Source organism: Blennius ocellaris (genome assembly GCF_963422515.1).
Source record: "Blennius ocellaris genome assembly, chromosome: 13".
Taxonomy (NCBI): Eukaryota; Metazoa; Chordata; class Actinopteri; order Blenniiformes; family Blenniidae; genus Blennius; species Blennius ocellaris.
The window spans coordinates 7244139-7388317 of NC_137662.1; the positions used below are offsets into that span (position 1 = coordinate 7244139).

At 40.0% G+C, this 144179-nt stretch overlaps 2 protein-coding genes across 2 annotated transcripts in view; one reads left to right on the forward strand and one right to left on the reverse strand.

Annotated features, from left to right (window-relative positions):
* Nucleotides 1–18255: 18255 nt before the first annotated feature.
* On the reverse strand, nucleotides 18256–71256 carry LOC308138179 (gamma-aminobutyric acid receptor subunit pi; the record flags this gene model as incomplete). Its single annotated transcript, XM_080507191.1, has 9 exons — nucleotides 18256–19137; nucleotides 19920–20110; nucleotides 21858–22010; nucleotides 22360–22497; nucleotides 28643–28725; nucleotides 33134–33351; nucleotides 34114–34181; nucleotides 37498–37610; nucleotides 71204–71256. The coding sequence occupies 9 exons, from the start codon at nucleotides 71254–71256 to the stop codon at nucleotides 18781–18783; spliced, it is 1374 nt and encodes a 457-aa protein (XP_080363317.1). The 3' UTR covers nucleotides 18256–18780.
* Nucleotides 71257–118816: 47560 nt separating this feature from the next.
* The window catches only part of cfap46 (cilia and flagella associated protein 46), a gene marked incomplete at both ends in the record, with an annotated part of 140649 nt that continues 115286 nt past the window's right edge, over nucleotides 118817–144179 (forward strand). Inside the window, 2 exons of the mRNA XM_080507388.1 lie at nucleotides 118817–118914; nucleotides 139727–140721. Of these exons, the coding sequence (XP_080363514.1) occupies nucleotides 118817–118914; nucleotides 139727–140721 (1093 nt within the window). The remainder of the gene's footprint in view (nucleotides 118915–139726; nucleotides 140722–144179) is intronic.

Here is a 144179-nt window from a genome sequence, read left to right on the forward strand (position 1 = left end):
TGCCAAAATTGATCCAAACCCCAGCCCACCCTGAGCAGCCAGGCCAGACATCACCTCAAACATGCAAAGAAAAAATATTATTTGCCTCAACATATGTCACGTAAACAAAATAATTCCTGTTGCTTGTCATAACCTGTCAGGATTTTTCCTGTTGTGGATTATCAGTGAGTCTTACTTTGGCCATTTTGTTTGTTCTCAAATCATGATCTGTAATTTTTTTCCAATTTTTTTCTTCTTAAAAACCTCAATTAATGCAACGGTAATTTTCATACCTGATTTTTATACCTGATTCAAATGTTAAAATCATCATTATCTTTCGAATATCAGTGAAACCAGTAACGTCCATCCCTCTATCTTATTTCCCACTTCGGCCCTATTTAGACAACAAAGTTTTCAAGTGAAAATGGAAAACTTTCACTGTGTTTCAGGTGTCACGACAACGGTGCTCGGAGCCACTGACAACGCTCCAAGGAACCTTTTTGAAAAATCCTCTGTCTCCGTCTCTGTGGAAATGGGGCAAAAATGTAACTTTTCTGAAACACTGCTATTGATAATGTCCACACTACTTTCTCAAGTTGTAAAGACTGTCAAGCTCGAGGCAAGTCAGTGCCTTTAGTACCGACTTTTGTTATGCAAACAGTGTCAGCTCATGTTAGTGATATTATAATATATGTAGGAATTTTTGGAATTGGCTGGTGGGCTGCAACATATAGGACACTGTTTGCTGATGTCTGATGTAAACATTGCCTCACACTGACACGCAGGGAAATGTGTGGCGCTTTATTGATTCTGTATAATTGTCCTGACAATCATTGCCCAAAAACAAACTCACGCTGTAATGGACCTTATGCCTACTGAAAAATCTCAACTTACACTGTTTAATTCCTTAAAGAGCATATCAGCTGCCACTAAAAATCCACTCACTTGTGTGCAAAAATACAATACTCCCCATAGTTCTGCAGTCACACAGCAAATTTAAAATGCCACTAACAATTACACTTCACAAAGCTCAAACCCAAAATATAAACTTGCGATTCAACACCAACGTACTTGAACACTCGTTCATGCCCTGCTGACGAGCCCCTCTGTTTGTTTTATGCATTTCAATGCGGGACAATTATAGACCTTTTTTCACCGGAGACTTTTTAATTGTCCTCACAGGAAAAGCACCCGGTAATTAATAATGTCAACAATGGCTCAGTTCCATTAAGTGTCACAATAAGGTATGCCAATGCGCTGGCACGCACAATACTAGACCCTCCCTTAAATGGAATGTGGCCGTCGGTAATGCTTGTACAGACACGTGTGCTACTAATGCCATGACATTAAAAACCTCCTTTCTGTTGTCCACTCTCCATGAGAAATGATGTTGCTGTGCTTTGCATTTAATCAGGCTAGTTTACTTATAGCTAAGATTAATCACTGCAGGCACCTTTAACAGCACTGTTAAGCCCTTCCCGATTAACAGAACAGATCAGTTCTCAGGATTTCCTGATCATTTCTGCTAATGTTTTATTACTGCTCACCGTCCTGGTAGAACTTTTGTTATTCAGTGAGTACACACACAATGGCCCACCAGTGTGCTAGCTTGTGATTCCTTCCAATCAGTTATAATGATTTTTTTTTTTCACATCAAACATCAATATCACACCACAGTCTTAACTTTCTAGCTTGTTTGAAGGAAACTTATCTCAGGAAGGAATTTGATCAATTTTTCTTCAGTTTGAGCAGCAGAATTCACAAGAATTTAAGACGTTTAATACAGGCCTTTTTGTGGGTTCAAATACTCACTGTGTGTTTGGTGAAATTGGTGAAAAGGTGTGAAGGTGAGTGTGTGTGGGTGTCTGAGTCTGTGAGGGACAGTCCAGAGTATGCACTGCCTTCCCTCATGGTTAGCTGGAATTGGCTACAGCTTCCTCTGACCCCGAACAGGATGGAACGGTATAGAACCACGTTTTCAAACATATTTTGATTCAGGGGCCACATACAACCCAATTTCATCTTGAGTGGGTCAGAGCAGTAAAATAGTGTCATGATAACCTTAAAATTTTAACTTTGAGGTTTCTCTTGGTTGTGGTGAATTATATGTGATGAAAATGGTGATCTTTTCACAAAAACCAAACATTTCCCATGGAAAATGAGTACAATCTAACGTAAAGTCCATTTTGATAAAAGTTTCTTGGTGCAAAATAAAGTGAAATGTCCCAAAAACTTCTCCTATAGAAGTTGCATTATGCATGTTTTTACAAACTCACCCTGACAGCATGGCTTTGAGGCTAGTTTGATAGCAAGGTTGCACGTTTTCATGGAAGCATCACAGAAATCTCAGCTTGAGTTTCAGTGTTCCGTTGTGTCCGCTAGTCTTCAGAAATTTCTTTTTTTCACTTGGTGGTTGTGGATTGAAGCATCATGCCATCCCAGTTTTGTCCCACCGTCCTTAAGTTTGACATCAGGGTACAGAGGATGGATGGCCGAAATGACCATGATAATCTACGTAATTCACATCATGAAACTTGAATCAAATATCACCCATAACGTAAATTAAATAAAAGGCATATCACAACTTACAGACAACATGGCACCTATAAAGCAGTTTTAGGATTCCTAAACGTAACCAAATGTGATGGGGTAAACCTTGGCGCGAAGAAATGCCAGTCCTGCAGAGAATATCTTAAATGCTCACATGTCGCTGTGAGACTTATCGAGGATCAAGATGTTGCATCACTTCAGTTTGTGGATGTGCTAATCCACCAAAGAAGTTTTTCCTCAGTGAGAAGAAAAACAAGAAGACGACACAGAAAATGTCTTTATGAACAAGTCAATTTGGGACAAGGCAGATTGTAAAGTGAGGGGGAAATATTTTTAAAATCAAGTTAGCTGATTTGAAGTGAAGCTGGATTTCTTTTCTTCTTTTTCCTTGCAGACGTTTTGACAGTCATAATAACTGCATCAGTGGTGCACGCCGGCTGTGTGGCAGGGCTCACTGGAACACCTGAATGCAACAAAGCAATCCTTCATTGAACTAATTACTAACTAGTGTACCCCCCCAATAGCAAGTCTCATGAATTCCAGCCAAGGTCTCGGTGCTGGCTGCAGTCATGATAAGAAATACAAAGATGTCTGACAGGAGTGATGCAGCGGTGCAGCTTCAGGTGGCACGTGTTCCGGGGGAATGAAGGAGCAGCTGTGCTGTCCTTCCACGCATATTTTTAACAATGCAGGGGGAAAAAAATGGATGTGTATAAGTAGATGAATGAAAATTGAGTTATACAGTATGTACCTGCTGCAGGTTTGGGGTCTTTGGGATTTATTGTGACGCCTCGCCATCATACTATCACAGCTTTTCTGGATAGAATCATCATCCTTAATCTGATTGGGAACCCACCTCTTCTGATGACGAGTCACAATGCCTGCCGTAAAAACACACAGTTATAGTGGTGACAACTGATAGATTTTTCAAATATTAACCCATCAAATCAAGTTTATGTGTGTGTATGTACCTTTTAAAAGAGGTTATATGTGTTTGCTCTCTATATTTAACCTTCAAAGGAGTTTCGCGCCGTGTGCGGAGGTCCTCAGATCTCCATTCTCAAACCAGAGACTCAGTCCAAAACCACTGTCAATGTGTTGAACAAAGTGAGCTAAAAGAGCGGTGCTTCAAATTTTGAATAAAAATTCACTTGGTGGGGTGTTGCCCCTCACAGATCTTCAAATTGCATATCAGATTGATGCAACTTTTTTTTTAACTTTACATAGATGGTCCCTTTAACTGTAGGGCAAGGCTAAATTCAAAAACGCACACTTTAGAAGGAGATTTATACTTGGAATGGATACAAAATAAGATAATAAAATCAAATGTATGTACGTAGCTATATATCTTCAAACTGCCCCACATTCATATTTAAACTTTAGATTGCATATATTAACTGTAGTTTTAAACCTATATACATTTATTTTTGATTGCACACATTCAAATTCATCAAAGCAAGAGGCTCTGAAGAGATAATTGATATTTAATACTTAATGTTCTTCCGACTGCTGCACAGGTCTTCTACAGCTATGTACAATTGTGGAGGGATTTACTTGGATATTCTTTTTTATACAATCTGTTGGCGGAAAATCAATACAGCATGGTGTTGTGATATTCTCCTCAAGAAAAATGAATCAATACATGGACACAGTATCAACATTATATCAATAAGTTAATATATTTATATGGGGTCTGCAACACTTACGACTTGTGTTAATCCCCTTGTGTGTTGGGTAATCGCATGCTGCTGTGGTGAAAATGAACTGAACACAGTTTTGTTCTATTAAATATAACAATATATTATTTATTAAGAATTCGGAAAAACTGAATTCTTCACAAACTGCAAACACAAACTGTGTTCCTACATAATGTTAATTTGATGGAATGGTATAGATCTGGAATGTCAAATACATTTAAGTTCAGGGACCTCAAACAGTCCACTTTGATATTGAGTGGGCCGGACCAGAAAATAGTGCCATAAAAACCTTTAAATTTAAACTTCAAAGTTTCTCTTTGATGAAAATATACATGATGAAAATGTTTACGTTTGAACAATTGCTATGGAAAATGAAAATGGAAAAAAAAAAAACAGTGAAATGTCCAACAAAAACTCCTGTAGATGTGGTGTTATGCATGTTCTCCTCCTGACAGCACAGCTTTGAAGTTAATCATTTTAGGCTCATCCGAGTTCCCTTGTTTCATGGCAGCAAAACCGACATCACAGTTCGGGTCTCAGTGTTGCGTTGTGTCCTCTACTCTGAAGAAACATATTTATTTCGTTTGAGATTTTTACAATTTGCTTGGTGGTTTGGCTTTGACCAGATTGGAGCCTCTACCACACCTCGACAGGTCTTAGGCTTGACATCCCTGATGTAGACGTTTGCATTATGATTATATCATATTAAGGGTCAAGTATCATGATATGATGTAGCGATGTTAATATGTATGAAGTTAATACATTATGCATTGAATATCATGAAATATCAACATGATAATATAGTCATATCTATCAATATTTTATGTTACACACTACCCTTACCCATTTACAATCTCATTTGCAAATAGAGAAAACAAATGGCAGCAGAATCATCCAATGAGCATGCAGAACCAGGAGTTTTCAATAGAATAGAATAGAAACTTTATTATGGGTTGTTTGTCCTCAGACATGGATATCTTTTCTTTTTTTTTTAATGACGTGTGAACCCCTCTGAGGGCCGCAGATTATTACCCGAGGTGATCCACACTATGCTAAATCATGCCTCTAGCAAGAAGTTAAGGTTAAAATATTCAACGAGTTTTGACGATACATTGAACATAATGTGGTGATCATATTTATAACGCATGGATGTATTTCATAGAATGGATGAGTCGTTATGACTTGAGTTTGCATGTTCTTCCTATCCTGTGTATCAGCTCAGATGGGCGCCTCATGTAATCTGGTCTCAAACATGTGTGAAGACGATATCATCCAACTCACCAACTACAGATGCAGCTATTAACACATGGTAATTAGGGTGTTAACAGTTGATTACCGTGCAATGTGAAGCGTTGAAAGGTTGAATTGTAATTGTTTGTGAATACAGTGGGCGTGAATGTGCCTTTTTACAGATATTAAGACACAAACAGCTTCGCCGCAGTTGGCCAGTGTTAGAGATGGAAGGTTTTTAATATATGCATGGGGCATAGTGCAGCTCATAAATAAATATGCGGAATAACGATAGGACTGTTTAAAACTTAATCACAAAAAAAAAAAAAAAGCCTAGGCACCTATTATATCTTTTAAATTGTAACATTACCTCCAATTCTACCCACATGAGGATTGATGGAACGGGTGCTAGGAGTCTGTGTAAAGCATACTGGAGTACTCTTATACATTTGTTGCCTTGGAATTCAAAAACTGCACTTATGGGACCAAATATGGTTGCACTTTCTTACATCCATCTTCTCGCCCTGCCTTCACCCACAGTCAGCTGGGATCAGGTTCAATATTCTGCAACCTGAAGTCGGTTGAAGTGGGGACTCCCTGGACTGGTCGTCAGTCCAGACTGGTCGTCAGTCCATCACAGAGAAGACACAGAGAGACGGACACTTACACACTCTCACATTTATAGGTAGTTAAGGATCGAGGACCTTCAAAAAACTGTTGTACTCCTTTTCCAACATCAAAATGTCTGATTGGTTCTATATTTACTCTGCAGTCGAGTACAATAATCCTCTTCGTACAACCAATGTCATTAAATACTACCTGAGGAAATAATAGTCAGGGCAGTAATGGTACACCTCACAAAAAGAGCTTTGATCTAATTGCCATGGAGATTGTTTGGGATTACAACAAGAGACAGAAAACTTGAACCAGCTTACATCCAAAGAAGCTTATTTTTGAAAAGTGTTTTAGACAACCTCCCTGCAGAGTTCCTTCAAAAACAGAGCTGATCCTGTTTTGGCTGCAAAGAGTCATCACACTCCGCAGCGGGATCTCGGTTCTGTTTAGTCACTGCCCATTGCATTGAGGGATTCAAAAATGAATCATAGACACCTTTGTTTTACAAAGTATTCTGACTTTGCACCATTTTTGCACAGGACTGTGTAGATGATCCTGACCACCAATCAACTGAGAAGGAATTTAACTATCCTGAATTCACATTATGCAATTTCAGTAAACTGAATTAAATAAAGTGAAAAATCGGGATCTAATGAAAAAACAATTTCTATTTATTCAGATTCTGTATCAGTTTATCCAAATTGGGGATGCGTGGTGCGTGGCGCTCACTTATCAATGAAGGTCAACACAAAACTGTCAAAAAGTAATTATTTGTGGGGGGGAGGCATTTATCTGCAGGTGAGCATAGAGGAATGAGAGTGACATTTACTGCACACCTATGGAAACGTTCATAGCGTCTCCTCAATGTAATCTTCTGCATCCGTCTATTTAGCATTTCCCCCTGTTGCGCGGAGCAGTCATTTCATTTTTCAGCGCACAATATCCGACGAGCAAAGCCAACAGATCGATAAACCTTATCAATTCATTAAGTTTCTTATTAACACCGCAGTCACATTTTTTCAGCTTTGTAATTTGCTTCAACCCGTTCCATCACCCAAGCTGAACCTGGTTTTAATGAGCATCATGTCTCTTCCTGAGACTGTAACCTGCTGCTCCCCGAGGACAGGGACACTGGAATCAAACAACACGCCGAACAAGAGAGACACACAAGTTCCCCACAATGTAATCGGCTTAAGACGTTAAAAGGTGGCGATGTTGGGTGGGAGGGAGTAAATTCTGATAACAGATGTCTTCTCGGTGCATCAACATGTGAGAGTCTCACTATGCTTTGTTGCACAGAGCTGCTGCTGCTGCTTTTTGCACTGCGGCGGATTTGTTCTGCTGGCTGGTGGAGGGGCGGGTTGGTGGGAAACGTGGTTCCACACTGCCATCTGGTGGCGGCCACAGGGAGGACACACCCTCGTCCTCATGCTCTGACGTGAACACAGGAGCACGCTGTGGCTTCACGAGGTTAAAAAAAGAAAAAGTGTGACTGTGACTGTTTACTTAATTTGTTGTATATGCACCTTTTTATACTCTATTTCTAAAAAGCAACCGTGTGGATCTTTAAAACTGGCTCCGATACGCAGGGATTAAACCGGGGGCCATCTGGGCCAGCCTCAGGGTGAAGCTGGATTGCAACATAGAGAAGAAATTCCCTTTGATGAATCTGCACCAAGCTTTTGCAAAAAGGTCTCATCAATTGTTTATCAGGAATGGTGAAGACTTCAGACATTCATCTGCCTGGCAAGATTGTAATTACGTGCGGCCCGTACCTCCCCCTCGGGTCCATTTTGATTGGACCGCTATTGATATTCTGTGGATCATGAAGAAAAATGATTGTACATGTTATTTCACATTCCCATGCGGTTTTGCTGCTGAGACAAATGGTGCATTTATCTCACTCGTGTTAATACTCCGTTCATATCATACCACCCTGAGTTTCTTTGGTATTGGTGCTGCAATGCCTCCCCCACCAGTCGGGCTGCGCTCTTTCAAACCAGTTTCAAGGCTTTGACGTTCTGTGGAGAGAGGTGACACTCTGCAGTGTGACTCATCTTATCAGTTTGTCGGGTACACAGATGTGACTGATATTTCAGAGACACAACTCGGCCACAGAGCAGACTGGCATAAGGCTGAGGTGTTTGAAGAACACACACACACACACACACACACACACACACACACACACACACACACACACACACCACGGTCAACAGGGTCTTTTTCGAGTGTGTGTGGCCTTTAAAGATGCTGACTTTTACAGTTTGGGAAATTATTTTACACAGAAATAAAACTGAATGATATTAAACTGAAGTGTAAATCACATGTATTATAGGAAACTGTTGAGGTAATGTTCCCCGAACAACAACATCCAGCTTAATCATTAGTATAACTCAAGCTGTGTGGAAGCTTTTTACAGCAATTCCAGAGCAGCTTGGGACATAGTCATTCAATGCCCGGTTTATGCAACAATATTTCAAGTACAACTGCATCGTTTTTTTTTTGTCATTTGAAAACTATGTAGTCAGCATAATGAACCACAAGTAGGTGCTTTTGGCTGTTTTTGGAGAATATGGACTGGGAGTCATAAGACTTTGGAGGCCGCCATTGTTGCTATTGTCCATCGACTCACGCATGTGCAGAGCTATTTGCTGATATCCACAGAAACAGTTTCCTCCGTTTCCATGGAGTGTTTTTTCAAAAGTTTTATCTTGGGAGCCATTTCCAAAAAGCTGAATTTTCAGTGGCTCCAAGCACCACTGTCATGTAAACGATGATCTTTATGGCTTGTGTAACTGCATTTAATATGGCAGCGTATTTAAGAGTCTTGCTTTAATTAAGCCTACATATCGAAGAGGTTTTCGCTTCGGCACATTTAACCATTGTTGTCTTGTGCAATGCTGGGAACACGTTTCGAACTACATATGATTTACAATAAGGATGCTTCAGTGAGTTCTTTTTAATCAAGATACAGAGGCACTAAAAGCTAAACGTGTTCACTGAATGCACATCACGTAGGAGATTAAAAAGTGGAATGTATTTCTAATATACTTTAAAGCAGCTTGCTTTTTTTTGGATTTGCCTTGATTCAGTTCCTCACACTTTTCTTTTTTAACTATCCTGAGGAATTGCTTCACCAAGAGTTCATCTATCTATATTTTATCCCGCTTGCTGTCTCGTGCAGCTTAAGTCCCTCCCAGATGAATATAAGTTGATGCAGAAAACGTTTTTCAGAGACAAAAAATCACACACACCTATAGGCAATTTAAAGTGACAAATTGAGCAAAAACACATGCTTTTGGACTGTGGGAGGGAACTGGAGTATCTGGAGAAAAGCTGCTCACACACACAGGGAGGACTTTACCCAAAGTCTTCAAACAGAACTCAGTTATTCCAACTCTGCATTCCAATGTATCCCAATAGTGTTGTTAGTCTCTGAGGCTAATAATTTAACTGCGTGTCTTGTCTGCAGCAGGGGAGACTCTTGGCTTTCCTTTCTTGAGGTGGCTTTTAAGGGAAACAGATTCATCCCATGGTTTTTCTTATGTTGTGCTCGAGTAAAGACATGAAACAACTTATTGCCTCAACTGCTTTGCAAGGTCGAGGAAATTCTCCCATTGCGTTTTAACAAGGCTGGTGCAGGACACCTCGTAGTGATGGCAGTCAAGTGCGTGTATGTGTGTGTGTGTCTCAGTGGGCGTGGCAGAGCAGATTACGCACACCTGCAGCTTGTTAGTGATTCAATTTAAACCAGTGATTCCCATTGTTTTTCTTGAGGGACTGAGATTTGTAGTGTTGTGGCGACCTCCTAACACTAACCCCATACACCTTTACAATTACAAAAATATGTTGAAGGAACATTATACACATTGTGAAATACAGCTTTTTTAATGTTCTGTTTCAAACTTTCATTCACCAGTTGTTGTTTTTTTTACAGATAAGATGCTTTCAACTTGAATATTCTACTATATTCTGGTATATTCTTTTTTACCCCCCCCAATTCATCATTCTTTTCGGCATAGTGCATCACCATTTTTTGCTTAAATTTGTGTAAATTGGAGAAGGGACATTTACGTTCAACAAACCCATATCCTCACAATACTTTAAATCTTTTTTTTTTTTTTTCTTTTTACAAATAAAATAAATGGTCAACCATTCATGCAAAGGTGTTAATGCAGTAGATTTGTGACTTAGATAAATAAAATCCTGACTCACGTATTTCTAAATCATGAAAGAAATGTTATATACCTTAAAACATATACAGAAACATGACAAGTTACCTGTGTTAAAAAAAAAAAAGCTGGCAACAAAGGAACAGTTAAGACCAATAAAAGTGGAATAAGACAAAAAACGTTCTTTTCTTCTTTTTGGGTAAGTTTTGACGGAATTCTTCGTCAGAAACAAAATGTTGCTGATGCATGACGACTGCAACAAACAGTTAAAACCCAGTTTTCTAAAAGGTCGAGATGTAAATCGTCCAAGAAACAATTTGATGATATGCAATTTTAATTCCTGACGAAGGCTGAGGAACAATGTTAAAACATGTCAAATGTAGTTAAAAACCAAGGAAAGCAAAATACTTGGAAACAAACTGAAGGCATGATGAATGTAATTGAACTGAGACAAAAAAGAAGTTAAAAAAAGAAGTGTAAAAATGAAAAAGCAAAAACTGTGGGAAACCTTCCATGCAATCTTTAAATGTCTTTCTGGTTGAGCACACCCACCTTCATCCTCCTGCCAGTAATGGATTGTTATTGGGTTTCTGCAGCGCTTGTCGTTGACCTCCGGGCCAAGGCTTTCGAACACTAGTGAATTAAAACGGGTAACAAAATCCTTTGTGTGTCTAAACTTAGAACTAGCCCTCGATATATTGGTGCAAACACTGTATTTGTTGGTGTGCTTCCTTTCAGGTAATCAATGCCTCAGCCCAGTAAAGCTGGTTTGGTTCAATGTCCACCTCGTGAGGATCAAACTCGAGTGCTGCGGTACTTTTCAAATGAATGCGTCACGATGCTGTTTAGAGTTACACAGAACCAAATCTATTCAGACTGCTTTTATTTCATCAAGAGTCAAAAGCTTGTGCAGCACAGCAGCTGTGAAATGAAACCAAATGTCAGATATGATTGTCACGGAAGCGCGATATTAATGTATGCTGTGAGGCTGTAATGTGGGAACTCTTAAATAGCACACACTGTGCGTAGGAGGGGACCTTCTTTTGTGGCAGAGGCTGTGAAGGTGGTTGGATTCTGTCACCGTGTGAGTGGTAATCAGCTTCATCATGAGCGAGCGGAGCTATTTTTACACCGTGAATGTTACACGTGGGCGTCTCGGAAAAATTAATACTCAACACGGCGTGGGGACGATCAGGTGTTATGATACTGTTTGTGAAGCACAGCAGGGGTACAGGACTGAATGTCCTGAAATGGGTAGGATCATATTTAAAACAAGTCTTTCTCATCTGTCGACGGCCGACAAATGATCAAGGCAACTGAACGATGAAACGTTTTTACCCGAGCAGATCGAAAACCTGCACCTTTGATACATCCGGCTCGTGATTTCTTTTTGAAGGGATTTTAGGATTCGTGGAGATTGATTGAAGGGAAGATGAGGATTTACAGAGGGGGGATTATGAACACTGCTACTACAGACATTAGAGCATCATTACTTTCAGTCCTGGCGGGAGCACAAAGGTACTTAGCTGAGGTTACACTATCAAACAAGTTTAATCCTCAGCGTCGACTCATGATGGAAAATACAATCATGTATTGATTTTGACATTGTTTTGTATAATTATAATTAGACTAGTGTGTCCAATTCGAGGTGACTAATGCTAAATACATTTCATGCAGAAATGTGTGCTCATACACACTCATACTGATATAAAGTAGTGAATTCATCATGTTATTAGAAGTAGTTATGCCAGAAGATTTAAGGTAACAATATTAAGCAAATTACATGCAAGTAACAGAACTCAACCATGACATTAAGTATCGTATCTCTAAATCTGTAGAGTTCAAATTAAAGGTCCGGCGTGATGTGCAAATGAACAAATCTGGTCTGTTGAATTCCAATTTATGTGAATGCCTGACATTTAGTTTCTGCTGTCCTTTGCTCCAGCACAGTCATCATCATGCAGAACCTTTGAGAAAAAGCTCGTGAATATCTATGAGTGTTAAAAAAAGACATCAAGTGATTCCCAATAACTTGTAGGAAAGTAGGAAAGGAACTGAAGCAACTTTAAAACAACTGGCGGTTTAACTCAGCGAATTCACCCCAAGTGTTGTGTTTGTGAAGTTATGGTCATCTTATCACCTATAACTGCGTTCTACACTTGCATGTGTCCACAAATAAAAACAAAAACTGATTTTTTTTTATTTTTTTTTGGGAAGAAGGAATAATAAGTGGAACTACAATTTCTTGGTGAAAAACCCCTAAATGGACAAAGTGAATCCTGCAGCTCTTGAATTATCTGTAGCTCTTCAGCACCTCTGTAGCCATCTATTTCCATTTAAATTAATATTTTCACCAGACAAATTTTATTTGGTGAAAAATCTCCAAAATGGCTCTTTTGGTCATAAATGTTGCAGGAGCTTGACCAACAGTTTGTCATTGTATTCAGGCTTCAATTGCACTTTGCTGTAAAAGTTTCCACTCTTCTTGGAAGACTTTCCACTGTATTTTGGAGGTTTTTCTGTCTGGATTTATGCTCATCCATTGTTTTGAGTGTTGATGAAGTCAGGCACTTGTATTGTGTGATGAAGGGTCACAATCTCTATTTCATTTCACTGCCAAGTTCCTCGATGGTTGAGATCGGGGCTTTCCGTGTCGGTTGAGTTCCTACACAGCAAACTTACCTGTGTAAAATCCTAACCATTGTGTTTTCAGTGACTCCCAGCACCATTTTCATGTAAATGGACACCCTGAACACAACAAAGGTTTTCCGTTTTCACATGAAATTGTTGTTCTTTGAGCATCAAGCTTTCATCCTCACAGAAATAGACCAACTAATCGCACAAGAAACTGCACAGAGCTGCTTCTTTCAGAGGTGAAAGCAGCTGCAGTTTTTCTTAGTTTACCCCAAATTCTCTACTTGCGGGTAATGAAATCCTTTTTTCAAAAGTGTTATCATTGCTTCCACTTGAAAAGTGGAGGCAAAGATAACACCAGAAAGCAAAGTGCCCCCAAACTGAACGCCTCTTCTTGGGCAGCATCTCGCAGAGTCCACGCTCATTAAAAGTAATTGTTAGTGTGCACAGGCATGTCGAGATGCCCGCCGCCCCCCCCCATCATCTTCTCACTCTGTCGATTCTGCTGACTCGGCTCAAACAGAGCTTCAGGGAATTAACACTCACAACCTCCCGATATACCGCCACTGCCGCGACACTGCCGCCCAAACGTCTGCAGGCTGGATAATCGAACTCGCTGCACCCCTAATTCGACGTTTGGATATTTCTCACATTTTCAGAGCGTTTCTTTTTTTTTTTAATCGATTACCAAATGTATCTCAACACGATAATGCAGAATTCTGCAAAACGTTTAATGAACTCCAGCACACACATTAAACCTCTTTTTATTGCTATCATTCATATTCATACACCGAATAAACATGCATAGTGGTAATATTTACAACAGGTTAAGCATACCTATATTAACATGATACTACAGTATATAAATACATTTCACATGTTGAATTCCCAGGAACTGTGACGTTGTCAGCCAGTGTTGCCTGGAAGCTTTAATAAACACGTCCTGGAAAAGAAAGGGCAGTCCACCTGTAGCCATATCCACCCTTTTTTCCGTTGCTGTTGAGTTGCTCCAAATATGTCCTGGGATATATTGCCAATATCATCTTATTCATGCCTTCTTTGGGTATCTATAACCACCCAAAATGCTGTCTTTTCCATGGGGAGCAAACCTGCACTGGTAATGTCGTTGCAATCGCGGAGCCATAAGTGTAAAATCAATTCCCTTGAAAGAAGCAATCACATTGACAAGAAGCTGTAAGTGGTTTGCTCTTGTGGTTCTTTGGCTCCATATAGGCATTCATATCTTGCACTATTCGCTGAGAAAGTTACTACTGTCGTGATGCAATATCGTAAAAACCTGATGGTCCATGTTTCACCTCTTCATACGGGGTCAGTGCTCTCCAAGCTCCACGGAGATGACCGTCCCCGACTGCTTGTTCCTTCAAAATTCAAGAAACTGAAAAATGAGAACAGAAGTTTGAGCATCATGCACCTCTGGACCCAGATGAAACCCCAAATCAAAGAAGGTAAGACACCTGGAGGCCAATTCATGGTTTCCAAGCTTGTGTGTTCACTGTTGATGAAATGTAGAATAGATAATATCACCCATTCTTAGGTCAGATGTGTTTTTGGGTTGTTTTGGGGGTTTTTTTGACAAAAAGAAAGTTTTAATATTTGGATTTCATTTCCCAAGTTATTGATTTTGTTGATATTAATACTTCAATCCTCTAATTCTGCCCTCATGAACTGTATCTTAAGGCCTAATGTATTAAGATCCTGCTAATTGTCTGCATTTGCATCTGTTTAGTGATTATTTGATACGAATAACATCATGAATGTTATCACAAACAGGACAATTCAACTTGGTTTTAACTGCAGTACAACTGCAATCTGGAAGAGTTGCTCATTATTCCATGTGAGCAAATGTCAATGTGCTAAATCGATAATGTGTTTGATTTTTTTTTGTCTGTCAGACATGATCAGTGCATCAAATCAGGTCAGATCACATTGTTTACAAACTTTTACGAGGTCATTTCATCTCAGCGGTGACCCAAAAAGGAGGAGGGTCATAGGATTTGTTTGTTTAATTGTGCACAACGTTAAACATTTTAACACAACCTGAGCTGATGACCTGTTGAAAAGGCCCAAAAACAAACTTACTTCCCTCACACCTATCATTCACTGCACCTGTACTCGGGCTCATTAATTGTAGTTGTTTATTAATATTTGTATGCCTTTTGATTTCCTCAACTCAAAGATACTTAAATTCGTATAATGCTTCATCAATACTGATCTTGATGACAGTGATTTTCCAGCCTTTGAACGAGACCAACAGCAAAATTCTATTAAATTTTGCGGAGTTGAAAGCCAATTATCCAAAATCGATAAATTATTAGTTTTACAAGTCCTTCCTGGACTTTGACAATTGATTTTTACAACACACGGAAACCATGAATTGGCCTCAATCCTCGCAATAAGTTTAGCATTTTTATACAGCTCTTCCCAATCATGCTAAACCAAAACCGAATAAAGTAAAAGTTACACTTGAGCATCATGCAGGAAGAACATAAATTGAAGAAGAAGAAAAAAAACCCTACTTTTATATAATCAGGCAAAGAGAGCAATTTGACATTTTGTGATTGGTGGCATATTTAAAAAATGGAGTAAACACATGGTTGGTAATAAAACTAAAACAAGTCAGTGGAGCATAAATATATATATAGACATCAGAAACGTGGTTGTTAAAAATAAAACCTCTGAGACTTGCATCGGGGTTAAATGGACTGTTAAGCTTTCACTTAAATGAGTGAGAGTATGTCACAGCAAAATCGAATACAGCAATAAATAAACATGCATCTCTGTTGTTTCAACTGAATCCTGTTGTCTATCTGGAATATGAAGTGTTGTGCTCATCTGCTCACATGCTATTTCCGAATCCCCCACTGAATGAGACAACATGGTATTAACATTTGAAAATGCACTTAAAGTCTCAGCTAAAGGGGGAAACGAGAGGAGCGACTTAATGAAGATGGGAGTCTTTGGTTCTTTGGTTCACAAATAAACCGTTATCGCCTGAACTCAAAACACTGGATGCTATGGGTTAGGTTAACAACAACTTTTTTTTTTTGGGGGGGGGGTATACAAAAGTTACACATCATATCCAGGCATTTCTCCATTTGGATAATGCACAGATGACGACATCCTCTTGAAATATTTTGACCGTTTCATTCATATTCATATCACTCCACAATGTCAAACACAGCAAGGTCCGACTACTGCTTGACAAAAGCACAGTGAGAAATACCAGCAGCAGCCCATAAAAAGAGAATATACTGCATATACAGGATATATGAATAAAATATGATACCTGTCAGTCCAAGCCTCTTTTCTACTGTATATCAAGACATATCATTCACATTATGAAAGAACTCCATATTAAGCCAATACATCAAGAACAAATGAAGAGGTCTGTAAATGCAGAGGACTCATTTAACACATTAGCATTGTTTCCTCTCATTGCAACTCAGGAGTTTGTTCATTAAAACTCATATAATGAAGTCAGTTTTATTTGGCACCTATGTTTCAGGTTGTTATTATATTTCATAACGTAACTTATTGCGAGTTGATATACAAGGCTCTTGGATTTGGAATCCATGCCTGAGGGTTCGACCACAAATGAAAAAATCATGACTTTGGGTTTGCGATCTGTGTACACGCAATTTGAGAATTGTGAGTTGGGTTTTGCTGTGAAAGACTTCATGAATTCATAAATTATAGTTTTGGCTTAGATGTTCACATCTTTCTCAGAGTAATAATGTATTTATTTGTGTATTTTTTTCCAAAACAATTGTCAAATTTGAAGCTAGCTAATCAAAAGGCTACCATGAGCATGCTGCACTTTTTTGTTAGCTAACCTTTTCTTGATAGAGACTTCGGGCCATAGCCATTCCACTCATTGAATCAAAGCATTGCTTTTTAAAGGGCCCATATCACGCAAAATTCACTTTATAATGGTTTTCTAACAGTAAGCTTTGTCCCCATAGCCTTTGTTTGAGGCTGCAGAAGTAAAGACATTCTCATCTCCCTCACTTGCTTGTTCCACCATAAAGTGAACATGTGCTCATACAGACAAATCAGAGAATATCCCTTTAAGATGTCACGCAGTGAAATAACCACTCCCTCTGGTAGTGGGTATTCACGTCGACCCTCCCACACATATATAAGCCCTGTCCTCTAAAATAAAGAGCAGGTGCCATTTTTTTCTCCTCTCAAACACAACTGGAAAACATGGAAGACATGGAGAGGGCATGGACAGACACAGCTCTTTAGCATTTAAAGGTACAGACACAGAAACAGCCTGTTCTCAGTCGAGCTCACGAGAAGGACTTTTAGACTGGCGGGAATACAGGACCAAAGCTGGATTTGGAGAAATACACTTTAAAATACAATGTTGTTAGACCCCTGACACCAATGTGAAATTGTTGAAAAACTGTATAATATGGGACCTTTAAGTGTTGGGGCTATATTTGGGTTTGAAAAACTGTCTCAGTGGATGGAAATTTGTAGCTAATCCTCGCTTATACCCGCTAACCCTTGTCAGTCAAGGAAATAAGATTGTGACCTCTGGGGAGAATGTTAAAATTAACACTACTTTGAGATTTGCAAATCAGCGCATATGAGAAATTCAGCTTTGATTGATAGTAAATAATAATCAAGATTCAAGGGGTTCTTTGGATTTAACATCACCTCAAACCAGTTGAATGGGGACAAGTTTCAGCATCTTGTAGTCTTGTTTATTTACAACAGCACTTTCTTGGTTGAATTTGGGGGGATCTGCAGTGAATGAGTGAATATGAATATGAATATATGAAAAAGAATGATAGCGAGATTATGTGTTTTAAAAATAGTTTTTCCATAACAATGAAATGAGCTTTAGTCATTTATCCGCTTGTCTAAAGGTCTCAGGCAGCTTTTGTGTGTATCCCCTAAAGACAGGGTGCAACGTTTGTGTTATTGTGTCTTTAGAGCATTCTCGTTTTGTTTTTGTTGTGTATCTGGTTGATCCAGGATTTATTTCTTCAGTAACTGGTACACGGGGGAAATAAACCTGAAATGTATCAATATTTCACAGACTATATGGACTGTCATGTCTGAAAATGTTCAACGCTAAACAGCGGGAACAGATCTGTATGGCAGACAAGTAAGTAGTGGCTACATTTTCAATAGTAAACTGAAGGGACCTAAGACCAGTATAATTATAATGCCAATGAAAAAAGACAGCACTGCTCAGTGAATTATAAATAAATTGCAGAAGAAAAAGAGGTTTTAAGAAATACGAGATGAGACGATCATCCTTCAGTGATGTAGTTTAGAGTTTTTTCCTGTTTGGAGATATTTTTCCACCTCTGACGGCTGCCTTTTTTGCCCTTCTTCTGCCATCTACAATTTTTCCTCTTTCGTTCTAAATGTTTTACCTGCAGGCGGAAGTAGAAAATGAAGTAAAGTATCAATGCTCGACTCATCAAGACGGAGAATCAAAGTGGAATGGGAACTAGCTCTCACTCAACAGTGCTGACAAATTCTGTCATGCAGACTTAAATTGCAGCTGTACCTAAAATTGAATATACTAAAAGGGAACACGATGCGCTGGCCATTTTTGTCATCGAAAGCAATTTTCATTTCATGTATGAAATGTTTCCTTTTCAGGGTCAGCATTTATCTTTTTTTTTTCTTTTCTTTTTTCCAAAAACCTGCGCAATGAAATACGAAGCCGCGAGCATCGCCGTTTCCCCCCAAAAAGAAGACTATGTGGGAATGTTACTGCACTCAGGAATCCAAATGTAGAAATTGTACACACTCGCCTCAGAACAGACTAAGCAACACTCACTGTACATACATACAGTAAAATACACTTCTCGTCTCTCTGTGTCAGACTCTCTGAAGCGTCACTCTAGTGAATGCTAAAAGTACAGGTAATATGTCCAGTAGAGTAAGTTGACCATGACGAACGACAGGGGGAAGGTGACTCTGGAGTAGTTGTCTATGTGGTGGGGGTTCTCCACATGACAGCAGTTTATGGAGCGCAGGATTTTGCGGAGGGTGGCCAGAACGGTGAGGCACCAGTGGGTGGGCTCCGGAGGTGCCGCCTCAGGCTTCGGCTCACTGCCTGAGGGGCTGGACGGGTTGACAGTGAGTTCTGTCGAGGTCGGCGGAGGAGCAGCAGCGGGTTCCTTGCGTCTCTTGGCCCTGGAGTGGGTGGAGATGGTGGTGACGATGCCGTTTATCTCGTCGTCAAAGTCGTGCAACTGGTGGCCGTACTGCAAAAGAGTGAGAGTCGGAAGGAGTCAACGAGGGGGACTGACACACAGCCAATCAGAGAGCTTTGCCTTCAACTTACCCCGACGAGCTTGTGATGGCGATATGATGATGAAAATGATCACAGCAACCACCATGATGAACAAAATGAGTCTGACCGCAACAACAGGAATGAACACAACAGATACCAGGAACACATTCACTGTATTTTCTGAACAATAAGTCACACTTAAGTAGAAGTCCAAACTGTCAAAAATGCGTCATGAAGAAGGAAAAAAGAACACAAGTCGCACTTATTTTTTTTTAATGCCGAGATAAATCTGCATTCAGCCAAAAGTTTGCTGTTCCAAGACCATCTGTGCATTTGTTCCTCCATCTCTTACCATTGTGCTTTTAGCCCCCAATTCTTTGTTTTCTTCATCACAGAAACAGTTTCTCCGTTTTTCCTCCAGACCTTCTAAAGTTTCTCACACCCTGCACTCCTTCTGTTGCTCCGTGTCTGTTTTCTGCAGCACATTTTATCATTCAATTTCAAACTCAGCTGTGCAGCCTTTTCTTGTCGGTGACATTTTGCTTGTGCTGTCAGTCAAACATCAGAGAAATGGAGGTTTTCTGTGGTTCTGCAGCAGCATCCTGCAGTGACATCTAATGGTGTCATACAGTATGTGATGGTAACTTTTGATAAATAGATCCCTTCTTAATATAAGTCATAAGACCAGCCAAACAACTAAAAGTCGGTGTGACTTACGGTTCGGAAAATACAGTACATCCAGGAGGGTCTCACCATGAGCACGTGCGTTTCACCGTGAGTCAGGGTGCAAAAGTGGGCCACGGCATATTCGATGAGCGCTCCGAAGATAAAGCTAAAGCAGATTCCCAGGTAGACATCGATGGCCTTGATGAAGCAGTTGGCGTTGGGCAAGGATGTCCGAGCGCCCATCATTAGAGTTGTCATGGTCAATACTGTGGTCACTCCTGGCATGAGACAAAGGCGGATACTGGTCAAGTAAAACATATTGAATCAACTATCTAAACTTTTTATTAACTGTCACTGTTTGTTTATGTCACCATTAAGCTGAGTCTCTAGTGAAGGATATTATTTTGACCATTAAAGTCTTTGTCACGATCAATCTGTCACTTTTTTTTTTTTTATTTCAAAACAGGAACATGAGAAAGAAGCAAGCAATAAGCAATGGCAGCCATAAACATCCACATGAATCTCATCAGGAATTCCTTTTATTGTACATCCCCGTGTCATGAAGTGGAATCTTCCAGTTTGTTTTGAGAAGTTAGTCTTGACCTAAATAGCTCATTAGTTAGTGTTTCTGCTGTTTTTGTGTCAACAGACATAATTGTCAAAACGTTGGTGGGTTCACATGTAAATCCTCTGAAATAAATGGGTTTTCACTTCAAACGTTGTCACGTAAAGGGGCCTTAGCATGCTATCATTTGGTCCTCTTTAGGTGATGTCCATATAATAACTGTTATTTTCTAACAAATGGCACAATACATTATTGTAACATAAGTATATAACCAAAAATAGAACACAATAAAATATCTAAATATTGCATTTTTTGTTCATCCCTCATCTCCATTGTAGACTTCCAGTTCATGCAGCCCAAAAGAGTGGAAATAGGAGGTATTTACTCCAATACTGCGTTGCACCCAAAATAGTTTTTGAAATTAAAATCAGGCTTTGCAAATTTGGTTCAAATGATTAAAAGCCCATATCAGGGTGTGACAGGTGGAGCCTGTTCTAAACCTGACATTTAGACTCTTCTGTTCTCTTTCCTTTTGAAGTGTGTGGTGTCATCATGCCAAGATCTGAAGAGCTCTCAAAGGCCTTCAGACAAAAAAAAAATTAAATAAAATTTTTTTGGAAGGCTTTGAGTCTGGCAAGGGATTTAAGAAGATCTCAAAATTATTTCAAATGAGTTATTCCTCTGCAAGGAACTGTATCTACGAGTGGTGTAGATATCAAACAAGAGCCAATTTGTTCAGGTACAACTGCCACTGCAAATTCAGCCCAGAGCAGAGTGTCTGATGCAAAAAAAAAAAAAAGTCTCAAAAATTCCTCCAACATTGTAGGTAGTGTGAAGCATGGTAGTGGAAATGTTTTGGGGAAAGGTTTGAAAGATTTGTGGGTTGCTTCATCGCTTCAGAGACAGGGCAGCTTGCAGTCATTGATTCAACAATGAATTTTGCAACATATCAAAGAGAGCTTTAAGCCATGACGAAGAGATGTGAGGCCTCTGTCTTGAAACACAAGTTGAAACAGAACCGAATGTTTCCGTGGGACATAAGACAAAAAGAAAAAAAAACACAACTTCACCCACGCACAGCATATCTACCAAGGCTTAAAAAGCAGAGAGAGAGAGAGTGTTATGGAAAGTCCCAGTTAATCCAAATAAAACCATGAGAGGTTATGGTAGGTAGGGCATTAATAAGTCAGCAATGTCAATAGTCTCATTTTAGACAAAGATCTACGTGTCCTCCAGCAAGTTATTCAATTCTTCAAGTCTTCAATATCTTAAATATTTGACATATTTATCTACAGGAAAAATACAGCAGAAGTAAACACAGAAATGTTTTGTGGGTATACTTGTTTTTGTGTTTTTATATTGCGGGTAAGAGTTAGTGCAGGATAAAAGTGAGTGACATGACTTCAGGAAGAACAATTTTTGCACATGAGTAAATAAAGCAATGCTCTTTCAACTCTTACCAATACAGATGCGAGCTGGAACAGAGGACAGAGAGATCCAGAAAGAAACCCAAGACAGAACCACCAACAAGCTCGAAGGGACGTAGGTCTCCAGGATGAAGTACAGAATGCTCCTCTTTAGCTCGAAGTGGAAAACCAGCCTGGGGTAGTGACCTTGTGAAGAAGAAAAATATATATACTGTAAAATCATGCTGTTAATGGGCAATTCAGTAATAGTTTGATTTGCCGTTTAAAGACACAAAATGCGAGATTTATGTCATGCTAATTGCGTGCATTTGGGGGCAGTGTGGAGTCAGTGTGACTGTCAGAGGTTTTGAAACTTGTTCTAACCTGGCAATTCACCAAGCGCTCCAATCACGTGTAAGGCATATTTACTTTTCACATAAGTACGTTTTGGCAAAAAGTGTTATGAAATTACTGGACAGACTCCAATTACAACCTGATTGATATATCTGCAGCAGAGATATAAGCATTGACTTTACTGAACAGATTTTCTCATTACCGGTTTCATAGATGGCCTCTGAGACAGATGTGTAGTAGTCTTCTACTGTGTACTGAGCCAGCTGCAGAGAGTCTAAACCGCTAACGGACTCATTTCCTCTGGTCCAGTAAAACATGACGTCATTGATGTTGTAGCCCCCTGGGAAAAGAAAAAAGAGAAAGAAATGTTAATCAGAGGCATTTCACCTCAGAGTGATATCAATTCAGTCATTCACTCTTCATGATGTTTAAAGTTTTGATGCCTTTATTGTTTAAAGTCCCTCAGACTTTAACCATCTTTGCCCCCAGTTGGGTGAGACTTAAAAACCCAATGTATGTCAACTCTACTTTTTCCTGATAACATTGTCCTTTTGCCTCTGAATACTTAAACAATTTGCCCTCAGGTGTAAAGTAGTTTGGATGCGGATCAGCACCTCCACGTCTGAGTCCATGATTCAACCATGGAAAAGCCTTTCATGCCTCCTCCAGGTAGAAGAAAGAACGAGAAACTTCCCCAGGTGCAGGGTTTCAGGTATCTTGTGGTCTTATAAATGAATGATGGGGGGGAGGAATCGTGAGATCAGACTCGGATCTGGACAGGCGGCCACGGGAATGCCATCACTGTACTGGACTGAAGTAGTGGACAGGGAGCTGAACTATAAAGGAAAGCTTTGTTTACCAGGCTACACATATCCCAGACTGATGGTCAAGAAATTGTCTCCACAGGCCGCACTTTTAATGATGGGCTGAGGAGCTGAACCATCTGGCAGAGACTCAAGGTTGAGCCACTGCTCTTCCAAAATTAGCCAGATGAGATGGTTTGGCCAACAATAAGTATGTTCAGGGACTAATCCTTTCAGTTTGAGATCCAGTGTTGACACATTTGAACCTAACTTCGAACCATACACAATAAGCAAAACTCTCATATCTGTAAAGATCTTCAATCAATGTTTCTTGATTTTTCATATCATGATCATTGTTGTAATTAACTTAGTATTGATAACATTTCTCAAACTCATCAAGAAACACTGTTCTGGAAGTGATCGGTACAAAAAAAACAACTTCAATGTTAAATACGTATTAATTGCAATGGTGTAGCAATGCTGCTGAGTGTAGCTGGAAACTAATATTAGATTATTGGCATCATCAATCATAACAGTGATGATAATATGATTTATTCCAAGTTATTATGTGATGCATATTCTCTCTCATACAATGAGTTTATAACAATGGAATGTTCAGGGAACTATTGTAATGCTAACTTCTGGGCTAACCTTAATAAATATACAATCCCTACACACTACTTAATTGGGATTTTTTTTTGGGAGCATCATCAAGTGACAAGAAAAAAAGTGTGTCTTTTGAATGACACAAAGCATTTGTATGCACCCAAAGTTTACCTCCACCTTCACCATGAAACTTTTTAGGTCATTAATATGTCATCATCCAGCACATTACCTGCAGCCTGTCACATTTTCTTCCTCTTGAGCAGATTGTGTATTAAATATTTGTGCCATAACGACATGAATAGTACTATCACAAACAGAAAACAGTGTACATCACACGTCCAAAACGCAATGTGACAAAATTATCAGAGATAACATGACCCCCACTTTGATATTGACAGTACACTGAACTACAAAGTTGAAATTGTAAGTATAGCCTGGACTGTTAATTTCAAAGCTATGTTATGGTCTGATCCTGTTTCAGCTGACTTGTTTGGGATTGCACTCAGTGGTGGGGGGTAAATTCCCCCTCAAATATTAAATATCAGCAAAAGACAGACACTGGGGCCAGAATCAAAGGGAATGTGAAAACACCTTTGGAAAGCTACTTTAAGAGCCCATATTACCCCGAAGGAGCAAGGTCTGCACTGCGCAACACTTGAAAAGAACGTATGCATTTGTAGAGCATCCGACAACAAAAGCCTGACTTTCAATTACAATGCTAATGTTTCATGTGCGTAGTTTCATATTCTCCCGTTATTCGTTTTAACGTGGCTTGACATAAAGAGCTCCAACAGGAATTGCTAATGGAAATGCATTTCTGGTGTTCATTCAATTCTTCAAAGAGTTTTAAAGACCGGGGAGGGGGAGAGAGGAAAGTCCTGGTGAAGAGCTTAACTCTTGCCTCATACCATAACAGACTAATCATGCATATTGCACTGGGCCCTAGAGAGGTGAGATAACCCAAATAAAACTTGGAATAAGACCGCCTGCAAAATTAATATGATCACTGCATGGTAAAGTGTGGTTGTAGTTTTGATAGAGCTCTGTAACAACGCATAATAAGGGAACCTAATCAGTGTGGGTCTCATGTCTGAAAAGACGGGTGTGATTAACAAGGTGCATTTACCTAATTTATCTGCAGAGGGAGCAAGAGAACAAGGAAAGGGAGAGGATGTGCTGTCGGCTGATGCAGGTGTGCATCTGTGTGTGCTGTGCATCAAATGCACATTAATTTGCTAATGCTCACCCTCTTAAACCTGTGTGATGTCCTGTGTCTGCTGACCAGAGGTGTAACATCAGGGACATAGTTCCCTGACTTGAATCCTGAAAGGTCCTACAAATGCAATCTTTTCTCGCCTCATTATAATTCTCCCAGCACAATAACTCATTATTTTCTTGACCCACAGCCCCAGCATTCCTGTTCAGATTAGACATAGATGTGCAGTGACACTATGTGCAATAGCAAGGAAAGAGTTACATGGGGGTACATTGAACCTTGCGGCACCCTGCGGCCCCCCTCTTGAAAGCAAGCAACCATATCCTCACCGAGGAGTATTTGAAAGGGCCGGCGCCAAAATTTCAAAGAATGCAAAGATCACAAAAGAACGCCGGCTGTCTTCAGAGTCTTTTTTTTTGCTGTTAAGAACGTGCTAAATATTTTACCGCAATCCCAATCGAAACGCCCCGCACCCTCCCACAGCGATCGCTCTCTTTCAAACCTCCTCCTGTGCAGAGGATCCACTTTTTGGCACAGCATTAAAAGAAATAAATCCATGCATATACATTTTCATAAAGAGACGCAGAGACAGAGCAAGAGGGAGACGGGAGATTGAAGTGAGAGAGGGACAGCAGAGGAGAGAGAAAACAGGAGAGATGGAGTGAGAGATTGCAAGCGAGGGTGGGAAAGAGTGAGACGAGAGAGAGAGAAAAAAAGAAAGTAGCAGAAATTTAGCTGAGAATTATCGAGGTGGTGGAGGCTGGATCCATCATCCTCTCAGTTACCTAACTTTAACCTCCAGATGTCTTTTTGTCTGCTAAGTGGCACTGGAGCTCAAGCTAAATGTTTTATTTGGCACCGAGGTCCTGGTGGGCTTCTGGCAGGGATCAGACTTAGCTTAGACTGGCTGGCTGTCATTTAAGAGCACAGAGCACAGAAAAGCAGCACAGGAATGCAAAGATGAGAGAGGAGGCGTCTAAGGGCAGCTTCTACTTCCTAGTATCTCTCACACACCGACAATGAAATGAAAAATATCTGTCATTTGATGTCATTTTAACCCAATGATAGTTTATTCCAATTATACATGCACTGCCACCACATTTTATCTTCAAAGCAATTTCAATGAAATCTCAAGGAACCGTTCTACAAGCAATCAATTTCCAGAGAGTCAACCCAGATCACATCAGATAAAGGACAATAAATGATCACTTGTAGTGAAATGAGCTCTGTAAGAGGACGTCAGGGATGCTGTTTGCCAAAACATCAGACCGAGCAGATGTGGCTCAGTTTGGAAAAGCAAGTTGACTTCTTTTATCCCTGATATCCAGCTGTCTAGGTGTCATAGTGTCCTTGAATGAGATGCTGAATTTCAAGTTGTTGTTTTTTTTCCGATTGGGTGCCGACACCTTACAGCTGTCTTCATGGTGTGTTTCTGTGTGAATGAGTACAAATTATTGAGATCTGAAGCGGTAAACTACATGTGTTCCATTAAAATGTCAGGAGAAAACTACAACAAAACAAATATTCTGGATGCTTCTTTTGACTCCACAGAAAAAAAAGAAAAATGACAGAGATTCAGAAAAGGAATAAAGTCTCTCCCTGTCAGGTTTATTTTTTATGCACGTGTGGCACTAGGTAATTCCTGTTTGCTATCATATTGCTGCTCAAGTTGACTGTCCGCAGTCTAAAAGGCCTGAGGCGGCCGTGAAATCTCCCCGTGCTGCTGTTAGCTGAAGTTCCTCCTCATTGTTTTATATGCCTGGCTTTGGGTCGTTGAACTGAGTGTGTTCACTTTCGATGCAGTTGAAAATGTATTCAACAATAACTTTAAAGTGCTATGGACAAAACAGCAAAAGTTTCGTTTGTTTCCAATTTGGAAATTCATTCTCATAACTAAGCATTGATGAAATATTCCAGTTTATCACGTTTTTATGCCCTTTATCACGTTTGTAAGTGAGGGTCCTACAAATGAATGACAAAGAAAAACCAAGACTTGAAATCCGAGAAACTGTGGGGACACACAACATCAGTACAATAGTAACTATCTAAATGTCTGAAGGACAATGGCCTCAATTCATCTGGTTTAACAGGAGCTTAGAAACATCAGGGCAACAGTTCTGGAGCTGATTGTCTGGTCGAATTGTGCAGCCAAGCAAGAAACGACTTAATCAGGGAGGTGACAATCAAGCAACAACTCTAACAAAGCTCCAAGAGTCTCATGAAAAGAAAGCACAACACTCTGAAACAGCCATCTGAGGAGCGCTCTATTAATCAGGCTATGCTGGCACCACAATTAGATTGAAGACCCTCTTGACTGAAAGAAAGATGGTTGAACTGGTTGAACTTTTCAAATCTGCATCTACATGAAAATGAAAGTACGTAGAGAAAAGTAGAGATGCATCAATGCCACTTTTTTAAAGGACGAGTATAAGCACTAACCTTTAGCTACTTGCCAACATCAAGTAGCAATAGGAGTACTTAATAAATGCCATTAAGTCTAATTTACACTCCATAAGCAAACGATATGCGAAGGCTAAGCGTTGCCACGTCGGCCTCCTGGAACCACTGAGGAGTTAAAAACTAATGAGCGACATCGAACTCACTCTGTACAACACCAGCAAGTTAATTACAGTGATATTTGAATGAGCAAAGTAGTTGCCACTTCCAGATATTTTGGGAGAACATCATTTACAGTGTGTTTACTATTTCTTTGCAAAGCACTGTGAATTTCCCTGTTTGAATGTTGCTCGATAACTACATTTGCCTTGCCTTGACTTTTTTTCTTCCCATTAATATTAAAGAATCTCCAAACAGCTCAGCTCTCCCATACTGTCTTGTCGACCTGCTGCTGATGGATGACGTCATGTAGTACTTGCCACACTATATCAGGAATCTTTTACAAGTCGTATTGAACCCAATACCCGATAGAGGTATCACTGCATTCCTAGAGAAAAAAATCTGATCTGATTAAACAAATACAAGAGCTTGGGCAGAACCTCAGTTCTCCAATAACATGGAAACTGAGCCTGCAGGGAGTCGAGAGGATACAGACGGGAGAATTGAAAAAAGCCTACTTTAGAAACTAGAGTGATGTAACCTTAGGTTGGATCTATGGTTCTCCTTCAAATGTAACAATAGCCTGAAGCGTAACACTTGGACAATAGTGGAGAGGTTTCAGAAGAAATGTCGGACGAGCCATCCGAAACAAAGATTTAAACCTCAAAGAAAATCTGTAGAAGCCATTTTCCAAACAATCTGAGTGGATCTGTGAGGAAGAATGGAATAAACTGTCCAGATCCAGGTCATCAAAGCATGGAAAGACAAAATAAAACTGCCAGAAAGGCCTCTACAAAATACTCAATTTAGAGAATGAAAACTTTTGTAAAGGGAGATTTGAGATATTGATCTTTCATAACAGTTTTAACGCAAATGTCTGGGTCTGAATACTTCAATATATTGCCTCTCTTTCTGGCCTCAGTTGACCCAGCAAAGGTGTGCATAGTGGCTTCAGGGTTGTACTCACAGACACATGAGCAGTGTGGGAGATATGAGAAAGTGATTCATTTGATCGGGTTCATTCGAATCGCTGCCTCCCACTGCTTCAAGCAGCATGGTTTAGATCAGGGGTGGGCAATCCTGGTCCTCTCGGGCCACAGCCCTGCATGTTTTAGATGTCTCTTCACATCAATACAGCTGACAGCAATTAGTGGCTCCTTGTCAAGCTTTCTGCAGAGCCTCATCATGATAACAGGGGTGTTTGAGCAGGGAAACATCTAAAACGTGCAGGACTGCAGCCCTCCAGGACCAGGATGGCCCACCCCTGGTTTAGATCCACTTTAATAAGAAGAAAGTGTCCTTACAGCTCTCCAGTTGTAGTGTGCAGGTCTGCTTGTCCATGGGATACTTGGTCAGATCCATGTTACAAGCCACAGTGGTAGTAATCCTAAAACACAAAAATGTAATGATTATGAAACAGAAGATACAGCACTTTATTAAAATATTCATAGCATGAACTGAGTCAGTTATGTCACACGACTAGAAGTTGTAACTGAACAATAAAGTTTGGGCAGTTCTGTCATACTGTAAATCTGGGGCAGCATGTGTAAAGACTCACAGTAACTGTTGGTCTTCTGTGCAAAAATCTACGGATGATGCAACTCTGCTCTTTTTCTTAGAAATGATTCTCAAAAGTAGCTTGAAACAAGCTACTTTCTCAACGATCAGTTGGTGTCGGCAGTGAACCTGATTTTATCTTTTTCAGAGGATTGTTGCGGGTCTTCGTGTGCCCAAACAGTAAATGTTTTAAATGCACTTTATGGTGCACGCTATCTATACATAAGGAAAAAGCTTAGAATGATTTAAAGATTAAGAGAACCACTTGAAATTGTGAGCTGCTTGGATCCACTGAGTTCCCTTAGATCGAAATCCAACCGTGTTCCAACGACCAATTAAGGAAGAAGCGAGAAGTAATGGTCTCAGGTTGACCTCATGGAGTTTCAAGGATTGTTCTTTTTTTAATGAGGATGATCATGAAATAATCTGGCAATTAAGTCCCCCTGATCCCAACTCAACTCAACACCCAGAAGATTTTGGACCACAATCATACAGTAATCCAGAGGTGGTCTCGTAGAGTTCAAGAGTCTTGTAGAATCAATCATAAGGAGCACTGATACTGCTCACGGTCCACAAACTTACTAATAGTCTCTATAAGGGTTTTCCTCATTAAGCTGTCACCCATCTGTGAGTCAATAAATTAGCACCCCCACCCATTTGCGTCACTATGAAGAAGCTGGGATAGCAGATGGAAGAAACCCACATTTCATGTTTTCTGGTGGCACCAGTTTATCAAGGGATGCTGGTCCACTTCTCACAGGCAACGTACAGGCATCAATATATTGAATCGCAGTCATTCGCATACAGGTAATAACCTGCTGATGAAAAAATGTGCAGATAATTGTCTCCTTTTTTCTGCACCAGAGATGTCACGTTTTGGCTATGATTGTAGTTCCTCTCCACTCAGGGAATCTATAGCACACTTGTCTGTTCAGATTACACCAACTATGCTAACGGATTATGATGAGCTCCTTCATGACAAAACTGAAAGGACAGGGTCATTTCCTCCCACAGCAAAAGAGATGCTAATTTTGAGTATGAATTACATCCTGCTGAAGTTGCCAGACACTAATGAGCTGTTGCACGTTAACGTCCAAGACTGAAAATGAAAGCAAACCAACAGAAAATCTATGGAGGCAGTGTACCGAGCCATTTGACCTTGACAACAGTTTACCACAAACCTTTGCCTAATTGGCATCTGTAGTCTTTATTGTATGGAAACTTTAAGCTCTGATCTTTGGCTTTTTGATATTTTTACGCAACAAATGAAATATTGACATGCCAAAACTGTTTAAGCGGCATTGGCTATCTTTTTCCCCCATTACATCATCTTCCCTATTTAATTGCTTAACCTTCAGCAATAGTAACCTCAGTGCTTTCTCTTGTACTCCCCTTTGGGAGGGCACTAAAATATTTACCACAGCTGTCCTTTCCCTCTAACACTTGCATATCGTACTTCACTCTGTCCTTTTTTCCACAGCTCACAATTCCCTGAGGTGGGCATTCCTCTCCTGACAGTCTGTTTTGGCTTGTTTTACTCACATTTGCCCGGGTTCCCTAAATGCGACTACCTTCCGCCACATATCCTCCGTCACAGTAAAGAGGGAAAGAGTCCGCAAAGACAAGCCTGCATATCCATTCCAATTCAACCTCACAATGTCATGAAAAGACTGGAAATAAAAACTGAATTAAATCCGAATTAGAAATTGATTACATTTCAAGGTAAGATATCAGGTGTTAGATGTGGTAAACTCATTGTGAATTGTGTCTCACTATACAGTCTGTTACACAATCAAAGTTTTGAGAGAAAAAAACATGTAAATGCTTTTTGATGCTAAAAAAAAACCAACTGACAAGAACAAAAAGAAGTGTTCCCAAGTAAGAGCCAAGTAACCCTAACCCTAGAGTAATATGTAAACAACCTAAGGATTTCATCATATGTAACGACTTATATATCATTATAACTGTATCAAGTTTGGGTATGAAGAACAGGTCTATAAATGGTCTTAACTGGTTTTGATCAGCAGGATGTCAACCTGTTCTGCAATGAAGACATACATCATTAAATAGTTGAAACCACTGCACTGGTTTGGGAACAGGTTCATAAACACTGATACAGTTTATCACAGCCTCCACAGATGAAAGGACCGAGGCCCCGTTCACACAACGGCGTACAGAAAATGCGTTGTTTTTACAATTTCTTCTCAGAAAGGTTCGGCTTTTACAGGGCAACGTTTTGGAAACAATGGCTGTTGATATGGCAATGGTAAAAACACTAAAAATTATGTATTTAGCATGCCGGGCCACGAGCTGGCACAGTTGGTTGTTTTGTAATGAAACCACACATGTGCAAACAGACAAAAATATGTTATAAACGTCAACAGGACAAACAATGAAGTTAGAATGCTATGACAGTGACTCTGAACAATAAAACTATCAAGTCCCAGGAGAATATGAACTGGGCGTCATGTCACTCTGGAGGATGTCATGTTTGTCACTGTCCATCTACTCACTGATGTACAGAAAAAGTATTTCCCATGGCAATGGTGCACATGTGCAGTACCAGTATCTGGCTGTCAACAAGAAGACAGCCAGAACATTTTCAAAAAGTTCCACTTTGGGAGCCATTTCTGAGAAGTTGCATTTTCTGAGCACTGTTGCTGTGTAAACAGACATCTACAAACTGACGCAACAAAAGTTTTCCATTTTCACTTGAAATCATTGCTGTATAATTGGGCCCTGAGGATGTAGGAATTCAGGACTTCAACTGATGCTCTTGCTCCGAAATGGTGTGGGCATCCTCCTCACATTAGATTGACAAAACATATGCCACCATATTTCTTATGTCTATTTTAATAATTCAATGGCAAATCACATTCTGACACTCAAGTAGTCCTTGTTCTAAACCAGGGTCTCGAGAGCCACATGCAGCTCAAATTAAACTTGAGTGTGCTGAATTAGTAAAATAGTGCCATAACCTTTTAATTTAAACTTTAAAGTTTGTCCTTGTTGTGATGCAGAGTATATGTGATGGTAATATCTATATTTTCACAAGAACCAAACAACTTCCACTGAAAATTCTTACAATCTCATAATAAAGACAATTTTAATGAAACCTTCTGTAGCAAAATACAGTGAAATGTTCAAAAAACTGTTGCATTATGCATGTATTACCAAACTCGCCCTCAGAGCAAGGTTTGGGGTGAATGCTAAATTAGGGTCTCAGTGTTGTATTGTGTCTGCTACTCTTAAAGTTTGTCAAAAAAAACTATTTGTTTGGTGGTTTGGCAGGCCGAACTGGAGTCACTTGCAGGCCAGCTCTGGCCTGAGGGCCTCATGTTCGACACCGCTGTTCTAAACTGTCATCTATTGTCACTGAACTATTCACATTCAAATATTGGATTTGCACAGCGTTGCAATCTGTTTTCATTCACATTTTGTACTAGATTACAAATTGTGCGGAGTTGGAATTATCGAGTATCCATCAAAGCAATGCAGTGCACTTTTCTGATGCTTGTATTGTACACAAGCACAACTGAACTGAGCCTGAACACTCAGCCCAATTTACGATTGCATCCCACCTACATATGCAGTACCTCTCCCGTGTGACATTCTTCTCCTTTTATTGTGCAACTGCCACCTTTGTAAACACCACTACACTATGTTATAAAGAGGTCAATACACTGGAAGCAATGAATGGGAGCAAGGGTAGCTCTTACACAACCTTTAAATCAGCTGATGTCAAACCATGTGACATAAAAAGAGTAGGATGTTTAAATCCCATCATTGGAGGCTTAAAAGAGCTGAACACAAGCAATAGTACATCTATAGGCTTTCTGTCTATAACCTGTCTGCCTGGCCCAAACATCTAATCAAAATGCCATGGTAGCCCACGTTTCAAAGGATTGCCAAGAGCCTGTCAGTTGTTAAGCCGTGCGAGCAGTGCAATATGTGTTTCACAGGTCCTAACAGGACTTAGACACTTTTATAGCCCACAGCTCTCTGTATCGACACATCACATGCTCCTGTACTCATGCAATCCAATACCCAAGTATTAGAATTGACACAACTCCCAGCCTCGCAATCACATTATCTCAAATTCAACCCACGCGTCCTCCCTCAGCCAATTTCTTCTCCAATCCCTGGCCTACTTTTCATTGTCTGTCGGAGCCCAAGAAAAAACAAAACAAGAAACAACCAACGCAACAAAGCAATCAACCAATAATCTGTTTACCCACCTCAGTGCGTAAAGGACAGTTCCATTGGGGAAGATGCGGATCAGCCTGTTCTCCACTGTGATGTCGTGCAGAAATGACTTCTTGGAGTCGACGATGAAGGTGTCAGGGACCCAAAGGAGCTCCACTAACCGCCCGTCGAGGCTCAGGCTCTTGTTGCCCTCGAACACCAAGCGCTCATCCGTCCAACGTTGGCGGAGGAATATGGTGGCTGTGTAGTCCTGTAGTGTTCGGTGATAGAAGTCAAGTTCAGCAAAACAGCGAATAAACACTTTAAATGACCGTGTTAATAATATGCTGACAGATGAGTCAATTTAGTGCAAACCAAGCTTTGTACACTTGGAGATCATTAATCAGCTTGGGATATTGTTCCCCCTTTCTCTTTCTGTATTGTTGGGTATTGATGATATTTGTTCTCAAAGCTTTTCTACGTGCCTGAAGCAACAACAATTCACAGCATTGCTTCGAGTCGGTTTGTCATTTCTGGTTTTTGGGACACGGCGTATCATTTTCTTGCAGGACAGTCAAACTGAAAGTCCTGCTCTTACATCATGTGTGACTGTGTAATCAATTTAAATTGCGGTGCCAGGCTGTAGGTATTACATGTTTTGAAGCAAAGGAATTAACCTGCCGTTTCCAGAAGAAACCCACTAATCCAAAGCTGTATTTTAAGACTGTTCTATATTTCACTGTCCATAAACACACTCCTATCACTTGTGAGAAAAGAACATGGTGCATCATGCTAAAGAGGAAATTGGGATTTTATGTATTTCTTTTATTACATAAGTCATATTTTGATGCGAGCATCCCAAGCTCCTGCCGTTGTCAACCCATTGTTCCCTGGAGAAGACCCAGATTGCCTCCAGGCATGTTGGATGAGAGGAAATTCATCATGTGAGATTAAAAAAAAAATCCAGCATGAACTGCCACACTAAACTCCCCATGCGGTTCACTGAAGTGACCAGGATGATGTGATGTCTTACCATGTTGATCTCTGATATGGTGTCGATACTGGCAATGTCCAGGCTCATGCCCACCGTCACAGGGCCATCTAGACGCAAAGAAGAAAGCACTGATCAGCTTGTCCATTCACATGCAGCATAATTCCAGCAGCTTAATGTGTGCTTTGTTTATGTCTGATGAGTGTCAATGCATGCATGACATAAGAGTATCAGGATGAAACTGTATAAAGAATTCTATAGTGTTGTATAATATTCATTGTATGATGGAGGGGGTTATTAAGGGACAGCATATTTCAAAATGCTAAAGACCTCACATCTCTGCAACAGCTGCAGTCTGTCGAGTGTGAACCTCCTTGAGGGATTTAGTTCTCCCTGATTCACCATCAAAGAGAGGGTAACTTTGCTGCTTCCCTATGTCTCATCTTCTCATTCTGCTTTCCCTCTTGCTTATCAGTCTTTATTTATGGAGGAGAGATTAATGAGCGTGTTGTCATATTGCAGATACACACCAATGTGCGTGCCTGCGAAACAAAAGTGTGTATTTCCTGCACTCATGAGCAACCACACCTCACAAGTGTTTGTGTTTTTCCTTCAACTTGTTTTTAAAGGAGAAAATAGAACACAGTGTCTTCCCATCTAACCCCTGGCAATAAAGTGAATAAGTGTATAACCTAATAATTGCAGTTTTTCTTTAAGTTTCCTTGTGCTTCTGATTCAAGTATTTGTGAGGGATTTCAAGGACTGAGGCCAACTAATGTTGAGCAAACCTGTTAGCTGTGCCCGAGGCTGTCTGGCTTTGGGATAACAAGAGCAAGCAGAGGATGAAAAAAAAAAAAGTTATATTAGAAATGTAGAGCAAATCTTAATGCATTGGTGTTTTTTGACTTTTTGATAAAGTTAGAGGGCGGAAGTTCACTTAGTAATGACGCATTGAAAAAAATAATTAATTTCAGCTGAATTTCAAACAAAGTACAGAAAGTATATGACCGGTGATTCTTGCTGGGATTAATTGGATTGCAATAACCAATTGTGTTGAGCGCTTATATATTTAGCAAATCCCAAAAAGAATACAAAAAGGTCCAACCGCCCTCAACTGTACCTTTCTTTCTTTCCCATCTGCTTTCTGCCGGAAAGCAAATTGCCACAGCTCGCTTTGGTTATCATGTCATGAACAAAAACCAAAAAAAAGCCAAAAGAAGAAACCCCTGAGAGCTGGTCTATTTCATATTATAAGAGATTTAAAATTTTACAGGGCTAATGACAGATGCTGAATTATGCTGGATTTAGCCTGTGTGATTACATTGCAGCAAGAAAATTATGTATTCAACCACCCAATTTAATGATAAGCAAGAGTACTTGAAGCAAACAGAACCAGATAAACTTTGGCATGTGACAATGGCAGCTACTGTACTACCACTTGTGTTGTGCCTCTTTTAGGTTCAGTTTTGGGCTCCATTCTCACAACAACGCTTCAACTGAAAATGCATCTTTTTTGTTGTTTTCGTTTCCATAAAGTTTCATGTTTCTATGGCAGCTTTCTGAAAACAATGTCCATCTACACGGCACCAGCAGAAATACCGAATGTGAAGTTAACAAGTTGGATTTCAAATAAGGTGACTCTCAACTCTAAAACCTTTTAGCATTTTCACTTGAAATTTTGAGATCTTGCAATATGTCCACATAGTTCATCAGGCTATCAGTGCCGATTAATTTGTATTGGTTTTTATCGTTGGAAATATAATGTTTGTGACAAACGCAATTTGTTCTGGAAACATAAGTGCAAGATCAAGTCATAACACTTCTGCCACTTAATGTATGTTTTGGATCCATTATCCCATTAGACTGTGGTGAGAAAATCATCTGTTCTCAGAAGTCTACAAATGCTTGTCACGGCGCTTTTTATTTTCTCACTCCTGATTAGATGTTTTCTTCTTGTGGCGCAGCCTCTATTTATGCTCTTCCTGGAACCGGGTATTGTGATGCCTTCACCCCGGTCCCTTGGAGGTTGTTACTGATACCACTGGCTGTTGTTTTTGTTTTTTTCTTCACGGTTCTCACAATGTTCCTGTCGTCAGCTGTTGTTGTTTTCCTTGGCTGACCTATTCAATGTCTGCTGTTTGGTACACTAGTGATTTCTTTGGAAGACATTCCAAAGTGTTCCACTGGCTTTGCTCCATGTTTGTGCACTGTCTCTGATAGATTTATCCTTCTTTTTCTATTTTCTCAGCTTTTAAATCACTTTATTGTTTGCACATGAATAGCTCCATGTTCTTCATGTTGACTCACTCTTTTCAAAAGACATGATTCGGACTGTAACACCCAAGGCAGAAATACAGAGAAGACATTCAGCCTTTCATATGTAGGATGCTGTTTTCAGTATTTCTTGCAATATTTAATGCCTGCTTCTGTGGCTTGATATAAAATGTGTTGAGTTACAGTCTGATTAGTTCATTAATGGTTCCAATAGTCAGTGATTAGACGATAATGATAAATCATTAGAGGCATCGCTCACTTCATGCAGTTGACAACACCACAATAAACATAAATCCTCAGCTAACTAGCCATTTTATGTCAGGATCTTGGAAAACTGTAATTATATCATCAGCATTTACCTCAATACTAGGTCAAATGTGTGTATTGTTTAGTTGGGGAAGCTCACTGGGCTAAATCAAGGTAGCAGAGATAAACATGCCTCGTTCAATATGCCTACTGATGTTTTAAGTTTAATGGGATGAACAAAATCAAAGAGAGTTCTCCCAATGCTAGCAATGTATAAGCATTTGACTGGGTGTGTGAATCTGTGTGTTATGTGTTTACCAGTGCTTTTACCATCACTGTGTGCCAAACACGTTCTCCTAGGTGGGAGGGCAAGCGATTTGCACTGAATAGTCGCGGTCGAGTCCAAGGTGTTATTACAGATCGAACAGTGAGAAAACACACCGTAATCACATTGCGATGGATTCCCAGATCCAGGCCCAAAAACATCAGTGAGGGATTTTCAGGGAATGACATAGCATTGTGCTTTAGAAAGCATGCACCAAGATATGCTTTTTTTTATTGTGAGCAAAGGAGCTGCCTGGTGAAAATTCAAAACAAAACACTAGTTGAAAGGCGAAGGGCTTTGCATTTTTAGAAATATACTTTAACTCTTAACTCATGTATTTGCTGTCAGTGTCAATTCAGAAGCTCTTTTTTCATTATCCCCATAGTAATGGAGAACACCAATTTTAAAGACAAATTCAATTTCGAGTGCATTAAAAATGTATGTATGTCAGCATATATTACTCCGACGGGACATGCCAGCACCAAATTGCAACACGAGCCCCTCTCGTTCTTTGTCAAACACACATTTCCCCTGAGTGCTCCATCACTTCCATGGCTGCAATATGTCTGCAGTTTCCTTACTGTCAAAGAAAGGCCTGAGGTACTTGTTGTATCCTTTCATCAGCTTCTGAATGGTAGGAGGAAGAATTTCTCCTTCCTTCACTTCTGCGTTGAGCAACGAGCTCTCTAACAACCTGAGAACAAAGACAGGAGAAAGAGAAAAGCAAAAAGAGTTATTTTTTCCATCTCGCTCCTTGCCGGGTGTTGGCAGGATCCGCGGGATGTTGATTGACTTTAGCGAGTAACGTTGCGAGGCGTGCAGAGTGGAGGGAATGGGAGGCGATTTAAATGGCGAGTTAGAAGTGAAAATGGGACGAAGAACACAGAAAAACTGCTTTTTAGAAAGGACATGATTTTTTTTATTGATGTAGTTGCGGGAAACTTTTCAAAAATCCACCACTTTTCTTTTTTGTGTATGACTTTTCCCCCTTCTCTTCATGAATGATAGCCTTAAAGCGATATCGAAGTGTGGGAAGATGATTAGAACGCTGGCAATTGAAGCGGGGGTGGGGGTGGGTGGGTGTGGTGGTGTGGGACTAGGGTGAAGAACATTGCACTTTCCCTTGTGGTATGTGTGTTTGTGTATAAATCAAGCTCTAAATACAAAACTCCTGCTCTGTGGAGAGAGCGAAAGCCCCGGGCCACGTGCTGTGATGTAAGAGGGGCTGAAGCAAGACAGATCGGGCCATGTGCAGAGGCAGAAAACATTAATCTCCATACGCTGGCAGCATGTCAGAGTCCCCTCTTTCACTCGTACCACGCTGTAGTCAAATATGTGACAAGGAGATAAAGAACGGCGAAGCAAAACGGGCAAGATGTCCAATTGCAAACCATCATCGACACATTGGAGAGTCATCCATCATCATCGCCGGTACGCCGCATGCTCGGAAAAATCACTAACTGATTGCGCGTTAAATGTAATGCCTTTGGTGTGGTTATTGTAAACATGTTAATTGCTCTGGGTCAAGATAATAAAAGTTTCAATCTCATGCCACCCCAACTGGAAACAAACTGTTGTTGCTGCTGTTTTCCATGAACCATTACTGCCTGTTGTAATACTACACGGTGCATCAGGGCTGGATAAACAACCTCCCCTTTCTCTTTGGCGGTGACCTCATTTGTATAGTGAACGGTAATTATAGAAAACGTCTCCAGATGAATTAAATTATTTATTGATGATACAGCACAACATGATTCCCATTATGGCATTAGCTCACTCCCTGCTTCAGCAGACCTGAATCTAATGATGATGTCATCGCCAAGGTTGTGAAAAAGCCCAATAACGAGCCCTTCATTGCAATCAGCTGTGCTGCAACTGGGAGAGAGCTGAACTCTGCAGGACACTGGCCCTCTATGACCGAGCTTGAACATCCCTGAGTTACATGGACCTTAATCAACCTGATTAAACACAGATCTAATTAAAGTCACGTAATATCAACACTTCTTTCAATTGAAATTCTGATCAGATCAGAGGGTGCATTCTCCCTGTTTATGAACCGTTCAGCCCATTCACAACAGATCACTTCCCACTGTTGAACCATTCGCATGTCTTATATGTAAATCAGCATGTGATATTTCAAATGTGATGTTTTGAGGGGAAAAAAATGGTGGTAGCAAAGTCAAGCAAAAAAAACATCACCTCTCTCAGTGGGATTCTAGGTAAAGCTGAATTTGGGATCATAAGTGGATGTTACAAAATGACCAACATCACAGTGCAAAGCAGACTGGAATTTTTTTGGGTGCATATAAACCTGTACCCGAGCTCTCAATCAATAAGGATTTCAATCAGACATGAAAGTGAGCATGGAAACATAGGTACTGTATATGTTCATCAGTTGTCACTTCCTCGGTTGTTGTCGGTGTTCATTGCACATTTGTTGTGGTTTGTTCTTCTGAATTTCTTGTTCCCCTGGATTTTTGATTCTTTCTTATGGAATTCTTTGGACTTTTTGGAGTTTTTCTGTTATTGAATGAGATTATCTTTCTTAAAGTTTATCTCGTGTCAGCATCTTGGGTCCTTTTTCCACAAACCATAACACTTTCCCTTGCTCTAGTATAACATTTTCTTCAAAGAACATGATATAATTCCTTTAGTTGCTCCCACAAATGGCTGTCTGACAGCAAAGTAAAGCTTTATGAATAATCTAATGTAGCATACACTTCAGCAAAGGGATGTTTGGGGAAATGTGCCTTCTCTTTGGTAATTAAAGTCTGATTCGATGCTGTACCACCTCACTTCAGTATATTGCTTATTTTATCTACCAAAGTCACGGACCAGCTGAAGGTTCGTGGCAATAAGCAAGACCATGCAGGCTACTGAAAGCATACATTTTAACTAAAACAATTTGAACAAAACAAAGTGTAAGATAAAAGAGAAGAATATAATGGTAGATTTTCAGACCTAAATGGCCCAAGTAAGCAAACTCTCTTGCATCAGAAGGTTTCTCACAGGTTGGAGACCAAATGTAATGTAGTGACCAACATACACAGCAGGTATGTCAATAACATCTGATAAGTCTATTGGTACAGCAAACACTAATGTCACTATCATGTATTGTTCAGCAAATGAATGTCAGTTGCTGGTAGGCACATTAAAGTCTTTGTAATTTGTCCAACACTCTACTTCTTCAAACATATTCCTCTGAAAACAAGATAATTAAAACAATCCATGCAGTCTTCAATACAAATCCTGCATGGCTCTTGATAACAGGATTTGTAGTTCTCTAAAATTTTGCCAGTAATGGTTGAGGGGGAAAAAAGACAAAAGAGTAAATGTCTAGGGATAGACAAAGTAAGACTGATACATCTTCTTGAGATCATTGAAGGCCATACAAAAAAAAACATTTTCACATTTCATGTGCACAGAGAAGTTCAGACCAAAGTAAGAATTGACAAAGAAGTGAAAAAGGAATATTATAGCAAAAGAGGTCTTTTACTTTCTGCAAACAGGAAAAATACTCAAGAAAAAACTAAACACATTGAGAGTCTTGTTCCTTGTTCATTTAAGACCAGTCAATGGACAATGTGTGCATGGATGCATAACAATAGACGAAACTAAGCTAAATTGTTGTGCCTTGTTAAAATAATTTAATGACAAACATAAACAGCATTGCATGAAATCACGGACAATCTTGTTGAAATTGGTGCTGCATTATGTGCCTCTGCATTCAGTTTTGATGTGAAAGCAGACTGGTCAACATACAGTCCTCGGAATAATCACACTTTAAAAAGTAGAGTAATCTATTTTGTAAGCATGATATAACTGGTAAAACTCATGGAAGAAATGTTGGTCTCTGACAATAAAGTTACTTGACTTCATTCAAATATGTGAAATATATGTCGGTTTCTAAATGTCTTTCCTCAAAATGAAGCTGAATGACAGCTCATAACTGAGTCACAAATCAGCGATGGAAAAAGCTGCATCTCTTGTTTTTCAGCATTAAATCACTCCTCGATGAGTGTCAAAATCCCTTTCATTCAACAAAGAATCATGTTGTTTGACTGGTGAATTTTGCACATGGCCTGAGAGCCACATGTCTGAACCAGACAGGCTTCAACAACAGAAGGAGAGGCAAAGAAAAAAAGTCTTCCCCAGAAAAATCAGAACTTGTTTCACCTGACTGTGTCAAATCAGTTTAGACAGTAGGGTAACTCGCTCCCAGCACACTGTTGCTATGCTGCATAAAGTCTCACTCACATGGCTTGCAGCCTGTTGTTTCAGCAGGCAACAGCCTTGGATGGGAAAGCCATGTTAGTGACGGTAGTGACAGCACTCTGCCCCCGGCCTGCTGCATTATCAATCTGGGTCACCCTGCGCGACCTACCTTACCTTCGCAAAGGGTTTTACATCCATATGAGTGGGTTTCTGTTTCAACACATCAGCAGTTTACTGTCAAAAATTAAAATGAAGGAAAAATATCAAACATTTCAATGAGGAGACAGGAATATCAGTGTAAGGAATAATTAAAATACATATATTTGTTTAGCTGGACTACAGCAGAGCGACCTGACTGTTAAAAGTCACGCCATGGGCCAGTGTGTAACCATGTGACACTGCAATGAAATTGCATCTTTTGCAGTCTAAGTGTCTTGTGATTCAGAGAGAAAATTTGACCATTGGGCAGCTGAATGCTGCATGAGTGACAAGTCAAGTTACTGTGCCATGGGTGAGCAAAATGATGCATGTCATACCAATGAGATGTATCCTAACGGGATTACTACTGTACCGTGGTGGGATAATTTGTGTGTCTCCAAGACCTCGAGCGGTATATCGGCTGGAGAATTACAGTTCTGGTAGGGGCACCCAAGAATGGCGCTTATACCATCGAAGAAATTGCCAACACCAATGGCCAGAAGACTGTCTCATGACTGATTGGTAATTTGCACCACAGGATGCCTGATTGTTTTGGAACGTAAAGGTGAAGTTATACCATTGCTTATCTAAACATTATGTAACTCAGGCCATGTTTACATTGCATTTGGATTGTTAAATTACCTGACAGTGGATTTGGGAGTCTCTGGAAATGACCATTTGGGAGTCTCTGGAAATGACCATTTGTAAAAGTGGCATTTCAGTGCAGCGTTTTGAAGTGCTCTGGACTCTATCCTAAATTAAACAACAGTACTGCACATGCACAGCAGCACCTAGATGTTTGACAAGCATGCTACAGTATTTTCATAGTTTCTGGTGGGGTTGTTTTCAGCTAATTGTTGTCTTTTAAACAGTTGTGACATTGGATAAACGCATACTTTTGGTTCGCCAAATGCTGGAACCCTCATGTCAAAAGCCAGACAGAATTCCTTCGAAGTAAAGCAATCACGAAAAGTGACTATTTTTAAGTTGGATAAAATCCTTCTGAAGTAAAAAAAAATAATAATAAAAAAAAAAATATATATATACACAGACAAAAACAGGTGCCATAATTCATGGAAGTTATTTTCCAAATCAAAACTTCCAAGAGTGGCTTTTACGAGGGATGCACCAATACCCATACCAGCATTGGGTACCCAATACTGCACAACGTACTTGTACTCTTACTCGGCATTTAAAAAGTACTCATATCGGTATCAGGAAGTTGCTCAAGTTTAGTACTTGTACTCCTCCTTTAAAAAAGTGGTATCGGTGCATCCCTAGTTTTTACTGCTTGACACAGGTTTTGTGTGCTAAGAGCTCTCAGCTCCCCTCACTCTATCCGACCCTGTAAATCCCTCGACTCAAACTTCTGCCTGTCTAAACCTTCACCTGCAGGCGAGGATGAAACCACGGCTCCAACCTGCCAAACAGTCACTATCCACTGAGCCCTGACAATATGAAAGAAAGGCGATAGATCTTTAGCACACTCTTGAGAGTCACCAATCTCTCTCATGTTCACAACTAATTGTTGTTTTTCCAACGAGCAAGGTAGCACGATCATTGAGCCAAGAGGCTGTGGTGGCACGGCGCCAGCAAAACACGTATACTCTCACACGCTCCTGCATACATGGAGCTCACACAAACAAACATCACTCATTTTTATGTAGTGTAGGGTCCCCTCTTCCCTGAGATGAAAGCACAGTGTGCAGAGTGCACATTTTCCCCAGAATGCACGCTGACAGACCCGACACACCAGCCCACCAGGCTGCCTATCAAGAATACCAAGATGACACATTGAATGCCCACAACTGAGCAGAGGAGGGCCTCTGCCATATTAAATCACCGGCTTTACTTTCCTCTCAATTGCACATGCATAAATAATCGTTTAAAGTAACGTGTGTTGGTTAAACATGTCATGTATGTCTCGCTCTTTTTTTTTGTGTGTGTCTCAAGAGTAATGTTGGCTTTTGTTACAACTGATGTTTTGTGATCATTTCCCCATGTCAGAAATGTGAGAATTCACTGAAGCAGCTACAGAGGATCATAAAAATGTATGACAGAATGGTTTGATGTAGCGCTGCAGAGGTGATACAATGCTCAGCACTGATGTCACCTCACTGCTCATCATTCAAACCCACCTGCTGGCTTTCTTCCCACCTACCAAATACATGCAGATTATAATTAAATTGCCTGTAGGAGCTTTTCTGTCGCTGGGAGTAGGGCCCATGTTGGACTGACAGCCTGTCCAGGGTGGAACCAGTGCATGCTGGTCAAGGCGACAGTTAGTTATTGATATTCGGCAAGACAACTCAAAATTTCAAAAATAAATAAGTTCACGCAAACTCAAAAAGATACATTTTGATGTTTTTATCAATTTTGTCATCAAATAAATAAATCAAATAATGAAGAGTTGTAATGCATTATTAGAATATTTCAGACTAGAGAAATAGAAAATGTATATGAAGTATATTTGTTTGACAAGGTACGAGCTGTAGAAAGTGTTTGTGCTGTCATAGTATAAACCTGTTGTACAGTAAATGGAGTTACAGTGGTGAACATTAAAAAAGAGAGTTTGATTGTCACGACAATAAAAGTCTTCCTTACTGTAAATTAAGTTTTCCCTATCGTCATAAATACTTCTTCTGCAAATGCGCGAGAAGATGAATGATAACATCAATGGCAGCCTCCAGAGTGTCATGACTCACACTTCATATTCGGCAGGGACTTGGTTGTTTAATAGTTGTCAGTCACTCTTAATAAGAAGCCACCTTCATCGTCTGTCTGTACGAGAGTTTGTGTACTGGTCATTGTTAATGTTTAAAGTATACTGTTCGCTGCAGATGTCGTTTTAAGTGGTTGTGCTGTTGGCAGTGATATTGACATGCAAGAAAAATGCAAAGCTGAGAACTCCGCCCCGGCTAAAGTCTGAACAGCCGGCTGTGGACAGAAGCACGCCGGACAATTTTTGAGGGCTTCATCTTGTGTTACACTATCAATAGCACCGTCATGAGAGCAAACACACAACAAAGTGCATCTGAGCATCACCTTCTAACGTCTTTAGTTGGCCAGTCACAAATGATTCCATTGAACTGGGAGGAAAGAAAAGTGAGAGCAGGATGCTACAATCAGTCTGTCCTTGTTTGTCATGATCAAATCTCTCACTGTTCTCTATAATGAGGCCTTTGTTTGTTCATACTGCTCTAATTTCCATTCCCACTCTGTTTTTAGCTTTAGTTTTTATTCCATTCCTCATCTTTCATCCTGGTTCTCTTTCACAGAACAGTTGATGTCTAGGTCGCTCCAGTGCTCCATAATGAAGGTAATTAACCAAAATAGCACAATCCTGATCTGGCTTTAAACATATTACATCAACAGTGACAGACGATAATAACAACAACTTGGAAATAAACTGAATGTGCTCTTCTTCAAAAGTCCAATTTAAATTAATGGTCATGTTTTATCTTTTGTTTAAAAGCTTGTTGTTCAGTTCTCTCTTGATTTACTTCAAATAATTGCCAAAAATAATGTCATCCATTGCATCAAATTCCCTCATTTTCTCTCCCTTTAAACTGTCATCAAATATTGGGATGACTCATCCCGCACACAGGGCATTCACCAAGTCTGCTTCCAACAGAAAACATGTGCAGCTTAATATATGACTCCTCTGCACCAGGCTCACCCAAACTGACAGGTTTGTGCAGCACACTCAAAATGTCAATCAATTCTTTGAAGTATTTCACCTGAAACATGCAAATGAAATAATGCTCTGACATTGTTTCACATTACCTCCAACTAATGGCTGTGCAGATGGTATATTGGTACATTTAATGCAATATTGTAAATAGTGTTACTAAAAAAACACAGAAAATGTAGACCAAGCAAATATGTAGATCAAATAATAGGTTGTCAAAGAGCAGAGAGTCAGATAATGGTTATTACTCATCATGTGATTTATGAGGAAATCAAAGCAAGGCTCATTGTTTAGAGCCATGCTGTGATTAAGTAGAGTTTAAAACAAATAATGATGTGTTTTTGTCACTGAATGTAGTGTAAAGTGTAGTGTACCAACCCAGCTGACTTCCAGTTTCTCTTATTGACTTGATTTATAACGTCTGATGCAGTTTATGCAAAAATCCACAAAATTATGTTGACAGCCCAACAGACCAGAAATGTACTGATTGTCATCTTAGATTGAAATTTGACTCTCTTGTAGGAGATTTGGCCGCCCTCCTTTTTTCTGATTTTAGGATACATGTACTTTATGCGTTTCTACAGTCTGCTGATAAAATAGCCTGAACTGTTGGAGGAAAATCGAATCGAACCCCTGGAACCTAAACATAATTCATCAAAAGAGGGAGCTCCCTTCAACCTACCTAGCCAATCTTACAGGATCTTTCTAACAGTTTCTCCAATGTGCTTGTGTGCGTGTTTAGATATACTGTATTGTGATATTTTTTTCGGGGGGTGGGTTCGTCTCAAAATTGCATGAAATTGCTTGCTTGTTAAGATAAACCAATTAAAAATTGTAATGTCTATAGGCTCTATATTTTAGTGCAATGTTTTTGGTGTTATTTTGGATTATTATATTTCAGAATTTCCTACTCCACAGCAAGAATCATGCACGCAGAGTCAGACATTTAATAAAGACAAAAGAAATTGTTCATTTATCAATATTTGTTCTCCACTTTGTATGTTATTTTCTTATTATAATGCTTTATTTTATCCTTTGAAACCACTACTTGGGATGTTTTCCCATCAAACACATAGCAAAGAGCTATCCAGCTGTCATACAGCCATGAGCAAACTTTCTGTATATATACTGTACATCTGATGGCCGGAAGGTTGTATTAATGTCACTTGTGTTTTGACGTGGCAGCGTGGGTGGACGAATGAGCTCCAACAGAGTGATCCAGGGGTGACAGGGTGGCTTGGAGTGAAGGACTCAAACCCCGTGGGAGAACTCGCCTTTTCAGATTCTGTTTCATGACATAGCCTCCCTACGGATCCTTCCATCCATCCGCCTCTTTTCCTTCCCAATCTCCAATACACATAATGCACCAGTCCAGGCAGCACTTGCGCAATTCACAACAGATTAAGTCAGCTGAACATAACCCCTGCAGAGAGCTGAGTAACACTCACCCCCCCCCCCCACCCCCTTCTCTCCTCCCTCCCACTCTACAGTACATACTCAACACCAACCAGCGTCTCGATCTGATTCCATTGATTCATGTCATCCCTTGTTCCCGCAACTCCCGAGAATTCCCAGGGGCCGCGGGCGCGCCAGCACTGGAGCCTCACAGAGAAGAACATGTGTGTTCTGTCTTTGCACTGGGAGCAATTTCATTGCATATTCCCCATTCAGGAGGATGTTCAAGTCAGCTGAGTGGAGAAGGTATAGAAAAGCCGAGGGGCGCAGCCGCATCCCATTTTTGGCTACACACATATGCATCGTGTTGATGGTGATCCCCTGGTATATTTCTATGTGACAGGTTTGTTTATTTGCCTTTTCAGTTACATCAACTCTATGTCATGAGCAGAAATAAGAACTGTACTACATACTGCATAAATATGCATATGCGATACACTGTTTGTGATGAAAGCAGGATTGGAGATATTTTTGAGAAAATCTGATAACTTAGCAATAGATAGTTGGTGGAAATGAGATTAAACTTTAATAAGCTTTGCAACTTAACAAAGTCAAAATTAATTAAGGAGTTAATGCAATGAATGTAATGATATGAAAATAAATTGCAGAAAAATAAATGTTTAAGGTTTTGTCGGTTGTCAGGACTAATCATAGCTTTTCCTTTCACAAAATCAGTGAAGTGGTACACGTGTCAACGAATGTTGCTTATGAATTTGCAAAATGTCAATTTTTTTTAATTCTGCAAATCTTTCACCTGATGTGAAGTAAACGGTGTGCAGTGACAAGTTTTACTCACTGTGTGCGAGTTACTCTTATTTCAAATTGGTATTATTTCATAGGTTTTGCCCGATTTACTGGAATAACTTTACTTGTGTAACTTTACTTGTGTAACTTTGATGTGTATGCAGAAACGGTCATGGTTTTATTCCCACTTCAGTGAAAATACCTGAGCAGACGAGAGTGTGTCCTCCTCAAAGCCCACAGGAAATTGATCCGTGAATGTTTGCGTAAACACACATACAAGCATGCACACACACACACTATAACCCATCTCCTGAATTATCAAACATTTGTTATACTTTTTACATTTTTAATGACAAAATAGAAAGGCATTCGTCAAATACACGTGGGGCTGCCAAAGAAAGTTCATGTTGGAGTGAAAGCTCAGGTTTCTAGTGAACTAATGCTTATAATCTGGTAAATGGTGTTTGTTTGGAAGATCAACTTTGACATTTTTAGGTGAGCATGTGACTACTTTCATTTTTAAATGTATGGAAATTATGAAAATGAATATAAGTTAGCAAAGCAGCGAATATCTAGTTATTTAGGGTCCGGAGTGAGTCTCGGCTAACTGTGGGTAAAGACAGGATACGCTCTGGACAGATCACAGGTCTCTCACGGGGCAAACACAGATTCACACATTCGGGCAATTCAGAGTCATCACTTCACCTCAAACGCATGTTTTTGGACTGGGAGTACCTGCAGAAAGCCCACACATGGACAGGGGAAACAAATTCCAAGCTGGTAAACAAACCAGGGATATTTTCTACTGTGAGGCACGAGATCTAACCACTGCTAAGGTAGGAATCCTCCTGTGATTGCTCCTCACCTCATATGGTGGGCCCACCAATAACCTTCAATATTCGATAACCGAGCTGATTAATTTTCAAATGATGAGTAATGGCATTTGCATTTTTTCCCCCCATCACATTAGATCCAATGGTGAAATTGGGTTGTTTCCTGTCAGCGTAAAGCTGAAATTAAACCTTTAAGAGCAGGGTACCCCCATGAGGAGGCCTGCAAATGAGAGGAAGCATATCATTGTCTCAGATGGAGACAGGTAAGACACATGGCATTAGCTCGATCCTCAAGGTGCGCTAATATTCAAGCTGGCTGCTTCGCCTGTCAGGTTACATTAAACGTCTTCCTTTTCTTCTTTTTGCGCAGAGAATATTCGGGGTGTTTTTTTTCCCCCCGCTGCTCTGAAATGGGATTTGAGCAGAGTCGCTGCTGCTCTTATATACTGAGATTATTCTCTCGCTCATCAGGGACTTTCGAGGCTTCCTCAGACCCCATCAGCTTCGCCAGGCTCGGAGATGCACAGGCAGGCAGGCACAGGCGAGCAAAGCGTGCACATTGGAAAAGAAACCAGGGAGGAGAAAAAAAAAAGTCCCCCTAAGTTCATGTCGCAGTCTTGTGTGGATAAAAGCAGCTGTTTCTCCCTTTCATGCTATCCCAGGCAGCTCCCTAAGCCCCTGCACATAGGAGAGTAGAACTCCCTCCTGCCAAATGCAGAACGTTTACTGTCTTTATAAGCCTGCAGAAATCAGCAGAGACACTATGACAAATGCAACATGAGAAACACGTGACTGGGTTTAATAATGTTACTCAGACCTTGACAACTGGAGACCTTCCCAATGATTGCGGATGCAATTAAGTCGTGGAAGCAGGGGGGAACTAAATTAACATCTCAATGATACATTTTACTGAGATTACAAGACATTGTATTGCTCGGGAGTCTCTGATAGGTCCACTTTAATGTTCAAGAACCATTTCTTAACCATTACAGATACAGTAAGACGGCGCCTTGCTCATTTTGTTACAATGTTCCAACCACATTTTCATTACTAATACATGCCAGCTCTGAGACTTGCTCAGCTGATTATTGAAGGGGGCTGGATGAGATTAGTCAATGAAACACTCCATCCATCGCACCCCGCAGCCAATTAAACTGAAGTATTGCTCACTTTGCAACTATCAACTTGTCATGCCCTCTCAGTACATCCACGCAGAGTTAAATCAATGACAGCGGCAGCACAATCAGAAATGACACGGTGTCCCGAATCATACAGTGAAAGAAGTAAAACTTCATAACATGTGAGTCTTCAACTGAAACTTTTCTCTCAAAGCAAAGTGTTACAACTTGGAACTGCTGAAGAATTATAGCAGTTGTGAGATTCTCACACCATCATCATGTTGAAAACAAGTTTGGATGAAAAAGCAGCAAAATATTCATTCATTCATTCATTCATTCTTGAGTAATGGACACAACAGAACACTTAGACTCGAGCTCATGATGCTGCCATGAAAGCTAGCATGTTATCATTAGCTGAAAGACACACTGTCAGAGTAAATTTATAAAAACATGCTATAGGAAATCTGTTGAGGGACATTTGACCGTATTTAGCACCAGAAGCTGGCTGGCCAGACTGGAGTCTCTTGCGGGCTTGTCTTGGCCCACGGGTCTTACGTCTGACACCACTGAATAAGACCGTTTTTTGATTTTTTTTAAATGTAGCAACAAGGCAGATTTTGCTCACATTGCACTGTTAAATTGTGCAATAAAGCATATTTGAATTGTATTTTGATTAACCTTAAAGTTCTTCGTGCTTTATCAATAAACCTGAATTTAGAAACACTGGAAAACCTCATATGCATTGTGAGAGGAAACCAGAAAACCCATAGAAGGGTCCAAAACTGACCCATATCCATGACATTCCTACAATGGAGGGAGAGAGCTGTAACCACTACATAGACATAGGTCAAAATACTAGTTCTGGCACTAATGAGCTTCATAAAAGCTCCAGATTTATGATAGGTGTGGTTATAATAAGGTGTTCAAGCAACTTATCAATTCCCGGTCATTGACGGCTTTCAGTTGTAAACTATTTCTGTAACACTTTTGGTGCTTGAATCTGATGACAAAGCGACTGGCTAGGAGACTAACAAACATTGGCAGTCTTGTTACCATGGTGACAAAAGTCCCACGCAGCTGCTGCTGCTGCTGATACTCTCTATGGGTGAATTTACCTCTTAAATTGCTCAAGTGTAATAACGTGCTGCTCCTACAGAGGGCACCTGGAGCAGCACAATATGTTGCAGTGAGACGTTTCAAAATGAGAACATGTGGGAAAGTCTGCATGTGAATAGACTATATTTTCCTAGTGTAAACCATCAGGAAGCATCCTTGCTTTATTAAACTGGAAAATACAGACACATATGGCTGTCTAAACAATAAACGCTGCGCGGTTTGATGAAGTGGGTTTCAGCCCAATGTGATTTTTCTTCAGCTGAGTTTTTTGGAGTGATTAAACGCAGCTTTTGTGAGCCTGCTGTGAGACAAATCCAGCAGGCTGTGTGGGGAGCACTGATTTTTCCGTGGCATGTTTGCAGACCCACCTCTCGCTCACCTCTTCTTGAAATGAGGGAGTCAGCCAAGAGCATTGGAGTGAACGTGTGTAGTTAATGGGACTCATCCCTGGTTAGTTTTCTCGCGGGAAGTCTTACTCCTTTCCTAATGGCGAAAGAAAAAATGATGTCCAGTGCAGCGAGATAATGCAATTTCTACTGTCCATGAAACAATGATGCAAATCTGCATGCCTCCTAGCGAGACAGATTTCTGTGGCATGAGGAAACCGGCTTCTAAGAGCTGTGCACTGAGAGAATCTAGCACGACGCATGGCAACTGACTGATCTGAGACTGTTTTGGCTCGTTTTGATTTGGGTGTGACATTTATAAAAGTGCCGTGTCCTGTATTGTATTTCCCTTTAGTGCGAACGCAGACAAAATCTCTAGTATAAACTTGTAAAGTGGAGCGACAATATCGGGAAGAAGATATAATAGAATATTTATGTCACTTTAGATGACCAATACATATAAACATCCTGGATGTCACCGAACAACAACACATCTTCTTTTATGACTCGCTTAGTGTATATGAGGGAAAGGTGCGAGAGACGGTTTCATTGTTCAGCCTGACAGTACAACAAATGGTATGCGTGTAAACAATTTTTTATGAATGAAGGTGAAGCTGGATGAACATATCTGTCTTTTCTCTTCTCAGCCAGTAGAAAAGAAGCCACTGGCAAGCATAAGCTTGCATGTAAAGGCCAATTCATTTTTAAATTTTAACATCAGAACCTCCAATGTTTCTCTTCTTTTCAGCTGCATTTCAACCACATGGATTTCACCTCAGTACTAACAACCCTCCCAGGAATGATTTGTTTGATTTTAAAAACTGGGGTCCAAATTTACAAACTTTGGGGTTTCAGTGTTCAACAAATCTAACCGGATGGAGGAAATTCTATAATTTTGTTTTGCCTTCTTGCAATGAGGGCTCAGTCCTTTCTGGTGTTGTCTTGATGAATCCTTTTCCAATGCAATAAAAAGCTGATCAACTCCTCCGCATTCACCATTAGTCAAACCATGAGATGTAGTTGATTTACATTCATTGCATTTTTTCTGTTGTCCTATTTTATCGGCTTGATATGCATAATTCCTATGATTTCAGGCCATCATGGCACTGCAGGTGACAATGGAAACAAGAACCTTTTTTTGTACATTCTAGAGCAGGAGTCTCCAACCTCGGTCCCCGAGAGCCCATGTCCTGCAATGTTTTAGTTCTCTCCCTGCTTCAACATACCTGAATCTAATGATTATGTCATCACCACCCTTCATTGAATCAGGTGTGTTGCAACTGGGAGTGAGCTAAAACATGCAGGAAAGGGGCTCTTGAGGACCAGGGTTGGAGACCCCTGATTTAGAGAAATACCTGGGACATTTAATTCTTGGGACTTTTGGTCAAAATGCAGAATTTTATTCGGCAATGATTGTGAACACAGTGAAGTGAATAATTGGCTGTAATTGCAAATTGTTGAAAATTGCAAATGAAAAGATCAACCACCTCCAACATATCTATTTTCAAAAACTCCTAAACCAACCTTTATTTATAATTCTGGAGCGCAGCTGATAAACTAAAAAAGGTTAGAGAAGTGATTCGGTGTTCTGGAATTCAAAGGTTCGAATCCCTTCTAACAACAGGTTACCACTGTGGGTGTTTATCTGGTTATCACACTTCATTTGACAAGACATTGTATCTTTTTTATCTGAAGTACTATAAGCATGAAAATGTACGTCGTGAAACCTAATTTCTTATTCAATTTCATTGACTCAATTAAATTGTGTCACAACAGCAAATATATTTGTGTGCTTTATATTCAATGAGTAACTATAATAATCATTTTTAAAAAAATTGCTTTTATTGTGTGCACAAAGTACAGTGAAATGTCCCAAAAACTTCTCCTCTAGCTGTTGCATTATGCATGTTTACAGACTCACGCTGACTGCATGGCTTTGAGGCTAGTTTGACAGCAACGAAGTAACTATCTTTCATGGTAGCATGACTGATATCTCAGCTGGGGTCTCAGGCACTGTTCACACAGCAATAATTTCAAGTGAAAAGCTGAGATTGTGTTGCCTTTTGGGTGTCTGTGTACATGATAATAGTCCTACTCTTTCAGTGTAGATGGCAGAATCGTTGCAACAGCGCATGTGCACTACTGCTGTAGTGAATAGTTCTTTATCAATATGCGTGTGTAAATGACAACAATGGTGGACTCCCAGTCCATATTCTACTGCGACTTGGTAGTTTCATAGCAATCCAATGTTGTTGTCTGTCAATATGAATGTCTGTGTCCTCTCCATTGTTGATGTTTATAGTGTATTCTCTGATTTTATGCATGTGTGATCTAATTACAGAAACAAACAACATCACCAGGCCTGGTATGCTGACTACATAATTTTCAGAATGTTGAAAATGGGGCCATAATGACATGTTGTGTCTGTCAGTCTTACAATATTAGTAAAAACAAATGGAATAGTCTATGTTTTTTTTTTAATCTTTACAGTTTGTGTTTTGACAGGCTGGATTTGAGCCTCTTGAAGGGCTGGTTTTGGCCCATGGGAGTTATTTTTACCATCCCTGTCTTTGGTTCATCATGTGAACAATCTCTGATTGCCCTCTGATTACTAGAAAACAATCCCAAACCTCAGGATCAGAGCTACTGCATTAAAGCACCATTGATACACCTCAAACGAGAATGTGTTGTGAGGCACCACAATGCTTCCGTAGCTCTGGCCTACTAGCCTGAGCTGCTTCAATGTGCTGCACCCACTGGATATTTACATAATTCAGTTTCAATGGCTCCAATAGCGTCTTAGTATCCTGCATAAATGGGTCCGACAAACGCATAGGATGGTCATTAAATTGGTCTGAGTACACTCCAATTTTGCTGATTTGCTCTGATTTGTCAGGCAATGGCAACCAAGTGGCATTCGTTCAAATAAAACTAACCTCCGCTGGCCATCTTAAAAGTAATCATTTCAGAACTTTGCTGAATATCAAAACTAAACTGCAACATAAATCCGTAAAGCCAGCAATCAACAAGTCGGATTTACATTAAGGGGAATCATCAAAGATAGATTTGTTGCCTGTGTGGGTAATCTGTAATTACTTTTGGAAATTTTTGTCGTCCATTTTAGAGTTGGGCCATTACCGAGAGGAAATAACATTGATTAGTTCTGGAGAAAATGTAGCCATCCTGAAAAATCCCATCAGTGGGATAATTAACTCTATTTTCTTTTTAACGGCAGATGAAAGAGCGTAACAAGCATGGGAACGCAGGCCTCACCACCAGAACAAGGCTGTGTGAGACACAAGTGAGGGGAGGTTCGGGCTAATATATGCAGAATTCTGGGCCACAATGCTGTACATCACAATTATGCCACAATTTGCAGATTGTTTATCTGGGACAGATGGCAGTGCAAGAATCCTCACAGTTGTCTGAGTTATGAAAAAGAAATTAAAAATAAAAACCTTGTCAACTACGCCCAAATGAAATTATTAGCTGACAGAAGGCAGTCGCGCGAAATGAGAATGGCTTTGTCACATTTATCAGATGGAACGTTAAGTCAGCTCTCCGGGGTACATGGAGTTGTCAAGCAGCACTTTATAGAGTTTTTTGAACATTTTACTTTTGGGCAACACGAAGGAAAGTATGTTGACTATGTTGACTCTTTGTTTATTGTTCTTATATTTTCCGACTGTCACAACCTCTGGAATTTAGTGTCTTTAGATTTACTGTTGTACTGATTGTGTGTGCAGTTGTCTCGCTCTGTGTTTGCCCTATGATGGATTGACAACCTGTTCAGGAGAAACCCTGCATTTACCTAATTTTAAACTGATGGATATGAAAGAGCTGCAGAGGAAGTACAAAAAGTCTCAAAAATAAACTTCATCATGCAGACTCATGCAACTTTATATTGAACTAAAGACATTTAAACATTACAGAGTTTCGAGGCATCATTGCAGAGTGAATGCTCTCAGTTATATGCATTTAATCTCCATATGGCACAAATACTTATTCTTTGTATTCCAAGAAAAGCACTATGAGGGCAGGATTGAAAGCTTGGGCATATTCGCTGACAAAATGTCACAGGTCTGCAGCATAACTCAAAAGGCACCTGTAACATTCTATTTTGGGGAATGAGCCGGAAAAAGAAGAGTTGGTTTTTTGACATCTGCATTTTTTGGGGGTGTGCTTCAAATTTGCTTTCATCAAAACCTTTACCAATATAGCAAGTGGTTATTACTAATGTACGATATGAAATAATTTTCATCACAGAGCTTCTTTCTGGTTTCCCAGCTTGTTTCACAGAACATTACAAACGGAACCACAGAAAGTAGAGCTCATTTGGGTGAGAAACCTGCAGCCTGCAGATGTGAGAAACTCAAGGGAAGGCTCAAAGTCCTGATGTCATCAGGTAAAAAGTTCATGGTGATTCCCTGAGGTGAGTGAGGGAGCTACAAGGAGGTTTATATGCCGACAATGATAAAATGTGTTATTAAAAGTTCAGAATACCTGCATGAAAAATTGTGTCGGGAATCATGAGGGAGGCGAACTCTGTCTCCTCTTCATTTATTGTTTTCATTGCAGAGAAGCTGTAGTCATTTTGGGCGAAAGTGTTTTTCAAGGCCGATTAATTTTTTTCCTGTTGTTTTGATTTGCAAACACATTCGTTCATGTTCACAACTAATAAAACACATTGGCTGTGAAAATAGTCAGTCGGGCATAATAATGATTCCACTGCTTTTTTTAGGGGTCCCAATGTGCAATGTGGTTGAAATTCTCTTGCATCCATTCGGCTCCATTAGCTTAATAAGTTGGAGGTTGACTTGTACAGGCGGTAATTAAATGGAAACAATTATGCAAGTTATTTTTATATGCTGGAAATTCCTTGACATATAACTTTCTATGGTTCTCATTTAAGGACAATTCTTTATTCATCTGATTGTAATCAGTTCTTTAGTTAAACCCATTTGACATCTCTATCAAGTCGGCAAATATTAGAAGCAAAGTCAACCTTCCTCAAACTTCATTGACTTGCTTACTAAATACCCACCTTGCACCAGTGCAGCAGCTACCAATTTGCAACATCAACTGCTTGTAATTTGACGCTATCCTGTGTAAGTCCAAACATGATGCATCTTAATTTCATGCGAGATTAGTCAAATCAAAGAGGGAAAAAAACTGTTTGCTGAACTAAATTGTGAAATTAGATGGTTTAATTGGCCACATACCTATTGGCTGTCTTCAACCGAGACAATCACAGTTCCATAAGAGAGCTCTTTAATTTAATTGTTGAATTTCTTCAGATTGATGACGTGAAGAAGTGAAGAAGTTGATGGAGATTTGAGGATTAGCCTGCCTTTGCAGTCCATCAAATATTCAGCATGGACCACTGGGACCACTATATATTTAATTATAGCAGGAAGGTGATGTTACAAAATTACTGCCATATTTGACTGGCAGCTCAAGCATGTCCTGCTTATGCAGCAGAAAACAGGAATAGAGCAGCAAAAAGAGAGTCCGCAGAGTCTGAGTAACTTGTGAAGGATTAACAAAAAGCAGGCAAACTGTGACTGCGATGAAGAGACAAAGAGAGCTAACTGGGGCTCATCGCCATGGCCATAGCTGTCGGAACACATTCACAGATGGGCTCTCGAACTGCAGCTTCTGGCAGCAGATGATCAATGATGCTTTTAATTTCACCATATTTACAACCATGGCAACTTCTGGCACAATATCTGTAGTAGGTCTACATCAAATACTCTAAATTACTGTGGGGTTGTGTGTCTGCCACAGTTATAGCTGCTAATTGACATTCACAAATCTATTTAAAGCTCGCAGCTGAGGACATTAGTGTTTTTACTTGTTTTAACACCTTTAACATGGTTCAAGGAAAAAAACCTTTTGTACACTGTCAATGTGTGAAATGATGATTCCTGTGACAATATTAGTCTGTATGCACAGTACCTGTAATGTAACCCGGCCACTTAGCTTACTTAAACCGTCTTTCTTTGTGTTGGTAGTTTATCCAATCTATTTTGTTGCTGCTGCTTCTTTTCATGAATTTAATCCTGATTATAAACTTTTGAAGGAACTGGTGTTATGCTGAGTTCTGCATCACTCCCAAAAAATGTATTATCATACAGTGTGCACTGGAGCACTTCCAGTACTTTTAAAATCACAGATTAAGGTGCTGTTGATAACACATTTTCAAGTGAAAGTGGGTATTTTTGGATGCCCGTTTACACTGCAACAGTGCCCAGAGTCACTGAAAACATTTCTGAAACACTGCTACTGTGCTGCCAGGTCTCGTGTCTACCTCACGTTTCCACTCATCCAATTGTCTTCTTCCCCTGTGTGCACCTAATTGTGTCGTTATGAGTTTCACCTGTGTCCTCCCTTTCCCTGTGTATTTAAGCCTCCGTCTCTCTGTTGTCTGTGTCAGTTAATGTTGTCAAACTTGTTTCGTCTTCATCCCGTTCCGGCTCCCTAGTGTTATCTGTTTGTTTTTGGACTATGCTTTGTTTAGCATTTTTACCCCTGGATAATTTAGATTTTAACTAAACCTGTTTTTTTTTTTTTAAATGGAACTCTTTGAGTCTGCGTTTGGTTCCACCCGCATTACATGGCATGCAGATTGCGCATGGAAAACATGGCTGGAAAACGTGGCCCATGACCGTAGTAAATAGTTCTTCTGCACAAGTATGAATAGATGGACAAAAACAACAACGACAGCCTTCAGAGTGTTATGACTCTCCATATTCTCCTGGGACTTGATAATTTTATAGTTGAGTTACCCAGAATAGCAATCCAACTTGGTCATCTGTCCATACAAATGTCCATGTACTTACCATTATTGATGTGTGTGTGTGTGGTTTTATGATAAAAAAAATTAATAACAAAACCCACAGAACCAAGCCTGGCATACAAACTACATTGCTTTGAGTGCTTCTGCTGTTTCCATGTAAATGAGCATCGTTTTGACAACGTTGCGGGATCACCTTGAAACCTTCCTGAAGGAAAAAGGATCAGCTATAGTGTCATAGCAACATTACACTAAAACAGCTATAAACACATCGTTCAAACATCCTAACTGAAAGGTATTTGAAAATACGACTCGATTTCTTGCTCATAACGGCATGTTACCTTGATTTACTGTGAACACTTGTTCCACTTCATAAATATTCCCTTTTGTTGATGTGGTCTGGCATCAGCTGAGGCCAAATGCCTGGGGCCTGGAGCTTTAATATGTACATCATGTTCTTCATGTTTGTTTAAGTAGTGGTATTGCAAAAAACACAACACCAACCTTTCAGCATGTCTTCAGCATGTGCACACTGATCATTCACCCCAACACTCACTTGTGAGGCTGTTTCCAGTCAGTTATTGTGTAAAAAGGGTGATAGCTGCAATGTGTGGTGGCCAGCAAAATCTTCAACCGAAAAAGCCCACAAAACCCTGCAAGATTATCCACTTTGTTTTCATGTAATTTCTACTGTTACTTTCATGGTTGTGAAAAACGAAAACGAAAAAAAAAAAACCCTTTTGAAGTTTCACAACTTGATTTTTAAGCCCCCTCGGATAATGTTTCAATTACTGTGTGCACTTTTAATGTTATCCTGGGACCATCGGGAGGCTAGGCCTGGAAAGCTGGAGTGTGAGTCAACCAAACCAATCAGCTTTCAAGGGGCTTTTTTTTTTTTTAACCTTGAGGAGCCTCTCTGTTGGTGAGCGAGATACAAAGTAAACCTCTCTGATATTGAGTTTAGAGTCACTTTCTGACAGGATAAGCTATCAGCGACAGTAACTCCCTCTTAAGGCGAGCGGGCTTCTTCATTAAATCTCCATTTATGATTCAGTGATTTTAAAAGCTCAAAGGAAGGTCAAAATAAGATGTCTGGTGAGTATTAATTAAATTGACACTACAACGTGTGAGCATGGTAATAAATGTGTTATCTGTAGTGTATACTTTGTGGTCCAGTAATGTGAGATGGTCTTTGGATTGGAGCTTTGTAAGGCCTTATGGGAAAGATACTGTACATAGTCCTTCTCTCTTTAAATATATAGAGGCACATTAAAAATGTCTCTGGCTGGCTGAGTGTTGACTTAAATTGAGACATTAGGCAAGAAACATTGCATTCATGGTTTTTCAGCCCCCTCTGCCAGGGCTCCCTGAAGCTGCCATAAAATGATGTGTGAATAAACATTTTAATCATATTATAATGTTGTTGCATTGGAGACCATCTTTGAAAAGGAACTCCTATTTTGCATCCAAATTAGATGTTTTAATCATTTGTCAACTAAAACATGCATCACATCCCTGCCTTTCACTCTCGGTGATAAATATTTCCTCCTGGAAAGCTAATAGATAAATTCTTACCAGCTCTGAGGCTCGGTTTACACAACAAGTCACTGAAAGGTGAACTTTCTGAAAACACTTCGTCTCCGTGTGCTGTTCACTCTTGAATTTAACAGCATTTCTCTCATAAAGTGCACATTTGTTCCACCCTCATCTGGATTATATTTATTTTCTTATGAACAACTGATACTGAATGAACCAAAACAGCAAAGAAAGACACTTTAAAGGAGCCTCAAAGTTACAAAGTATTGTATGACATAAAAAAACAGTACACATTAGTGGCCAAACATGAAAACTACACCAATTTTCAATGCCAAACTTCCACTTCCTCAAACATATAACTAATCAGATGATCTTTCCTCAGATCAGTTGTGAATAAGACAAAATTATTTTACGCCTTCAGCTGGGTAAAGGTGCTCTACCCCGCCCTGGGCTTTTCCCAGATTATTTAGGTAGAGACTGACATCGTCTCTGGCTTTTAAAATGTGAATGATCAAAAATCGCTGCATAAACTGAACTTATGATGCATATTGTTTAAACTCAATCCTTTGTTTTAAGTCATTTTTACACAAAACGGATGTTTGTGAATGTAGTGGTTAGCATTCTTGCCTCATCGTGAGGAAGTTGTGGGATTTAATCTGGACCTTTACTTGATGCTGAGGTTCTGGTTTCCTCAAAACATGTTTGTCATGGTAAACATCCATAGGTTTCAATGTGGGTGTGTGTGGTTGTCTGTCTCTCGGTCTCTGCCTCGTGACGGACCAGTATAGAACAGCAATCGATTTACGTTTCTGAGTAGGAGGAGAATTGTGAGCTGCTCTAATAAAGCCAGACTGTAAAACTGTGCCAAAAATAACCACTGGCTAAACCAGCCGCTAAAATCCACATTAGGACTTTATCTTTGGGCATATGGATTAAGGAAACCAATGATAATGCTATCAAATGTCCCAATGAAAGTAGATGTCAATCAGATATAAAGTTATATAATATTCTGAAGTGATGTAATGTCGCTACATTTTATTTCCTAGCAAAACAGTTATGAAAAGTGCAGTAGTCTAATATTATGGGTCCAATAATTGGCAACCTGTGTTACGATGGGTGAAGATGAGTCAGCTATAATGCCTCTGTTAGCAAGTATTTAATAGAACGGCAGCGAGGGTGACGTGCAGACCATGGGAGGAGCGATCAGATGAAAAAATCAAGAGCAATGACAACTGGATTAAAACCAGATGTCAGGGGACTCAGACTGCACACTGGATATAAAACCATATTTAACAAGAACAGTTCTTAAGCGTTCTCTTTATGTGCTGTTTGATGCAACCATGGTGTTTTAAAGTTATCATAAGAACAACTGATTATTGAGCTTCAGATTGAGGTGGATCATTGCAAATTCCAACAAAGGACAAAATGGTTGACGTCTCTGAAGACAAAGGTGACCCCAGGTGGAGGAGTTCAAGTATCGTGGCTTCTTTTTAATGGGTGAAGGGAGAGGAGAATGTGAGATCAGCCACAGATTAGGAACGATGTCTGTGGTAATGTAGTTGCTGTATGTGGTGAAAGAAGCTGACCTGTAAAGCTCTTTGATTACATGTTGTTTAATATCGCCTGTCATGATCCTGCTCACCCCTCCCTTCCTGAGAGTTTTCAATCCTCCCCACCTGTGTTCCCCTTAGCTCCGCCCCTGTGCTCTCCTGCTTCCTCCTCCTGGTCACAGTTGTTTGTAATTGCAGAACACATGGAGAAAACATTGCGCTATAAACATTAACGAATGGCAAGCACATGGACATTCGTGTGGCTGGACGATGAAGTAAGATTGCTATGGTGGATGACTCGACTATAAAACTACCAAATCCCGGGAGAATATTGACTGGGAGTTGTGACACTCTGGAGGCATTGATGTTATTGTCAATCTACTTGCGCATGTGAGAACTATTTACTATAGCTGTGGTGCACTATAGCAGGAGCAGCAAGTTCCTACTCCACCACATTGACAGCAGCCAGTTAAAGTTGTTCAGAAGTCTGATTTGGACGACTAGTCACCTCCCACTAGATGCTTAAAAGACATGCTGGCATCCTTTTGTTCGATACTACCATCACGGCCCCAAATACTCTGAGGTGAGAAGATATATGGGAGAATGGGAGGGACAGTCATGTACTCCCCAGACTGGAAAACCCCAGCAGGCACAATTGTGATTTATGACAATGAACCATAGAAATCAAAGTGACTGGGTATAAACTGGCTGTAGTTTTTTTCCCATCTCGCAACATTGAGGTACATTCTGCAAATCAATTATACTGTTGTTAATAATGACTACTTCTTCAATAGACTTTGCAATTAAATTTGTGAGCCAGGGAAGAAAAACTGTCAAACTGTAGTTGACAGGAGGTGCAGGGTTTGGGAAGCAAAGCAGAAGATAGCTCTGCAGAGAATTTGTTAAGTGAATTCAGATTATATTCAAATTCAACATTGAACAAAACTCAGTTATGAGAACATATTTCAATATTTCTTGAGGAAATGCAACATTGTCATTTACAGCTTTTCCCTGAAGTATACACATGGGTATATGCATGATGCTGAGTCTGATTGGATTTGACATTAGGAACTGTATGATATGAAACAGGCTCTTTAAAATGGATAATCGCAGTTAACGTCAACATTGGATTTGATAAATATTTTTTCACACCAAATGCACACCATAACTTCCACATTTGAAACAGAAACAGCATTCTTGTATATATGCAGCCAACCAATGCCATCCTCTTCTGGGTTCAACAATATAACAGAACCTACTGGAGGCGATTACAGTCTTACAGTGGCTGTCACGTCTCCTTGACCACCTTCAAGGATGTGTTTTTTTTTAGCATCCAACTCCATGTCAAACCAGTCCCTTCCTATTTCTGTCGACGTAAAGCCTGAAGCCGATCACGCATCTTTAGCAGCTTTACCATTGAAGCTACACAGAAAAGAAAGTGTAATTTTTACGGTGTAGGGTCAAGCAGCTTTTTTTTCTAATATTAATATGCTGGAATGAAGAACGCTTCTCATTAAACATCTGATCTTTTTTAATGGGAGGAAGCCTAAAAGCATGATTTGCAACATCAATAATGTTTTAGAAGTAGCTCATCTAATATTAAACTTATGAAATAGTAAAACCTTCAGTAAACATACTGTGAATGGGCATTTCAGGAGCAAGCAGTTTAACGCATGAGATGAAACATATTTGAATATTAATTCATCCCATGGGGCCATACATTGCTATAGCGGTAAGCATTTGTATGTGACTGCGAGAACACTCAATCTGGTTGTAGACTTTCCTGTGTGGAGTTTACATGTTCTTCATGGCCTTGTGTCTGTTCTCCCACAGTCCAAAGACATGTATTTGAGTGTAACTGGTGACTCTATAAAGTGCCCGTAGGTGTTAATATTTTCACATCATAACATCTGTATTGAAGAAGCTTGAAAAAGTAAAAAAAAAAAAAGAACCTGTAGTTGACAACATTACTGTAGAATATTGTGGGTAAATTAAAAAAATGTGATCTTCCATCCATACATATAGAAGCTGACCTACCAACAGGAATATGGACTACATGTGTGTTCCACATTACACAAAATACTCAGCGAAGATTGGGCTACGAGATGATGTAGGATGCCCAATAGGATTGAAGTTTGTGTTGTTAATGATTGATTCAGTTTTTAACATGTTTGGAAATGAAGCACAGATGAACTCAAGCTTGAGGTGATTTATACTTTCTTTGCTGGGTCCCGATAACTTATCTGCAGACCTTATTATTATTCTCTATGTTGAATCCTCTAAGGCAGCGATGTGAAACATGTCAAACAAAGGGCCATGCATCAAGTGGCTCTCACGTGGCCTGCCAAACCACCAAGCAAATTGCAAATACGTCAAAGAAAACTGATTATTTTTCAACAAAAAGTAGCAGACACAACACAACACTGAGATCATTGTGACTAAACTATCATCAGCCTCAAAGCCATGCTGTCAGGGTCAATTTGTAAGGACATGCATAATGCAAAAGGTTTCTTGGACATTTCACTGTATTTTGCACCAGAATGTTTCAAATTGGCTTCATCTCGAGAATCTAGTCATTTTCACTAGTAATTTTTGGGTTTTCTCATATACTCTGCACCACAACAACACCTGTCCAGCCCACTTAATATGAAACTGGACTGTACGGGGCCTTTGAACTAAAATGTGCTTGTCACCCCTGATTGAAGGTCCTGCAATCTCTTCTTTTCATATTCCCACATCTTTGACTCTGTGACAGATCTTCTCCCAGATTGCAAACTTAGATTTATTTGCCATAATGTTCATTAAATGATATGTCTGATAAGTTCCTTCACCAACACGTGCAGCTCCATGGCATCACAGAGAGCGTATTGCATGCAAAACCCTCATTTGAATATTGTTGTTCAGCATAATATTAACGCATCGCATTATTGCCAGTTGATCACTCACAAATCACATGTGAACTGACAAAATCTATTTACACGAGCATACAATTCCTCACTTCTTGTACAGAATCTTACTAAATCCTGTAACAGAGGCTGGAGTGAATCAATGCCAACATCCAACAAGAGGCAAGATGTACCCAGTTTGGAAAACACAGGAAGACAATCTCTTCCTCACAGATTCCTTGCATAATCATTGACTTGACATATGTCCTTTCTGGAAATATAGCATTAAATCCACATGTAACTTGTTACTGTTTACTTCTACTTCTTTACAAGAGCAATGACCAAACACATGTCGTCACCTAAGAATGTATTGATTTCCTTATAGAAACCTTGATGATTGTGATATTAGTTCTATTGGGTCAGTGTGGAGTCAGGACGACGTCCCCACTCATATCCCACTAAATTCAACCAGTGATATAATTAACCCTCAAAATGCAATGCACCCCCTAACCCCCAGGGATCCTTCAACAATGTCAAGCTTTTTTTTCTTAAAGAGAGACAATCAGACAGCTGTTCAGCCAGTTTTTATGGCTTGTTATTTCGTAAAGACCAACATAATGAGACGTCTTGTTGTTTAACTGAAAATAAGATGCCTGGAGGTTGATGTGGAGTAGCACTGTAAATCCATCTCACTCAACCCCCCCCAGCACAACAGCACAGGTCAAGACACACGCCTGGCTAGTGCGGTGTTAACAGTGTGAGCCAGTCCTGATACTCCCCAACCCAGTAAGGACCTCATACTTTTTACATAACGGTTTACATAATCCACGTTTCCTCCCCAGCAGATGCTAATTGTGAGGTGCTGAACTGTCCAGCATGAACATAAATCCTGAAGTTAGTTGGAAAGGACCAGGCACAGGCAGCACTTCAGTAACAGGATTAACAAAAGAAATTCCACCATGTAAATTTTTTTCAAATGAAATTTACCTAATTCTAGCCACTTTTAATATTAAAAGCTCCACATTTAAATTGTGGCCCAATCCAAACCTCACATTTGACAGTTTGAGATAAACCATGTGTTTTAGCTGGGGTTTTTTTAAGCTGTTCTCCCTATTTTATCTGTTTGCAAATTTTCTTTTACCTAACTGGCTACTACATGAAGGCAGGTGACATGTTAAAATGTGATGTGTGTTATTGCAAATGAACACCTCTTTCTATGTTCCATTTGTCAATTGAAACTAAAGCATAAGCATATGTTGTGCAAAAAAAGTTGAAAATGGCATTTAATGTTGATTTGCATATAAGTGCAAAACTGTACTTAGCCACTCCAGCTGCAGACTCCTCGTCTTACAAGAATATGTTCAAGCCTCACGTGTAGAGGAAGTACGGTTCAGCCTCTGGCTCGTCAAAAGTTTCTTGTTCCTCTCTTGGAAACAAGTAAAGCTTCTCGCAAATGATAGCGGTGCTGCTTTTGCAGATCACTGTATTGCTCCCCAGTGCCCGCTATGTGTTGACAACAAGCTGCTCTCATGGAAAACAACCCCCCAATAATTATTTGCAGCTCTGTGGTTTAGAAACGTTAGCGCCGTAGTATAATCAGGTCCATGCTGATGAAAAATATAAGCGACAATGTTACCATGACAAAAAACACTGACAATGGAAGAAGTCTGTGAAACCCAGCGGAGACCAAATACTGTTCTTGATAGGGAACCAACAATTAAAGTTAATGAACATGAAAAATTGCTTTTTGGTTCACTTTTTCAGCAGACAGTGATAAATGATGGATTTCAAATAGGCAAGGAAGGCAATTACCAACAGCTGCGGTAGTGAGGAGAAATGAGTGGATATTGAATTCGAGAGAATCTCAAGCGGCTCATTATTTCATTCTGAGAATAAAAAAGGTTAGAAAATATTCTGTTAAGTACCTATTATTAAAGACGTTGTTTATCAATCTCCCTCACACAGAGTATTTTTGACTGGACCAAAAACAATAAAATCAATGCAGCTGATTACTGGTGTAAAATATCAACCTTCTCTACAGGAAAAGATCAGCATACAAGTTTTGAAGCCGACAACAAATTATGTAATCAAAATGTTTTAAATCTGGTTGCTGATGAGCGGCATTGTTACTATTTAGCTACATTCTTATTTATTGGAGAATCGAAAAATGTATCCACAGTCTCTAGTCTTTAATCAGTGTTCAGTTTTTAATCAGTGTTTCGTCTTTAACCACAATCTTTAGTTTTTAACCACAGTGTTTAGCCTTTAACTGCAGTTTTTAGTCTATAACCATGTAAGTAGTTTAACAATCACGATTAGGGTTATTTATTTACTCTATAGATGCCATGTAAATAAGTTTATATCAATTTGAAGCTGCGAATATAATATTTGGCTTTTTTCTACTTTCATACGAAAAAAAGGTCTTAGTTGTTTTATTTTTCAACCAGTCCCTCATCCAAAAGTGAAGCCAACCACAAATTACTGGTATCATAAACATACATTATTCTTTTCACACTGTTTCAATAGCAAAAGAAAGTCAAAAGGTCTTTTTCACTTTTTGAGACCCCTTATATAAAATCCAAGATCTGACTGTTTTTTTTGTCTTTCAGTAAAACTTTAAATGTGCTTTGGCATCAATTCTGAAACATCAGCGGTGTTGCATTTTAGTAGCTTTTGACATGAGTGAAGTGACATCAGTGAGCAGCCTTCAGCATGAACCTGTCAGAAGCAGTAAAACTGGGGATCAGTCTCCCAAATCAGTGTGTCAAAGCTCTCGTTGAAGTCCGGTTTCAGATCTGACCAGTCATCTGATATGAGCTCGGGAGGGATCATGCGCCAACTACCCTCTGCAATGCAATTTTCACCAATTCTTCAAGATGTGGATATGACATCCTTGCCCGAACAAGTGAATCTGAAAACACAATTTATTCCCTCATACCAGCAAAGTGGTACAATATTCTCTGGAGCCAATTTCTTCTCCTCGTGGAGCGCCCGAGATGTTTCCTTTAGCGATGTCACCTTCGAGACAATCTTTTAATTATGTTAGCATAGGGGTACAATAATCTCTCGACTGACAATCATAGAGAAAAAAAAGGTCCACACAAAGTGAATCCCCACACAGAATAGAGTCAAGTCTCTCCCGTTTAATCAAGAAAAGCATAGTGTAAGCCTTTAATCTGCAAGTCATAGGCTTCGGTAAAATGTGATCCAAGGTGTAACCGGTGAAACCATTGGTGCCTATATACAGCATTATGGTGCAACTTTATACTTTTAAACCTGTATTGAGAGGGATTAAATGAGAAATCAAGGCCTTACTGCTTTGAAGCTGCCGTCTGCTGTTTGTAAATGTGCACTGCTAAATGACTTGCAGATGAAAGCAGTTATATCTGGTTATAAATGTACCCTTTTTTATATCCTTTTAACCCAAGGCTGCTTCAACAATGAAAGAGATGTGACTTCATCAAGGACTCCTCCCCTGAAGATGGATTGCTCAGTCATCGCTGACCTAACTAATCATGGCAGTCACTGAGACAGTCAAATGGGGTCCATGTCGTGGCGTGGTGTGAATTATATGCACTTAAGAGGAATTGTGAAAGGTTTGTGAAAGGTGATGTGGCATTTCAGAAGCTGAGATGGTGAGGCAAATAATAATTTTTGGAGTTAGAGGTCAAATTTGAGAAAAAAACTGTTGGCATTCATCAGTGAGAGGAGGCCGCTGTTAGAAAAGATAATCAAGTGTCCAGTTCTTCATTAGAGCTGGAAAGCTGTCCATTTGAGATAATTCATTTTCCTGACATGTGTCTTCCAAAAGCTTGTAAGAGACAAACTTGATGAAAAAAGATGTGACTAAGATGATGTCCGTCGGGTTTTTTTGAACTCTGAGTTTAAGCCTTCACTTTGGGCAAATGATTCAAAATAATGTGAGCTTCCACAACAATAGATTGGAAAGTGCAACAATGAGCCAAGACTGGTGTTTCTTAGCTTAAATCTGCAGATTTAAGCACTGTATAGAATAAAGTTGAAATATTTGGACAAGGTAGAACATTTTTTAATTTATATCATTAGAGAAACGTTTGACAAACAGTGTTGGATGGCCATGATCAGTGATGGGAAAAGTCTAAAAGCTGACAGAGACATATTGGAAAACTACAGTAACAAACCTTAAAATCTGTAACTCGTATAGATTATCAGATGATTTATATTATACTGGTCTGGTGAACAGGACGTTGGTGTTTCTCATTAACACATAGCCTTCGCAATTGTTTGCATATGGAGTATGAATTAGACTTGATGGCATTTGACAAGTACTCTGTATCAGCAAGTAGTTAAAGGTTAGTACTCATACTTCTACTTGCCCTATAAAAAAAAGTAGTATCAGTGCAAAATTCCAAGCAATGAATGCTCATCCAAGATTATCCTTCATGCAAATTAAAATCAATGCTGCAAAATCTTATCATGCTTCATCAGTGAAGTACATGGATCTTTTAAATGCTTCTTGTATTTTGGTTGCATAAAGCATGCACATTACATTTTTTCTGAGGCCATAAAGTGAATGTGGCTGAGGTCCTGTTGGCTTACCTAACATAAGAGGGATCAAAACAATAATCATAGAGCGTCTCTTGGTGTTCCAAATGTGACTGGACCAAAAGACAGAAAGAAAAAAAAAACAAAAACAACATAATAACGGAAGACTGTTTGCAACAAACCTATATATATTTGCGGTGTGGAAATAGATGTTTTGTGTCAGATGGCATCTTTTGCAAGAGTTGGTAGAACTGAAGTTCCAGCCAAAGCAAAAAAGCCCGAAGGCAAACACTACTTTCTGATATCAGATATCTACAGAAACCATGTTTCTTTTGTTTCATCAGAAAGTAAAACCAACTCGATGAAATAATACAACCTTATTTTTTGAGTCTCTGCTTCTTCTTTAAAATGATTTTTATTCATTTGCCTTGATGTTTTGCAATAAACACCAGCCTCAATGTACTCATCTCACTAAAACTGCAGCAGATGAATCGAAAGCACATGTGTGGTCCGCATCATTGCTTAGTCAACAATGAGCAAATGCTTCATAAGCCAGCCGCAGTCACAGCTCACAGCCTCAGCTTGATTTATTTTTTCCTTCTCTTTTTAATGTCAAAATCAGCTGTGTTCTGCAGCCTCTCCTCTCCAGTCTCATTCTTTGTTCTCTTTGTTGGGAAACACAATCCTCTAAAGGTGAGAGCCACAGGAGCACAAGTGCAGGAAGCTATCTGACGACTAGGTATTCAGAGATATGCAGCTCCTTTGGTACTATACTCTACATGAAGCAGAACATCAGTATTTCAAACAGGCCATTCATGCCATGATGAGCATTTTCTTCTGAGATGATATTTCTTCAACCCGTGACCTACAATGAGGTTCTTGCCTGCTCGTAGGTGAGGGTCGCCACGGTATTGGCAGAGTCAAGGTCACACGACGCCTTCTTGTGACTGTCAGGTGGCTGGAGAACATTTGTATTCAGCTGGCAGAAAGTAGGGGGGGGGGGGGGGGTTGCCCTAATCGCACTAAGGCTATCAAAGCTCTGGAAGCGAGTGTCAAAAGGGTTTGCCGATGGGATGCAGAGTGTGGTAAATCACCTTTCCAGGGTCTCCACACACTCAATGTCACAGAGGTCACAGCAATTATAGGCAGCGCTTATTACTCTGTTTGATTTGCAAGCACGAAACATAACAGATTAAAAAAACATGTTTGCTTACTCGAGTATACACATCCAGTATATGGCAATGTAAAAGCTTTAGTCTCGTTAAAGCCTCCTGACGCACACAAATACTTGATGTTACCTAACTGCAGGTCAAAGCAACTGAATTTTAAATTGAATTCCCCCAAAAATGCTTCAATTTGGGCTGTGCATCGCTTCACTGAAGCACAGAAAAAACACTTACATTGTTCTATTTTCAAGTTGCAAATTGTACAAGCGCCTCTGCGTCACAGCATGGCAAGCCTTTTCTACTTGTTTCAAATTGGAGTCACCCATGCTGACTCATACAACGGCTTCGGATTGCTTGAGATTCAAGACTTTGCAGACTAGACTATGTTTTTCTCTGTATTTACTGCTCTCACTTTTTATATACAAATGGTAAACACACATTAAAAGGAAATCCAACGTCAAGCATCTTGGTGACGTTGCCAGAACACCTTCAATTCCCCAAAATGTCTGAGGCCCTTCAATCAGGGTGACAAGAGGGCTACTTGACTTGCATGAAACCCCAGAGGACATTTGCTCTAAGGGCAAAAACTGCGATATTTCAATGCATTTGGGCCCTTTCGTTTACACTTATATGAAGAGACAAGTCACCGAAAAGGATCATATCTGAAAACTCTGTTTGCATGTAGAGAGGGGGGGATGGAATTTGACATCACAGTATGCTGCAGAAGCATCATCAACATCATATGTGTTTGACCTGTGTTTATAGTTTGGCCACTGCGCTGACAACAGAGGCTCTTAAAGCGCTTGTTTTCACGTTCATGCAAATGCTTTTGGCTTGTTTGCATTTGCATGTCGAGGAGCAGAGGCTTTATGCTTCTCGTTACACTGCTGCCGATAGGTTTGGCATGCTCACTGTAGCTCTTCTCAAGGTTTTCATGAGGATTTGTGTAAATTAAATTTTGTTTGTAAAAGATATGGTTTAAACATTATTTCTGAAAATGTTGAAGAGGAAATATCAGTTTTTTGTAAATGTAGCCTCAATAAACCTGCCTTTTCCCCAATGTCAGGCTTAACTCCAGCCCGCTGTTCATATTTGTTTTTCCCCTTGCTGTTTTGTCACCTGTTTGTATTGTATTCACTTAATCCAATATGGAAACTACAGTTAAAAGGCAGAAAAGAGAACAAAAGTACCAAAAACCCAATACATTTACAGCCGAAACCTGGCAGTAGAATGAAAAAAGTAAACATAATACGTGTCATTTGTATTTCACCCATTTATTTTGTGATTACAGTTAGATCACTGGGTATGTAAGTGAATTGTATATAACGGTGGCCTTGTTGGCCCTCATCTCAGGTAAGTTTTCATTGACCAAATAGAGCAAGTGTGGCCACGGCGCTCTTTACTTTTCAGTAATCTCTGGTTTATCTACTCTGCAGGCATTAAAATGAAACTGATTGATTTCATGCCATCGCTGACATATGGATTTTATACCATTGTGCAATACACTGGTGCAACAGCAAAGCTTGTTACAACACAAAAAAGAAACCCCACAGATAATTATGAATAGAAGCGCTAGACTATACAGAGAATATTTTATCGGTGGGATACATTGAGGCCCAGAAGGGTCTGCCTTATCTAAAATGTGCAAAAAAAAAAAAAAAAAAAAAAAGCGTCAGTGTTTTTTCTACACGATAACAGACAAATGCAATAAAACATCCCATCATTCTCTCCACACGACCTCTGCGGGGATTACAACACCAATTGTATGCAATGACTGACGCATGCAGTGCCGGATCCTGCCTCATCGGTTCTGCACCGTGGCGCCATCAACATGGCGCCGGAGCTTCAGAGCTTCATGTCGGATGCATGGGGAGCCGTTATTGAGTATTGATGGTTTCACAAGAAGTCGGTAAGACTGAGCATTTCTCCGTCTCCTCCTGAGCTTGCCTCGAAAGCTCTGGCGTCGTAACAAATTAGAATCTTGACACGACTTGATTACTCTCCCTGCCTGTTATGACGGCTTTGTGGTTGAGGATCCCAACGGCTATATTTCTTCCTCTGCACACAGTCTCACCTGCTAATGAGGAGGATGGCGAACACAGTCCCTCCAGATCCAGCGAGAGCCATGGCTGCTGAAGGAGTGAAGATGCCAGCTGGAGTTTATCTGAAATATGAGCACACAAAGGACAATAACATGTCATTTAAAAGAGCTGAGAGCAATAGCAGAATATATGGATTTAATTTCCTTTGATGAAGAAATTGCATCGCAACAGTGACGCAAGCTTATACTGTAGAGCTGAACCAGTGACTTCTACTGTAAATCTCTCCTTTTCGGCTGGAAAGCACGAGAGCTGGTCCGTGTTACAGTTCCACAAATATTTTCCTTTTACAAAGATGACTTCTATCTCCCATGTAATGGTGGTCTCTCTCTCTCTCTTTCTCTCTCTCTCTCTCTCTCTCTCTCTCTCTCTCTCTCTCTCTCTCTCGTTATCGTTCTCAAAAAAATAGGACAGACATTCCTGATGGATTTCACAATGAGAAACGGTGCTAACATGCCTCGGGGACATTCTCTGAACAGAATTACGACCCCTCATTAACGATTTCACCCCAACTCTGAGCCCCGCGCTGAGCTTGGGACTTGGGCGAAAAGTACTAAAGCAGCTTCCTTCTGAGTGAGTCCTCTCTTGTTTCTTATATCCCCCTGCGTTCCCACACTCGCTGCCTCTCTTAAGATGAAAGGTGGCAGAAAAACCTTCGGAGACCAGGGCGACTTAACCACTCGAGACCCGACAACCACAGACGGAAAGCTGGGGGCTAAGGAAATATTTAATGTAAAGTTGTAAGAAAACTTCTGTGGCAGTGCTGTTAAAATTGCCTTTTAGTGTGGTGCAGGTTTTAAATATAGCAGGACCTGTTGGTTACATGTTTGGATTTGGTTACATAATGGACAAGTTGCAGTTTGTGAAGAAACCTACTCAGCCGCTTAGATTTCATAATCCCTCCCCCCAAAAAACAATTAGTAGACAATTAGTAGAAGCTATTGGTAAGTTTCATTGAAACACAAAACACCTGAATTTAATGTTATCATTTTATAATTATGATTAAGATAATTAAAAATTATAGCGAAACATAAATTAAACTATGACTGTCACAGGTGTGACAGTCAAAGGCTGCATATAAAGATTAAATACTACATTAATCTGAATCCCAGTCGCTGTTGACAACAGTATTTGTGGTAATGAAGCCAGGGTTAAAAATAAGATAAAAATGTGTTTTACCAAAATATAAGGTGTGTATGTTTTCATGATTGTTTTATCAGACAAAAAAGCTATACTTGCAGTGTGTCTGATTACATGGAAATGTATTTATAAGTGCATTGAAAAGTAATACTAATAATATAAATTGGATTTTGTCAACACAGACACACCACTTTGAGCACAAAATGTCAGTATCCTTCATACTGCACATGCACACCACGGCCATAGTAAATACCGGTAGTTCTTCTGCACATGTGCAAGTAGATGGACAATAATAATGTGTGCCATGATTCCCTGTCCATATCCTCCTGGCACTTGGTAGTTTTATAGTTGAAAATCACTGTTTATAGCAATTCAACTTAATCGTCTGCCAATGCAAATGTATGTGTACTTGTACATTGTTATTGTTTACAGCATATTGTTTTCTGCAAGTGTAGTTTCAATACAAAAACAACCAAAAGCACCAATTCTTGACCTGGCATGCTCACTACATCACTTTTAGCATTTTTACCATTTCCGTGTAAACTGACATTGCTTTCAAAATGTTTTCATGTAAACACAAAACTTTTCTGACAAAAAATAAATGCAAAAATTATGTGTTTTCAATTAAAATGCGGCTGTGTGAACAAGGTCTGACTCAATGCAGGGAAGCTCAGGCGTTTTATGTCTTTGGGGGCATCATTTTTGTATGAATTCGTTAATAAGACTGAGGGTGTGGATCGCTGATACTGCGATACTCTGTTATAATGATCTACATTGTGGTTGCTTGGCTCACATGGCATCACATAGGGTTCAATAGAGGTCACGTGTGATTGACTTTCAAAGCTTCAAATGAATCTTGGTCAACCTCTGTGGTCCAGTTGACTTGATTCAATTGCTTTTAGAGGCTGATCAGGGGGCATGCTATCTTTCACACAATCCTGACAGATAAACCCTATTCCCCAAAACAATTCTAACCTAAAACCACACACAAACTTCCATGGGAACAATTCTTATACAAACTGCTCGCTTGCCATCGGAAGCAACTTGGAGTTGAATGTGTTAAACAGGGATACTTTGGCCCAGGATTGCTGGGGCTTGACCACCAGCCTTGAGGTTCTAAGAAAAAATGCGAAAATACTCAAAACCATTGTGCTTGATGGTTTTCGCACTGACATCTTTCCTCAATGTTAATTGTGATCACTTCAAGGTCTTCTTGACCCCAGATTCAGTGAAGCAGGGAGACATTTTGTACGCACTCAAAGATCATATGTCAATAACATGAGTATCACACTGATGGTCCCACATACTTAGGCTGCCGCTTCTAAGGTGGGTTTTCGCCCCCAAACCATCAGGACAGAGAAGTTTAACTTGGTTTGGAGATGTTTCTGACACATACCCCCTGCATTGAGGTTTTGATATTTCATGCTTGTTTGCTTTTATGAACAGCTCATGAGTTTTTAAAATATACAATGTTGATTTTAAGAATCAAGCCGAAGATTTAACTTCTGAGGAAAATGATCTGTGGAAATAAATGAACAATCCTGATTTGGTTTTCTTTAGTGCATTGAGGATTTTCTACAGATTTGGTGATGGAATTTGTTGCAGCATGCAAAAGTCACAGTTTGGCCGTACACAAAATCTTTACTGCCAGATTTGTCACAGCCTATTGGACCGCAGGGCCTGACATGAGTGATGCTGGTTTTCAGATTTCACTCATTCTTGACAGATGTCATGTTTTATAACAAATGTGCCTCAATGTCCACTTTAATTGTAAATAGCCTGTTTGCCAGATTTCCCAAAGTATTCAACTATTACTAAAGAACAGTTAGATGGATTATTATTGGTTAAATGACTTCCCATTTGTATGGGAAGTCATGCAAATGCAAATAATAATAATAATGCATATGTTTTATGTAGTGCTTTTCTGGACACTCAAAGACACTTTGCACTGCATTATTCATTCCATACTTGATGGTAGTAAGCTACATACAGTATGTAGCCACAGCTGCCCTGGGGTAGTTTGGCAGATGTGAGGCTTCCAATCTGCACCATCGGCTCTCCGACCACCGCCACTCACTCACTCTCACACTGCATCCACCCAGGCTTTCTGGTGTTCCCTCACAGTCCCCCATCCAGGTACTGACCAAGCCCTACCTCACTTAGCTTCCAAGATCTGAGGGGATTGGGCATCCACAGGGCGGTATGACCATAATATAATATAGTATATTGCCACATGTTGGTTGTCAGATACTGGTATATTTTGATATACAAGTTGCATCTTAATAGAAATTACTTGACAAGAAAAACAACTAAGGCCCTGTCCACACAAGCCAAAATGATGAAGGGTTTTACAATTTCCCCACTCTGGGACTCCTGTAGACAAAAGACGTTGCACCTCATGTGGATGATCGGTCAACAATGGTGCGTTGAAATGAACCGTGTTCTCATGTGGACCGCCCCTAAAAAGTGTGACTTATCATCCAGAAAATATAGTATTTTTCTTTGGTGAGGATTTGGCCAACAGGCCTTATGTTTGACACCTGTTTTACAACGTCTTCAATTCTCATTTGTTCATGGTGCTGCAGCACTCATGTTACTGATGTGTGATGCATTGGTAAATGCTGGGCGACAGTAATGATAAGGAACGTATACCGATAGACTCGGGTCAGTGGCTGGTGGTTGCGACCCTGGACGTGTGTCGGGACATTTTATTCTCAACACCGCATTTCATGACTGTCACAGCAAATCTGTCCTCCTTGTTGTTTTCTTCAACAGTGCATTCAAAACAGGCTTCCAAAAAGTGCATGTGCATGGTTTGCAGAAATAATTCTGTATCAACAAAGGCACATGTAATGACCTTATTTCACCAAATGTTTTAACTTGCCCTTACATGTTCCCAATAAATTCTTGGGAATAATATGGTACATAGGCATACATCTTTATTTCTCTGCTTTATTTAAAAATCTGACTTAAAGTTATGTTGATTAAAAAAATAAATAAATAAAGATATCAATTCTTTTCAGCAGCAACAGGATAAGATGAATTTGTTCAGATCGTTCAACCATTATAAAACTGATGGATCAAGACTTAAAAAGTTTTGATTCAGTCAATAATGTCAAGTTCTAAAACTCATCGAAATTAACAGCTGAAAATAATTCATCCTCACCGAAAACACATAAGCTTTTCACTTTTAGTGTTCCCTCTTCATGCTCCACCCAATCAGTTTGAACCAGAGTGCAAATCAAATCCAATTAGTGAACACTACAGTTAAGAGGGGATTTGCATCATTTCATAAATGAAATAAACACATTTTATTGGAAAAACATTTGCCTGGGGATTCTGCTGATGTGCGTCTGCCAGCTCATCAGGCTTAAGTTGACCCCCTGCCAGGCCGAAGCATCTGGGAAACTTTTGATATTTTTAATAAGAATCCAACTCCAATTCAGAAAAACGGTTTCACAATAATTGCTCAAGATAGAATTGAGCCTATGAACGTAACATTTCAGCTAAAAGAATTAGGAAGCAGCTAAGATGGGCTGTGAAAACTATGAGGATATAAAGCCGATCGGAAAGTCAGTGTTCGGTGCAGAAACTCTCATGGGAATATTTGGATTTTCTCTGAGATACTCTTGCTTGGTTTGTTTGAAAGCTGTTTTTTTTTTTTATTAAACTTTTTATGAACTTTTACTTTCATGTGTGACTCTGCATTGTGACAATGACGCGACTATTGCTTAATGGATAAATCCCACTGAAATGATGTGACAATGAGACTACAGACAGATTCTCACTAAACAGTAGTCTTATTTGCTGGTAAACACAGAACCTTTCAAGTACACTTATTTCTATGTGGAAATCCCTCCACAAAAAAAAACATCAGAAATTTCAGATGTGGTGTGGCCTAAAGATGCTAAAAGCAAGCTGCAGGTGTAAAAAGATGTTCTTAAAAAAATTGGCATAGCAAACATGGCTGACTACTCATCTCTGTGTGCTGCTTGGTGATGCATTAAAAAGGACTGAATCACACCCACTCACCTGGAAGCAATCCGGTCAGTACATTACAGCACTCTACAGTAACCTGGGAAGCCATTCACAGGATCAGGGATACCCCCTTTAAAACCTGTTTGACTAAATCTGGCACAGAACGCAAGACTACAAAGTATAAAGCATAATAAACATCCATATCCATGACAGACTACTGGGAATTCTAGTATGTGGACAATGAAACTATAATGAACTGCATTCTGGCATGGAAGAGACACCTTAAACAGACGCAGCACATGGACGCCACAAAGGCATGCCATTTATGCACTAACCAACATTATAAAGCAATTAATCACTCACATTTTTATCCTTTATCTGAAAATATTTCTGTTCATCCTCAGCCTCTGTAGAGTGAAGGTGATGTCAAACATTTTGTTCCAAAGTAATTTATGACTTCCATCGTAAAACTTATTTGACATTCGGTTTGTGTCGCTGTCTTTATGTGCCCCAGTTAACTTATGATTGGCTCTGATGGGTCAGACAGCAAATGAGAAAACTACAAAATAATTTATTTCTTTGTTTGTTTTCATATCAGGTGTAATTGGATTCATCTGTCACTGTCTGGGGGTAACTTTTGGCAGATGTATATAAATTACATAACGCTAAGAGACAAGCCTTATTTTTAACCTAAGAAAAAAAACAGACATCCAGATGTAAAACTGTGCACACGCAGCTCTCTTGCTGTTCCCTCCCGCTGTGTTAGCCCTAATCTTCAAAGTGCCAAATGTTTTCCTTGTTAGTATTTGAGGACATGAGACTATGGGTTTCCAGTGCCCCCGGGTTGGGGAAGTCCAAACTTTAAAGCTCACTTATCTCCACAGTTCAGTTCATTTCTGCACACAAAACACACACAAAATACACACAAACCATCCTGGCATGTGCCAAAGCTGAGTGACCATCCTGATAAAGGATGGTCACGCTAACATGGGAGGATGGGTAACAGTGAACCAAAGTGATGCTTGTCTTTCAGCTGCAAACGCCAACCGCTGGCAATTTGATTTTTAAGCCGACTTGAAAAGGGCAGCAGCAAATATAAAAAAGATATGTCAGGCAGAACTGAGTCACTTCATCTAATTCTCCGGCTTTTCTCTCCTTTGTAGCTCTTCAAGGTACTTATTCCAGGCACAGTGGATGACTCACATCAATGGCATGTCGACCTTTACAGGCTCCGAGCAGCTCGTCCATATCCACATTTACCCCCTCGTTATTGTCATTTATTTGGTGGTTGTAGTGACTGTTTTGTGAGGCTAAAAGTCGTACGTGTGTTGACATTTTTAAGTCAGTGCACTGACTGACTACAGAGAGCTATATTTACTAAATTACACACCAACAAAAATACACTTCTCTGGATTTTGCAGGTCATTAGGTAAGAATAATATCATCATGTTACATTATGTGCAAGCAGGAGTATTTTTTATTTATTTGAGCACATAATATAATGTGTTGGAGGATAATCTTATCCAACAAATCAGACAGCAAATATATGGGAGATGTTCAATCACAAAGGCAAGGTTTTCAGAAAGAAACCAAAGAGATCCAGAAAATATTGCGAGATCTAGAAAGAGTATCACAAATAAAACATTTTATTATAATGTTCCAACAAATTGAAGCCTCATGACACTTTTTTTGTGGGAAATGCCTCTCACCACAACAACAGTCAGGATTGGGTAGTAACGGACTACTTGTAATGGCGTTACATAACTAGGATACAAACAAAGTAACTGTAATGCATTACAGCACATAAAAAAAATGTAATCTTGTTACAGGTATATTCGATTAAAAACTGGGATGGGATTAGAATAGATGGAATAAACTAGAAATGCAGCTGTCACATACGCTGTCCACTGGCATTGCGACACTCTCTGACACTTTCAGGCCGACCGTCACTGACGCGTTGCCATGGATTCTGCAGCCAGCTGCTCTTGTCATGGCTGCTCACCGAAGAAAGAAATACATTTTCAGGCTGGATACTCCAACAGCATTTTGTCAGTAAACTGCTTTGTGAAACGGACCTCTGGCGTCGTCGATAAATCTGCTTTGTGAAACGGACCTCTGCTCTCTCATGCTTGTTCAGCACCATCTGAAGAGTCGCCTCCAGAAGCTTCTTTTCGTCTTTTTCTTGCCCTGGAGTTTCTCCTCTAAGAGCTGGTTGGCCTTCGTTAGCCTGATCTTCTCATCCAGCAGCGTCTTGTTCATATCCAGCATTTTATTGCACTGAGTGCGGAAGGTCTCCTTCACAAGCTGCACGGACTCGTTCTTATGCTGCAGAGACTCGTTCTTACGCTGCAGGGTCTCCTTCTCCCACTGCAAGGCCTCCTTCTCCTGCTGCAGGGCCTCCTTCTCCTGCTGCAGGTTCTCATTCTCCTGCTGCAGGGTCTCCATCCCATGTTGCATGGACTCCTTCTCCTGCTGCAGCCTGTCTCTCTCCTCCACCACCTGCTGCAGCCTCTCCTCCAGAGTTTTAAACTTCTCCGTCCTCATGGTCTCAGCTTTCCTGAGGTCCAGACCTTTTATTTCAAGGAGCATTGCAGGGAGGTTCTCCATTTCATGTTTAAAACCTTCTCTGCCTCTTTCAGTCATTTTCCAAACCTGTTTTAAAACAACCAACAAACGTGGGGGCAACTGTGCTAGCTGGTGCTTTGTCCGTGTAGGTCAACAATTGAAATGATTGTGCTGCTCCGACGTGCTTTATATATTTGCAGATCAAAGGCACAAAGTTCAGTTGCTGACATCATGTGATGCTATGATGCTTACATCTTGCAGGCATCCTCTGACGTCATCATGCTCCCATCTTGGGATCAAAGCCATTAAATCAAAGGGGCTGTGATGAGGACCGGGCTCTGAGGATTTCAAATTAAAAGCCCCACACATTTTTTCAAAATAAAATTATTTTTCTGTTAAAATCTTCAAAATGTATATTTGATCAATATTTAAATGGAACAGAGGCCATGATGGGGCCGACCCCGACAGGCCAGAGGCCAGAGTGCATGGTCCCGATCAAGGCTGCTTGCAGCTTCAATTTTAAGTTACTTATACAGTTTTGGTGCAATGGTTTTGTCTCAGTTTAAGCTCATGCTCTCTGTTCACATGTAAACATGCTACGAATCTTATTACCTCCTGTGTAATAATCTGCTGCAAGAACGTGGAATAAAACAATAAAACATGAGCATCATCCTCTGCTCCTTGATGCCTCGATACGTCTGACTGAGATATTGCTGCATTAACAGAAAACTTAAATCAACTTCTTATTTGAAATATATTTATATATATAGTGTATATACTTGACACTTTTGACAACTAATGTGTCCTCCTGTCTCATGACAATAAAAGCTTAAAGATCCCCTGCCAGATGCATCTTTTCCTTGTTCCGCTCTTTTGCTGCTACACAATATAATAATAGCTGTTCCATTTTTAAACTCAATGTTCGTTATGTACTATCTTTATAAAAGGGCATCAATGTGATAAATCAGCAGATCATCGTCACTTCTGTGTGTAGAAATCTTCAGTGAGGCGGCCAATGCAATGTCAAGTGCTGCAATCTCAAGTATTTATTAATCAGATTAACAAACAAAGAAACCAGCATGAATGGAAACCTAAAAAACAGGCGGATAGCGCACCAGTGCCGTTGGTTTATTTCAGTTTTTTTGTGACATTTTGAGACAACATCACAGTGTGACTCCCGTCGTACCGGATAATGCCAGTTTCTCAGAGAGTGAAACCAGAAAAGGTTTTCAAGTCCATCACAGGTTGGCTTTTTTCATTCATACTTGCAGTAGTGCTTGAGCGCCTCGGGCAGCGCCAGCCAATCAATGGCCATCCTGTGGACCATGTGCATCTGAATGGCCTTCCTGCACAACGTCTGCAGGGATGCAACTGAACAGACAGAGGAGGAGTGACAATGATGAGAAAGACTGCAGGAGATTAACTCTTCTCTTAACTCTTCAACTAAACCCTTGATTGAAAGCTGCACCAGAACTGTAGAAAATATTCCATTAAGACACAGGATGATTGTAAAGAGATAGAAAATGATCGCAAATCTGAAAGAGACAAAATGAATCTGAAGCCCACAAGAATGATACAAAACTCCAAAACTCACATCCATACGATTCGGACGCGCTTGGTGGCGGCGAAGACGTCCACCACAGCGTACAGAGGCTGGATGGTGGGGATCCCCTTGGCCGAGGCGCCCATGTCCTCACCGTTGATGGCGATGTGCATGTCGCCCAGTTCAGGGCCTTTGGGCACAAATAGCACTCCGATCCTGCTCCGCCTGGCCGTGGGCGTCTGTTGCCCCGGTAACTGACCGGGAGTTGACGTTACACCGCTTCGTGAAACAGGCTTGAGTTACCCCGCTTCCTCCGGTTTGAGTTACCTTCCGTCGTGAAACGGAAAATCCCGCATTTCCCTCAACTCGGTGTTCATTAACCTGGGGTAATCCTTAAACCTGCTTCGTGAAACGGACCTCTGATTTGTTACTGAGTTTCGATAGTTCAAAACCTGTTCTGTTATATGCAATTTGTGTCTGCTGTGTATAAGATTTATCGATCCACGGAGCAGATGACACGTCCTATTCTTTCTTGGCTTCAGTTTTTATGTTTGCTAGTGAAGTAATCCAAAACTAAAGATAAGTAGATATGCTTAACAATACATGCTGGGCTGCCATGGTGCAGGGCCAGGGGAGCTGTTGCTTGCTCAGTGGTGACCTGTCTGATGTGGGATTCAAACTTAGAAACTTCCAATGCCAAGTCATGAAAGTCACCCCATCCCCAAAATTGTGTGTAAGTGGGTCATAATAAATTAGCACCCATGTTAACGCACACAAATCTTCAGTAGATCAAGCCAGAGTTAGATCTAGATGTCTGAGGCCCTAACCCTAACCACTTCATTGTTAAGATACACAGCCAAATACAGCCCCGTTTACATTATGTTTCATATATAAATGCATTGTTTTAGCATTCTTGTATCAGAAAAGTTTCATTTACACATCAACGTTTTGAAAATGGTGCCCATGTATACGGAAAATGATGTTGTGCCACTACTTTTTTTTTCTCTTTCTTTTTTTTTGCTCTTGTCCTATTCGGCAGCTTGGGCAGACAATGTGATGCGATTGAGAGCCTTCTGGTGTTAGAACAGTTTTTGCTCTTGCATCAGGAAGAGGCTTAGAGTCTCCCCCCGTTACTGCCTTTATTCAAAGTTGGCATGGCTGCCGTAGATGACTGGTGGGGGAGTGCCCAAAGAGAGAGAGAAGAGAGAAGATTGAGAGGAGAGAGAGAGGGGTGGGGGGGGGGGGGGGCAACATATCCTTGTAAGTGCTACATATGCTATTTAAAGTTATCACATGGAATCAAAGACATTTCAACCATTGTTAGATTAAACCGACCTGAGCAGCTCTATCTGGACCTGAGCAGGTCTCGATAGAGCTGTGTGAAGATATATGATATATGATATGTGATAAGACTTGACGTATTCACACTTTACATAGAAGATGAATCAGCAGTGTTACTTAGGAGTGGGAATATCATTGTCACTGAGTTTTTGGATGTGTTCACACAATCGCAGCAAAAAACAACTTCAGAAGCTTGAAGGGGGCCATCAGGCAAAAGCAAGGTTATAAAGATACTCGCTTGTTTTAAACCCGTTATGATGAAGCACTGCCACAAATGGAGTTGCTTTTTAAAATGTCGGCGGATTTTAGTTGCTTGTGCTGATAAAAGGAAGCCTGTATGTATGATTCAGACTTGAAAACCTGACTCAATTTAAAAGATCTATAACATAAAAGAGGAGAAAGTAAACTCCAGAATTATTCAATGGACACTTAGGTTCAATATCAATATAAATAAAATGAAAGTGATTTTGTTTTTGTTTTTTTTTAGTTGTGGCGCCTGAGGATGCATTACTGTTTGATCACTCCTTTTATTTGTGGCGAAAACCTCTTGAGGATTGTAACATCAGCTATTAGATGTTTATTTTAGTGAAAATGAAGCAATAGCTGTCTTGTTTTGATGTCTTCGGAGAGCAACTGCTCATACAAAACCTTGTGATCTCTCTTAATGACTGTTGTTCCAGAGGAGCACAAAAACCGAGTGGTGTGAAATAAGAAAACATTTTAGAAGGGGTGGGGTGGGGCAGTCAATGCCTCACAGTTTATATTAGATTAAGTAAGTCAAGTAAGACTCATTGATCGTGCCAAAATTAAAGAAACGGTATCACAGTGTCCTCATTAAGCCGTGTTAAATACATTCAAAGAAATTACTTAATGATAAACCTAAAAAGGAACATAAAACCACCTTGAATGAGTTCCTAAGTTACAAACAAACAATTTTCAGGACATTCTTGAATTTATATAATGTGACTGACCTACTGGATACCTCCTAATCTGAATGCGAGATCAATATCTAGCCATCTCCATGTTTCACAGTGTCTTGTGGTATATACTTGGAAAATGTGTCCAATTACATACCTTTACTACCTGCCCACAGGAAGTAAAAAAAAGCAAAAAACTCTTCGTCTGGTCCTTTTGAATGCAAGTGTATCATTTTTGTGCACCCGATCTCCAGATAAAATTTGACGTGAGCCAAGCATTGAATAGAAAATAGACAGTGATTTCCGATACAGCCATTAACATGTCAAAAGCTGGAGTGGCACAAGTATTGCAGCTCGTATTAATCATAGCTATATTCCATTACTGCTGTGCTTCTGGAAACCTGAAGCTTTTCATGTTTGAGAGCTCCAGCACACCTGAATCAAACATGTGGCTCATCGTAAAGCGCTGGAGGAGCCTCGGAGCATGCGGCTCATTTGAATCAGGTGTGCAGGAGCAGGAGAGGCATCTGAAACATGCAGGGCAGGAGTCCCCCAGGAAGCAGGGTTGGGAAACACTGCAAACAGGGTAGAAATGCTGTGTATGCTGGCTCACTGGCATGGAAAACCGGGACACCATTCATGTTCGAAGTCACACCTGTGCTTCTCTACTGTGACGATCCCAATGTTTTGCCTTTGAAAAGGCCCTACTTCCACATTAATGAAAGCAACATCACAGCAGGTGATCAGATACTCCTGTGCGAGAGTTTTCCGGTTGTCTGTCACTTCTTGCATGACACATTTATGGCCAATTATTTGGAGGACCAAAAAAAAAAGGACAACACAGCAGATTCCGTTCATTTTCAAGTGGCGCCACCGATCTGTCTCTGGCACCTTGAGAACACGCTTGTTGAGCGGGATCAACAAGGATCCCACACAAGGTTTTAGAGTGAAAACGTAATACCTTCGTTGTGCTTTAGCTATTCATTTACATGGCAATGACGCTTTGAGCCAATGAAAACGCAACTTTTTGAATCAGCTCTGAAAGTAAACAATTCTTGTACACATGCGCGAGTCTATGAACAATAACAACAATGTTTGCATCATCATTGTCATTATTCTCCTGGGACTTGGTAGTTTTACAGCTGAGAGTGTGTGTAGTTTCATTACAAAAAACAACAGCAGCCTCCACTTGTGGCCCAACAAGAAAACTCCATTATATTCAGCATTTATACTGTTTCCTTACAAACGGCATCATTTATAAAACGTTGCCGTGTAAACATAAAACTATTCTGAGATAAAACTGATGGATTTTCATTTGAACATTTTCATTTGAAACATTTTCATGTAAACCGGGCCTTAGGGTTCTCAAAAACACTTCAAAATTTGAAAAAAAATATTTAAACATCATTAATTTGAATCAGGTGTATTGCAGAAGAGAGCTTTCAGAGACTACAGGTCAGAATTTACATGAATGTGTTGCGATACAAGCAAAATCCTTTTAACATACTGGTAGTGACATTAATATCTAAAATCTGCATAAATTACTGCAATCAAGATCCTTTTTTATGAGGATTGGGTCCATTAGCCTTGATTTTTAAAAGTCTCAGGACCTTTGGTGGTCTAAATTATATTTTTTACGTTGGATTTCACAGATGACAAAACAGGTGATCAACGTTGAGGCTGATTTAAACTGTCTGGGCGTGCCCTGTCTACTTTGTTTAGATCTGGGAACAACTCCACAAACGGCAGGTCGATAGCCATTTTCATGAATGTCACGGCATGTACTTGGTCAGTGTAGATATCTTTAAACCGGAGAGCACTTTTTTGGAAGCGGACCAAGACTCACTGTCCAAACCGCCATGAAGCAACATTCACATAGACTTTCTAAAATGCTTTTGCTCGTAGCTGTTTAGCCACAGGGACACCTTTAGGCTGGATATAAACCACAAACTGGATACCTCAGTTTGGTTTCTGATGGAAGAGAACATCTCCATTATATTTCAATCACATCGGGATTTTTACTCAAGATTCCAAAGGGCCAAAAAGAGCAGAGCTTCAGGCTAAAACCACGATCCTGTTGGGTTGCTGTTTGCACCTTACAACCTTTCCAAGTTGCATGGTTGGCCATATATTAATCAGGTGGTCAAACTTTGAGAATAAAATCTTGTCTGTCTGTAAATTCAAAAACACTGAGTTGAAGCCATCACTGCCAAGCCAGTCGTGTTTATCAGCTCGGCTCATGAAACACTTTTTTCCTCAGGGGTGATTTTTTTTCCCTAGTTTGTCAGACAGTCATCAGACTTTCTGATATGCTGTCAGACAGATAATTTCTCACGCAGTACCAGCCGATCCACGGAGAAAAACTGTGACGCAAAGGTGAATAGAGTAACAATAAAAAAATAAAAAACACACACACAAACGTGCTAACGAGAAATTGACTATTCAGCCTTTGCTTTCCATCAAAATTGCACAATTTTCTTCAATGCGAGAGAGCCACACAATCACACAAAGGGTACATTTCAAAGATAGACCAGTCAAGTGCATGTAAAGGTGCTCCTAAAACTCAATCTCATTACATTTCAGGCAGAGCGCCTCATATACACACTAGCTTCAGTCCAGCGAGTCATCTTTTATATTTTTTTTTTGAAAAAAAATTCTTTAGAGATTCCACAAGTTCACTGAATCAAAAATAGCACTGAAAGAATTGCTAATGTGAGACTGATGGAACGGAGTAATGCAGCATTTTACTGTGCGGAAGAATGGTTTCATCTCTGCTATCAAAGTGTCTTTGTGATGTTGTCATTGTAGGGTCTTTATGGTTCTTGCCACAGTCCAATCGGCATCTCTCATTATATAAAAGACACTCCTCGGCTCAGACCACCTCCTGACAGACGCTCAATCGGTCTCATCTTTCTGTCTCTCGCACTCTCAAACACAACAAGGCGGTTTCTCAGAGCAACATTCAGGGCTCTGTGGACTTCATCCAGACAAAGGCCTCCCCTTCCCCGTTTCATCTGTGGGTTTTAGAGGCTTCGATTCATGCTCTGACTGACTTCCACTCCTCAGCACGTCAGACGGGTCTCCAGCGTCCGTCACTCTGTGTTATTATTAGGCTGAGCTGGCAACATTGCTGCTTTAACATACACTGTGGGGGAGGAAATGTGCACGCTTGCAAATACAGCAGCGATCATGACAGGGGAGTGGATGGTGATGAAGAGGGACCAGGGATGGGAGGATAATTAAAAAAGAAAGTTTGAGATTAATCTGAACATGTCGAGTTCAGGGAACTTCACTGTGAAAACATGAAAGAATGAATGACCAAGAAAAATGAAAAGCTTCCATCTCAAAAGAGTTTGATAAGCCCGCCAATCGCACATTACATAATCATGGTGTGAGAATATTTTATCCAAGATTAAGTGAAGAACATTATTGGACAAGATACTGCACATGGTATGGGGCACCGACTTGCGTATCTGTTGTTGAGTGTCATCAATTCAATGGAAATAGAGCAGTGGGGTCAACAGCCAACTTAAACAGAAGTTATATAAGGGTTGGAGATGACATTGTAAATGAGTTAACGTGACAATAAACTAAACATGACCCAGGTTGGATTAGTTTATTTATTGAAATTGCATATCCACAAAAAGACTGGTATCTTATATAAGGTTGAGCAACTACTCCTGTCTGAAGATGAGATGGTGGCCAGCTTAGACAATGGCGTGTGTCTACACAATGCTTTTAAGGTGTCCGTTTACAGTACCATGGTGCTCAGAGCCAATGAAAATGCAGCTTTTTTGAAAACTTTTACTTTATTTTAAATCTTCATCTCCATCAAAACAGTAGAACAAGCACCTTTTGTGAAACACTGCTACTACACTTGCACATGGAGATGTACAATAATCACGTTTACCTCCAGAGTGTCATGACTCCCGGTCCATATTCTCCTGGGACTTGGTGGTTTTATATTTGAGAGTCACCGTAATAACAATCTGACTTGGTCGTCTGTCCAGATGAATGTCTGTGTACTCACCATAGTTAATGTTTGAAGCATATTTTAGCTGTGCACTAATGTGTGTCTGGTTTCATTCCAAAAAGCAACCCACAGTGCCAAACATGTGGCATACATTGATTTCAGTGTTTCTGCCATTTCCATGTAAATGGATATCGTTTTTGAATCATTGACACATAAACAAGAAACTTTTGTGAAAAGGGCCTAAATATGCACTTTTAGAAGCAATGATCTGTTCTTTTTAAAGATTAAATGTTTGTGGGGCTTCAGAGGCCAAAAGTTGGAAAAAAAAAAGTTTTTTTGTGTTTTTTTCCTGAAATGAAATAGCTAATATGATGCATTTTCATTTTCACTATGAAATATGTTCGTGTAAATGGGGCCTTTATTTAAGTTGGTTGTCAGTCCTGGTGATCTGTCAGCTCAAAAGAAAATAATTAGATTTCCTTTGAGATCTTTCTTTGGAAAACTCCTCAAAGCTAAAGCTCAACAATGAAGCCAAAACAAAATAAGCTGTCAGCTGCTTTTGTGTGTGTAGTGGTGTGTTGAACCATAACATTTTACAAAACATATCTGCAGTCTCCTTTATTTTTACAGCTTTTTTTTTTTCCCAAATTCCCCAATCTTCAGGACTTTAACCATTTGGCACTCTGCTCAACTGAGTAAAACAGCAGTGAAATGATCTGGGAAATCAGTTTGTGAGTTGTAGAGTTGGTTCCTCCACTTTACTGATTCGTGTATTGTTACAGAATTCCTCTGTTGGATGGATGAGTCAGGACAACATAAATAACAATCAATTTGGCTAATTTGATTGGCTGTTGATGGACTCACGTCCTGTCCATGGTTAACCATAAACATGATGCCCGTTCATCCAAAATCAATAAGAGGTCCGTTCCATGCAACTCCAGTGGACACAAAGTTGGCTCAGAAGATCAATAGATGCATGGATGGATAAGGCTGTGATTGGTTGGGTTGATAAGAAACCGATTTTTAAAATTATTTGTCACTAATAAACATGGCATTGAATTTGTAGCTCCTCTGAATGTGTTGTTGTGTTCAGGCATCAAAACTACTTCAAGTCGTTCTGTTTTGTCACTTTTCTTGTTTACAAGTGGGATTTGAATCTTAATCTTTTAGTTGAAATGATTCTCCCTTACACCCAACCTGCAAATAAACTGTATTATTCTTTATATTTAGTTTCTTGCCTTCCTGCTCTGTTTCCTTCATCGTGACTACTGCAGCCACAGCCTCCAATAATGTTCCTTTCTGTGTTTGATTGAGCTCTACGATCCCATATTTACAGAACTAAATGGTAAGAGCCATTTAAATGGCCTGAAAACTGTGTAAAGCAGTTGACTGGACCTGCTCTTTGCCCACAATATCATCTTATCCTCTGCTGCGGCACACACAAAAGACTATTCTTTTTAAGTGTCTTAAAAAAAACTGAAGTTACAATAAACACAAAAACAGAGACAATGGTGCATCACAAAAGCACAGAAAGACATGCGACTACTGAAGGACTTGCAAAATGTAACTGTAAAACCTCATTAAATCTAACTCAACCATGCCTTCCAGAAATAAAGTTTTCAAATAAAGTAAAATCCTAAATGTGCTTCCTTTTGTCTGACAGAACTGGCAATGATCACTCTCTCTCTCTCTCTCTCTCTCTCTCTCTCTCTCTCTCTCGCTCTCTCTCTGCTGAGATTCACGTCTCTGCCAGCAACAAAATGGAATATGATGTATTATTTTGTGAGGCAGTGCACTCACTTTGATGGAGCTGTTCAGTTCTTTGACGCCTGCAGTCCAGTACGCAGAATTTACTGCATGGATGCCGTATGACATTGTACAGATGGACCTGCAGGAAACCCTTAATTCTGGTGCATTTGTGTGGACGGTAGACGTGTACTGGACATTTTATACAGTTAAAAATGCACACAAGCTTTAACAACCCTTCACTTCTGATACTGATTACCGATATTCATATTGCTGGTATAGCCAATAACTGATATTTACCATATCAAACATACCTTAATACGAAAAGAAACTTAATCAGCTTGAGGTCCTCAATTATCATTTCTGTTATCTTGTCTGTGATCTTTGCGCGGTTTGAGGCAAATTTCTCTTATTTTTGTCGTCGGGGGTTTTTGCCGAATCAAGTTACAAAGTGGTTTGTTCGCTGAGTTAACTTGTTCCTGGCTTTGCTTATAAACTTCTGAGTGGCGGCTTTACAAATGAGCAGTTGAGTGATAAGCGATGTTTAATGCCTCGATGCAGTTCGATCCACACATTACACTGATTGTGTGTATTGAAATTTGAATGTCTTCTGAAAATCATCACTCATTCTCCGGCAGGCAGCACACAATCCTTTGCAAGACTTGTCACGTGTCTAAGAAAGCTTCACTTTGAAAGTGCTCAATTTTGATACTGGCTCACTTTTATGGGACCGATTCCGTTTTTTTGTTAGGTTTTATTTGGTTAATGGCTTTCATCGGTCAATTCTGATGTGGCAGCAGATATGAAGTGCATCCTTGCACCAGAGACATGGTTTTAGAAATTTCACTGATAGATCACTTTTATTATCGGAACACAATGTCATTACGATAACTGAGCAGACGAAGTGGATCTATAGGTTGTTCTGGCTCAACTGCACCTTCTGGGTAGTAGAAATGATTACATACCACGTAGAGACGCAACAAATGAGAAAGCCCAGTACTAAGAACTCTTACTACACCTGTCACCCAGGAGACTAATCCAGTAAGTTTACTGAACCCACGGATGGGGGAGAAAGTGTACTCTCGTGGGTAGTGTAATTATTGAAGACTTAATCAAGAGAAGGCATATAAAACATGACCAGGTCTGTACTAAAGAAGGAGTTGGAGTGGCAGCGTCGATGAAATGCAGACACTTCAACCTCTCTTCAACTTTGCAAATAATTATATCAAAAAGACATGTCAAACAAGTAATGTGTTTTTTGTTGTTGTTTTTTTAAGAATGTAACCTACTCAATTTTAACCCTATGCTTTCTAAAATGCAGTCATGTAGTTTTTTATGCCTAAAAACTCAACCGAACCAAGCTACACAATATTAGCAGTAGTTAGTGTCACAGGTATAATGAAAGTGTGGGTTAGCTCCTTGAAATGTACATATGAAGCCTAATCTGGATTTAAACATGTACAGTAGTTGCCTAACCAGGTTGAGGAGACGAGTTTATCCATTGTGAAACCCAAAGAAAAAATGAGGGCAATTACAGTTGGTTGCTCGGTAAGATCATAGTGATCATTATATAATGGCAAAGTTCTGAGGATGACAAAGTAGTCCAACACATCTATATACTGTATTCTCTGTGAAGATAATCTATTGATCAGCCATAACATTATAACCACTCCTATCACAATGGGTCAGTGTTTTTTTTTTTTTTTTTTTACAGATAAAACAGCACAAAACATGGCTTAAGATGGATTTTTAAAGGATCGCTTCGGCATGGCATCAAGATGTAAGCAACAGACCTTAAAGAAATTGCACATAACCCTGTCACAGATTCACCCCTTTTCCATCCATTTCTGATAGATACTGAGCACTGCAGATAGGGAACCTTCTAATACCTTATCTTTGAAGGCAGAAGGTTTTCTCTTGCTGCCTTGTCTATCCCAATAATTCACAGGTGTCATGAAAGGAAGTCATTCCACTTCACCCATATGCAGTCTTAATTGTAAGCTGATTAGTGTGTACTATATATATATCAATAGAGGGAATAAATATGACAGCTCAACAGCATTTCTGATAGGTCAAGCCAGTTCAAACCGGTGAAGAATTCAATAAAAACTGACAAATTAAAATGGATCAAACCCTTTTACAATCTGCTGAAACGTGCTTTATGTCATGGTCCTGCAGCTTCTGGTCCCTCCAGACCACACCTCTGGCCTGTGGTAATGTTTCTATCAGATGTGATCCTTGAAAAGAAAAGCCTGAGGGAAACCAGTCGATTGGACGACACATCAAGGCACCATGACAGTACATGGATGGATAATACCAGGAGGATTTTTGCCATCAGATTTCATTAGCGTTGACATATGACACACTGCCAAGCAAAACCCCAGGAGACAAGAACCATAAAGTGCCCAGCAGCTGCCATGATGCACCTGTGCAGCAAACCAACGTAGGAAGCCTTGATTGTGACTTTTTGCTAAAAAAAAAAACACAACTACCCACCCCCCAAAAAAGAGATATAGGAGTGTTCACCTGGCATTAGAGACGTTCTCTAAATGACTGTGATGAATTACCACAAGCCCATAGCAGTGACACGGGGAGATGCTCCCATTGAGCCTGCCAAACCACAGAAAAAAGTCAATAAGCAGGTAGGAGAAGAAAACCAAGCCAACAGAAGAAAATAATCAATACAGAGAGAGAAAACTAAAAAACAAACACATTGGCTTCACATGTCCAATACATCCTATACACTCCAACTACTCTATCTGTTGTTTGGGGCTACAGGTTTTTCTTTTTAATCCTCATGATCTCAGAGGGAAACAAAGCACCACTCCCAGTTCTGGAGTTCTGATGATAACACAGATCCCTTCCAATATCTCCACACAATTCTATTTATGTAAATCGCATTCCCTCCTGGTGACGACTGGCCTGCACTGAGAGAGCTGAATCTGAAAAGCAGCTGGCAGTTTATACCCAAGGAGTGAGCAAAAAAAGAACAACTTCACCAATTAAGCATGCCTTACAATCTGTGCTTGTTCCACTGATTACAGACATTATCATTGTGGTAAATATAGTTAGAGAAATTAGAAGGGGACTCATGAAAACTCACCATAAGGCTTCATGGAGCATTAGCGTAATTTTAATTACAGATTTTATCGATGGTGGAATCATAGCATTGCTTTGAGCATTTGTCAGTCTGCTTGACAGCTTAACTGTGGGGTTTTTTTTTTTCCCATTTATTTATTTTTTTATTTTTTTATCTGATGTGGGGCTGGGGAGAGACAGGATAAAATAGACATCACAGAGTGATAAGAGCTTATGAAATGCTGGCTTGTGATTGCCCGGAGGGTGATGAATCCTATGCTTGTGTAGCCCAGAATAAACCATTTTTTATAAAAGACATAAAAAAAATAATAGGGGTCAATATTACCCCCATCCCTGACCTTCACCTACTTTAATCGTTTACATTTTGCAATTGAAGTTGGTAGGTTGCCTCATAAACTCAACCACAACTGAAGAACCTGAGTGTACATCCTATGAAAGCACAATCTGATTTTTATTTCCCTGGGGAAAAATCAATTAGCGATTAAAAAGCCCAGTTAAGCAAAAACTTGTTAACCTCCTAACCCTCATTCACACCAATGAAGGGAGTCATCTATACACTGGTGCGCCAGTACCTACTAGAATTAATTGAAAGCAGCAAAAGGAAGATGCACCGCGCGCGCGCATGGGGCCGTTAAGTAATACCGTCAGAGATAAGCTTGAAATTGACCTGCGCATCACTATAATATTAAAACATTGATGCATATTCTTATGAAGAAGGGGGAGGGAGAAACCAAAAAGCTTCCCAGACATCAAAGTTTTGGCATGCAGTCTGTCTGTGTGCGCTGCGCTCCGTCCAAAGGAGCGCTGCTCAGAAAAAGCGCACGATGAAAAAAATATAATTAAGAAACGTCTCACACACCGAGACACACAGAACCCCAAACAGGTGCCGATATTATTTTAAGCTAAAACACACCAACAGAGAGACGGACAGAGTTAAAACCCCAACTTTTACCTGTTTTTGCCGATCGCCGCGAACATGTCACATATGACAGCGCATCCTGGACAGAAAGACTCCGCGATCTAGTTTTTTTTTCCTTCCCTCAGATCGGCGTTGCTTCCATGCGGTGGGGTTTTTTTTCCTCCTTTTTTTAAAGACAGCACCTGCTGCGCCGCGCATACGTGTGCCCGCACAAACAACTGGTAGTGCTCTCTCAGCGGATTCCCATTAACCGCTATGGGTTGGACGCGCCGCTGCGCAATGACGCACGCCATGGACTCGCAGCTGATTTGGAGTCTCCAAAGCTGCCCGATATGAATCCCAGCAAGCCTGCCATCATGCTGTCTGCTCTGCGTTACCCTTGCACTTCAGTAAGGAGGGGGGAGGATATGCCCCAACTAAAACGATCTTAAAATATATAAATAAATAAAAAGATCTCGCCCTCTCACATGACACCAAAATGTGCTCCAAGAGACATCGAGAGAATATCTGCGTGTGAACTCCCTTCGATTCAGATCTGTGGAATCAAAGACATCAGAGGGATGGTGAGATCGACTCTGACATACGACACATGTGCGACTGTATGTTCTCTATTTCGGTGCTTTGATTAAATCAAGTGACACTAATTGCGTCAGTGCACGTTTAACGCTTCGCAGCAACACTTGGGGCTGTTTTTACTTTCTGATCAGTCATAGGTGAATATCCAGGGATGAGCAGGGGAGCATGGACCTCCTGATTTTTTTTATAATTTTTATTTTATTGTCGGTAAGTCCTGTTGAACAGTGAACCTTGTGATCAGCCTCACGGGAGGGGGGGGACTTGTGCCAAGGTGTTTGGTCTCTGATGGATGGAACTTGACAACTCACCCCAAGGGCCACACCTCTACCCCTGGTGCGTGGGTGTAACCAGGAACACTTCCATCCCTAACACCCCGAGGGAAGTGAGGGCCAGTCAGTCAGGCAGCAGCTGATCTGATCTTTGCTCACATGTGTGCTGCAACTGTTGAAGCTCAGTCTGTGCAGCAAGACTGGAGACTGCCGCCTCATTTTGAGAGATGGCCGTCATCCATGCAGGAGAGGGTGAAGCCCCGCTGTTGGTGCGCAGGCACTCAGTTGAAGCAGCGCAGCAAGTCCTGTCTATCCACGATGTTGTAGTATTGCCCCTCCAGGGAGACAGTCGTGCTTTTGAACCCAACCTTTGACCTCAGAGGTCTGTTATGATGGGGCCGTCGGTGCTTGAAGACTGGAGCCTCATACTATACCTTAGATGTTTCAAAGATAGCGATTTGCATTTTTTTTTTCCAACAAAGGAAAAACAATTATATTTCAATAAATGGTTAAAAAAAATAGGAAAAAGGTTGTGAAAAAAAATGTGAAAAATCTTGGTTGGTTTCATGTGACATTCTCAAAATAGGGATTACAACTTTACTTTGAATGTGCTAACAATTCAGCAATTCTAGGATAATATTTCAAAGCTTAATAGCAAACTATGTACATAATATCTTTGAAAGAGCCCAAGAATGAGCTATTCTCTGAAAGCAAAGAAAAAGCCTGGAGCCAAACTGTGGGCAGCTGTGATCGTCAGGCCCTCAGGTCTGGCAATGCAATAAATATGAGGGGATGAAATTATTGCATTTTAGAAATTTCTGCATGTGCTTATGAGCACCTCCAACAACAAACAAAAAAATTCTGTGAGCTTAACTTATCCTTGTATCGATAATTACAAAGCAATAGAATATCTTTATTTTCACATCATGTACAAAATTAGCCAAGCAATTGTGTGTGTGTATATATATATATATATATATATATATACTAAAAGCACAAATGAAGCTGTACTATATATGTAAAAATTATAACTGGCTGCTACATAAAAGCATAACCAAATGAAATATTGTGCATGCATGGCAGACAGCAGCTGAAGTCATTGCTGACAGTTTCAAAAGTGATGCCACAATAATACATGACTGACATACACATCTACAAAGAACTACGAGGAACTATTAATGCTCACACCATACAATCTAATGCTGCATAGGCAAGATACTTTCCAAATATAATTTTTCCATCATTTATGGTAGAATCCTAACATTCTTTATGTGATGTTCAGATGAGTATTGTCACATTAAGATATCGTGCCTGTGTGTAAATGCAGCACGAGGCCCAGTGAAATCGCACTGAAAACATTTCCAGATGCTTTGACGTTATATTGAACGTCGGTAACGTAATGCCCTCTCCTCTCTGTCCCTTCCTGCAGCATCTCTGGATTTCATCATCACAGCCTCCTGCCCCAATCGGGTTTGAATTTTCTTGCCACCTGATGTCATCTTATTTGTTTGCTCCTCTATGTGCCATCCTATTCTCTTCCACTGGTCTGGGCAGAAAACCTCCACATCTCAGAGTCTCATATGCAGCGATTTCCTTCTGGTATTTCGCTGAGGTTTGTTTCTCTCCATTGTTTCCACTGTCTGCACCAAAGTAACCACAGTCATTTCGAACTAAATTAATTTCATTGAGGGCTACGAGTGTGTGTGTGTGGTGATCTGTCCTCAATGTAACCTTCACCGGCTCCAGTGCCCCTTGACCCTAATTTGCACAAAGCCTTCTAGAAGCTGGATGCACAGAGAAATTTAATTAAGATAAACTGATAAGCACACATGGCATGTGGAGTAAAGAGTCGCCAGTCTAGTTCCCACCATGATGACTTGTTATCAGTTACTGTCTGAGCCTCTTCATTCCCACAACTAAACAGTTATTGTCATTAGGAATAAAACATTCCACTCTAGTTATTCAGCAAGATCAGTGTCCTTGAAGAAGGTCTCTATCACCAGACTGAAATTATTATAACGGCTGCTAAAACACAGTGCTTGTGTCTCAAGCTTCTTTTTCAAACTTGCCCCCAACATCTGATTCATCATTTGAATTGTAAATTGGGTAAAATCTCTGTTAAAACATTGATTTTCTTGTTTTGTGCTACTCTGAAACAAATTAGGACTTTTAATAATGTCCATTATATTGTAATTTACATGTCATATGTTGCATTTGTCGAGCCAATTGTGCTCAATGCTGTTGAAAGTGGGTTTGAACTATAACAGAAGAAATATAGAAAAAAAAAATGTGTCAGGGGATGTGACATTTTAGAAACTGTATCCACAGTTTGCTCTTTTTTGTCCATTTATACCCACAGTTGTCAAGAGCCTAAGAAAAAGGTATTTAAAGGTCAAATTGCTGCAACTTGAAGGCTGACACAGTTTAAATCTGACCTTCTGTCTTCGTGACCTGGCACCTTTGCGATGTGTTCTCCTGTCTGTTATCACTATTTTCTGTCATCTGAGTTAGAAAATGATCAAGAAACTGGGACAAAGTGGATGTGGTGCACTTTATCACAGGCAGGAAAGAACCCGTGGTAAATCTAAGGGGTTGTTTACGCCACAACGATTTGAAAGACGGTGATGGTTTTTGGTGGCACCACTGGGACTCTTTTAGCTTTTTGTCTTACGGCTTCGACACCATGTGAGTTGCTGACTTTTTATTCTTCACAGTTTTACTAATCTTTTTAACATTACCATGCTTTTAATCCTTTATTATTTGTTTTTACCGTGTTTTATTTGTACTGCACGTATATTTGATATATTTTATGTTAACTGTTTGTACAGCACTTTGGTCCACTGTGGTGCTTTTAAAGTGCTTTACAAATAAAGTTACTTGCCTGCAAGTCAAAGCGTAAAAGGGTTTTTTTGTTTTTGGGTTGTTGTTTACACAGCAACAGGGCTCAAACCGACTGAATACATAACTTTTGAAAATGCTCAGACTCGAGCACGAATATGAGTACCCATGCCTGATATCAAACCGATACCCGGTCCTGGTATTGGTATCCCTGCATCCCTACCCAAGCATCTTCGAAAAGTTCCACCTTGGGCACCGTTCTCAAAAAAATGGCCTTTTCAGTCGCTCCAAACACCTTTTTTCGTGTGCCCAATAAGCAACACAAGTTTAGCATTTTCACTTGAATTGGTTCTTATGCAAGGAGTCCCTTGGACTGTATCCAGAAATGTGATTCCTGCTTTGACAAACAAATGATTGAGAACAGTTTAAGCTGAACTAATAGGTTGTGTAAATCAATTGTTCTGTATTTTTCCCACTTTAATGCTATAATTTCTCTTTAAAAAGTACATTTGGAGATAGTCACAAGTAGGATGCTGGTGATCAACCCCAAATATGTAAACACATTTCAGAAACAAGCCCCCAAAAAACCCTTAACCACCAGTATTTGCAACTGACTTTACAGAAAAATAAGTCTGAAGTCTCTGTCACAATTTTTTCGTACATCGAACACATCCAACATCGAGATGAAGAAACGCTGCATGTGTCTTATTAACAAGATAAATCTCTGAGGTCTTCGTAAAGTGATTTTGCCGGTGTGAAGAAATGATCACCACCTGCCTCTGCCCCGCTGTCCTTGCAGTATGTTTCACCTTTAATATCTTATGAATATCATTGATGCTCTATCAGGGGACCCCCCCCCTGGTGTAATCCTTTATGTTTGTGAGGAACAGGGAACGGCTGATATCCTGAAGGCCGTCCGGCTCGCAAGCTTTCCCTCGCTTTAGTGATGAATCTCCTCCCTTGTATATCTCCCTGTCACATTTGAATCCTGTCGGGGTGTTTGGACGAGTCCACCTGAGCCCTCATTCATCTGCTGCTGCTGTTGCTTTCAGCAAAACCATTTGGCTCAGGGTTACAAAGCCAAGTGCATGTTTTATACATGATTTATATGTGCAGAGACCCATCGCCGAGTCCCCGGTCATCAGAAAAAGGCCAGATTAAAGTTCCACACTCACACTCAAGGAATCCATGCATTTGTTCACTGATTTTGAGCTCTCAATGGGTCAAGTATGTGCTGCATTATTCATACATCGGGTAAAGTTACAAGCTACAGTACATGTAGATCTGAGGAAGATAGTCATGCTTTTTTTCCCTTTGTGGCAGCAGAGTAAGGCTTTGACTGCCAGAAAGGCTGAGCTGCCACTCAAACATGGCAGACACTTTGGTTCATGTCGTCCGTGCGCTTTAAGACAGTGCCAGCAGGTATTGTCAGGCTTCTGTTGCCGGGAAATTAGCATTGGGCATTCATTATGCAAGACTTCAACAACTACAAGTTTTATCCTTTAACAATTCATTTTGTTTAAAAAAAGAAAAAGCAGAGTTTCAATCAGTGGCAAGGTGACCTTGCTGTATTCATCTGGGAGACAGTCATCAGTGGAAAAACCAAAGAAATCAGTCATTCACAATTTATTACACAAGCATAGGATTGCAATTTATTGAGCGACTCGTATGTGATCAACCGTATAATCTGCTTTTCAATTGCACAGGCTTTATCAGGAATTGGTTACCTGAAGGTCATGAAATGTTACTGCAAAACGGACAAACTGTGAGAGAACATCCACCACAAGGATTAATGGGGGAAAAATAATAATAATACAGTGTAAACAACTGTGTTCGACTTGCTGCACATGCATCCTTTCTACATCTGTCCTCTTAACATCCGTTCAAGAATACAAATGCGGTAAAACGTCTTTCCATCCCCTCAACCTGTAAAAACCAATAATCTGTTTGTCTGGAGTCTGTTTATAAATATGCAACAGGAATAGGAGGCTGGATAAGATCCACATGCGAGTTACCATGTCTTATCTGCACCAACACAACTTAGTCATAAGGAAACCGTTTATTTGAATAAATAGCTGAAAAATATGTCTGGACCTGCTAGAATTAGCCATGGGAAACAAACATGTTTGGATATACACTGAAAAAAAATATAAACGCAAAACTTTTGTTTTCGCTCCCATTTTTCACGAGCTGAACTTAAAGATCTAAAACATTTTCTCTATCCACAAAAGTCCTATTTCTCTCAAATATTGTTCACAAATATGTTTAAATCTGTGTCCGAGAGCACTTCCGCTTTGCCGAGATAATCATCCCACCTCACAGGTGCGGCATATCAAGATGCTGATTAGGCAGCATGATTATTGCACAGGTGTGTCTGAGGGCACATCACAACATCACACCTCGCTTCCATCGAGACTGAGGAGTAAATAACCAGTACTTGTCATAAAAGCAAACATACACAAGTTTAGAAATCTTTAGCCACCTCGAACATTCATCTTTTTGCCAACCAACTACACAGTCACATCAGCGAGCGAATGCAAAAACTAAAAAGGTTTTGATACTCTGCCGGCGTATTGTGGTTATTTACAGCAGCAGCTTGATGGATGATTCAGAAATACCGTGGCTAATTTTGTTACTAAATTTGTTTGGTAGGCTAAGGGTGTCTGACGTAGTGGAAGGTGACAGGGAGGTGATAACATCACGAAGAGGGAAATTAGGGACCTAAAAAAAGAGCATGAAATACAAGTGTCGGAGGGGGAAATACATCAGTGAAGTGAAGTGTTCTGAAAAGAGGCTATTAAAAAAAAACATGCACAAGCTGTCTCATTCAGTAAAAATAAAAACCAAGTATAAAACTTAACAATTGCAAAAATACAAAAAATAATCATATATTCATTCCAAATTGTTCACTCGCTCTCTCTCTCATCTCCACTTTATAGAATGATTTTCTGCAGTGTTTAACAATAGAAAATTGTTTTCATTCATCAGCCATCAGAGAATCGCTCTGGTTTCTGGAGAGTTGTGTATCTGTTCTTTTGCTTTTGAATTGTATGTGTGTAATGCTGTTTATATGACACATCAAAATGTTTGCGAGGTAAAACAGCAAGTCGGTGTCAGGGTTTGCGAACTCAACTGCACGGCAGACAACAAGCTCAGTTCAAAAGTGTTTTATTTTCAAAAACACAGCAGAAGCAAAGTCAGGCAGTCCAAGATCAAAAACCAGAGCAGGCAATGGAGGAGGAACTCTAGGAGGCGAGGTCGGGCAGGCAGGCAGAAGGTCAAAAACACACGAAGGCAACACGAGGGAAAAAGGCGGGTACGAATGGTGTAGGAACACAGACGAACTGGCAACTGGAGCTGGAAGAGAGGGAACTAAATACACACACAAGAAACAGCTGTGATCAGGGAGAAGGAAGCAGGAGTGCACAGGGGCGGAGCTCAGAGGAACACAGGAGGGGAGGAGAGAAGGCAGGATCATGACAGTCGGTATGTAATTTGAGGGATGTGTGCATGCCAACAAGGGCCTGTAAATTGCCACTGTCTGAAATTAATCTGAAACTCTGAATTTTCTTTACTTGTTAACTGTTTCCTCTGCGACACATGCAAACTCTGTGATTTAAAACCTCACTTCATAAGAAGTTGATGCACCTGCTTTCACCCTCAATATAGACCGTGGGTGAGAAAAAACATGGAGTCTTAGAGGATTGTCTAAAGAGCAAAATCAATTTGTAAAAACAAGGCAAGCACAAACCTCAGCACTCACGCACACACCAAACAAATGTTCATACACTCTCCATGAAAAAATAAGAGTTTGCTCGACCATTAATTTCCTTTGTGGAGTGCCCAAAGGTGTGTTAAACAATCCAGGAACATATCTAAAGGATTGTTAGCAAAACTATAAAAAAAAAAATAATAATAATAAAAAAAGCCCAAACTGTGTACATCAAGAAATGGAGAAGCCAGAAGCTACTCTATTATCTCCCACATAAGGAGTGTTTATGGCAGCCTGCAGCCTCTCTTAAAAGGAATTCGACTGTGCAAAGAAAAAAACTCAACAACATTGGAAACCACTGCCCAAACAGAAACCACACACCCTTCAAAACATAATATCTATGCCACTGGAGCCACCTTTAATTTAATGGTGACTTAACTGTCTTTACTGGCAGGGGCAGTAAATGATGCTCATATCTGGCTGACACAAACAAGAGAGCAATGTGATAATGTCACGACTGCAAACTAAATAGTAAATGTCACTGAGGGGAAAAGAGAAAGCCTGAGCAACAGAAACTAACTGCAGTAGAACACAAGTTAAAAAAAACACTGACAAAGTATTTTTTTAGATGGCATTATTCAAAATGGACATCCCAGACAGGCGCTCAGTATCGTAGGAAACTCTACAGCTTCTTACAGATATATTGTTTTTAAAATTGTTCTAAATGTACTGTCTAAAGCACTCTCGCCTCACAGCAAGAAGGTCCGCGATCAAATACTGATGGATGGGCTGACCACAATGGACTTGATTAAATCCATGTCATAGATTTTTCTAGGGTTGTCCAAGTAAGAAACGAGGAAGTGCTGTGTCACTCTTCAAACGAATTCATTTAAAAAAACGGATCAAAATTGGAACAAACAGAAAGAAAAAAAGTGGTGCTATCTCCCTTTCTCTGGATCTCTCTCAGCTGCTAGTTCCAATGTTAGTTTGGTCTTAACATTTCAAACCTTTCATTTAGAAAAGCGTCATTACTCCTGATCAAAGTTAGTTCCCCTGAGAGCAACTTGAAGATGTCTGACTGGAAATAACGCCTGTCACACGATTCTCCACAGGAGCTGTGATGTTTTAGCCCTCAATAAACCATTAACTTACTTTATAAGAGCTTTTCGCTACTGTCTGCTTCTTGGAAGTTTATATTGACTTTCATGTTGTTGCCTTTGCCAACAGTTTATAGAACATCATAAGAACACGAGATGCTGCACGAGATGCTGCACGAGATGCTTTGATCACAAAGCATCAGCACCCAAACTGCAAGGTGTTTATAATGATTACCGGTAACTCAAAAATACAAAGATAAGGCAACTTCAGCTGAAGTTGATGAGTGAAGCAGTTACACTGACCCACAAAGTGCCGATAGCTCAGCTAATCTGTTGCAGCAACATGACAACAATTTGTAAAAATGTATTAAGGTATTCTAAATGAGAGAAACAGTCAAAGCTCAGGTGTTTTTGCATTTACATGGCAACGATCTAAAAACGATGTCTGTTTATACAGCAACAGCAGGAACACTGGAAATAATGTAGTTAACATGCCCAGCCACGTGTTGGCACTGCTGGTTCAAGTCAAGTCAAGTCTTTTACAATTATACCCATGTATGATACAGTGTGTTGTGAAATGTTTTTAGAACTTTATCCACCCCAAAACAAACCTTTTGACAATACAGTAACTTGTTTTTGTAATGAAAACATGTACATTTGCATGCAGAGAACAATATGCGGTAAACGTTCAAAATGGGAGTACAAGGACATTCGTGTGATTATTTGGACGCTATTGGGGCTTACTCTCAAATATAACACTACCAAGGTGGACGATAAAACTCAAATATAGATGGAAGTCCTGACACTCCGGAGACTGCATGAGAGAGAATCCAAGTGTTTTCTAAAACTTCCAATATAAGAGCTGTTGTTTGGAAAAAAATGCATTTTCAATGACTCTGAGCCCTGTTGTTGTGTAAACAGACACCCAAAAAACAAGAAATTTGCATTTTCACTTCCTTCACTTTCAATGTCCTGTTGTGTATTGGAAATGAAAGTTAAAAAGTAACTTGAGGTGCTGTGCTTTGAGCTCAAACTGCTCCAAATCTCTGTACAGTTCCAAGTTAACAATAAGTTTCCTGAAAACCTAGCTGGCAGTTTGCTCAATACTCCTGCTGACAAACTCGAACACTCGCTCTGTCATTAACTTAAACTAACAATCAAGATGTTATGTGTTGAAATGTTTGGACAGTTTTATGGAAACGAAATATGTCCCGATGCAACTTCACCCATATTGGTAAAATCTGATTTCGGCCTTCTCAATAAAACATCTTACATTTTCTCTCTTCATCCTGGTTATGAAGTGACTTTTTGAAGGAACCTCGCGCTATCAAAGCATCGCTATGTCTGGCTTCACAAGAGCTCCTGTGCACCCTCATTAGACAGATGCTGTTGCCAGAGGGGACTGTGGTATCTGGGGTAAACTGTTAGTGGCATCCTTGCTTTCCTTTCACAGGAACAGATGTCAGAGGGAGTGAGACTCCCTTGTCATTCCACCTGAGGTTTCTATCCTTTTATATTATTTTATTTTTTTGCCTCCCTTGTGTTCATATTAAATTGTTTTTGTTCAGAGTGTTTCCTGACACCATTGCGGAGGACCGGAATAACACAAGTGAATGATGTGTCACAAAACCCCTTTCAAGGTTAATGAATAAATCAAAACAGGCATGTTGCAATACTGTGTCATTAGCCAAGACCTTAATTGCAGAGGGGAAAAAAATGTTTAAAAGTAAACAATTCTGGAAGAATGGTCATTACAAGTGCATGCATATAGTCACTCAAAAAATATGTAAGAAAAAGATATCTGTTTGTCACGGCTGGGGATAGCTCCGGTTAAAGTTACCATTCATATTCTCAATTCCTGAGATAAAGATTTCATCTATTTCTCTCCCTTTAGGTCTCAATTAGATGTCAAAGAAGATAACATCCTACAGAAAGAAGAATATGCCATTTGGATAAAAGGAGCAACACTAAGCTGTCAGAAAGATTACACTTTTTTTCGTGAATTACAGTAACATGAATCATGGAGTTCCGCAGGGTTCCGTGATCAGTAATGGCTTCCAGTGTCATGACTCCCAGTCCATATTCTTATGGGACTTGGTCGTTTTATAGTGAGAGTCACCCGGAATAATAATCCAACTTCATCGTCTGTTCATACGAAGGTCCGCGTACTCCGATTGTTAATGTTTAAAGCTTATTGTTCTCTGCACACCTGTGTGTGTGTGTGTGTGTGTGTGTGTGTGTGTGTGTGTGTGTGTGTGTGTGTGTGTGTGTGTGTGTGTGTGTGTGTGTGTGTGTGTGTGTGTGTGTGTGTGTGTGTGTGTGTGTGTGGTGTTGTTACAAAACAAACAGCGCCACCAATCTTGGCCTGATTTGCTCACTAAATCGTTTTCATCAGTTATGCCATTTCTGTGCAAATGGACATAATTTTCAGAAGATTGCTATGAAAGTGCAGAAATTTTGTGAAATGAAAATGTCAAAAATGACACATTTTCACTCGAAAAATTGAAATGTAAATAGGGCCTCAGTTAGAGCAGCGGTCTGCAATGTCAGGCACAGGGGCCACAGTTGGCACTCACCAACACCGTCACTGACACACTTGTAAAGGCTCTCTCAGTATGTATACATTTAAATCAGTGGCAATCAAGGCAAATCCCTGCAGCGCACCGAATTATGTAAGTCACATGTGGAACTCCTTTACATCTGCGTGAGTGGATCTCCTCACTGGCACTGATTTGTCAAAATGGCTGTTTCCCTACTAAACTAAAATACAGTATTAATGGGTGGTAAGTTAAATGTGTTTATTATTTTATTCCTGTTCAGATTTCCCTTCTTAATAGAAGCAAATGAGTTGTCTGGTGCATCGAGATGATAGGTGGGTTGTGAACTGAAAGGAACTTTCTTAAGTGTCAGATTGAATTCGTTTATCTTATTTAGAGGCATCATTTCTCATTAATTAAATAGTAAATCAATTATATAGTTAACTGAAGTCCCAGCTCTTGCTTTTGTCTTTTTTCCCCCCTTTTTTTTACCTGCTGGCCTCTGGCAAGAGGTACCGCAGCCCGAGGTGCAGAACAGCCAGGCTCCTCAACAGATTCATACCCCTGGACATAAGACTTCTGAACCGCAAATTGTCTCCAAAATTGAGGAAGATGCGATATCGAGTGCAATAATTTCACTACAATAAGGCAATGTGATAATCCAGGTTTTGTTTTTCGACAATTTAGAAGTACTTGTGCCTTAAGTGTTGCTGTCTGAGCCTGTGGTGTTTACTTTGAATGACAATAAAGAGCCATCCATCAATCCATCCTTTCATCCATCCATTCATCCATCCATTTTCTCAACAAGATAATGACAATATTTAGTGAGTTTGACCAACTTTTTCAAAAATCCAGTACTTTTCTTACTCAGGAGTTTATCATCAGGAGAAAGCAAGACAGAGAAAAAAATGTACATGATAATGTAAAAAACAACGTTTTTTTTCTCCCCCATAATCAATATTATTTTATCTGCAAGTAATGAGGCAGCAGCAATCTGCTTCCTGCAGCCTGTATATTTTTGTGCAGATTCTGGTATTTCTTGCAGAAATACTTTTCCTCTGTCAACAAGCCAAAGGTGATTCCGTGTCCTCGTGGGTAATACTTGCGAGGAGGCAACAATGTGAAGTGTTATGAGACACTAATAATGTACACTGTTGTCAGAGGGAAGCAGACTGGAATGCACCTTTTTCAAATATCAGTGTCTGCGGTGCTCATTATCGCCGAAAAATGGCTTGGGTGTTGGAGTATGTGTGTGAGAGTGTGCACAACTACAAGCTCCTTTGACCAGTAATTATCCTTTGACTTCCTCATTAAAACAGTCTAATGGGCTCTTATTTTTTCCACCTATGTAATTTCGTTAAAATGAGGAACTCGTCGGCACAGAGTGAGAGTTTAATTCGTGCCTTTGTCACATCTTGACTGCACTATTGTAATCAACATTTATCAGGGCTATTATCAGGTTGTCCAAATAAATCTGCAATTGATTCAAAATGCTGCAGCCAGCGTGCTGACAGGAGCTCACATTCGAGATCATATTTCTCCCATTGTGTTTTCGCTACATAAGCTTCTTGTAACAACTTAAAATTGTCCTTTGACCATACAAAGCTCTTAACATCCAAGCTACATCATGTATTACTTTTCTTTTAATTCTTTATTTTATTCAAAAGTTAAAAAAAAAAAAAAAACAGTCTTGTCAACAAAACTTCTCATTCAACACATCACAACAAATCAGTTATAGTCCCATGTTGTCAAATCAGTATTGCTTGTTCGACTTCCAAAAGTAAAGGTTCCTCTTTTTTGACACCAGTTGAGATTGTATAATACAGTGAGTTTTCTTAAAACATTCCTGACAACTTTTTGCTCATTCTTTGTGCTCTTTCTCTGTGCTTGTTCTTTGTCTGTGTTCTATTCTTTTCTTTCTTTTGATGCCAACAGGTGAGCCCGTGTCTGCAACGCTGCCAATGTTTCCTCATGTGGTTGTTGGATTTTTATCAAGCAACGTATGAAAAAGCTCAGATGAAACACTTGTTATGTAAATCAATTGAACTTGATAGAATTCTGGAAAAATGACTGATTTAATGATTGCAGGTAGAAGCGTGTCACGAGTAATTGGTTCCCACAACGCATTTTCCCCATTTGTCCCCTTTCCTGTGACGCACCTTCATCTCTCATAGTTTCTCCGTTTGATCGCTTCGCTCACTCAACTTCCTCTGCCTTTGTTTTAATCGCTTCATACCCAGGAAAAGCCTGCTACTGCTTGTCACGTAGAATGAAAATCCAGGTATCCTCAGCCTGTGTAAGCATCAAATGCACGGATTTGCTTCTAATAGACACACCTATGTAGGAAGGGGTAAAAACAAACAAACAAAAATCCCTCTGTTATCTTTCAGAAGCGACACTCTTTTTATCTAATTTCCTGTCAGAATCGCCTCAAGGGTACATCATCTGTCAGTTTGTCAATTTGACTGACTTTATTTTATCTTCAAGCCGCAGCTGAGACAAACATGAAATCCATCACGTCAGCGACGGTGCGGTGCGGTAGTTTGACAATGTGAACGATATTTAACCCCCGTTCACACTCAGGTAAACAGAAAACTGTAAGGAAAGAAAAGATGAGAAGGCGTTTTACACCTACAGTGCAATGATGCTCAAATTATGGTGCTAAAATGTGGTTGGGTGAGTCATCCCAGTCCACTGGAGACCATCCCACTTCTAGTACACACTCCATCAGCTCATTTCTGCTTCCAGCAACTGTTATAGAAGAGAACTGCCACAGGAAAAGAACCAAATAAGTGGCCTAACAAGCAGCGTGACAGTTAGTGGCTCGTCCCCGTGGAAAGGAGATTTTGTCACTGCAGACGTGCCACAGCAGATTCCTGCTGATGCAATTCAACTAGAGGATTATGGGTTTTACTGAATTGGAACGTATTGAAAACGGAAAGATGTAAGCTCATGTCACGTTCGGTCTTTCAAGTTCAGTAAGAATGTCTGGGTTTAAAAAGTGATGGATGGATGGATGGATGGATGGATGGATGGATTATAAGTGTAAAATATGTTTTCTGGAATCCCTAAGTGTTTGTTTTTGTTGATGAGTTAAGAGTCTATGTTTTGGCTTTGCTCTCATGAGACCAGAGGCGGGTTCTTCAGCGTTTCATAGAGGTAAACTGGAGAGATGAGAGATCACGACCATTCTACAAAACTTATCGGACAAATCAGGTCAAAATAAGGCCCGTGGGCCAAAACCGGCCCCCAAGAAGCACCAATATGGCCCGCTAAAACATCAAGTAAATTTCAGAGAAAACTTTTTTTTGAATTTTATTTTTTAACAGAAGGAGACACAACAAAATACTATAAAAAGCACTATATGAACAATGAAAAGCACCAAGACACAAGGTCAGATATCAATGATGCTGCCACGAAGGCTACCTCATTGCTATTAAATTAGCCTCAAAGTCATGCTGACAGAGTGAGTTTGTAAAAATGCCCATGAAGCAACAGTTATTTGGATATTTTACTGTATTTTGTCCGAGAAGGTTTCATTCAAAATTGGCTTTATGTTGAGATTGTAGTCATTTTCCCTAGTAAGTGTTTGGTTTTGTGAAAATACTGATATTTTCATCATTTATACACTTCTCCACAACAAAAACATTTTTTTGTTTTGTTTAAATGTAATGGTTATTTTGGTTCATTATTTTAGTAAGTAATCAAAGTTCCTAATAAGCATATTTTGGGATTGTGGAGGAACCATAAGTATCTGAACATCCTACATTTGTATAAGTATGTCGACTCCACTCAGACAATCCATAAACCTGGGATCAATTGAAGGATTAAAAACACCTATAATGTATAGATTAGAAATCAATGAATGCATTTCCAGAGGGAGCCAAGGCTCCTTCATTTTGCCTCCATGTTCTGCAAAGTCGTCATTCAAACTCAAGGGCCTAAGTCAATACTGGACTGTCAGTTTTCTTATCATTGTTATTTTATTACTATATCTCTGTATGAACTGTGTGTCTCAGGCCCTTGTTCAGTTTCTAATAACTGTCTTGCACTGGTCAGACTGCAGGATATTATGCTGAGACTAATGACAGTTATGCTGAGAGATGGAGAGGCTGAACAAATCTTTCCGAATGCTTCTGTTTTGCTAGGATCCACAGTTCTTTTCTTCCTCTAACAGGTTAATGGACACCAAAAATGCAACCAAAGTTTTTTTTCACTTTTGACTTGAAAACGTTGTCATGTAAACATGGTCCAATATTTGAATTATCAGTATATAACCATTTACAACAAAATAAAGCAGGATTAAGACTAATATCTCACAATCTTAGTAAACTATAGATATCCTTTTCAGAATAATAGACCCCATCAAACATTATTCCAGGAATGTACATGACATTCCAATGGTACATTTAAGGGTGGTTTTGACCTAAAAGACAAAACAAAACAAAAATTACAGGGTTTCTTGCACTATCGCCACATAAAACAAGTGACTTCTACATAGTCTGAAAACAAATTCATTTAATCTGAAACACGGCATTTTCTCGAAATACTCAACATTCATTTAGTTTCTCAGCTCTAGTTTAAGAGGAAGATCACATTTTCTATTTTTAGTCTGGATACACGCTTCAGAGCCAGAGTTAGGCTTCAATTAACATAAAGACTGAAGGCAGGAAAACAACCTGCTGTAACCACTTCTTGGCAAATCACACCCAACAAATCCCCACAAACCTGCCGTCGCACTGTGAGAGCCAAACAAGATGCTGCATGAGAAATTCTGGGCATGATATGGAGTTGTGGGGAGGAGTGTCGGATCGGACAGATATGATGATTTGTTAGTTTTGCAGGTGGATGTTGCAGGTTTTTGCAGTTTTGGAGATGGGTTTTTTTTTTTGGAGGGGGGGGGGTTTAACCTTGGGGAAAGCCAAACTAGGTGATTTACAGGGTGATTGTGATACATTGTAAAATAGTTTGAAGTCTTGGATTTCTCACATATTCACATACTTTAAAACCCAGGATCTATTGTTTCCAAACCCGGTATTGTGGGTAATCAAGAATATTTTGTTATTTCGTGTAATAAGACGAGATGGAAGGAGGGAAGGCTTAATGTCATCATACAATAGTGGGACTCTGCGCTGGCACGAAAAAGGCTGCCGAACTTTCTCAAGAAGCATAAAATGTCTCTTTAATGTCTTTATATTTGTTTAGTATTTTTCTTTTTCTTTGGTTTTATTCCCATGTTTTTTTGTTGTTGTTGTTTTGGGTTTTTTTTTTTGGGGGGGGGGGGGATTCCTGATTTTGGGCTGCTTTGTGAGAGTTTTGTGTCTCTCTGTGATCATTCTGGGTCTCCAAATGGTTCTTTTTGGATGGTGCTGACTTGTTTGTTGTGATTTGAAATATCTATACAGTTCTTTTGAGACGTATTATGGTTGAGCCGTTTTACTGTTGTCTCTGTCTAATATTCTAAATCTCAGTTGTTACCTGTTTGGGGTTGTGTCACATGACCTTGCCGCTGTTTTGTGCCTCTATAAGGTCATTTTGCATTGTTTTTTGTCATTTTTTAAACCTTTCTTTAGTTTTTTGTTTTTGGCCACATAGTAAAACCTTAATTAGTGTTCCTGAAGTTGTTTGTCTTTTTGTACCATATAAATATGTTATGTCTCTTTGCAGCTGATTTCAATATCTTGTTGGTTTATTATTTGTTTATGGTCGTTCTGTCAGTTTAGGACTGGTCTGTACCTCTCGTCATTTTTGGATGCCTGTGGTCAGCATATGATTATTGTCCCTTGTTAATTCTAAATAATATGTTTTTTCATACATTTCAGTCTTTGTAGTAGTTTCTGGCCTGTTGTAGGCCTTTGGTTTTGCCTTTATCAGAATTAATAGATTTTGTCCCTGTTCTGTTCTTACTTTTTTTGCTCTTGCCTAATTTCTGTTTGAGGTGTTTTTGTGTCACTTATAGTTTATCCAATCACTCTATTGCTTGAGTTCATCCTGAAAACCAATAAGTTTCAGATTAAGTGAAATCCACTTTTTACAAACTTTAAATTTAAAAAACTCCTAGTTTGGAAGAGACACATTAGACGTAATGGCTAATTGTTCTACAGCTTTATAGTCCAGAACTGGCATACAGAGTACTTGCACTTAATAAGCTGGTGAAGGTGAACTCGGTCATGGAAATAGAAAATCTCCAGTCCCCGTTTGCTAGTTTTGTCACTTGCACATTAAGGGTGGGAGCACACACATTAACATGATTTTATAGTAGTTTCTACACCATATGCATCACCCTCAGTGAATCTGCTCACAGGAAAAATCTAGCTGTTTACTGGCACAATATTAGCTAGTGTGCTGCCAGAGCGCTTGTTTTGTTTGACAAATAGACCGGCTAAATATGATAACCTAAGGAGGCAATTTGCCGCCGGTTTGTGTGAAATATATTCACTTCCTGCTGCACCGTTCTCAATATTCTGAGCATTTGTGTCTCCGTGGGACGTCAATGAAGAGGATGCTTTAAAACAACATACCCCAGCTGTGTTCTTAAACAGGCTGGAGTCTGGATAGTGAACAATCCAAGCCGGGGAACAAATCGCTGCCCGATGAAGGCAGCAGCTCTGCTCGGCTTCACCTGTTTGCTGTACCTGGACAATTGTTTGAGCAAATGCTTTGCATCCAGGCAGATTTCTGGCATCTTTTCAGCATTTTGTGTGGATCTGTCTGGCAACCCGTTGTGTCGCCCTCGTTGTTCTTCTCTCTATTGTAGCTTACTTGTTTTTTCTTTCACTCCGTTTCCTGGTGAAGATTTATTTGGGCTGCAGGCCAAAACCTTTGGTAAAAACACAGGAAACAAAGATTGCAGGACCAGATCCTCACAGCCACATGTATTATTTAGGCAGGTTGCAAATCAAGCACACTCACTATCCCTTGGCTTACTAAAATGATGTGGGAGTGCCTGTAAGTAAATAAGAAGCTGCCAACAACAATAAAAAAATATAAGAACCCATGTCACCTCATGCTGCAGCACTTTGTTTTCATAGTGCTATACTACTAGAGTTTTCTGGAGGTAGAGGTTTTATTCTGTTAGACCAACTTAGCCTTAATTTGGAACGTTAATAAATGTTGTTATGTGTTTGGAGTGCTACGAGATCTCATTCAAGCTCTGCTCTTCTCTTTACTCTTTCTAACAATCAGCAATGCATTTCAGAAGCATTGCATGTATCTCCTGTAGCGACGAAGTGTAAATTTGTTGGAGTTCTTCCTCTAAATATTAGCTGAATGGCAATGAAAATTGCAGCTGAAGTGAACGCACATATTCAAAGACCCTCTGTAAATACTGCATTTCCATCACTGCTACTTGGCACTGAGGAGTTTGGTGCAATAATAATCTCCTGGGAGTTAAAAAAAAAAAAAAAAAAACTTTTTGATGAGTTTATGGCACATTCAGCAGTTTGTTACTGGAGCTTCAGTTTGACTTTTTTACTGTGAGAACGCAGCTGCTGAAGTAAACATGAGGATGGCAGCAGGAGACTTGTTCAGCCAGTAGTCTGCTCCGGGGTCAGACCTACATCACACTGACAATGCTTCACACACACACTCGACCAAACACAACTGCTGAAGATAATGGTCTGAATGGGGTCATAAAGTCCAAGGAATAGATTTTTTTTAAATTATGAATTATTTGTTCTTGCAGTTAAATAAAGTGTCATGTGTTTGCGTGGGTGACTTGTGTCATGCCATAATATAAATGCAACGCCAGATACAGTATGTACTAGTCACAATTCAGGAAATCCAGGAATTGACCTGTCATGATAATAATAATAAAAAAAACAACAACTCATGCAATAAACAGAAACTTCTGCTCCGAGCACATGTTATTGTTTTGGACTGCATTATGGAGTAATGTGGGCTTGTCTGTTGCATTATTCAGCCTGAAGCAATGCAGACATCGGCCTCCAGGTATCACACCTGTGCACAGGACTCCAGATTTTCCACTTTCCTCCTCCATTCCCTGGGATAAGATTTTAATTTGCTTCATGAATTACGAATTATCAACATTCCTGCACCAAACTGTCCCCTGCAATTTCTCTATGTCTGCCATTGTGTGCTGCAGTGGAGAGTGAAACCTTGTCACAATCCAGTCTGTGTGAACTTTGTGTCTGGGCAGTCTCAGCTATGCCTACAAATGCATCATATCGATTTAATGATTGCTAAAACAAACTTCAAAGAAATTTTTTTTTGAATGTACACAAAACAAAACAAGGAATGAAAAAACTTGAAAATTAACAAAGTTGCTCCACTACTGCAGAAATATATAAAGAAACAAAGATAGAAACAATGTAAGAAACAAAGAATTAACTTGGTGGTGGTGGGCATTCAGAAATGTTGCGCTTTCCGTCGTTTACACGGAAACAGAACATTTTCAAAAGCATGTATTTTCAGTGGATCTGAGCACCTTTGTTGCGCAAACTGAATTTTATATTTTAAAATACATACATTTGTTACCCATGAAGCTAAATCCACTCACAGGGAAGGAATCTTTTTTTTTTTTCATTACAAAGCAAAAGAAATAATTCAACCCAAAACGAGATGCTAAGATCACCAGACCCCCTGCAGAAAATCGCACCCTGCCTTCAGCGACTGTTGATGTGAGAAATACTTCCCAGTAAAAAAGCAACATGAAGGCTGAATTATCATAAATGCCAATAGGAGCGATTGTCTGAATGACATCCGTGATGGAGAGGTGAGTGAGCCACAATGAAACAGATGACTCAGGCAGCTTAACGCTATCGTTGCAAAAATAAATGAAAGTATCTGGTTGTACTTGGCTTGAAGTTGGCTGTTGACTGACAGATGATGGACGATGGATGATGCTACAGCTAGAATTATTTACATGCCTCTCTCCCAAAGCTTTCCAGAACTTTTCTTTCTCCATTTTATTTTTTTAACAGCCTGTAATTAGGACACAGTTTTGCATAAAGTGTCAACATGAGGGAAAATCCATCACAGCATCTCTGTCACTATGCTGTCAACACAAATGCGCACTTAAACCTCGGTAAAGCCAGAAAATACACACATGTAGTAAACAAGTCAATTAAAAATATAATTTGGGTCAAACTAATGTGTCTGTATGCAAATTTGCATTGATAACAAAAAAAACACCCATGTGAAGAATGACTGGTTGTACTAAAGCATGACAAAAATAAATAAATAAATAAAATGTGCATAACCTCAAGACTCACAGCATGAAATCCTCCTCTGAAGCGCTCCTGAAGAAGTCTAAGCATTGAAGCCGCTTTTTTAAAGTGGCTAAAAATGTTCAAAGTTACCGAAAATAGTTGGCGAGAGATATAAATATGCTCAAAGAAAACGGGAACAATTAATGTCTCGCAGTGGAGCCTCTTGACTTCAGTAAGTTATTGTTGTATTGTTGCGGGTTTGTAGGTGGATACTCACAGCCAGAAGAGATTTGGGAAACTTGCAGGGCTGAGGAATCTTCTACAGCAGCTGTATGAAGTATGATGAATGACCCATGTGTTGTAGAGCCGGGAATAGGAACGTCTTTGTTGGGAGTATCTTTGTTGCTTTGGAGGTAATTACACAGCTTACGTACAAAGCATCAATATACTTCCACCAGCTCCTCAACCCATGAAAGAAGTTATAGTATTTTTTATCTGCACAGCATCTCAACACACATGCTCCCAATTATAGACCAATTATATTGATTCGCCAACAACTGGAATCATCCAGAGTCGGCTTACTTGAAAACAAAGCCAGTTGGTTTCATAAAGGTTTTGCCATCAGCTGAGCCGTGTGCATGTTGAATGAAAAATAATAGATGTCGCCCTTCCGAGCAGAACAAGCAAAAACCTGTGAAAGTACTTGAGGAAGATAAATGAATGGAAACCTCCACTTCGACTCTTCTCTTATGTGACAGAGCCAATTAAAAAGATGATCAATTTAAGTCAGTAGTAGTTTGGGTGACTGCACTAAATAAGGCTTTTAATTAAGGTTCTGTTGGTGTGTTTGATCAATGGATTTGCTGGAATACAAACACAACTGTTCCAAAAAATTGGAATTTGCTTGGAAAGAGGGCAGGAATTACACAAAGAAAGTAAAGCCAAGTGCTGGGAAAAAAGAAATAAAAATCTAATTAAAAAACACTTTATTTGAAGGTTATACAAATATGAGTTCCTGAATTGGACTTACTGACTTCAAATCTGCCAAAAGGCAGTGTCTATTGCCAAGTTTGGGTTTCCAAGGCCAGCCTTACAAACCTCAAAATTTGCTTCCCTGCCAGCAATCAACAATGGACATATAAATGTCAACAATAACAATATTATTCAATGGCTATCATACACAGTTTTTTCCACACAAAGAGAGATGTGGCTATTTTTAAATACATACATATTTATTCATAAAAAAATAATACTTATTACATGCTATTATTTCCTATTCATGGCTGTTGAAATGCTCCTCACATACCGGAGCTCAGGATGTCAAACATGAGAAAAACCTGAATCTCGAAGAAACATCTTGTCCTTTGAATCCCGCACTTCCAAGTTTAAATACAGCTGAAGTGGCTCTGAGCTGACTGATGCAGGGCCGCTACTGTTTTTGGCTCGCGGAATTCATCTTTGACTATATTTGATGGTGGTGTAACTGTGTAGCCACCACAAGACTTTTGTTTTCAGCTCTGTCAAGCTTTCTTTTAAAGAATATACTATTTTTCTTTTTTTTGCACGATTGACCATAATATCATAATATTATTGGCATTGTATCAGTTTCAAAGTTTGAACTTACAACTTAATGCCGTGCAACATGTGTCCATACTGAAAAGCATTGTCTTTTACATCTGCATCTGTCAGTGTTTCAATTTAATGAGAGAAAAAAAAGTAGAATAATTAATGAAATCCACCATGGGAGACACTTTCTTTGCAACTAGGTAGATACAAACATGTCAAATATAGACATTGGCAACCAGATAGGAGTGAGAAAACATCTGTAAATTGGATGTCGGTTTAATATTGTGCATTCACATTCTACAGTAGCCTACAGTTAATTTTGCGAAGAATGGAAATCCATGACACTTTTAATCTATAATGTTTTGGTTAAAAAAAGGTAATGGATTTCACTGAGCTGCTGTGTATGAGCTATAAAGCATCTGATACGTCTCTCTGGATACATTTCCATACAGAAGATCACCGAGTGTCAGTTGTGGGGGCTTTCTGACATATAGAAATCTTCTATAATCCATATATATCTTCAGGGACAGTACAAATGAACCAAAGAGCATGCAATAGGCAAAAAAGATATGTATGCATATGAATTGTGTTGAATGGCTTGAATGAATGCATGAACTCTCTCTGACCTATGATATATGTATAATAGACTTCAAACCCATTCTAGCCCATCTCCAACGCTTTACATTTTAATCAGGAAAAGCAATGCAAAGTGGGAAAAAGAGGAACCATAAAACAGCTTACTGTAGCAGTACATTGGGAAAGCACCACACGGTGATTTGTGCTTCAAAAAGACGCGCTGTGCATTTTCAACCTCCTGCTCAGTGCTTCAGTGAAAGCGTCTGCGAACATACTTAAAGGTATCGTCAGAACATCAGAACACTGCAGTGTAAGGTCAATGGGGTAAATACCTTGCTAAATGACAATGCTTACTGTATTCTCTTTGATGCGCCTCTCCAGAGGGAGCTCCAGCTGCTGAGGGCACACCATGCTCTGTGGCTCTGTATGCTATGAAACTCAACGCTAAGATTACTTGCAACCAACTTCTCTGCTCGGTGTCACAACCGACTGCCGTCGTGGGTGTGATTATGACAGCAGTGGCTTTGGCTGCATAGTCATGGCCGTAGCTGTGCAGCTGTGATTACTGGGCACTGCTGTTGCAGTAATTATGGCTATGGTAATTGCAGCTATGATTATGGCTGCAGCTGTTGAGATCACTGAGGCAGTGACACCTACGACTTTTAATGGGTGGAAATGACATGCACGGGCTGTGCAGGTGTCTTCTGTTGGCAATGCATTATGGTCATAGTCTTGCTCTGTAATCCTAGCGCATACATAAAGACCAAAGCCAAATCCAGACACAATGCGGGATGCGGATTTGGAAAACTTGTAGAAATTTGCAAAGCCAAAATTTTGAGGGACAACCAGTAATTTTACATCATTTGGATCGGGACTCACTTTTAATTGGGTTTGGTGCCTAAATAAAACATTTTGGATAAATACTATAGTTTGGCTCAAGTAATTATGTTAGCGGAAATCTGCTTTTCTAGGTGAAGGAGAATCAATAGAAGATTTCTTCTGAAAATGTTTTTTTTTCTCAAAAAACAATTTATTTGAAATAAAACAAATACAGGAAGTTGGTATGTGTTTTAATTTTTAATCCTTGCTAATATCACTTTGCCATTACTTCACACTCACCTTGAGTCCATCGTTGACCCCATTTATCAAATGCAATAATAATAACAATAATAATAATAATATTACTACTACTACTACTAATACTACTACTACTACTACTAATGATAATAATAATAATAACAATAATGGCTGATCAGCATGTTTTGTATATAATCTCAATTAAATTTTCATCATATCCCATTCCATCTGGATGTGCAGAAACACTTTAGCAAAGTTCCATTATGTTATGCAAAAAAGTCTTTGTTCTTCCTGCAGACATTATGCACAGCCACCAGTCTATATAGAACTCTGCACCATTAATTTAGCAAGATAAGAGCAAGTCACCACTGCGATATAAAACTTCGCTTAAGCTGATCAATGGTGTTATTGATTTTCATTCAATTAAGGCAACAATGTATCGCTGGTGCATCTGGTCGCCATTAATCATCACATACCATGAACTTATCAACAGATACGGCCCGTGATGTTTTTAGTTCGACAGAGTATGTAAGAGCTCCAAAGCTACTCCTGCAAACATGTCTATGTTGTGACCAGCCCCCTTGGTTATTGTGGTTAAAGAGGTAGTCCGCTGGCCTTTGCTAGTGCTGAGTGATATGTACCGTTGTACACCAGTGAACTGGTCATTCCAACTGGAAACAGCTTAAAACAATAGAGAGTTGACCACTTGGTCTTTGTTGGTAGCTCGCCTTGATAGCTGGAGAGTCAGCAGTGGTAGTTGTGGGACATTTGGTGGCTGGATGGGGTTCAGTGGAGGTTGTAGTGAAACCTGCTATATAATATCTACTGAAACATCTCTCGTTATTGGAAATGGTCTTGTTAAATATTCAGTTATGATACAAAAAAGGCATCTTTGGGGAGCTGTTGTTCGGCAAACAAAACACATCATTTTTGCATTTTCCTCTCAGGAAGGTTTTGCGTTTACACAACTACATTATGAAAACGATCTCTATCTACACTGCAACAGCAGAAACAATGACAAAAATGGAGTTAACATGTTAGGCCACTAGTGGGTGCTGTTGGTTGTTTTTGTAAGGGAACCACACACACATGCACACAGAGAACACTATGCTATAAACATTAACAATGGCGAGTGTGCAGACATTCATATGGACAGACAACAAAGTGGGGTTGCTATTCCAAGTGACTGTCAACTGTAAAACTTCAGGGTCTCAGGAGATTATGGACTTGGAGTCATGACACCCAGGAGGCTGCCATTGTTTTGTTTTGGTTAAATATTTTTTTATTGATTTTTGCATTGGGAAGACACAGAAACCGACAAAAAGATTAAAATGTACAACAGTGGTCATCTCTCAAATGGATTAAACACGTTACAATAGGCCATTTTTTTTAATGCATTTACTCATGCACATGTAGAAGAACTATTTACCACGGTGCACACCTTCAGTAGCACAGGCACAGGCCCCAGGCTTTTCATTTCACATTTCATGAGAAACACCTGTTATTCCTTGTGCTATAAGAGATAACAAGATGCTGCACCTGAAAGAGTTTAACTGCCTATTGTGATGCTGCTGCTTTGTGTGTGGCTGGCAAAAACTCTCAATGAAACCTCATTAGGAGTAAACATTTCTCCTTTGTGAACCGCCTATAGCTAATCGGGTAAACCCCCTGCTCTCTGCTCAGGCTGGCCATCGTGGTTGAACCGTTGCCTCAAAGCAAGCTTTATAGAAAATGGTTACGAATATGGAATATGACCACAGACAAAATACATCCAATCCAATCCAATCCACTTTATTTGTATAGCACATTTTACCAACAAAGCGTTTCCAAAGTGCTGCACATGAGACTGCACAAAAAACTAAACTAAACAGTCCAACACAAAATAAGTATAAAACCATAAAATAAAAATAAAAACAGATTAAAAACTACAAACACATTAAAAAACAACAAATAAGAATAAAACAATTTAAAAGAATAAATGGAAATATAAAAACGCTTAAAAAGCAATAAAATAAATAAGAACAATAAAATTAAAAAAAAGACACAGGTGACCACACGACTCATGCGGTGTTAAAAGCCTGAGAATAAAAGTGGGTTTTAAGACGCGATTTAAAACAGTCCAAAGTGGGGGCTGTTCGGACGTGGAGGGGCAGAGCGTTCCACAGCTTAGGGCCGACAACGGAGAACGCTCTGTCCCCTCTGGTTTTACACTTAGTCTTTGGACCCACGAGCTGGAGCTGGCCCTCAGACCTCAGAGCGCGCGGGGGTTGGTAAATTTTGATGAGATGTGTGATGTACTGAGGGGCCAGTCCATTCAAAGCTTTAAAAACAAACAACAACATTTTAAAATCAATTCTAAAATTAACAGGGAGCCAGTGCAAAGATGCAAGGATTGGGATAATGTGTTCTCGTTTTTTGGTCCCTGTTAAAAGTCGTGCCGCAGCGTTCTGGACTAACTGCAAGCGGGAAAGTGCTTTGTGGCTAATGCCCGAATAAAGTGCGTTGCGGTAGTCCAGACGAGACGAAATAAAAGCATGCACGACTTGCTCAAAAAGATTAAAAGATAAAAACGGTTTAACCTTGGATAAAAGTCGAAGATGATAAAAGCCCGATTTTAAAACGCCATTGATCTGTTTATCAAATCTAAAATCACTGTCTATGGTGACGCCAAGGCTGGTGACTTTGGGATGCAAATAATTTCCGAGTGATCCCAAGTCCGTGAGGGCTGATCCAAATACCATAACTTCGGTTTTTCCCTCATTCAGTTAAAAAAAATTCTGGGCTAACCAAGCCTTAATGTCACCTAGACAGTCGAGCAGGGGTGTCAGGGGGCTGTGGTCATTCTTGGCAATGGGCATGTAAATTTGGCAGTCATCTGCATAAAAATGGTAGGACATGCCATGCTTCTTAAAAATCTCTCCAAGTGGGAGGAGATACAAAGCAAAAAGAATGGGTCCCAGGATAGATCCCTGGGGGACTCCACAGGGAAGCGGGGCCGAAGAAGAGGTGGAGTCCCCCAGCCTGACGGAGAAGGACCTCCCCGACAGGTAGGACTTAAACCACTCCAACGCGGTCCCCCTGACACCCACGCAATCTCTTAGGCGGTTTAAAAGAATTGTGTGGTCGACTGTGTCAAAAGCAGCCGTGAGGTCTAAAAGCACTAAAATGGCAGAGCCTCCAGAATCAGTTATTAAAAACAGGTCATTAAAAACCTTTAAAAGGGCAGATTCAGTACTGTGCAAAGCTTTGTAACCTGACTGAAATGGGTCTAAGGTGCCATTTGCATCTAAAAAAGGTTACATACTAAGAAGCTGTCTCGGTGTGCTTCACTTCCAAGCTGAACACATATCTTATATAAAATGTTACTTAATGTTTGGAAGTTAAATGTGCATTTTAACTTAAAGCGTGATCTTTTCCAAACCTTCATCAAGCAGTTGTTGGTGACTTAGCGCCACCAAATCGTGCCCATAATGATGAAACAATAAGCAAATTACACACTTTTCTTTCATACTTAAAATTCTTTTATACAGTGTATTGGATTTATTACAGTTCAGATAGTCTTTTGCTAATTGTGCATGTGAATACAGTTTGTTATATATTGGTTTTTAGCGTGAGAGTGCTGAGGAAGACGTGGTGAGTGTGCAAAATAAGGTATAGTATGCACTGCTCTGTTCTATATATGCCACAATCTCCTCAAGCTTTGAATTTAAAATCGGCAGTGCTGTTGAGTCGATCCCATCGTAAATATTAGATGGATTGTTTATGTAGGCGTTTAACTGGAGGTAAACATATTGTTTATTGCTTTAATGCAATTGGCGAGTGCAAGTCTGTCTAAACTAGCACAAGTGCAAAATGTATTGCCTTGCATTGCTCATCTATCATGCATGCACCATCTGTCTGGGGATTCATTCCACACCCCTCCCTCCTCAAATATATTGTCTCGCTCTTTCACCGTCTGTCTCCCTCTCATTGGGATGCTGTCTTTTTAATATCAGAATTCTTCCAGTGATCAGGTGACAGGGGTGTACACCATGTCAGATTAGCAAGTCTGCCATATTATCCAGAAATGTGTGGGAGACTACAAAGCCTTGTCAAGTGCCAGAGAGGCACACTGTATAATCTCTCAGTACAAACTCTGCCGCAGGACACGGCAGCTGCCTTTTTTTTTTCTTTTTCTTCCCTCAAACGCCACAAAAATGAAAAGAATAACCACAGACAGATTTGGCTGAATGAAGGACCATATATAACTGCGCACATGACCAGAATGGTCGCTTAAAGGGTTGGACGACAAGTGGTTCAGAGTCCAATGTCTTTTCAGCCTGATGTATTCCGTGCAGTCGTTATTAGACAAATCCTTCCTGTGGGAGGGAGGACAGATTTAGTTTAGACTACTGCAGCATTGCATAATTTTTTTTTCTCTTTCTCCCCAAGCCAGACATGTCAGCAAATTATTGACGCTAATGGGTTACCCCATACCGAAGGCAGTGACACCATTTCCTCGCAATGTTTTTCGAGAGACGTTGATGGTTCTCACAGGGAGTCCATTTCCAGAGAGATTTCTACTCTGGTTGTCCCTCCAATGCTGTGATCAACTTTCACTTTCCAAACGCAGCTTAATCAAAGCAAAAGCAGGAGCGTGCGAAAGAACGAACGTCTGAAAGTTCACGTGGAAGAGATGCAACTAGTCGTGTCCTGAACCCCCCAAAAGACACCATAAATTGACTCTTCAAAGCTCAATGGGTGACCTACTTTTGTGGAGCCAATTATGTTATGTATCCTTCTTGCATCTGCTTTTTTTTTTTTTTTTTAAAGTGGGTCAAAAAAAATAGAAACTCGAAAACTGTCTCAGTTGGGTTTTTATACATAATGCGCAGAATTTGCTCCTCAGTTCTGACTGCTGTATATTTAGTGTCTTTATTTGTCAATTGGAAATATGTTGACATGAACTGTTCAAAGTGAGGACACACTGAAAGACCCAGTGTGTAAGCTGTGTGACATTGATTTATCTTTGTTTCCTTGTAAATCTCTTCAGCTTGGGAAGTACAACATTATCCTACTTAAGGTTTCTGTCCTGTCTATGTCTTGTAACCAAATATGTGACGTCCACTCACTTTAAAGGTGCCAGCATTGGTATCAAGAGCATGTCAGACTAAAGGACTGTGACTGATTACTTTCCTGATCGTGAGGGTTTATGATCGCAGAAAAATTGGCAAACCCACAAGACAGTCTGCTGCTAAACAGTTGTCTGGACTTGAGTAATATGGGCAGACCATCTGACACCAAGCACATTTTTATGTACCTGTACTCACAAGAGCAGATGTAGCATGTTGTGTTTTGTAAAAGAGCGCTAGTATTAGTCAAAGAAAGCAAAACGATGTGATTATATCTGCCATCAGAGTATTCCAGGCCACAGTTTCTTGGATATTTCTTAGGCCATGTTTACACAACAATGTTTAAAGTGAGAATGTTGACACCATTTGTCAATGTTTTATTTATAGAATTCAACCAAATATAGAAAGTGGTAATTAACAAAACAACGAACTATTGGACAGAGCGAATGTGTGGAGCATAATCAGTATTTTCACCAATGGGCCAGATGCACTGTGTGTTGCTTGTGTACAACATTAATTCTGATACTACATTATATACATTTGGTCATCTACTGAAGGGCTGCAGGGTAGTGTGGTTATGAGTATTCTTTTCATCCACAGTCCAAAAACATGCATTTGCAGTTAATTGGTGACTTTAAAGGTCCAATCGATGTGAATGTAATTGTAGGTCTCCCTCTGTGTTTGCTTATTATGGACTGTAAATCCATCCAGGGTGTATGCTGCTCACAGTCCAAGCAGTATAAAAGATGCATGAATGCATTTAATGAAATACTAAGCTGCAAAGAATTAAAACAAATGTAGGACCCTTTTTTCTTTTTACCCTCCCAGTAAATAATATCGATTATGTATTAATCTAATGAATCGTTGGTCTCAGGAGACGATGAGCTGCACCAGGTTTAATCAGGTTTGGACGCTGCATCTTCTGTGCCTGTGAAGTCCGATGCAGGACTTCACATGCAGTCTTTGTGTAATCTTTGTGTAGTCCTCCAACGTATGGACCCATCTGACCTGCTCTGACCTCTTTAAAAACTGCCTGGCCTGTCTCTATACCTGGCATGTCAATCCAACCAAAAATCTTCCAACCATACTCTCTTTAAAACCTCACATGATTTAAAGTTGAACCCAAAGCTAGCCACCATTTTGAGTTTAAATTGTCTTTAATTTCAAGTAATGCTTATTGTTGCTTGAGAAATACCCGACTGTTTAACTGCCTGAAGCATGACTAGAGTGTGGTTCATAACTAGCTGTTAACTATGTTGCTGGCAGTGTTGTGCATGGGGGTAGTGTACGGTTGGTATATAAGAACAACTCACTTACTGTTCTCTGCTTGCATACATAGATGTTTTGATTACATAAAAACTGCACCCACTCGTGGCCCTATATGCAAAGTAAATCATTTTCAGCATTACTGAAGTTTCTGTGTAAATAGGCATTGTTAATAGAATGTTGCTGTTTTAAAACACTGTACCGATTGTTGTGGCCATCAAAAACCAAAACAGTGCCATGTTATTAAAGTCAGACTGGTTTATAATTGCAACATGTGGCTGGAGATATGTGTGCCTATTGCATAAGCTTGATAAGAGTTTCTCTTGCACAAGCACAACAAAACACAGACAGCTCCTCCTTCTCTCACCGTCTGTCTTGTCCTCTGGAGGAGAGCATTAGAACAACACGAAACAAGCGGGGAGCCAATCCACTGAAAAGGAAAAATTTAAGTGCAGCGAGAACAGTCAAGTTCCTTTAAAACTCCATTAGTGTCGGCAGGAGACGAGCAGGACGCCTAAGCGGGATCTCAAAGGCTGATGTGAGGTGTGAAACAAGGAGTAAAGCTTCTTAACATCATGGATGAGTTTCATTTCTGAGAAGAAAAAAAAAAAAACAACAGGCTTACACAGAACACAAACTCCCTGAGTTAACAAGGCTCAATGCTGCTAGAGCCGATATTCTGCTTTCCACTGTCGTCTCACCCCTCTGACTCGATTTTTAACTTTGTTCCTGTCAACCAAATTCAAGAAAAAGTACAAAGAATAAAAATAAAACTGACCAAACGGTCATGAGAAGAAAAAAAAAGTATTTCAAAACCTAATAAATTACTCTTCCGCCTGAGATTTTGATTGTTGTTGGTGAGAAACAGCCAGCGAGGAAGCATTTAAATGAAATGATAATGAATTGAAACTGTCCAGACTCAGACTAAAGCTTGTAGCAGTAACCCAGCTTAACATTCATTAGATCAACTTAAGAGACGAATGAATCACAGCCATCAGATTAATTTTTAACAAGGTGGCATTATTCCAACTCTTTTTAAAAAAAGGTGATGTCTTAGCATGTTACGGTGTCATTTTAGCTAACTATGTGCGTTTGCATGACAAAAAAGCGTGCCCATGAGCCGACATTGCCTCCAGCAATGCACAGACAGTCTTGGCCATTTGGCAGGCAACGGCTGTAGTGTCTGTCACCAAGAGGAATACACAGTGCTGCCCGAGGAGAGGAGGAAAAAAAAAGAAGAAAGTAAAGGAAGGCAAAATGCCAGCGGACACTCAGAAATAATCACTCTCTCTTCCCCCCCCTCCACATCACCCACATACTGAGTTCTGTCAGCGCAAATACAGCCTCCCACTCGCTCTGTGTCGAGGTCCCACAAACACCGCAGAGCCAAACCGACACAGTTCAGCAGGTTTTTGTGGAAAGAAGAAAAAAAAGAGCGCATATGCTGGGTAATCACAGTCACATTCGGACAATGCCAAGAGTTGTGTGTTGAGCCTGAACATATTCGGCGACAAAGTAAACAGCACCTGCTCTCAAATGTTTAATGAAAGTGCCAAAGTTACAGCCGGGGGGAAACAAAATGAAATAAGCAAATATTAAAATTCATGTTTGAAAGGAAAGTCATGTTTATGAATTAATGAGGGCCGAACTGTCAAATTTTCTTTGGCACCAAGGTTTGATTACTGTGTTGGCAAACTACGGCTGGTAGTGAGAAATATGAGGAACCAGAGAACCAGAAAGGTCCGGCTAAATGTGAATAAAGACAATATGCAGAGATTTGGGATTCATATTTGCATATTTGGTCCACAGGGAAGTCCTGTTTGTAGCTCTGGTGTTAGTCGAACTAAGTATATTAAACAGACTGCAGCTTAATAAAGTGGATAAGATTCAAGTTGATTTCTTTTCAAATACTGTAAGTCAGAGATGAATAATTTTCTGTGTTAAAGTGAGGCACTGATGCATATCCACATGGATTGATTGTGTGAAGTGTTGGCATGAAGTTCAACATTTTGCCTATTTATATGGTCTAATTCAATTTAGAATTGAATAAAATCAGTAAATCCTGTAAATTGGTGAGCTTTTGGAGAGCTCTTGTACTATTTTGTCTGCCATTTGGTTGAGGATAGCCAAGTTTGGATCCTTTGTGATTATCAAAATATTCATATATCCAGTAGGTGTGAATGTTCCATTCAAACGTTCTCTCAAAATTAAAGACTAAAGGATGATTGCTTTTGTGGCATGTATAGCTAGTGTTGCAGTCAAGACTATCTAACCCAAGACAGAGTCAAGACCAAGACCTTGAGAATTTACTCAAGAGTCAAATGAGACATTGATTGCAGCTTACGAAGGGAAGTCAAAAGCAACAGTCTTTCAATTTCCTAATATTTTCTTTCACCAATCTAATATAATAATATTGAGTTCATTAATTTCTTTCCCTCAGTCTATTCACTTGGCCCGATATTCAGCCGAGACTACAGCTGTCAGTCTGACGTTCCACATTGCTAATACGAGCTGTCACATTCAGTTGAGTGTAAATCCAGCGTAAGCTGATGCTTCAACAGCCTGTTCCTGACTCCAGAGTTATCAGAGATGATATTTGGGTGGCTGTCATGGCCTTTTAACAAGGAAGTAATGTACTCTCCCTCATTAGCATGGAGCTGTGCTGTTAAAAGCTTCTGGTTAAAGTGTGTGACAATGGTGATTCTGTGTTTTTAAAAGTCTGTTGCTCAATATTCATTCATATACCTTCACCATATAGCTATGATATTGAGTAAAACTTATTTTTGAGCTCTTCATAGAGGAAAGAAAATCGTAATATTTCCCATTGTGAAGTAACTGTCCATCCATCACTTGTTACACCCAGTGAAGGGCATATTGTTTCTTTCCCTCATGCAAATCACGAGGGGCTGTAATATTGACGTAGGTATGCTGAGGTGAGTGAGCAGAGAACAACACGTCAATACAGAAAGTTCTGACAACGTCTTGGGAAACACAATAACTCAAAGAGGCCTTTTAAAAGCCAAAAAGCTAGTTATTTCAAAAGTGGTACCTAGTAGTGATTGACATGTTTCACGGTATTGTCACACAGTCCAGTTGGTCCAAAACAACTCAAATCAACAGCAGGAACAGAAAAGGATGGAAAAGTTAAGCCTATATCAAAATTACATCCCATTCCATTCTATTTTGGAGAGATGTTTCAATTAAAACAGAGGTTGCTATGGCTATGTGTGTTTTTGACAGACCAGGTCTTTCCCTCCTCATTTGTTCTTGTGTGCTTTGTGTGATTGACAGAAAACACAGGCCAGAGAATTGTAGCGCTGATGTGAACACATTCGCACAGAGGCATGTTGAAATGGGATTAAAAATAGAAGTAGTGACCGAATCGAATGAAAAGTACATTCCGACTGTTGAAAAAAAAAAAAAAAAAAACTCTTTCGCCTGGAGGAAGATTGCCTCACCATTGGAAGAAAAATATATTAAGATATCCGACTGAGGTTATCTTAAACATAGCAATGCATAGGGTGGGTGAGGAGGGGGGGGGGATTCATGATCAAATTCAGCTGTTGTGTATTTTGGTGCTGGAAGCAGCATTTAACAGCTAAATTCCGAGTGTGAAAATGTGCCGCATTTCCCCGGAAGAAAAAGGTCAGAGAAGAATCCCAGGGCCTGTAAGCCGCACAATAGCAGCATACATTAACACAACCCAGCTCTGCAGCTTTCTCACTTCTCAAGGAGAATACAGCCACGACATTACTGAGTGGCTGTATGTGTGTGTGTGAATGTATGTGTTTATGAGTTACAGAGCAGTGGGGAGTCGGAGAAAATGCGAATGTGAGTGTAACGGGCTGGAGCCAAGATTCACTGATCATTTTGGGATGCATGTGGTAGGAGGACAGAGAGGGTGGGTGGAGAAAGTGGAGAGGAAGGGGGCGAGAAATTTCAATTTGCTCAGGGTTGCATGGCAAATATTTAGTGTGCAAGTATGTTCACAGGGACGTGTGCTGGAGGAAGGCTCCTGTTTTTAGCAGCACTTACGAATTTGTGGAATGAGTCACAATACAATCAGCCACATTAGTTCACTCAGCTTGGGGCTTTTTTCATCAACAATAAGTCTAAAAGAACTGCTGCCATTCCACAGTTCAATACCCACAAGAAAACATGTGATTGGCTCCTGATTTACTCTGGAAAGAACAATAATTCCAATCATACAGCCAATATTACTCTCAGGGTGTAAAAATGAAATAGTCTTAATAATAATATGACTAAATAAATAGTCTTGGTGTGAACATTGTGGGCTAACTAAAAAAATATGTTCAGCATGTGAGGGATTTGTTTTGAAGGCGCATCAACAAAAAAGGCAGAAATTTACATATACATATATAAACATATAAGCATCTTGCGACCAATGGTGATGTTGGTGGATGAGGTGATCAATACCAGTTATTCACTGAGGTTATTTTTATTGTGTAGGTGTTCACATTTGCTTTAGATAGGATGTGTCATGTGACCCGATTCCAATTTTTTTTTGTGGCACAGATTGATCGGATATGCTTTTGGACAATCCAAGCAGAAAAAAAATTGGATACAGGCCTCATTCGTATGTGGAAATAAATCAGATATGGAGGGGATATGTGCCAATGTGTAACCAGGCTGATTAGATGTTAGTAAAATTGCTTCTCTAATGTCATCAAATCTGCAGCCATCTCACGAGTTTCGTTGCACAGCGAACACGTCAGCACAGTGGTCAGTTCAGGAGGTCACATGGCTTCTCCGTGTTTGGGGGAGAGGAGGAAATATTTGCCCAAATGTTTGCAAAACTTGTCAGGCACCGCAAGATTAGCGTCAAACATATGTCATCATCCATGATTTCGCAGTTACCAGTTGACTCAGAAGTAATCTGAACTTTGTACAAGTACGCATGCACAACATTCCTGACATTGTTGGCAATGCTGCATTCATGTTTTCACATCATTTGTGACCTAAATGATAATAGGTATTGTTATTATCTACATAAAGAAGTTCAGTATGAAAAGCAACATGTTCAATATCATCCAGTATCATAACATCTCACTTCTTGAAAATTCTGTGATTTTATTTAATTTTTTGTTTTCCTTATTCATCAACAGACTTGAATGAACTAGAGGCAAAGTGCATGCAGTGCAAACATAGACATGGAGTCTATTTGGCTGTACATGAACAGACAGAAATAATTTGGCGAGACTACATAAATGTTTTTGGTGTGTTCTCTGCAGAACTTTAAATGTCAAGCAGTCAAAGGGATGTTTTATTATGAATATTGATTTTCAATTAATATTTCCAGGCAGTGTGAGGCACATGGTGTTCAGCATGAGAGTGACTTCAGAGTTGATTGCGTGAGTTTCAATCTCAATGTGTGAATAGTGACGACTTGGCTTCACTTAGATTTAAAATACATTTATTTTGTTGTTAAGTCCCGATGAAGTTATTTTAAGCACTATGGATAACAGGTCAACTATTCTACTTCACATCGCTTCAAGAAGATCACACCCTGGGAAATAAATAATAAAATTAAAAAAATACACCTAATATATTTCTAATGTCAGTATTACAATTTCATCACTCTTACCTAAAACCTCTGCACAACACTGCACTTGAGAGGGCCACAAAGTTCAGATTTTGTCCTTTGTTGTTAACTTGAGATGTGAGCAGCCGCATCACTAGTGTTTTGAGGTTTATGTCACATGTCATGTCCCACCATATTATGAATGACTCGAAGAAGTGTAGCACTTTGGGAGCAACACTCATTGCATCAGTGTGTTGTGGCAGCTGTCATGAAAGAGGAGGCAGGGAAAGAAGTGCATGTTTGGAGAGTATGTGCACATCACACATGACACCACCGTCTCTGAAAATCAGCCTCGACAGTACAAACAAATGTGTTTTTTTGTGACTGCTGTGAAATGTAATGAAGGTGTTACTGCAGCAGAGACCGTCTTCATTAAGAGCCGGTAGGTAATTTAACTGCAGGAGACTTGCTTACCGTGAAATAATATTTCATCCACTTAGAACTTAATAACACAATGCAGTAGTTGCATAGTCGAGCAATACTTTGGCAAATAAGAAATGTCACTGCTTGGAGCATACTGTGCAAGCAGATGGACAGCAGAGCAGTAATTAGACTGAAGACATTTCCTGCCTCAAATGCTTGTCACTATTGGAACACATTGTGACGGACTGAATTCAGTCTCTTAACTCAAAACAGCCCACAAGCTCCACGAGGCCAAACATTTTTTCTGTTCATGTGAAGAATGTTTAGCTGTTTATTATTGGATTTTTCACTTTTTGGGGTCAATTCTATATAGAAAAGGCTACCTGAACATCTGGGTGCATGCTATATGAGTAGCGGGATCCCTCAGAAGTCAAGAGAAGAACCAGTTGGACAGCTGGTGGCAGCAGAAGAAGGTATGATGATGTGGCCATGAAGTGACAGATGCAAATAATGAGACATATAACACAATCCACCTGGTTAAGGTTGTTATAGTATGGACTTATTGGTTAAAGTAAACCTACAATAAAATCCTGTCACACAACATTAGCTCTGTCCAAATTCAACATGGTGAATATGCACTGGGCGTCATGACACGCTGGAGGCCGCAATTGTTATTATTGTCCATCTTGCATGTGCACAAGAATAATTTTCCTACAGCTGTGGTGCACAAGAGCAGTAGCAGTGGTAAGTTGTATTTTCAGTGGTTCCAGGCACCATTGTTGTGTAAATGGGCACCCAAAACACGACAAGCATTTTGCATTTTCACTGGACAACGTTGTCTCATGTAAACAGGGTCTAAGATGAAGATTTAACTGTTTTATGCATCCCAGTCTCACATTTCCAAGATTAAAAGTGCTATATAAACAATAAATACCACCACAAATTCAACAAATAATAAGCAGCATCTATCACTCAGCATTCACTTCTGGACAACGTGCATCAACAAACATGTTCCTCGGAATAGGAAAACGCAGTAAAGGCTATTGACTTCACAAATGAACCGGCACGTGTGTGATATTAGTGCTGCTGAGTGTGAAGTAGCTCAGGCTCCTCGAGGCAAAGTAGCACCAAAAAAAGAACAATTGCCTCTCTTCTCAATTCTTTCCCATAATATGGGACTGATATCATAGTTGCTAGGCGACCGGAGCCCTGCTCCTCTACACAGACGTGAGGCCAAAAATGCCCCGTAGACCGTCTCATTTCATTAGCTTTACCGTGCATACTACTTGGCCTTCAGTGGCCCGGTCCTCAAAAGACTGAGAGTGCTGTGTCCTTTAAAGAAAAAAAGCTTCTTTTCACCATTTATATAATAATTTTAATTAGCAACTAATTCCAGCAAAAAAATTGCTCAACTTGGTCTTGTGAGTGACGAGTCCACTAAATGTTCCACTTCTTGCCCCTTCATTTCTTGGCACCAGAAGCATTAGCCACTTAGAGTCTTATCCAGTTACCGGGTGCTGTTTAATAGTCATGCACCTGCCCACTACTTATCAGAGCTCGTATGTAGTAAGTAGGCTGTGTCAGAAAAAATAAAACTGGCATATCACTCCACAGGAGCATTCCACAACACAGTCAAACCCAAGCATTTATTATTAACCTGCACCAGCTGCTGCTACAGCGATGTCAGCAAGCAACGCTCATCCCAACAATTACCCCACGAGATCCCCTTTCACTTAACTTTATCAAAGATGAAGGCTTCAGGCGGTCAGTAAATATAATTTGACATGGAAGATTGTGATTGATACATTTAAATCAGTCTTCATCAGGGGTGAAATGGTCCCTGGAGAATTGAGTGTACACTCGATTTTTGTTGCCCAGAAATTCTACATTTCTAGAAACAGTGGCATATAAGACTCCTCCACTGAGTGAAAATCCGTCCATACTATTTGTTCATTGTCACGTAGTTTTGGTATAGATTATCAGTTATCAATATTTCAATAAACGTGAACCACCCTAGTCTTCCTCTGTTTGGCTTGTCAGCCTTCATGTGGTAAACGTAGATTAACCAATCAAATTAGTGAAATCAGCCTGTATTGGGAAAATCACAGGGTAGGACGACTCATGGCTTCATCATTTTTGAGAAAAAAAAGTCAATCTGGCACATAGATTCTACTGAGTGGTGCATTGTGGGGGGTTGGAAATGGGTGTATGTGCTATTCCGTGAAGAAAATGTGGGATTACGCCATACACTCAGTTATACACTTGATTACACCACTTGGTCTTAATACACACGTCTTTAAAATCTGTATCAATGAACCATTAGGAAAAGTCGACAAGTCCTCAACAAAACATTTGTGTTTGGACCCCGTTTGGACATGGTGAAGTAATGTCAGTGATTTTCCTATGTTATATCTAATCCAGGTTCAGTAAAATTGATAAGAAGAACTCAACAGTGTCTATTCTGTAACGGTCGCTGTTGACAGAAAGCTTTCCTGGAAAGTAGCCGATGAGAAATAATTGGGCTTTCAAGAAAGCTTGTATCAAACCGAAAGTAAGTTGCGAATATGCAATCATGATACAGATGCTCATTAAGATCCAAAAGGTATAGCTCAGAAAGAAAACAAGCACACAAAGTACCTCTATAAATTGAAAAGTGTAAAAGCCCTTGTTAGGTCCTTAATTGAAAGACCAGGAGAGATGTGTAGCTTGTAAATCGTATCAGCTTTTTGTTCTCCCCTATAATGAAGACATGCTTTACGTTGAACCATTAGTTGTTGCACCTTAATCAAAAGCTGTTCCAATACCGGCGTACACAAACACTCATCTTCACTAAGTTGTCAGCTGAGAAATCAATTTAGGCTTTGCACTAGCTGATGCACATAGACTCCTTCATCCTTCTTCCTGATTGAACGCACGCTGAACGATGCTTTATTTGGGATGTCAGATAAGACCGTGTGCACTGTATTATTCAGATAAACAGGAAAACTTCAGTTAATAGCTCTTCACTGGAGCCTCAAAGTTTGTCCACTCATCTACGTAAACACTTAATGTTGGTTATCATGGCTGGACAGTGTCGAAAAATATTTCTAATAATAGTCCATATTTACACCGAGAGTCCAAAGATAACTGGATGTCTGAAAAGTGCAAAAATAGGTTTGTTTTGCAACTTTGTGTGGCATCTCTGGAATCTGAGTCGTCTCAGCATTTGTGCTCCACAAAATAACCCCATCCTTTTTCTTGAAACAGAAGAACATTTGCGATGGCACCTTGCACGGCTTTAAAAAAACAACAAAAAAAAACCCCAAAAGTACACAATGTAAGTTTAATAGGCTATAGCCAGCAGTGTTTTCAGTTTGATGTCTTTGCATCTGCTGTAAGCAGCAGAGAGGCTGTCTGTTCACAGGAGGTGTCTGCAATATCTTCACACAACATCATACACATCCAGCTGGGATCTGAGCCCCCCAGGATCTGATGGAGTTTGGGGCGCATGTTTCACATTTTCTGCAATGGATCCGGACTAAATCTTTCTTTTGAAAAGCACTGAATCAGTCTGAAATGCCTCTTAGCAAAATGATAAATGCTTTGCGTGCTTCTCAAGCATTTATTCCACAGTTTTCAGCTCTTTCCAACATGTGCAATACCACCGGGTGTCTGCCTTACTGTATGTCTCTTTATTGTGTATCCGTTTTCCCACTGATGCTAAGTCTGTGCGCGCTCTGACTAATGCCCGAGCAGAAACTGGTGGATGCCCGGGTCATGACTGGAACTCTCTGGCAGCGTGACAGAACCGTGGCAGCTTGGCCGGAGTAACCGTGATCCAAACAAGCGCCGGTTGAAGAAGCAACAGTGTGACAGTGTGACCTTCAGATGTAGAGTTGGCTCGGGGGGGGTTACCGGATAAAGGGGGTGGTGTGAAAATGGCCAGCAAGGTCAATATGTTGTAGGATGAGGACGGAGGATACAAGAGAGCAATGCAGGCTTTTTTTCTTTTTTTTTTTACAGAGCAATGCATTGCTCAGAACACTCGCACCCTGCAGGCCTGTCAAAAGAAGCAATTGAGCGACAATTCTGGAAGACATGACTGTAAAAGTGGAAAGATAGTGAAGGGCAGAGTGAGGGAGTGCGGGGATGGGGGGAGAGCCGGCGTTAGGTTGAACTTGATGTCTTGGCTCATGGGGGATACATTTTTATGAGCATAACAGCCCATCTGTGCCCTTACATAAAGTGTTTCCCTCAAGTGGGATTGTGAATTGAGAAGGGAAATGCCCTAATCTGTGCCACTTGGTGTGGTGAGGGAAAAAGAAAAAAGAAAAAAAAACAACATATGAACTGTAAAGTAAAGAGGCAGCATGACAGCAGTGAAGCATCACACCTCCCTCCTTCCCACTCTGCTGCTCTCTGTTTGAGCCTTTGCTGTAAGCACAAAGAACATTTGACAGCTCAACAACCCCGCTTTGCTGTGAACAGCTATTGTCCAGTCGCTTGGTAGAACTATGGAATGAGGTGTGGAGCTTACAGATAATGGGTCTAAATAAAGAGAATGGGTGGTGATTTGCTTCTTTTGGAAACTGAAGAGAAAAACTGTGAGGACAAGATTATGCCTTGTGTTAATCGACTCTAAAACACTTTCCTATCTAGTTCAACAGCTTACTGCATTTAAAAAAAAAAAAAAAAAACACCTTCTCAACATGCTATTCACTGTGTTTTTTTGAGTGGAGTCACACACACACACACACACACACACACACACACACACACACACACACACACACACACACACACACACACACACACACACACACACACACACACACACACACCAACTAGACCTTTTATTTGACCAATGTGTACAATCTGCTGGTTTGTGTTGACACGACTGTCTAACCACCTTAATTGTACCATCATTAAGGTTGTCTTCATCCTTAATTTGTTTTGTGCTTCCAACAAAATCATTTCAAGACTCTACATTCTCACTGCTTCATGTATCCTCAGCCATTGGCAGGTGCCATTGAAGTGAGAAAATCAATGATTGTCCCTGCACTTATTTGTGGTTTTATGATTGTGGCTAATCAGTGCAGCTGAGTAACTGGTGGGTGATTGATTGATGCAATCCAAAGTTTATCAGGCCTTGAAGCACTGGGCGTAGTTTGGAACACTAACGTGAGTTATACAGCTTCACTACAAAATGATCAGAGTGTGGCAAAATACAGGAGAGGTGTGGGGTTGCTATAGAGCAGGACTTTTCAACCTGTGGCTCTGGAGGCACATGTGGCCATTAAGCTCCTCTGTAGTCCCTCCTAGATGTTTTCAGAATATTTATATTTAAGTATATTTCTATATTTATTATGTTTATTTATTTACATGTCATACTGATTCTCAAAAATGGTTTAAACTGCATACTAAAACCAGCTATGGAAGAGGAAATAGCCATAGCTTTGAGAAAAGGATAACAAATCAAAGGATAATTGGAAGACAAATAAAGAAAAAAAAAGACAAAATGGTGGGGGGATAAGCATGTATAGCTAAAACTGCTGTAAACATTGGGGAAACTACCAGCTATCAATAGCTAAATCGCTGAAGGGGCCAAAATAGTCAAGATGTATAAAATGGCTAAAGTAGAACAATCTATAAAAAAAAAAAAAAAAAAAAATAGAAATGGCTACAACAGCTAAACATATATTAAAATATATCTACATTGTACCTGTTATACTTCATTGATGTCTCCTCATTGTGTGTGTGTGTATAGCATCTGCTTTTTTTTTTTTTTTTTTTTTTTTGAATAATTAGCATGTTGTGTGACTCCACACTAATTTTTGTTTGGTGGGAAATCGTGAAAATGTCTCTTTTGGTCATAAAGGTTGTGGACCCGTGGCATAGAGGATGGGCAAATCTATTGCTGTATACTGAACTCTCTTCTGTTGAAGCATAAAAGGAATGATAATTATGGAAGGAATGGGGTGGTTTCAAGTTTATTAACACTTAATAAAAAAAATTTCTATCATTAAGTTTTGAGTTGCTCTATTTTGAATAACCCACGTGGCGAGAGGCAGTGGGATGCTTTATTCTGGCATGTGTCCTGAGGCTAGAGCCAATCTGGTGGGCAAGCGGCGAAGAAGCAACTGAGAGAAGACAGAGCTGTAGGCTGTATTAAGAAGCATAAAACACATGACCAACACTCCCTGAATCTCATATGAAGATCATTTACATCTGACCCAAATTATCATTTCCTAAATGTCTTTTGGCACATCTTTTCCTTTTTATTCCCCCATCACACTGTGACAGACTGGTATTATATTTTTTTCTCTTCCCGAGCACATGTTACTTTAGCTTATCATCAAAGAGAAAGAAGCAAAAAAAAGAGTGAGAGGAGCAGAGCGAAGGGGAGCGGGAGGGAGCTTCTCCCTCAGAAATTGCTTTCATAATGTGACCGTGATGTGAACTTTGTCATCACTATAGCGTGTCAACACACCCCTTGCAAAATCTGAGCGCCGCAAATGCGAACCCGATGCCGCACGATGACCGGCTGCACGCGGTGGTGTTGCTCATTTGCCAACACGGGCGAGAATCAAGGGAACAGAGGAGAGACAGAAATATGGGAATACGGGGAAGGAGGGAGTTTCATTGCAGGTCGACTCTGTACCTCGGCTCGGTGGATATTGCAAGAGTATTAAATATCTCTGAGGGTCTTCTTGCTTTTGATCCAACTCTTCCAGACATGGGCTACTCCTCCTCCTCCTCCTCCTCCTCCTCCTCTTCCTCCTCCACATCCTGGCAGGACCTGCACCTGGCTGCAGAGACCCAGAGCCACCTGAGAGAGTACAGACACATTCACACGCTGCAGTGCACACACAAAATAAAAATGGAAACGACACTTAAAATATCACAGCATGATGAAATACGGATTCTCATTAGTCCTGTGTATAGTTCTCTGACTGACAGGTTCCTCCTGAAATATTCATGGATGTATTATTTTCATCTCTTTTTGAAACGGTGGTGTCAGATTTTGTTGCAGCTCATGTAGCCGACCCACATCTATGGAATTTGAAAATGTCATTTTCACTGCATAAAACCATACTTTGCAATTCCTTACAATTTATAGAACATTACCTGGCCTACTTAAAGAAAGAAAAACCCACCGAGGGATATGTTTGACATTCCCAGCTGTGAAGGATTTGCAGGCAAAACAATGTCGGAACAAGCAGCATAAAGAACATGAAAGGCTATGTAAAGGTGACATGGAAACATCTGGTAGTGCATTTTAACATCAAGGTGCATTGAATCGTACAAAGAACACTGCCCGGAAAAAAAAAATATGGATGTGGAGTAGATTCAGATCGCTTTATCATGCCTGTCATCCTCATTCACATGTTCACATTGGGGAACACATATCTCATATGTCTCAGACAGATGGCTATAAAACCAATGAGCCAGAAATAAACTCTGACATGGTACAGCATGTAACATATTTTCTTGAGTGTTTGTGCTTACAAGGGTATATTTTAAGCTGCCACACATTTTCCATTCAGTAAAGAATGCGTCCATTCACCTTCTACACCATGTCCAACTTCTATCGACTGAATCCAACTGAAGTTTGCAAATCTGGAGCTGACCTCTGACAGAAAAACATTGTGCTTTCTGCCCATTAAAGGGTCAACATAGACACAGAATCACACAAACTGTCGTTCAGACCTTCAATCCACTTAAAGATACACATCTGCTTAACATGCATCCTTATCACGCTATGAGGATGCTCACCACTCCTTGTGGTGCATAGCTTACAAAAGTATTCATTATCCATGAACTTTTCCGCATTTTGTCATTACGACCAGATCTAAATGTGTTTCGATGGTGTTTTACGTGATAAACCAACACAATATGCCGCATTGACTGTGAATTGTAAGGAAAGTAATACACAGATTTCAGTGTGCACTGTGACAAAATGTGGAACAGCTTATTGAGGAATGAATACCTCTGCAAGCCACTGTATGTCTGCAAAATTAGATATGTGCAAAGTCATTAAACATCAATTGTTGGCACTCCCAAAAATGTCTGTTATTCTCTCTTTTTTTCTTTTCTCAATAATTCTGCTTCAGGATAACCAAACTACCGGTATACTAAATGCAGGGGCAGACCACCTCTAAGATTCTGGTCTACACTGGGGACAAATCCCCTGAGGAGGTTCACTCACATAATTATATGCCTTACTCTGGACAAACTGCTGCACCACTGTTCAAAGCATAAACTAGTTGTAAAGATGACTTTCTTAATTACTGTAGATAAACTGCACCTGCCAGTTGGACACATTCTACTGTTACCATTTACTATTTCTTCAGAAACCACCAACTAGTAAAGCATGTCTTCCATAATGAAACAGCAACAAAATGCTTGTCAGGCAGTTTAATCTAATAATTATGCTTCATAATCTAGAAAGTCCATGAATTGGTCAAAAATCTGTTACAATGTATAAGAGACTCTGTATGCCTTGGCTGAAAGTATGTCAGTAACGCTTTCAGTCTAGAATGAATAATATCAGTACATGCGTGTGGGGATTGTTTCAGGTATACTATTCCAAACTAGGATGTATTTGTCCTAGTTTAAACTAAGGCCACAATAATGTTTCAAGTCTCAATAATATGTTTTTGGATTTTGGTTTCAAAAAGGTTTCCCGTTTACGCGATATCATAGACGTTGTCGGACTCCAACGTATAGGCAAATTTTAAGGGAGTCAAAGACCATTCATGTTATATTTTATAAGGAAACTTTGACATTTTTGTGATTTTTGTCACTTTTTGAAAGGTGTATGTTTGAAATATCAGGTTTAGTGCAAGATCCAAGGGTTAAAATGTTCAATGTAACCTTATTTTCGGTAGAACTCCAGTTTTGATAGGGCACACAGTTGGTTATCCATCTGGGCAACCCTGTCAGAGGTGGCTGACTGGCACTTTAGTTCACTGCTCAGTTTTCAAGGTCATTCTGCTGTCAGTAACTTGCTTATGGACTCTCATTTCGGATGCAGGGACTGCTATATACAGCCGCAGCCGGAGGAGGACTCAACATCAACGTAACAGTTTGGGGTCAAGTTCTTTCACCTCATTAATCTTCACCAACTGTCACACTGTAATGTCATTCACCCAATGATATCCAATTAGTACATGCACCACAGCCTTTGGCACATCATTGCACCGATATTCAGGGACTAAACTCAAAAGGAAATTCTTTAAAATAAAACAAAAAACACCGAACATAAATCACAATAACGAGAGGTTATTTTCAATAAAAACCATGCCAATGGGTGAAATGCCTTAATGTGCCATGATGCAATTGAATGAGAGGCGTGGTTTATGTTCAGGTCAAGCTGTGCCGTAGATTCTGTCATGCAGAAGATGGGAGGTCGGTGCACCAACAGTATGTGTCTTTAAGCGGTTTATTGACGCCTGTCGGTAGGGAGGCAGTGTGTGGCTAATTACAAATTATACTCAGTCTCCGTGCTGAGAGGGCGGTATTGAGGTGGAGGTGGTCTGGATTTATTAACCAGATCAATCAGTCCAGTCTATGCTTACCAAAGTGGCCAGACGTGCTTCAGCCCTGTGAGCCTTTTGTGTTCACAAACACATGCAGAAAATGGAAAGGATGAAAAATGCTGGATGGATGAAAAAAATAAATAAATAATTGGAAATTCTGCGCTGCTATTCTTAGTCAGTAGGAGAAAAGTTGGAAGTCACAAGGGTTCATTAGTTGCCATGGATACTGGCAGTTTCTAAATGTTAACGTCGAAGTGAAGTTTTGATCCAAATACAATGTCAACTCTCAGAAAATGTGCTAAATAAAAAGGTGGAAATGAGTGTGTGTTTCCAACAGCTTGTGTCATGTATATATACAATAAAAAGTTAGTGAGCCGTATTTTACTTTCCTGTTGAACCTCAAGCATTATGTAATATGATGAAAATGCAGCATCTACAGGTATCTACTATTTTTCATTAAGTTTTTGAGTCTTCCTTTGAGTTGACATTTAAAATCTCATAAAACTGCAGTATTTATGCTGTTTTGGCCACCGAACTGTAATCAAGTGTCATAATGTGTGAAAGACTGTCTCTCTCCAAAGTTCCATTTGTTTTATTTAGACTTCATCATCTAAACCCAGACTGCCTGACTGTTACAAAGCTTTGCCTTTCTGTCAGCTGGTAATCCAAACCTGTCCATATTTTTACATCAATCAAAAGTAAACCGGTCCAACATCTTGTATTTGTCAGCATTTTCTCAGCAATTTGCCGTTGTCATTTTGACAAAATTAAGGCCCAGTTTAGGCGATAATGTTTGCAAGTAAAAATGAAAAACTTTTATTGTGTCTTTGGTGACAACAAAGCTCTTTGCCACTGAAAATGCATCTTTTTGGAAACCGTTCACAAGGTGGAATTTTTGGAAAAAAGCTCCAACTACGTGTTGACAAAGAAACGCTGCGATTGTGCATGCAGATCACAACCTTGGTAAATAGTTCTTGTGCACATCCATGAGTAGATGGACAATAACAACAATGGCGGCCTCCACCGTGTCATGACTCCCAGTGCATATTCTCCTGGGACTTGGTGGTTTTATAGTTCAGTCACCATAATGGCAGTACAACTTTGTTTTTTCTGTGTGTTTGTCATGAGTGATTTGGCAGTACCATTGCTATTGATGTGTTTCACTTGTATATAGAGTATAAATTAGGCATTAATAAGCATAAATCTGAGGGTCTATTGAGTGTAAGTGTATAATTCTCAGCGACTAAGCAGCAGTCTAATGCAAACCCTGTTAATCTTAATACTCCTGCACATACTGTACTCCCCCCCCCCCCCCCCCCCCTTGTTCTTGTTGTAATTGCTGTCATCAATAAAAGTTCTGACCTATAGGAGAGAAATCAATGAAAGACCAACCCTAAATGGCATTCAGTCCAATATTAGTTTATGGAAATATGAAATGCTACAACATTATAGAGACTTGGCTGGCATTAGAACATTTAATTGTAATGTATTGTTTTGGGGAGGGGGGTATTTTTAGTTAATTTGGCTTTCAAACATAATCCAAAGACAGATACTGTATAGTTACCATGCAAGAAGAAAGAACAAACCTCTCTAACTGATCAAATGTTATATTTTGAAGTGCTGCAGAAACAAAAGTCAAATCGTTTTTTGAAGTTTTTTTCATTCTTATCACCGCTGCATGCCACTGGAAGCTCGGCGCGTGACACACCTGGCTCGTCCCTCCATGTCTGTGCCTATATGCTTTAGATAGACTGCCCCAAGGCATGGCGGTCTCTCGCGGGGCAGTGTCCACCCTTGGATGGGTCGGCGGCGGTGGCAGTGGACCTGCGCCGGCCCATCTCACGGATATTTTATTCTTAACACTGACATTTAAGGTTATCACAGCAAATCATAGACTTAGACTTAGACTTAGACTTAGACTTAGACTTAGACTTAGGCTTTCGTACCAGCCAAACCGCTCCACTGAGGATGCCATCTCCACTGCTCTCCACCTCAGCCTGGAGCACCTGGAGGACAAGAACACACACGTGAGGATGCTGTTCCTGGATTTCAGCTCCGCTTTTAACACCATCATCCCCCAGAACCTGGTATGCAAATTGGGCCCTCTGAGCCTCAACACCACCCTGTGTAACTGGCTGCTGGACTTCCTCACCGACAGAACCCAGTCTGTCCGTGTGGGCAACAACATCTCCAGTGTCATTTCACTGAGCACCGGCTCCCCACAGGGCTGTGTCCTCAGCCCTCTGCTGTTCACCCTGATGACCCACGACTGTCGTCCCAGGCATAATTCCAACCACATCCTAAAGTATGCAGACGACACTACAGTTGTGGGCCTCATTCTGGACAACAACGATCTGGCCTACAGAGAGGAGGTGCAACATCTGGTGGACTGGTGTAAGGCAAACAACCTGCTCCTGAATGTCGACAAGACAAAAGAGCTCATCATCGACTTCAGGAGATCCCGACCCAGTCACACACCACTCCTCATCAACGACACAGTGGTTGAGGTCGTCAGCAGCACCAAGTTCCTTGGGGTGCACCTCACAGATGACCTCAGCTGGACACTTCACACCACGTCCCTGGTGAAGAAAGCCCAGCAGCGCCTGCACTTCCTTCGACGGATGAGAAGGGTGTCCCTCCCCCCTCCCATCCTCGCCACCTTCTACAGAGGAACCATCGACAGCCTGCTGACCGTCGGCATCTCCATCTGGTCTGGGAACTGTAGGGCCTCAGACTGGAAGTCTCTGCAGTGTGTGGTGAGGACAGCGGAGAAGATCATTGGGACCCCACTACCACCCATCAAGGACATTGCAGACACACGCTGCCTCACCAGAGCTCACCGGATCCTTTCTGACCACACCCACCCCCATAATGGACTGTTCACCCTCCTGGCATCCGGCAAGAGGTTCCGCAGCATCCGCTGCAGAACAAACAGACTGAAGAACAGCTCCCCTGGCCATCAGGCTTCTAAATGCCGAATAACATCATACTGTGCAATATCACACTGTGCAATTATTCAATTTTAATCTATCCCATTTCTCATCCTGCTCTTTTATTTATCGTTCATATGCACCTTATTTGAACTGTTTTGACTGTTTGCACTACTTTTTAAAATATATTTAAATACGTTTTTTTTAATGCCTTTTTTACCGGTTGCTAAGCAACGACATTTCGTTGCCAGTTCCTCACTGTGTGATGTACTGTGCAATGACAATAAAGAAAGTCTAAGTTTAAGTCTAAGTCTAAGTCCACGATATACCACCATATCAAATGAAATGATAGTAATGATCAATGATGTACTTGTCTATGATATCTACAGTATCCCTTCAATACTGGACACTGGTGACACTGGTTAACTAAACATGTGCTGTAGGGTATCGGCTCGAGCCAACCCCATGACCTATATCTGTATAAAGTAGTTAAAGAAGATGGTTGTCTTGCCAAAACTCACAGTAGTCTTGTTGAAATCAGTGCTGGTGATGACTAAGCATTTGACCTGACACACAGGCTCATCTCCAAATCAAGGCACTTCACCTTGAAATTCATGATGAAGCACACTAAGTCAATTAAACTGAACAGCATTACATTTAATCAAAAGAGAACAACATATAGGTATCTAGTGTAGTATATAGCATAAACCACTGTGTTGATCTTGTTTGATTAACTGTAATTTTTGAACAAAAGATAAGCCTAATTTTATATAAGGATTGTAATGTTCCCTTTTCAGACCCTTTAATCAATGATTATACCGGATAAATCTCAAATTCATTAGTCTGATAAACTAAGTGACAAAACAACCACAATTGCAATGCGGAGAGTCACGCCTCTACTGTGACGAAATATACATCACATGGCTTGGCTGCATCATTTATCTTCAAGGCACTTAGCTGTACAACTGATTCATCACTTCTCAATGGGTCTTTACCCTCCATCAGATACATTAGGGCTTTTTAATCAGTCTGTTGAGCAATTTCACCGAAATTAAATGCTAAAACTGTCTAGTGATGATTTAGGAGTTGAAGCAAGGCCTCGTTAAAGAGGACAGTTTTCTTTATGCAGTTGCTACATGATAATCGCTTCACGGACAAGAAGGTAACCTACAAGTTCAGTATGCCAGCACTGCTTTGTGTGCAGTGACGAACAAATATGTGCACACAAGTGGAATTTAAAGTTGCATGAATTCCAAATTAATACCTAAATCCAAGCTGCATAAAAATAGGCCTTACTGTATACGGTACATGTAAAATATATGCTTTAGATAGACTGCCTTCCGCCCGAACTTGATATAAATGACTAATCTCTATGGAGTGCAACCAAATCAGCAAACACATGCTGAGAAGGATTGGGCATCGTGTCAGTTATTGCTAAGCATGCATCCAGGGTGCCATCAAATCCAATCCACGTGCTGTTGATGTTTAAACAAATCAGGGACATCCGTCATCTCCGATGAGAGCATGAGGAGTGAGTCAATAACCTCATTAGCTGTTTGAACACATGCTTGTGTAGATAAGAAACTGTGCGTGTGCCGGTCCAGCTCTGACAGGCCAGATTATTTTCAAATGTTGAACTGTTTAAGATAGCAGATTGGGAAAAAAGTCGTCCTGAGTGAGTGAGCCTATTGTGCATTAAGTAGGCCACTCGAATAGTACATCACAGATAAACAAATGTAGAGGAGGTGCCACTTGGGTGCTTTCAGAACAAAACAAGATGACAAAGATCTTGAGAGAATCAGATGTCCAAGGAAAGAACCTGCAAATGATTTATTGCTCATAATGACTCAGCATTGCTTGTGTATTAGCTGGTATTCTGTGCCAAAACTCCTTTGAGGTGTAACCAAATGCGTGCAAATGCTCCCATAGTGTGATTCAAACTGTAAATTACCCCTATCTAATAGAAAACGTCACTGCTTAAAGGAAACAGACATTAACATACCCTGATGTATAAAGGAATAAACACACCATTAAAACCATTATAGAATGCGCCGATTTTTGCTTTAATTTGATCTAAAGAAGTTATTAACAGCCAAAAATAAAAGAATTATCCAAGCAATGCTTGTTCTTCCTGTGTGTTTTACAAAGCAGGGCTTTGGATTCCTGAGAAAGTAACTATACAGAGCTTGACGTGGGCTTCTTCAGCAAACTTGCTGTGTGTTTTGGACACATTCATTTAAATCACACCTACGTCTGTTTAAAATTCCGCACTGACTGAGTTATGTCTTACATGTAGGTGGTGTTGCCACATCATTTGCAGTGAAATCTCTTGAGTAGGAAACACTTGTGGGTTCCACTCTGTGCTTAAACATTTTTGTTGTGTGATGTGTTTTGCTGTGTGATATTTGCCACGTGAGAAGCACATCTTGAGCTTAATCAATATTGTTCTATTGAAGCTGACTGGACTTCTTCATGACAACAGTCCTTCCCCGTATTTTTGGAGATTAATGGCAGGAATCTCTGTTCGCAGAACAGTACGGCGCATCAAAAAAGAAACTACAATACAAACATGACAAAGCAGATAGAAAGGTTTCATGATCAAGCTTGTTTTGGTTAGTGAAGGAACGAATTGAAGCTTTGATCAATGCATGTCTGATCACTATCTCGAGCTTCACCTCTGTTACCCCAATGCTCCCACACCTCACTTACAATAATCTTGACTGGAAAGTTAATAAGGCGGTTAATTTAAGCCTTGTTCACAGAACATTTTCAAGTAAAAACGGAAAACCTTTGTTGTGATTTGGGTGTCTGTTTACACAACAACATTGCCCGTAGCCACTGAAAACACAACTTTTTTAAAATGGTACCTTTTTGAAAATGGTGTGACTCAGTTACTATAAACACTGGAAAAAAAAACTTTTCTGAAACACTGCTACTGCACATACGCACCTCAACTGTTGTCATTAGTTCTTCTGCAAAAACGCGAGGAGATGGATATTAGCAACAATGGCGGTGTACAGAGTGTTATGACTCCCAGTCCATATTGTCCATGGAACTTATAGCTAAAAGTTGCCCAAAATAGTAATCTAACTTCGTCATCTGTCCATATAAATGTCATTAAAGTACATCAATAGTACATATAGACTAAATGAGACCATAATACATAAAGGACACCACATAAAAGTTTCAGGTTTTGAAAAAAAAAAAAAGTCATTATTTCAGCAGTTGTGGTTCTCTTGCTGTGGGAAGAAAAATGACAAAGAAAAGTTAATCCCTAAAAGTATCAGCCAAAAAGAGTTGTGTTTATAGCATATTGTTCTCTGTGTGTATGTGTGTGATTTTATTACCAAATCTAAACAACAGCACCCACTCGTGGCCCTTCCGTGTACACTTGAAACAACATTGCAAAAAACGATACATTTTCACTTGAAACACTGTGTGAACAGGGTTTTAATGCCAGGAGTCACCTGAACTTCATAGAATAGAAATGTCGGGGACATTTTTTTTTTTTTATTTAAG